At 46.8% G+C, this 140994-nt stretch overlaps 5 protein-coding genes across 5 annotated transcripts; all 5 read right to left on the minus strand.

The window, feature by feature from the left end:
• Window positions 1-297: 297 nt before the first annotated feature.
• Window positions 298-27481, minus strand: LOC112928161 (vomeromodulin-like). The gene is made up of 13 exons (XM_072735152.1): window positions 27417-27481; window positions 26223-26326; window positions 23169-23248; window positions 20026-20302; window positions 16620-17103; window positions 16221-16322; window positions 14780-14939; window positions 12758-12895; window positions 11475-11621; window positions 10497-10619; window positions 8004-8064; window positions 7191-7270; window positions 298-489 (listed from the first exon to the last, which is right to left on the minus strand). Exons 1-13 carry the CDS (start codon window positions 27479-27481, stop codon window positions 298-300), a joined length of 2013 nt encoding a protein of 670 aa, XP_072591253.1.
• Window positions 27482-33374: 5893 nt separating this feature from the next.
• Window positions 33375-52261, minus strand: LOC112928162 (uncharacterized). Its single transcript, XM_026009702.2, has 14 exons — window positions 52153-52261; window positions 50874-51090; window positions 49486-49590; window positions 48277-48408; window positions 47460-47544; window positions 47299-47362; window positions 46841-46926; window positions 45832-46014; window positions 42359-42511; window positions 41122-41189; window positions 40833-40878; window positions 38660-38723; window positions 35748-35827; window positions 33375-33611 (listed from the first exon to the last, which is right to left on the minus strand). Exons 1-14 carry the CDS (start codon window positions 52259-52261, stop codon window positions 33579-33581), a joined length of 1425 nt encoding a protein of 474 aa, XP_025865487.1. The 3' UTR covers window positions 33375-33578.
• A 5723-nt stretch (window positions 52262-57984) lies between these two features.
• Window positions 57985-78285, minus strand: BPIFB1 (BPI fold containing family B member 1). Its single transcript, XM_026009652.2, has 16 exons — window positions 78139-78285; window positions 75772-75931; window positions 74461-74602; window positions 73662-73769; window positions 72825-72974; window positions 72001-72082; window positions 68255-68318; window positions 66236-66321; window positions 65050-65229; window positions 64174-64227; window positions 63537-63695; window positions 63019-63086; window positions 62446-62491; window positions 61517-61580; window positions 60526-60602; window positions 57985-58154 (listed from the first exon to the last, which is right to left on the minus strand). Exons 2-16 carry the CDS (start codon window positions 75884-75886, stop codon window positions 58122-58124), a joined length of 1428 nt encoding a protein of 475 aa, XP_025865437.2. The 5' UTR covers window positions 75887-75931; window positions 78139-78285; the 3' UTR covers window positions 57985-58121.
• A 27108-nt stretch (window positions 78286-105393) lies between these two features.
• LOC112928271 (BPI fold-containing family A member 1) lies at window positions 105394-113111 on the minus strand. The gene is made up of 9 exons (XM_026009913.2): window positions 112483-113111; window positions 110408-110582; window positions 110076-110235; window positions 108481-108588; window positions 108206-108355; window positions 107192-107276; window positions 106496-106559; window positions 106052-106128; window positions 105394-105560 (listed from the first exon to the last, which is right to left on the minus strand). Exons 2-8 carry the CDS (start codon window positions 110565-110567, stop codon window positions 106088-106090), a joined length of 768 nt encoding a protein of 255 aa, XP_025865698.2. The 5' UTR covers window positions 110568-110582; window positions 112483-113111; the 3' UTR covers window positions 105394-105560; window positions 106052-106087.
• A 5790-nt stretch (window positions 113112-118901) lies between these two features.
• On the minus strand, window positions 118902-129082 carry BPIFA3 (BPI fold containing family A member 3). The gene is made up of 7 exons (XM_026009904.2): window positions 128959-129082; window positions 124215-124365; window positions 122259-122366; window positions 121480-121629; window positions 120145-120229; window positions 119657-119720; window positions 118902-118936 (listed from the first exon to the last, which is right to left on the minus strand). The coding sequence occupies exons 1-7, from the start codon at window positions 129080-129082 to the stop codon at window positions 118902-118904; spliced, it is 717 nt and encodes a 238-aa protein (XP_025865689.1).
• Between the last annotated feature and the right edge of the window lie 11912 nt (window positions 129083-140994).

Below are 140994 nucleotides of genomic sequence, written 5' to 3' on the forward strand. Positions count from 1 at the left end.
GTCTGACAGCACTTGGAGGATTTTTTTTTTTTTTCCTGATTTTGTTTTTATTTTTTTAAATTTGTTTTTGTTTTTATATTACATTGTAATTTTTTTTTTTTTTTGAAATTCAATTCTTTATTAGAACTCTTTAGATCAGTGTTTGCAAACATTTAACATAGGGGCAGGGACCAAAATCACCCACAACCATCCCTTCCCCAGCTTCTGCCAGAAGCAGCAAGACTTAGATGAACAGAGCACTAGTAAGGTCTTCCACTTTATCCTTGCCTGGCTCCTGCTCCCGGGCCCGAAGTACTTTCATAACCCGGTAACCACACCCTGGGTAGCGTCAGGAGATCGTTGGGTCGCCGCCTCCCGGGCCGCCGCGCTGGGGGACGCCTGGGTCGCCGCCTCCCGGGCCGCCGCGCCCGGGGACCGCTGGGTCGCCGCCTCGCGGGCAGCCTTCGGGGACCCCTGGGTCGCTGCCTCGCGGGTCGCCCTCGGGGACCCCTGTACATTGTAATTTTAATTCCAGTTACTTAACTGTTATTATAGTTGTATATAACTAATACATTAGTTTTAGATGTACAGTATAGTGAATCAGCACTTCCATATATCACCCTGTGCTCATCACAAGTGCACTTCTTTATCGCCATCACCTATTTCAGCCATCCCCCCCAGTCATCCCTTCTAGTAACCATAAGTTCTCTATAATTAAGAGAATGTTTCCCAATATGCCTTTCTCTCATTTTTTTCCCCTTTGCTTGTTTGTTTTGTTTTTTAAATTCTACATAGGAGTGAAGTCATAGGATACTTGTCTTTCTCTGACTGACTTTATTTCACTTAGCTTAGCATTATACCTTCTAACTCCTTTCATGTCGCTGCAGATGGCAAGATTTCATTCTTTTTCAGGGCTGAGTAATATTCCATTGTATATACATCCCACATCTTTATCCATTTATCAGTCAGTGGATACTTGGACTGCTTCCATATCTTGGCTACTATAAATAATGCTGCTATAAGCACAAGGATGCATATATCCCTTTGAATTAGTGTTCTTGTGTTCTTTGGGTAAATACCTAGTAGTGTGATTAACTTTTTGAGAAACCTCTGTACCGTTTTCCACAGTGGCTGCTCCAATTTGCATTCCCACCAACTATGCACGAGGCCTCCTTTTTCTCCACATCCTTGCCAACACCTGTTGTTTTTTGTGGTGTTTTTAGCCATACTGACAGGTGTGAGGTGATATCTCATTGTAGTTTTGGTTTGCATTTCCCTGATCATAAGTGATAAAGAGCATCTTTTCATGTGTCTATTGGCCATCTGTCTTCTTTGGAGAATGTCTGTTCATATCTTCTTCCCCCTTTTTTGGTTTGTTTTGGGATGTTGAATTTTATAAGTTCTTTATATATTTGGGATACTAAACATTTTATCAGATATATCATTTACACAAATATCTTCTCCCATTCCATAGGTTGCCTTTGAGTTTTGTTGATTGTTTCCTTCCCTGTGTAGAAACTTTTTATTTTGATGTAGTCCTAATAGTTTAGTTTTGCTTTTGGTGCCCTTGCCTCAGGAGACGTATCTAGAAAGAAGTTGCTACTGCTTATGTCAAAAGTTACTGCATGTGTTCTCTTCTAGGATTTTTATGGTTTCAGGTCTCACATTTTAGGTCTTTAATCCATTGTGAATTAATTTTGTATATGGTGTAAGAAAGTGCTCCAGTTTTATTCTTTTACATGTTGCTGTCCAGTTTTCCCATCACCACTTATTAAAGAGACTGACTTTTTCCATTGGATATTCTTTCCTGCTTTGTCAAAGATTAATTGACAATATAATTGTGGTTTTATTTCTGGGTTTTCTATTCTGTTGTAGTGATCTATTTTTGTGCCAGTACTATACTATTTTGATTACTACAGCTTTGTAATATAACTTGAAGTCCAGAATTGTGATGCCTCTAGCTTTCTCTTTTTTTTTCTTTTCTTTTTTTTTTTTTTTTTTTAAATTCCATTTATTTATTTATTTGAGAGAGAATGAGAGAGTACAAGTAGAGGGGACTGAGTGGGGGAGGGGAGGAGGGAGATGGAGAAGCTGACTCCCCACAGAGCAGGGAGCCTGAAGCATGGGACCCAGAGACCATGACTAGAGCTGAAGGCAGCCCAGGCGCCCCTGTTTCTCCATAGTTTTGCCTTTTCCAGAATGTCGTATAGTTGGAATCATACGTTATTTGGCCTTTTCAGATTGGCTTCTTTCACTTAGTAATATGCATTTAAAGTTTCTCAATGTCTTTTCATGCCTTTAAAGCTCATCTTTTAAATATATTTTTTTAAAGTTTTAAAATTATTTATTCACGAGAGGCAGAGGCAGAGATAAAGGCAGAGGGAGAAGCAGGCTCCCTGCAGGAAGCCCGATGTGGGACTCGATCCTGGGACTCCAGGACCTTGCCCTGAGCCAAAGGCAGACGCTCAACCACTGAGCCACTCAGGTGTCCCTCGGCCTTCAGTTCTGTCAGAGTTTGCTCCATAACTTTTGGGTTCATATGCACATATGTTTGTAATTGTTACATCATTTTGATAACCTGCCTTTTTATTGTTATATTATTATATAATGTCCCTTGTCTCTTACAACAATTTTTGTTTTAAAGTTTATTTTGTGGGGGTCCCTGGGTGACTCAGTCTGTTAAGCATCTGCCTTTGGCTCAGGTCATGATCTCGGGGTCCTGGGATAGAGTCCTGAGTTGGGCTCCCTGCTCAGCGGGGAGCCTCCCTCTCCCTTCCCCTCTGCCCCCCCCCGCCCCCACCATGCTCGCGTGCACGCTCTCTCTCTCTCAAATGAATAAATCTTTATATAAAAAAATAGTTTGAAAAAAAGTTTATTTTGTGTAATACTAGAATAGCTTTCTCATTTGTCTTTTGGTTACCATTTGAATGAAATACCTTTTTCCATTCCTTCTCTTTCAACTTAGGTATGTCTTTGGTTCTAAAGTGAGTTTCTCCTCTTCGTTGTACCCTTTCTCAGATTTTCCTTGTTTTTGATGACCTGGACAGTTTTGAGGAGAACTGGTCATATACTTTGTAGAGTGCCCCTCAATTGGAATTTGTCAAATTTTTCTCATAACTAGACTACAGTTGCAAGTTTGGAGGAGGAAGGCTACTGAGATAGAGTACCATTCTCATCACAACATAAGGATACATACTGTTAATATGATTTATCATTATTCCTGTTACCCTTGATCACCTGGCTGGAGGTAGTGTTTGTCAGGTTTCTTCATTGTAAAGTTGCTTTCTCCTCCTTTCCATACTGTGCTCTTCGGAGAAAAGTCACTGTGCAGCTGAGAATTTAAGTAGTGGGAAGTTATGCTCCACCTCCATGCAGGTTAAGTAGCTGTGTAAATGAGTTAGGGGTTTTCTGCACAAGAGGTTTGTCTGTTCTCTCCCCAATTATTTACTGAATAATTTGTTTATGTCCGTATAGACTGTTGGGTATTTATTTATATTTGGATTATAATCCAGTACCACTTTGTTTATTCCGTTGGTTCTGTTGTTTCAGCTTTTGCAGCCCTTTCAGTTAGCATTGTAACTTTAACATACTTCCATCATTGTGGTTTTTTTGAGTACTTTCTTTTTTTCAGTAATTAGTAAGCTGCTTCAGGGTCATCTTGTACTGTTTCTCTAGTTCTAGAATTAGCCATTTCTCCAAGGGGTCCTGATTTCTTTTATAGAGAATGGTATTAGAAACCAATGTCTGAGTGGTTTGTTGCTACTATGAGTTGGAAGGTTTTTGTTTTAAGATTTTATTTATTTATCTGAGAGAGAGAGAGCATCCGCATGAGCCAAGCAAGCAGTGGGAGGAGCAGAGAGAGTGGGTGAGGAAATAAGAATCTCAAGCAGACTCTGTGCTGAGTGGGGAGCTGACAAGGGGCTCGATCCCACAACCCTGAGAACATGACCTGAGCTGAAACAGTTGGACACTAAACGAATTAAACCACTCAGTCACCCAGGAAGGTTTTTGTTTTTGTTATTGCCCTCTCAGCTCTCTGAGAGCTGAGCTTGCTGATTTTTAAAGTTCCAGGTGTTAAGCTCCTCTGATGGTAAGAACTCGTGAAATTCAGCCCTTCTTGTTTTTAAAGCCAAATGTTATGGGGATTTGTCTTCCTGTGGGGGTTCGCTGTACCTGGGATGCCTGGTATGAAGGTCTGTCCCCGCCCCCCCCCCCCCCCCCCCCCCAGCATGCAGCACCTTTGGTATCCCTCCCTCCCACGGCCAGCCCTGCAAGTCCATTTAGCTCCCCACCATTTCTCTTCCCTTCCTACCCTCCTCAGTGTGGCCTCTTCTCTACATTTAGCTGTGGAGAGTATTTTCTGCCAGTCTTTAGGTCACTTTCTGGGTTATTTACACTGATGTGGGTGTTATCTAGTATATTTGTGGGATGAGGTGAGCTTAGGGTCCTCCTACTCCACTATCTTCCCTGGAAGTGTCTGTTTTGTTTAGTCTCTGCTTAGAAGTTTCTGTTTCTGTTTTAGGGGCGCCTGGGTAGCTCAGTCATTTGAGGGTCTGCCTTTAGCTCGGGTCTGTCTGATTCCAGGGTTGTGGGTTTGAGTTCCATATCAGGCTCCCTGCTAGGCAGGGAGTCTGCTTCTCTCTTCCTCTGCCTGCCTTTCCCCTGCTTGCGCTCTCTCACTCTCACATCCAGGTAGACTGGATGGTAGGTGGCATAGGCAGAAACAGGAGGTCCAGTTGCCCTAGTAAATGATGATGACTTGGACTAGGATGGTGAGAGAGAAGCAAACAGATGGGAGAGGTCTTCTTTTGGCAGAATCAATAGGACTTGGTCTGTTGGTCAAAAAGATGAGTCAAGAATGATTCCAGGTGTCTGGCTGTGGAACCTGAGTGGATTGTATTGCCATTTACTGAGATGGGATTGACTATGGGAGGTATGGCCTGGGGAGAAATCAGAACCTAAAGTTTGGACAAGAGGCTGAAGGTAATAGGAAGATTTGGCCTTAATTTTGTGCTGCCCCTTGCTGTTAGGCAAGCCCAGTATCTGGCCCTGCTTCCCCTACCTGGTCTTTGTATCCACAGTTTGAATTCTTTTGGTTCCAGAGCAGACACTGTGTACAAGACATAGGGTCTTTGCCTGATGTAGAGATCACAGTTGTGTTCTCAGTATCCCTCTTGTATACTTTTCTGGGAATTTTTTGCATTTATTGGTTTCCTGACTGCTCGGCTTAGCTTTCCTCTCATAGCCACTTGGCATGGCCTATAGTTCCTAAGCTGAGACCTAGATCTTTTACTGTCCTGTTCATGGTATTGGCAGGCTCTTCCTTCTCTTTTCCATCCAGCTTTTAGCATTTGGACTGTGCCCCCCACTATTTAGCTTGTGATGATGGGGGAGGTTGGATTCTAGCCCCTGTGTGATTTTCATGTTGGGCCAACGGGCAAAATAAAGCACTTGGAATCGGGGAGAGGAGGGCAGAGATATGGGAAGAAAAGTCTTAATCATTGTCAGGATTGTCCCCTAGTGCACTAGATAAATTAATCCTGTGTTTTTTTTTTGCCTCATCATTCATACTATTAATTTTTATGTCCCTAGGAAGTAGTGCTTTCACTAGTCATAAACATAAGACAAAATTCCTATTTGTATGAATTGAAGACAAAGGAGTCTGGTTTTTTTGCATGAAAATAAGCTAATTATTAAAGAAGTGTTTACAAAATGCTAAAAATCTCTGGATTCTTGCTTTTCTTGCACTTTTTAATTCCAGATAATATTGGTGAGATTCCAAAGAATAGTTGACATGTTAAGAACTCTATTCTACTTGGCTTCTTAGTAATAAAGATGTCCTTGGCTTAACATTTCTTAAAGAAGTTTTAAAATTCTTTCATTCTGGAAAATTATCTGGCATCATGTGTGGTGGGTTTAGTTTGCTGCCTGAAGATCATTCTGTGAGGAGATAAAAGACAACTAATTATACTCTTAAATACATAAACTGGCTGCAGGCACAGGTTGAGCTAGCCAGTACACTCCATTCCTCTGCCCACAGAGCTTGCTTCAAGAAGAGAACTAGTCAGGATGGTGGGAGCCTCAGAGATTATTTCTGGGTGATTGTTGTTTGAACTATTCCAGAAAGAAATGGAGAGAGAAGCTCCCAGTACATGGAGACCTTCATGTACAGCCATAATAGAGCCCATGTAGAAATAGTAGAACCAAGAGATGGATTCTGGTGTCATATTTTGGGCCCTGAATCAGGCCACTGCTGAAGCTAGTCCCATCCCTGGATGTTCACTGCCTATAATTTTATTTTTTCATAAACCAGTTCTGGATGGGCTATCATTTGTAGCTGGAACATAGCTGATGTTCATCTAATCTAATCCCTTGACTTGAGGCTGACTTCAGGAGGCTAAATGATAGGTCCAAGGCCACCCAGAGCCATGGAGTATAAGAGCAGGAGGTAGCAAACCAACAGTAAGGTAAATGCTGATTTACTCTGCTCTATACTCTAGTATTGATTTGGCCACAGATCCAGGGAAATTTGAGGGTTAAGTAAAAGCACAAGTATACAACTTCTGATATTTGAACCGAAACGAAAGGCATTATTTTCCTGGTTAGATTACATACTCAATAAGCATGTTTATCAAGAATGGAACATCTAAGGGTGATGGAGATTCTAAACTTCTTTGCTCTTTCATATATCTTCCCTTGTTCCATCCTCATTATTTGCTGTTTTTCTGGTGACAAATTTAAATAAAAATCTCATTCTTAAATAAAAATCTGTTTCTTAGGAAGCGAATTCTCTTTGTAATTTTCTCTGGGTTTAAGATTAGATAGGAAGAAGGGTGGAAATTTGAGTCAAAGTGGCAAGGAATGAGAGGCTCTAGTATACAGAAGGTGATAATGTAGATGAGTTAGGCATATGTGGTGGAGATGTTTCCAAAGAAGAGATTGAGACATATTCAGAAAAGTATGAGAGTCCTCATGGGGATGGGTAGATTATTTGCTTATGTATAACCAAGAGTGTCTCAGTTTTAGGACTTCTGTCTAAAGGGACAATAGGCAATGAATCTGCCTAGGAAAGAATGGGGAGACTGGTCGGAGCTGGTAAAGCAGGAGGAACTGACTGAGGATGAGGCCTGTTGGCCCCATTCAATCTTGTGAAGGTTGAAGTATAGAGTAGGCCTTAGGGCAAAAGGAAAGTATTTGTATTTTTCTCTTACCGATTTAAGTACTTGAACCTTGGCATTGGTTAGAGGATTTGAGGTTATTCCTGGTGGAACATTCCATGTACTCGTCATTTCTGAAATAAAAGAATTTTATGATAGGTGTTGAAAGAAACAATGACCAGGCTGAGTTGTTTTAGCTACAGTTAACCAGAGGGGTCTCTGGTTAGATCTGTGGTTAGGAAGAATTGTTCCCATGCCCATTCAATGGACAGATTTTAGACATAGATTCTCTTAGTTTTGTGTAAGGGAGAGTTCACAAGGATCAGAAATGACCCTAGAACCGACTGGAAATGTGGTGGATATTCTATGTACAGAGAATTGATATTAAGAGACACGTAGACATGTCTGCCCTCACTAACTTAAGACTAAAAGACCCTGTTATTTTGGTGTTATTGGCAATCTTTGGAACCCATCTACAGGTTTACCACAAATATGTATAAATGGCATTTTGTACCATCATCTCATGATGGTTGTGAAGTTCATGATCTCAGTCTCAAGTTTCTCAAACTTCAGCATCTCTGTGATAGGTGATCCAGGTCCATGTTTCCTCTAAGTGGTATGATGATGTTGGTCCTGAAGACCCCTAGTGAGCTAGATTTCATTAGGACCCATAGAAGAGGCATTTAGATTTAATTTCATGTTTTGCCATCTCAAGATTCTGAAGTCTCTATCTGAAAACAAGCGATTTTCAGTCCAGATGGTGATTGAATGATACTGTGCTCAGTGCCATGGAACATTCTGTAGTGTGGTTTCATACCCTTGTCCCTTTCTTAGGATTCTTGTGTTTACATTATTAATTCCACATACCATTAAAGGCAGACAAAAATTTCTTCAGAAGCAAGTGCATTATATCTTGCACCTCGTCCTCCTGGAAGAGATGAGAGGAGCATTTTTTATCAGTATATTTTGGATGCCTCTGATACGTGGGTTTTGTCCTAGTAGAAGTCTATTACTAGACAAGACTAGATAGGGAGGTGGATCTGGGTCAGTCTCTCAGGTTTCTTCTGACTCAGGAGTTTTCCAAAGCCCTTTAGTAGGTTTTGATGCCTTAGGTGGCTCCTTGAACAAATGTTTTTGGATTAGTATTATGTTGCAGACAGTGCTGTAGGTTCACTGGTGCAGCTGCATACCCTTGAGACAAATGCTGAATTCAGTATTGGGAATTGAGCAGCTGAGCCTGCCTCCTTTGCATACCCTCCTAGGGCCTCCAAGATCTGCTTCTTTCTGCTGGCATTCTGCTTATCTTTCCCTTTTTCAAAAGGCCTATGATTCTGTGATGCCTACCTTTGACACCTCCTGTTTTCTTCATGTGGTATACACTTTGGGTTTGTGGTAAACTCCTCCTTCAAGGCTAAGTTCAGGCATCATCTCAGGGAACTCACTGTCTGCCATCTAGTTGGTGCTCTGTCTGTCATCTTTGTGCTAAATTGACAACTTCCTGCATAAATGTCTGTGTCCCATCAGGTGGGTAGATACATGGTTAGGGACTATGCCTTTCTATATCCCTTCCCCTGTATAGAGCCTGGCATGCTACATAACTGCACAGCAGTAAAGATGAGAAGAAGGATCACTGGGCTTGTGACACCTCCCAGAGTCTGTCTCAAATGACTCCTTTATATCTCAGGGCTGACATATGAGATGCAGACAGTCCCTGTAGTCACCGATAGTCATAAGATTGTTTGCTTCTGGGTGCTTATTATATGCCTCCACCCAGTGTGTGGTTGCTAGACTCCCAAATGATTTACTTGATTTATTTATGATTTTAGTCTGTCTCTGTCTTCCCACCTAAACTTGAGGGTCACTCTTGGAGTTAGGGATCTCATCATTATTTCTTTTTTTTTTTCTTTAAAGATTTTATTTATTTATTCATGAGAGACACACAAAAACAGATGGAGACAGGCATATGGAGAAGCAGGCTCCTGGCTGGGAGCCCAATGTGGGACTCGATCCTGGAACTCTAGGATCATGCCCTGAGCTTAAGGCAGACACCCAGCCACTGAGTCACCCAGGCATCCCCCATCATTATTTCATGTTGTATTTTAAGGCTGGGCACATAGTGGTGCTCACTAAACATTGGTTGAACGGAGGCATGAACGTGTATAAGATCAAATATCTTAAAGAAGGTAGGTTGGTGGACCACCTGTGAATTTCCTGGAGGCTGCTCACTGGACCCTACCCTTACTTTCCCAATTTCTCCACTCCCCAGGCTCCCATCTAGTGATCATGTGCATACTCCATAGAACATGAGTTGAGAATCACTGATGGGAAGAGTGAGGCCATGGGAGGCTGGGTATATTTTTGAGCAACTCTCATGAATCCAGGCAAGATTAGAATCTAGATCATTTTGTCATTCTTCTAGTGGACCCTAGCATTTCCTTGTGTATCAGAATCACCCATGACACTAAAAAAGCATGGATTTAGGCCTTCCTTAGGTCACCAACTGAGTGTGGGACTCCAATAATGGACTTTGGGAACTAGTTTTAAGAACTCTTCAGAGAGGGCTTAGGTTTGGAACCTGTAGTTCTACTCTACATTGCATCTGTGCTGTACTCTGTCTTTTCCTTCCAGAGTCCCTGTGTCACTAGGCATCTGGCATTAAAATAATTTCTCACATAGAGATATTTTGAAAATTGAATCTACTTACAGCCTCAGGGGGTGTCACTGAGTGTTCAGAGCTGTCAGGAAACAAAATACAAGGAAAAATTATTTTCACATAAATATTAACCAATTCTAGAGTTTAGGTATTAGGTCACTTTTCAAAGCAACTAATAAAATGTCAGGTACAGAGGAGAAAGCAATTTTAAGGTGAGTAGAAGTCCATTTTGATTTCTCTATAATTATGTATATGATTTGAATTGGGTTCTTGATATATGTTTTTACACTGACAGATGTCAAGAGGATTTTGTAGTTATTGACAGTACCTCTCAATCTTGATGCTTAATATCAATTTGTCTTTTGAAATCTTGCAGTTATGGGAGATGATTAAGGTCTGTATTAATATAAAACAAACATGAGTTAAAAATAATACCTTGACCTGGCTAGTCAGCAAACCTATCACATTATGGTAATCACCAACAAGATCACAGGTAAGGACCAGAGCAGAGATTACCTGGTCTCAGGAGACAACCTGTTTATCTCTTCTGCTCTGGGGGCAGATGTCTCATAGAGACATCCAGGCACTTGGGCCCTCAGGTTTTGGGATTAGCTTCCTTTACACTCCAGTCCACTTTTCTTTCCATGGAACCTCTGCTCCTATTAGTTCCTCCTCACACCTCAATCCTGATTTGTTATTGTACTTACCGTTTTCCCATTAGCAACACTCTCACCATCCTTTTCCACAGTAACCCAGTAGGTGGCTTGGATTTTGTTGCCTGATTGGAAGAAGTAGGCTATTTTGGTGATGCTTGCAGTCAGGTTATTCATCTGTTGTAAAGAAGCCATCATTTAGAATATGGAGAAGAAGGACTGCAGAATGTTGCCTTATGAGACACCCATGCATCATTCATTTATTCAAATATTTATTGGCCCTCTAGTATGAGTTGATCACCTAGCTTGGTGCTGGTGCATCCGATGTGACCACAACAGACAGGGTCTAATTTCAGATATTTTTCTATATCTCATTTCCATTCTCAGAAAGACAGTAGGGCATTTAACACATAAAATCTTACTTTTCTATTACATTCATCCAGCTTAAACCTATTTCTTACTATGGTCTTGTGGCAGACTGCTCTGCAGTTGATCATTTTGGGAGACTGTTAAGGAAGCATTGTACACTGCTGAAACTGAGTCTAGCCCATAGAAAGTACTCAGTGATTATTATATCCCTGTTAATTACTGCCTCTCTTCTTTCTCTTTTGGGGCCAGAAGCAAATGAATACCTCACATGTGGATAAACCCACTCCCTTGCTCATACTGTGACTATGGGTAAATTACTTCTCTCACTTTGGTTCTTTGTAAAATGGGTATAAGAATCCCTGCCTTCTAGTGTTATTGTGAGAATGCAAGGACATTTATTATGTAAATAAGACACCTGGCATTGTATTTGGCGCCAAGCAGGTATTCCCAGAGCATTCCCCTGCTCTCTGCTGTCCTTCAATGTCAACAAGGATCCATTTACATGATTATTAAGGGAAAATCTACATCCCACAGGGTTTTCTCATATTTATCTCTGCAAGAATGTTCTGGAACCCACTGCATTTTTACCTTCTTTCAGGGTTTTATAGACTAAGCTTAAGTGAAGAGGAGAATGGTGCCAGGGGCCATATAGATGATGCTTACCTTGGCAGAGCTCTGCTTGGCACTTAGAGTGATGATTACCTTGAGTAACATATGGGATAGAGTTAGGGAAATGTTGGCATTTTTAGGATCTGGTGGAAGAGGGCTTCCGGGCACAGGGACTATATTGTTGTTAAAGAGGGCTTTAGCCTAGAAAAAGAAAAGCAGAAAAATCCCTGTCATTATGTGAGACTAACATCAATTTCTGTGTCTTTGGAGGCACAGCTGAGATTTGGAGGACTGAAGTGCCCCTTGTGAGCATTGCAGTGGATGAGAATGATGACAGTGGTAGACCTTCTCAGCCTCTGTAGGAGTCTGTGGGGAGTTGTGGGGTTGTGGAGAATGGAGAGTAGGAACACCTCTTGTAAATGAGGAAGCATGGCTCCTCTCTAGCAGATTGGCCCTACTTAGGGCTCTAAGATGTAGTACAACGTAGGACTACCAGACCTCTGATTGTCTAAGAGAAGCCACAAATCCTCATTTTTCAGGTGAATTCCCCCATTTAAGTGTCCTTCACGTAGCATATGTTTCATGAGTTTGGGGATGTCTCCAGCCCTCCCCCGGAATCTATTGTAAGCACACAGAACACTTACACAGTATGAGATGAAAAGACCTCGTGTAGAAATCCTGGAACTTTTAACATCGTACTTGAACAAGCCAGTAGCTGCAGGTGAGAGGAAAGAGAGCTATAGAGACCCCTGCAACCCTTGGGCTCTTGGTGGCCCTGCCCTCCAGATGGGGGATCAGTTGGACACCCTCCTCTTTCTAGGTCCCAGGCAGGAAGCTGGTGTCTTACTGACTTTTCCATATTTCTGGGAGGAGGCTTCAGGGAAGCAGAAAACATGGGGGGTTTTTCTGAAACCTATCCTCATTGTGCCAAAACCTCAAGTGAGAGGGATAGACTTGTTGCCCAGGTTCCAGATTCATCTACTCTGGGATTTGGGAAATGTTACCAGCTTCCCTGCTTTGGCTGTGTTGGTAGTCACTGTCCACTGTATCCTATCATTCCTGTCTTCTGGATGTGTTTGGGTATGGGAGGGAATTTTTGCTTCTCAGCTTCTCTGGCATGAGGACTGGGAATGCTCTTTGCTCTGACTCTGCACATGTGTGTATTTTGCAAACCATTTGGGAGGCGGGCTGCCACAGAGACCTCTTTGCCCTGCTCTGTCCTGGAGGATGAGTCACTGTGGTTTAGAGAAGCAGGTAAGTTGCCTTATTTTCTGCCCTGAGGGTACTGAGGTTTGAATGCTTGGAGGTACATGGTATTGGAGCTCAAAGCCCCATACTCCCTGGTCTGTCATCTGGTGGGATCCCAGAGGAGCCCTCCATCGACCTGTCAGCCCCAGGGAGGTCTGGTTGTACTCACAGTTCTTGCATTCGTTGAAATCACTGAAATCAATGTTACACGATTCCGATTCTTGAAACTGTGAAATCACCACGAGTTAGCTTTGCCAAAGGAGTGCAACAGGCCTGTCCTCCTCCTCAGCCCAGCTCCTCTTCCCCTTTTCCCCATCCTCCTCCTCTCTGTTCTATTTCTTAGACTTCTCCCTCTCCCAGCCTGAGGCCTTATTCTGTTGTGCTGCTGGGGTCTTTTGGGCCAGAAGGGTTGATATGTCCTTCTTGAGTCTCTCCCAGCATCAGACAATATCTGAGAAAGGGGCTCCTCTCTGTCCTCCCCCGGTGACCTAGACCTCTGAGGTGGTGTTCTCCTTTTTCCCAGGACTTACATTTTCTTTCATAGCTACTGTCAACACTTGAGAAATGATGTTGTCCAAAGGCAGAGGCACAGGGAGAGGCAAAGTATCTGTGAGCCTGGGAAAGATATGTGAAGAACCGTGTAATACTTGCATTTCTGGATTTTGCCCAGATTTTGGGAAAAACCCATTTTTTTGATGAAACAGTTGCGTGATGTCCTGCTTCTTAATTCATTCAAGTACCTGAGCCCTTTTGTCTACAGTTTCAGTCATTAAGGAAGATGCAAGGATGCCTGGGAAAACTGCCAATGCCTGACATCTGACCCAGCAATCCCATGCAGAGATATTTGTGCTTCACGTACTTGTTAATGATAGTGAACAGACTTGTCTGGGACTTTACTAGTTGGAGTTGGATACAAAAGTTATTAATTGATGGGACGCTTGGGTAGCTCAGTGGTTGAGCGTCTGCCTTCAGCTCAGGTCGTGATCCTGGAGTCCAGGGATCGAGTCCCACATTGGGTTTCCTGCATGGAGCCTGTTTCTCCCTCTGCCTATGTCTCTGCCTCTCTTTGTGTCTCTCATGAATAAATAAATAAAAATTAAAAAAAGTTATTTTATTTTATTTTTTATTTTTATTTTTATTTATTTATGATAGTCACACAGAGAGAGAGAGAGGCAGAGACACAGGCAGAGGGAGAAGCAGGCTCCATGCACCGGGAGCCCGACGTGGGACTCGATCCCAGGTCTCCAGGATCGCGCCCTGGGCCAAAGGCAGGCTCCAAACTGCTGCGCCACCCAGGGATCCCAAAAAAAGTTATTAATTGAAAAATGCACTCTTCCTTGATAAGGGACTGTTAAGTTTAGTGCATCTTCATAGTGGAATACTAAGCCATAAAAAATGAAGAAGCAGACAACCTGGGTGGTTCAGTGGTTTAGCGCCACCTTCAGTCCAGGGCGTGATCCTGGAGACCTGGGATCGAGTCCCACGTGAGGTTCCCTGCATGGAGCCTGCTTCTCCCTCTACCTGTGTCTCTGTCTCTCTCTCTCTCTCTCTCTCTGTGTCTCTCATGAATAAATAAATAAAATCTTTAAAAAAAAGTGAAGAAGCTATTTTTAAATGGATGCAACAGATTTCAAGCTATTTTTTAAGTGAACCATAGTCCAGAAAAGCGTATATAATATTTGCCCCTTTCTGTGTGTGTATACATCACACACAACTGTACACATGCAAATAATATGTCTGAAAGCCAACAGAAGAGACTAGATCCATTGGTTGCTTCCAGGGAGGATAATTAGCCAGTTGGCATCCATGGGTGAGAGGAGGACTTTTCACTGTATGGCTTTTTGTATCTTTTGAATTTTGATCTAAGTGGGTTTATTGCTTATGCAAAAAGAACAAAATACAAAGAGTATACTACACCTAGCATAATACAGGCAGAGTGAGAGAAGACTATTTTCAAACACAGTGAGCTCTTCCCAATCAGAGACTACTCGCTGAACCTCCATTTACTAATTATTCAAACCATTGGATTGGCCAAATTCCATCTCTAAGGGTGGTATCAGTGGGGACATTTTGGCACACATTGATCTAGAGAATGAGAAAAATGGTCTCACGTACATGTCCGTTATCTGAAGAGTCACTTTCTTGACCTTGATGTCCTTGTCCTGGACTTGGAGGTTGACACACTGGGTGTTGTTCGTGGAAATGCCAATTTTCAGGGTTACATCGCCATGTACTTCATATCCTAGTATGCTGACTACAGGTCCTGCTAGACTGTGGAGAGCAAGATGTGGGTGAAACCAGACCTGGCTGCAAGATGTCTCTCAGGCTAAACAATAGGTTTTTGGGGAGTCAGCCTCCTGCATTTGTCTAGATTGGGAGAGGGAAAGGTTGGTGTTTTCCAGTGAGCATGCCTCAAGGGTGGCTTCCTCCTCTACACAGGATTCAGAGCCTGGCTCATCGGAGGCATTCAGTAAACATTGATAAAATCACTCTCCTTCAATCACCAGCCTTCAAGATGTCTTCTTTTGTTGGTAGCATCAGGCCAACTTGGAATAAGATGTCCATTACAGGTTATGCTTGTGCCCAGTATCCCCAGCTGTCTGTTGGATGGGTGACAGCATAAGAAAAACTCACCATGTACTAGAGCCAGGTCTCATTAGAGTCAGATGTTCTGGAGAAGACAAATGATTCTTCCTGACACTGCTGACTGTAGTGGTCACAAACATGGGCTCTGGAGGCACAATGCCTCGGTTCAGACTCTGTCAGCTGTGTGACTTTGAGCAAGGTTTATGACTGGGTTTGATAGTTTAAACTACCTAGTCTAGAAAGAGGATTGCTTTTCTGATGAGGTTGTCAAAAGGGGTCAGTGAGTTCAGAGTGCCTCAGGTGCCTACCTGGAGCTTGCTTAGTAAGAGATTTCAGTGCTGTGTGTGTTCATCCAAGAAGCCTTCTCTCCAGTGTGGATTACCTTCCTCTCACATGAATGCCTTCCTGTGTGCCTTGAGTTTACACTGTTAACCTGTTTCTCCCCCACACGTTGATGCTTGCTGAGCACAGGGACTGCCATTAGTCCTCCTGTGCCCAGCACAACATCTGGTATAGAGCTGTGTATTAATTACAGATTAGGTGGACGAATGATGCATGTGTTTTAATCATCTGTGTCCCCCCTTACTGCCTTGGACAGTGCTGTTTGTAGAATGGGCTGATTTTCCTTGGAGAGTCCAGATTATTTGGGGCCATAATACCAGTATGCATGTCATTCTCTGAGGTTTCTCTCTTTATTGCCCATGTATAGAATTGTGCAGATTTCACATGGAAATCTGGATTTCTGGCTGTGCTTACACTATTTGAGAATGGGGCTCCATAGGGTCATTCCCCTGCATTGGTCCTTTGGGGAAGAGGAGAGAGACAGCTGTGCCTTGTTTCCAATTTGTCCCATCCTCAGTCATTCTACCTTATTCTGTGTTATCTCTGCCTGACCCTTGGACCTTGAATCATACATAAGTCTCCAGTCTGTGCTGTCTCAGCTGACTCATTTGGAAACAGACTCACCCTTTTCCACCTATGAAGGCAGTAGTTGTGGCATGGACGAGAATCCCATCACCTGTCATGGTTGTTGTCATGCTCTCCACAGTCACTTTTTGAACCTCTAATCTGCAAAGTGACAGTATCATGGGTCAGTCCTGGCTCCGGGAATCAATCTGGGCAGTAGGAAAAATAACCTCGAAGCAGCCAGTTAACAGCTTACCAACCCATCCACACTGCTCTCTAAGCTCAAGAAATCTCGATCATATTTCCCTCTGAAAGGGCACCCTTTCAGCACAGAGCTAGAATATTTCTTCATGAAGATGTGCTTGTCCCTTTCCATGAGATTGTTGGAGGTTGAACTTCAGTGTCCCTAAATAGCAACTTTCTTCTTGTGCCAGACCTTATGATCAAGGAATCACTTACCCTAATAGGAGATCTTCTAGGTTAAGATTTCCCAGTAGGCCTGTAACTGCGTCTTCAACGCCTGCTGGCACTACACTGTTCAGCATGTCCTGGGTGGATTCTGTGAGCTTGCTGGCTTGGTCACCTACGTCTTTCAGAGGCAGGGGAAGATTTGCAAGACCAAGGTTGTTGATGAGTCCTTTTACAGGATTCTTCTCTGCACCAGTGGGTGGTAGGCTGCCCAGATCCTTTTGGGTACCAAGTGCATCAGTGGCTTTTGAGAGCAATGGCAGTGGGAGCTTTGGGGACTGGCCACCACTTTCCTTGCCCAGGATGCCACCAAGAGGAACACCTCCAGGTATGTTGAGGGCTGAAGTGATGTCTAACACAGACAGTAGATCGGAGCTAGACACCGTGGATATCACTTTCCCAATCATACCAGACAGAAGGACCTCCTCACACATCAACTTCTTCTTGATCTTTGGGGGCAGGGTGGCGTTCAGATCTGAAAGAGGTTAAGAGACATGATCCTGCTGTTGGCTGTCCAGCTGGTTCAGCTTGAGGAACCTTTCCAGCTGGAGAGCCAGCACCAGCTCTGAATTGTGAGGCTTGTAGGTCCTGTATATTATGCCTTGTGGATATATTCATCCCTGTCACTGACCACAATAGGACAGCCTGGCGATGTAAGGATAACCTGTCCCCTGTCAAGAGTCAACATTTATTAGCACCTACCTGAGGTCAACCTGGTGTTGAGTATGCGTATCAAAGTATACGCATACTTTGCGTATGCGTATACTAGTATAGTATGAGTATCAAATCTAAAGTATGAGTATCAAATCTAAGTATAGTATGAGTATCAAATCTAAAATGATTTGAGCATGGAACGAAAGGACTTAGTTTAGCTTTTGAGCCCAGTAGCCCAGAGCTTATAGGTCTAGATTCTGTTCCTGGGAGTAGCCTGGGGCAAGATCTCCTCTTTCCTGAGCTCCAGTCTCTGCACCCTTCCAGGGGTGCATGATAGAACCTACAGCATGGGTTACTGGGTACAGGATGAATGAGTTGAGCTAATTTTAAGCGGTCAGTAGGGTTGAGGTGGCTAGAGAAAAGACGGTGTTGCTGACAGATCTGAACTCTCCTGTTCTTCTTCTGTGTGATTCTGTGCAAATGCTTCTCTGTTTTAGGCCTCATTTCCCCCTTGTGGGTCACTGGTAGGTCTTGCCACCTTTGACAAGCTGCCGATGCTAAGAGACCTCCTGCATCAGCGCTGATCCTCCAGAAGCATTATTATCGTCGGGGTGGGGGATGTGCTCACCATGTATTTTCCTCTACACTGGAGATAAGCAGGGCAGAGAGAAGTGGAATCCCAGAAGATGGTTGAGAAGGAGAGATGGTCAAGGGCCAACTTGGAGAGCTTTGAAGTCACAGGGGTCCTGTCCTATCATACTACTCTCAGTGGCCTGAGAAGCAACTCAGAAGGGGAGCTATTACATCTGGTTGGTGGTCAACCCAGCGTCTCTCAGCAAAGAAGTTAATTGGACCAAAGGGCAACAGAGTAGCAGGAGGAAGAAGTCCACTAGTACCAGCCCTGCTGAGCTGAGGGGCCTTGGCTTTTGGAGTCTTGCTGCTGTTTCCCATGCATAGGGCTCTATGCTCTGGAGAGCCTTGCCTATGTAGGGTGAGGTGGATGCACCCACATCATAAGTTTCTGCCTAGAGAATTTCACATGGACACTAGGAGATGCATACAAGGGTGTTTAGGTCAGCATTGTTTGGAGTAGCACAGAATTGCACAGAATGGAAATTGAATAGATGCATATTCTAGAGGACTCATCCAGGAGAATACCATGGTGGAAATGAATGGAAAGTCTTTCTCATTAAACATGGATTAATTACCTCAGAAACTAGATTGAGAGACCATGCAAGCAGGTTACCTTTTGGGAAAACTTTATAACATGTAGTGCAATTTTTTTTTTTTTTTTTTTTTTTTAGTGCAATTTTTTATATTGAGAAGAAATAGCCACATATCACAACATGTAGAGAAATGGCAAGGGAAAAATAAACAGGCCAGAGGTCTCCTTGGGGGGTAGGAGGAGAAGGGGAGGGAGGGAGGCAGTTCTGCAGGAACCCCAGGGCCTTCAGTCCTGTGGCTGGATATTTTCTTCCTTAATCTCAGTTGTGTGTACAAGAGTATTTGATATATATATATATATATATATTAAGGTTTTTGTATGTCTAACAATGAAATTAACAACTACCACCACCAAATCACTGTTTGTTGGGCACAGAACTGTTATTTTTTTTTTTAAAGATGTGTTTATTTATTAGAGTGCAAGAGGTGAGGAGGAGTAGAGGGAGGGAATCTCAAGCAGATTCCCCACTGAGCATGGAGCCCACCATGGGGCTTGGTCTCATGACCCTGAGATCATGACTAGAGCTGAAATCAAGAGTTGGATGTTTAACAGCTGAGCCACCCACGTGCCTCCACAGCTGTTATTTTTATCACTGTCTGAACTTTTCTATATATTTCAAGTATTTTGCCATAAGGCAGGATGATGGGAGGCAGAGCAGAGGAAATGTTTCTAAAGAGGCAAAACAGTGGATGTGTGAGCTTTGGGACTGGACACTATGATCATTAGGCAGGCACTGATTCCCCTATGTTACTCTGTCTCGTCATCCTGGAAGGCTGGCTATAGAAGCCATGGCTGCAAAAGGCCATGACAGTTTGCTTTGTGGACTTTCCTACTGGCCTTTATTTGCTGATGAGTCCTGTTCCTTTCTTGGTCCCCCAAAAGAGTCACTTCTTTGCCAAGCCTTGTAATTCTTGAGCTCCTACGCTCTCTGGCCCTGGGAGATTGCTGGAGAACAGAATTCCACATCTTTGAGGAGGAGGCTGAGTCTCAGGAAGGGTGTGAGAAAAGAACTTGGAGAGAGTGAATCTGGTTAGGGAGTTTGGTAGTGGACCTGGATTTCTCATTTCCTGCCTCCTTATCAACCAGGTTGATGCTCTAAGCACCTGTGGGTGTTTGGGGTGAACTGTAGAGTCCAGCACTGAGAAGCTGTGAGAGCTTCTAGCAGTGTCCAGGGGATAAAGATCACATAAAATGCAGGTAACCAGACATTTTGCTGGATCCAAGAGTTCCCTTTCCCGAGATTGCTTCAACCAGTCCTTCCCCATGTGTGGACTAAAGACAAGCAGCTTCAGCATCATCTTGGAGCTTATTAGAAAACCAGATTTTCAAGTGCACTGGAGTAGTGCTGTACCACGATGTCTGCGAGTGGAGCCAAGGCAACTGTTTTGTTAACAAGCTCCCAAGATGATTCTAATGTATTCTTAGTGAAGGTGTACTTAACTTTTGGGCTTGGAAATGAGAAGTGTGTGTGAGGGGGTGGAAAATCAAAGGTGTGCAGGTGAAACAATTTTTACTTACATTCTTCAAGGTAGTTTCTAGATAGTAAGTACTTGGCCACAGGTGAACACTTGACTCCTGGGGTCCCAACTTGACGTTTTCTAGATGGAGAGCCTTTTTGGGTATTTCTGAGCTGTCTTCCCGTTAGAGCAAGAGGGACGTTTTTCACAGCCCCAGTGGCTTCATTGATAGGAAGAGTTCCCACCAGTAAAGATGGACTTGGCAGGTCAATTGCTCTTGCCTGAATGGTCAGCGTGATGACCAGGGCCCAGAGGGTCAGCATCTTGGCAACTGATACCTGCAAAAGTGAGCTTTGTTAGACACCACATTCCAAAGGACCATACGGGTACCTGTACATTTGTATTGGCTATGCACATACAAGGTCCTAGCTCTTGTGGAAAGGTGCTATTCACATTATTGATATTCTAGTCTGTATGTTGTATTTATTGGAAAATGTTCCATCACTTGGCAAAGTCTTATTTTTTCTACTTTTTCAACTTTTTTAAAAAAAGATTATTCATTTATTTATTCATGAGACATACACACACAGAGAGAGGCAGAGACACAGGCAGAGGGAGAAGCAGACTTCCTGCAGGAGCCTGATGTGGGACTTGATCCTGGATCCTGGGATCACACCCTGAGCCAAAGGCAGATGCTCAACCACTGAGCCACCCAGGCGTCCCACTACTTCTTCGACTTTGCATAAAGATGTCTACAGGCTGGTGGCAACCTTTGAGTACAGGCCAAGCCCTGCCAACAGCCTTACCTCTAGGGTCCATATCCTTCTGCCAGTCTTCCTTTCTTAAATATCCTTGGAGCCTTCCAGTTACCAACTGGAGAATTCAAGGATTTTGGATGAACCAGCCACAATAGATGTCACTCCAGTGGTGGCAAAAGTCTCTCCCAGCATGTGGTCAACTAGCATATAGTACTGGCCTTGTTGGTATGAATTTTCTATGTACCAGACCCTTTGTGGAGAGTAAATGGACATCAGTTGCTCTAAACTCTCTACACAACCCTGAGAAGGAGGATATATCCTCATTTTACAGATGGTGAAACTTGTGGTACAGAGCAGACAATATGCTCACCCTGTGCCCAATGGCCAGTCTCCAGCTGGTAGTTTTACCTAATCAGGACTAACTCACCTATTCAATCAGTTCCAGGTTTGGCACCCTCCACCCCTTTGGTCATTGAGCTATCCTGGCATTTCAGCTCAGTGTGCAGAGGCTAGAGCTAGCTTTATGGCAGTATGACCATATCAGGCCTTCTCATATCTTTTTAAAAACCCATTAAACTTAGAGAGCATAGACATGGTCTGATGGTGGGAATGGACCATCCTCACTGTTGTGTTGGTGGATGGCACAAAGGAGGCTCCTCTGTGTGGATTTATGATTGAATTAACCCATTTACCCACTTTCTGTAGCTCCTTCTATTGACCACAGAGCATGTGGCTTCTTTTTGTTTTGGCCAGAGATGAGCAGCCATAGCTGTCATGAATGTGTAAACTTGTAAGTCTTGACTTTACCTCTCTTTGTTAGGATGTGTCCATACATATCTACTCATGGAGTACTGGTCAGTGTAGGTACTGGTCAGTGTGCTAAGCATTTCATTTGCAACATTTTATATAATCCTCAGCAAGTCTAGGAATTAGATAATATTTATTATCCCATTTCCAGCTTAGGAGACTTAGCCTCAGCAAGGAGACAGAGAGCTGGGTCCACCCAGGCAGAAAACCCCTGTTTGACTCTGAGCTCAGATGTGTGACTTAGTGGTAACTTCCCTTCGCTGGCCATCAGATTCCTCCTGTAACAATGATTCTCTCAAGTCTTTCTGTCTTGTTTAAGGTAGTAGAGAGGTTTGTGTCTTAGGGTATTTTCCCTCAATGAAGCCAGTAGACTCTGCAGTTCCTCTCTGTTTACATTTCTTACCTTGAAAGTTTTATGAAGTCAGGCTTATTGGGGCACCTAGGTGGCTCAGTCGGTTAAGAGTCTGCCTTCCGCTGAGGTCATGGTCCCAGGCTTCTCAGCAGGGAGCCTGCTCCTCCCTCTCCCTCTGCCCCTCCACCCTGCTGGTGCACACGCGCGCGCTCTCTCTCTCTCTCTCAAATAAATAAATGAATAAAATCTTAAAAAAAAAACAACTCAGGCTCCTTGACCTCTGCTCTTGCCATGCATAGGCATTGCCCAAATCAAGCTGCCTGCCATTTACCAAGACCGAGAAGAACCGCTATTATTGAAATATTGGGAAGACATAATGGGAAGTCAATGACATCTTTCACATTGAATAAGTTAGACTTTAGGAAAAAGCTCATCACATTTTCATTATTTTTCTCATTTTACCTTCATCTGTGAGAATTTAGGATTTGGTGTCTAAGGCAACATGTAGGTGTCCTGTGAGGGAGAAATAAACTTCTCTGCCTGTGACTGAATTTATGGCACTATTTTTAAGACATTGTCTTAAATGGAATCATCCAATAATCCCAGGCAAGATCCCCTATTTTTTAAAAAAGATTTTATCTTAATTAATTATTTTTTTAAGTTTAAATAATCTTTACACCCAATGTGAAACTTGAACTCACAACCCTGAGATCAAGAGTCACATGCTTGTATGCTCTTCCAACTGAGCCAGCCAGGCGCTCCTTAAAAGATTGTATTTTTAAGTAATCTTTATACTCAACATGGGGCTTAACCTCACAACCCTGAGATCAAGAGTCACATGCTCTACTGACTTGAGCCAGCCAGGCACCCCAAAAGATCCCTCATTTAAAAAAAAAAAAAGATTTTATTTATTTATTCATGAGAAACACACAGAAAGAAGCAGAGACACAGGCAGAGGGAGAAGCAGGCTCCATGCAGGGAGCCCAATGTGGGACTCGATCCCAGGACTCCAGGATCATGCCCTGGGCCAAAGGCAGGTGCCAAACCACTGAGCCACCCAGGGATCCCCAAGATCCCTCATTTTTAAAAGCAGTTGCATACCAGGCATTTGTTAACACCTACCACGCTAGATAGAGTGCTATGCATTTCAGTAGGGAAGGGGCATTGCTAAAGAGATTATAAATGCAAAATCCTAGGTATCACTCCTTTGATTAACTGTCCTCTACGTGTCCCTGCCTCAGAATTTTGGCCTTTTCTTTCATGAATTTTGATTTAGCAAGTTCTTACCTTGCCCAGTGTTGATGGGTCTCTGTGGATGATAGGTGGACTTTTTGGAAGTGTCCTCTCCTCCTGCTCTTGTCTGTGAACTGTCAGAAGGAAAGCTGCATCTCATTTTATAGCCCAGTGTCTCTCACAGAAGTTGTTAGACATGAAGGGGCATAATCCAAGTGTGCTGATAAGGGTGGCGTGATATAGGCTGACTTCCAAAATCAGCACCTGTTAATGGTTGTGACATTGCCAGTGTCTTTCTGAGAGATGTTCAGGGTGCTTAGAACTTTTTTGGAGGTGCAGCCAGGCCAGGTATCTGTCCTTTCCTTATTTTAAACCTTCACAGGCCTGTTTTCTTCAAGCTAGGTGGGTGTTGTGTGAATGGCAGAGTAGAGGGATTTGAAAGACTGCCAGGTGCCAACCCAGTGAGAGCCCTTTATGGTGCCAATGCCATGGCTTCGTCATGGTAGGCACTCAGCACTGACCATTGCAAGGGTGAGGATCTGAGGGAGAGGGGTGGGGCTGTTCTGGAGAGGGTGTTTAGGGAGAGCCTTCTATCAAGTGACATTTTATATCAGATGTATGTGATAAGAAGGAAGTGATGGATCCAGGGGGCTTGGAAAGTACATGATGTCTGCAACCGGTGAGAGCATGAATGCATGCCTGGGGGATTTTAAGCATGGTAGTTACATAATTTGCTCAGTCCTCTTTCCTTTCCCTAATTGCGCTTGGAATAAAACTTGAACAGAGTTGGTAGCCTGGCGTGGTGCTCATTTGTATTCAAGAATTCTAGGCTTGCTCTCATCTGTTACCTCATTTAATGGCCCCCACAACTCTAGAGCCTGTTCTCTGGGCTGCTGGCTTTTCCTTTATTTTAGAGAAGGTCTAGTCATCTGTTAGGTTCCTACCACTTGAAATTTTGTGATTTATTGCACAGCCTGACAATGCAAGAGTCTGGGAGAGAGAGAGAGATGATGTTGACTAAGGGGTTGGTTAATGCCTGCTCCTGCCTACCTGAGGCTGGGGAAGCTCAGATCCCTGCCTCAGGCAGGCTCCAGATGTTTGTTGCAGGGCTCTCCTCCACCCCATGGGGGGTTCCCATACTGTGAACCTCAACTATAGTTCATTTGCCAAAAGTCTCATTTTGGGCTTTGCTGAAATGTCAGATGCTTAGAACAAATGACAGTTGACCTTTTCTCAAAGGGTAGAACCTAGAGTTTTATACATGATGATAAGTAGAAGACAAAACCCAACTGTCTTGGGTCTTATTTTTCTTGGATATCTGAGGGAAATGGAGTCATCTTTTAGGCAAAATTTGTGATACCTGTTGGTGGACGTGGCCCTTGCTTTTGATGCCTCCAGTGGTTTCCTGGACCCAAAGAATGAATCCAACTTCAAAGGCTGGGAAAGGGCACATCCTGGATGCAGCCTCTAGTAGCCCTTGGGACCTCCCAGTTCTTTTGTCTTTCTCTCCTTCAACCTTGGGAGGTGGGGCAGCCATTGAATTCTGCTAATCCAAGATTTATGGGAAGATCTTTCATGAATGGTGGCTTATCATACTAGACAAAAGAGCCTGCTTGTAACCAAGCCCTAAGTGATTTGACCTGCTGACTCTTGAAGGAGAGGACCCTTTTAAGGCTGGCCAAGGCTTGGCTAAGATCACAATTGCAGATGATAAGGCAAGTACCAATTCTTAATGGCCTCTGTGAGAAGATGTCTCAATAGGTCTGGCTGAGCTGTACATGTCCTGCTGACAGGCATCAGGATTTTGACCTTTTGTAGGTGTTTCTTTAGTTACGTACACACACCTGTGTACACAGTCATGTGGTTGTCTATGTCTTTCTAGTCCCTGGAACTCAGTGGTCATGTCCAGCAGTCCTGCCTCAGTTTCCTTCTCTGGTGTAACCAATCTCAGATCTTGGCCAATAACAGGAATTCACAGGGGCCTCCTGCAGGGAACTTATATCCCTGCATACTCTTAGGTGACTTGTAAAATTTGGGTCAATTTTCATTTCTTAGGATCTCTCATGAGATTTTCTTTGTGAGTTATCAAAGGCTTAGAATATGAGTTTTAGGAGTATGTGAAGTTTCTGTGTACAGGCTTTGGGTCCAGACAGACCGGGATGTATATCTTGATTCAGCTGCCTACTGGTGTATGATCTTGGACATTACCCAATGTCTCATCCATAAAATAGAGATAATATTGTCCCCATATAGGATTGTCATGAGAATCAAGTGAGATGAAATATGTTACAAGATTAGCACCATGCTTAGCATATGTGAGCATTCCATAATTTACTCATCATCATCATCATCATCATCAGTTTTTATTATCATATTGGCTTTTTTCAGTTTTTTTCATCCATCTTTATCTTAGATTTCATACCATTTCCCTAGATTTTGACAACTATCGTGTCTTATTTGCAACAGGAAAATATGGATTTTTAAATTGTTTCTTTACAAAAGAAATGGATCCTTTACAGTGCTTTTACCAAAATGAAGGCAAGTATAGAGACGTTTTAATGTCACTCTGAGTTTTTAATTGTTAGTAGAAAGATGGAATTTTCTTGGTACATTCTACTGCAACTGTACTTGTGAAGTGCATAAAAGGTGTCAAAAGGCTAAGTATTTACTTCCAGGACACCTTTCAAATGCCTATGTATTGGCTCTGTTCTTTTTTCCACCCAGTTGCCCCACAGGTGTCAATGTCCAGTGTCAGGCCCGTGGTCTTGACTTTGTAGGCCAGAGGTGAATGTGTCTATGCTGAGAGGAGCTTTTCATTATCCCCAGAGGAGCAAGTAGCTGACAGACACCTTGTATTTGCTGTTCTTCCTCTGAGCACTTGCTATGACTTTGCCATCACTAGCTACACATGGCTGCTAATGGGCATCCTGTTCTGGAAGTGTAATAAGTTGGCTCCATATATAGCTGCAGGTGTCAATATGATGGCATTCGCCTATAGATTCAGCCAGCTTGGGTTTTACATTATGGGGAACTAGCTCTGACTGAGAAGGAGGAAAGGGTCATGTCATGAAAATCGCAATGAAACTTGAGTGCTAAGGCCACAACTACCAAACCCTACTAATGAACACTCAGAAAATGCTTTCCACCCTGACAACAACCTGTTATCATCATCCTCAACAGCAGCAGCAGCAGCAGCAGCATCACCCACATCCCTGTTTAGAGATGATGAAATTGTGGCTCAAACAAGTTAAGTGACTTCTCTACAGAAGTGGCAGGATTGAGATCCAAGCCCAAGATGTGCCTGAAACCAAAGCCTTGACATAGGACATGCCATTTGTCTTCTTGTTCCACTAGTCTGTGAGATTCTTGAGGGCTGGGGCATGCCTTACTTATCTTGTATATTCCTCTCTCCACTCAGTGTATAGCAAATGTTGAACAAATGGGTGAATGAACATATAAATGGGCCAACTTCTCAGTTTCTCTGTCAAATAGGCTAACATTTCCTTGCCTTCTATTACATGGTGGGTCAGTATGGGAGCCACACAGTGGCTCTGTGTGTTTAGAGTGACAGCCATACATGAGGTAGGGAGTTCCCTCCATCTTCAGCCCACCTTTGTCCTGTCCCAGACTCCTTTTCAAAATGGCATTGGGCAGAGATATGGACTCCTTTAGGTGGTCAGTTTGGATGGCTCGGGATGAATTCTCTGACTTCTTATGATAAAAGACATTGGATTATCCCCCAAAGCTCTATGGGTCTGTAGCTTTGAAGCTCTGGTTCAATCTTTTCTCTCCTAAAAATATATGACATAATTCAGGGGTGCCTGGGTGGCTTAGTTGGTTAAACATCTGACTCTTGATTTTGGCTCAGGTCATGATCTCAGGGTCATGGGATCGAGCCCTGTGTCAGGCTCTGTGCTCAGTGCAGGAGTCTGCTTGGGATTCTCTCTCTCCCTCTCCCTTTCCCCCTCCCCTTGCTCTTTCTCTCTCTAAAGAAATTATATATATATGTATATAATTATATTAATTATATAATTAATATGTTATACTAATTATATTATAATGATCATATATACATATAATTATGTCATGTATATATGACATAATTTGGATCATATAACTCTCTTGCTCAATACTTAGCAATAATTGACTATTGCACACAGAGTAAGATCTTTATTTTTGGCCTTGGCCTGTGAGGCTTTGTCTGGTTTGACTCCTGTCTGCCTCTCTAACCTCATTCTTCAACACTTCTTGCTAATCTCTTTAGTTGCATTAGCTTTCTTTTAGTTTCTTGGCTATACCTACCTTGTTCCTGTCTCAGGACCCTTTGCACATTCTGGCCCCATTGCCTTGATCCCTTTCCTCCACATTTTGCCTAATTTTTTCATCCTATAGGTCTCAGCTTGTATGTTACCTCTGAGAGGCCTTCCCTGGCACCTTGGTGAAATCAGGCACGCCTGCATTATTATCTTCCAGTACCCCTGTGGTTTTCCTTCTTAGCCATCATTGGAATTTGTACTCATGTGTCTGTTTGTTGGCTGAGCCTTACAAGCTTCATGAGGCAGAAATCATTCTTGCTCTTGCTTTGTTTTGCTCACATGGCACAGAGTAGGTGCTTGATATCCTATTAATTGAATAAATCGGACATTTTTTCCTCTAATGATAAAAGTCAATCATATTAACCGTAAAATGTTTGGAAAAGATGTTAAGAAGAAAATAAAAATCATTTGCAATCCTACCAACTCAAGCATCTGACAATCGCATAACATTTTGAATTAATTTATTTTATATATATTCAAGTCTGGGATCTTATTCTTTTTTTGGGGGGGGGTCTTATTCTAAATAATTTTGTATCCTGATTTTTTTTAAAAGATTTTATTTATTTATTCATGAGAGACACACAGAGAGAGAGAGAGAGAGAGCGAAAGAGGCAGAGACACAGGCAGAGGGAGAAGCAGGCTCCATGCAGGGAGCCCGATACAGGATCTCATCCTGGGACTCTGGGATCACGCTCTGAGTCAAAGGCAGACACTTCACCACTGAGCCCCCCAGGCATCCCATGCATCTTGATTTTCTTGTGAGTATTTTCTTTTGACACCAAATGTTCTTTGAAAGCATGACTTTAGGGGCCGTGGGTGGGGCAGGGCAGTTAAGCGCCTGACTCTGGGTTTTGGCTTAGGTCGTGATCTCAGTGTTGTGAGATGGAGCCCCATGTTGGGCTCTGTGCTCTGTGCAGTCTACTTGAGACTCACTTTACCTTCCCCCATCTCTCCACACCACGCTCTTTCTTGCTCTCTCTTTAAAGTAAATAATTATTTTAAAAAATATTATATTTATTTATTCATGAGAGACACAGAGAGAGAGGGAGAGATATAGGCAAAGGCAGAAGCAGATTCCCTGCCGGGAGCCCGATGCAGGACTCAATCTCAGGACCCAGCATCATGACCTGAGCCAAAGATAGATGCTCAACCACTGAATCACCCACCCTAAAATAAATAAATCTTTTTTAAAAAGATAAAAGCATGACTTTAATGGCTATGTAATATTTCTTACTAAGAATTTGTCATAAAAAAATAAATCCTCTTGGGGCTTCTTGGGTGGCTAGGTGGTTGAGCGTCTGCCTTTGGCTCAGGGCGTGATCCTGGAGTCCTGGGATCGAGTCCCACATCGGGCTCCCTGCATGGAGCCTGCTTCTCTCTCTGCCTGTGTCTCTGCCTCTTCTCTCTGTGTCTCTCATGAATAAATAAATAAAATCTTAAAAAAAAATAAATCCTCTCTTGTTGGACATGTAGCTTGTCCCCAAATTTTCATCATAAAACCAATGCTGTGGCAACCAGCCTTGCCCTTAAATGTTTCTCTGAATCTTTGATGATTTCTTTAGAAAATCTCCAGAAGTGAAAATTTATCATAGACACTTCAAAGAAAATGAGTATCTTCAAGATTCCTGATCAACGTGAGATCTGGCTTGCTCTTGTTAACCTCAGGCATTTGGGTTTCTTGTGGGGGAAGGTGAGTATCATTTAGTGAAATATCTGAATTACAAGTTTATGCTAGAAGGAAAAGCAGTTTGACTCCATCTAACATCTCAAACTAAGTTTTGTTTACTTTAAGGTATCACGTAAAAGAGTTCTTTGCTCTAATAAATGGATAAGGATTATTTCTCCTTGGAATATATCTTTATGCAAATGGAAGATCTGGAGTCCTTGGCCCTACCTACCCTCTGGTTTCTAGCAGTAGTGTGTCCTCAGATGGAAGCAGGGCCTGAATTAGTGGTGATGAGTTCATCCGTCTACCACACATCCTTCCTTTCATTCATCTATCCATTTATGTATTCGTCAAATATTTATTAAGCACCTACTATGTACCAAGCCCAGGAATGCATCAATGAGCCATGGTCCCTCCTATCATAATTTGTAGTCAGAGAGACAGACACAGAAGAAGCAAACAGACCATTCAATAAAATAATGACAAGTTGTGCTAAGTGTTTTGAAAGAAATGAAAGTTTGAGATGCGAGTAGTGGAGGGCCTCTTAGATGAGGTGATCTTTTTTAAAAAAGATTTTATTTATTTATTTATTTATTTATTTATTTATTTATTTATTTAAGACAGAGAGAGAGAGAGAGAGAGCGAGAGCAAGCTTGAGCCAGAGAGCATGAGCAGGGGGAGCAGGAGAGGGAGAAGGAGAGGGACAGGGAGAAGCAGGCAGAGAGCCCAAAGTGGGGTTCAATCCCAGGACTCTGGGATCATGAACTGAGCCAAAGGCAGACACTTAACCCACCAAGCTACTCAGTTGCCCCAGATGAGGTGATTTCTTAGTTGATCTAAAGGATGAGAAGATACTATCCCACGCAGGGTGAGGGAAAGGAGAGGGAGTGGCTTTCACAAGCCTTGCAGTAGGGATCAATCCCGTGGGGAGCAAGTCAAGGCCAGTGTGCCTGACTAGGGAGGGCAAGGGGGTGGCAGGGAGGCAACTAGAGACCAGTAGAGGCAGAGGCTGGGGGCTGTGGTAAAGACGGTGGATTTTCTTCTGTGTTGGATGGGAGGCCATTGGAGGGTTTTCATCAGGGAGTGGTATGATTTGACTTATGTTTTGAAAAGTCTTTTCTGGCTGCTATATTATAATCCAGGTGAGAGACAATGGGTGCCTTGTCCATGTGGTATTGCTGATGGATGTGAGAGTCATTTACAAAGTAGGGCAACAGGATTGAAATGGGTATTGGACGAGGTGTGGAAGAGGCAGAGCCTTCAGCTGGGGAGTAGGGGTGCCTTGCTGCCAGTGGGGAAGAGTGAGAGCCTTCTGTGTCCTCCCTTCTAGACTCTTACTTTCTTACTTTCTGAGGAACTTCCCCCCATTGATTCTTTTAAGTAATCTCTACACCCAACATGGGGCTCGAACTCACCACTCTGAGATCGAGAGTGGAGGAGCATGGTCAACCAACCAGGTGCTCCTTCTTCTATTCTTTAGGTTACTATCCTAGCTGTCAAAACGCCTCCATCCTCTGTTCACTTCCCTTAGCGCTTTGCTCCTTGGTTCTTGATGGTTCGAGCACTGGGGCCTCCCTCCTGGGTAGCTCACTGCCTTAACTCCATGGAGCATAGAGGTTCCTCAGACACGTCTGCTTTGTAGGTTAGAAGGTGGAGCTAGAGCAGCAGATCTCTAGCCCCCAGCATTATTCTAATCAGGGCCTCTCTTTGTCATCTGCCTTATGTATCAGGTTTCTTTGCAAGCTTTTATTTGAGGAAATGAATCATTAGCTTTGAAAAACATTTGAAAACTACTTCTTAAAAAGTATATTTCCTTAAAAAGACCTTCAGGAGTGATGCCATTGGGGAAGACTTTAGGCCACCAAGGCAGGTGAATGAGAGAGGTGTTTTGGGCTATTTGCTCCCCAGCTGAGCTAAGAGGTCTGGGATGGAGGTGGGGGCAAGGGGAGGTCTTCTGGGGTAGAAGGAGGAGGAGGATGGTGGTCTTTGGAGGATGGTGTGTTGACTTCCAGCACCAAAGATGGTGTGGGCAACCCTGCTGGGCCAATGGGGGTAATTGCACACCCCATCAGGTGCCACTCAGTGTTATCCTAAGAATCTAAGGGGTACCAGCTGTCCCTGCCTGCAGACTATAAAGTGAGATGCACCTGTTAGAGTCATGGGAGGGAAATGAAGAGCTTCCATGGTAGGATAGGGCCTCTCATGCCTGGATAGCTCATTCCTGCTGAGGAGCAGGCCAAGGCTTCCTTGGCTTTCTTCAAGGTCCTAAGGATGCCTCCATTCAGTTATTTTTTTTTTTAATATTTTTTTAACTTTTATTTATTTATGATAGTCACAGAGAAAGAGAGAGAGAGGCAGAGACACAGGCAGAGGGAGAAGCAGGCTCCATGCACCGGGAGCCCGATGTGGGATTCGATCCCGGGTCTCCAGGATCGCGCCCTGGGCCAAAGGCAGGCGCCAAACCGCTGCGCCACCCAGGGATCCCTCCATTCAGTTATTTTATACCTACTGTGTATCTACCATGCACTAGGCAGTGTGCTCACACATGGGTGGGAAAATTCTGGGTTTAGGATTCAACTCTCCTCGGTGAATATGTCTCCCAGCCCTTGATACACCTAAGAAAAGGTGTATCAAGGGCTGGGAGACTTCGCAAGGCCAAAGTGCTGGTGGTCTCGCCCCCTTGCCCAAGGACTTCTTTGGGGGCTGCTTGTTGGGGACTTATTTCCTTCAAGGTTGGGCTTGTGGTTCATATTTGTAAAACAGGTTGGAGAGTCAAAGAACCCACAGCAATGTTTGCTCTGGGCTGCAACGTCCTACTACAGAACAGGGATCCTGCCCCAGATCCATGAGGGTACTCCCCATGAGGGGAGGCTGCTGGTGAAGAACTGGCCTCCAGGGGGACCTCCCTGCAGGCCCTCCAGTTTCCAGAGGCCAACTGGGATTACTGGGCTGCTGATCACTTGTTCACTCCCAAGACAGAAACCATTATGAGCCTCCATCCTGCCCGCAGTGGGGATTTTATCACAATCTAAAGTTTCTCCTATCTGCCTTTTTCTGGGGCCAGGCCTACCTTGCTGTGGGCTTTGGCAGGTGTCCAGGTGTAGGAGGAGGCATCTGTCCACTCCACCACCCTTGGCAACCATGGAGCTATTTGCATTTCTGCCTGTATAGCCCTCTGGTCTCTGAGCTTTCTCTGTGCACTACCCTGCCCTCCTGGGCCACACAGGACTGGACATTGGTGGAGAGGGGGGGCTCCTCGCTCTCTCCCTCAATGGCACTGCTCTTGGGAGCATTACAGTCCCTCTTCTGCCTGTCACACTTCTATGGTGTGGCCATATCATAATCACCCACCTGGACCTGGATCCACCCATAGACGTCTAGCTGATTCCCTTAACCCCTTTCCTCTGAGCTCAGGGCTTCCCAAATATCTCTGGGTTCCTGTAGTCCCTCTTTTCGTAGGGACTGCTTCCTTCCTCTTCCTCCCTCTTGAGCAGGGAACTTTCCCATATGTATATGTTCCTTGTGACCATTCTATGTCCCATCTTCTCAGGGCTTGGGCTCTTTTAAAAAAAAATTTTTTTTATTCATTTATTCATGAGAGACACAGAAAGAGAGGCAGAGACATAGGCAGAGGGAGAAGCAGGCTCCCTGTGGGACCTTCCGGGACCCTGGGACCACGACCTGAGCCAAAGGCAGATGCCCAAACACTGAGTCACCCAGGTGCCTCTCTGGACCTGAGCTCTCTCTCTCTCTCTCTTTTTTTTTTTTTTTTAAAGATTTTATTCATTTATTCATGAGAGATGGAGAGAGACAAAGAAATAGACAGAGGGAGAAGCAGGCTCCTCACAGGAAGCCTGATGTGGGACCTGATTCCTGCACCCGGGATCATGTCTGAGCCAAAGGCAGACGCCCAACCGCTGAGCCACTCAGGTGTCCCTGGGCCTGAGCTCTTGAAGCTCAAGCTCTCCCTGTGTTTTCTGAGGAGCCTCCCTTCCCTGAGATGCTGAAGACAGAATTCAGAATATCTCCCTGAGGTGCCAAGGACACCCAAGAACTACTAAGGAGAAAAGCCCTTCCTTTTAAACATTTCAGGGTAGCTTTGCCACTTCCCAGAGTCCCCTAGCAAACTCAGAACCAGACTCCCTCTTTTTTTTTTTTTTATAGATTTTTTTTATTTATTCATGAGAGACAGAGAGAGAGAGAGAGAGAGAGAGAGGCAGAGACACAGGCAGAAGGAGAAGCAGGCTCCATTTCATGCAGGGAGCCCGATGTGGGACTCGATCCTGGGTCTCCAGGATCAGGCCCTGGGATGAAGGTGGTGCTAAACCGCTGAGCCACCTGGGCTGCCCCCAGACTCCCTCTTAAACAGAAATCATCTTTATTGCAACTGAGATGTTCCACTGTGACTGTGGCCATTCTTGGACTCTCAAGGATCCAGACCACTTGTGGCTGAGGGAGGGACAGGCCTTCGGTAAGAACCGGCTACTCCTCTGGAACGGTCAGGAGCACATAACCCTGTGGATAGAAACAGGTAGACATGCCCTCTCTGTCCTCGCTGCCCACAAAACCAGCTATCCCAGCTCGCCATCTTGAGTAGGGTTGTATGTGTCCTAAGGGTACAGCTTCCCCTGTTGGCAAGAAGGCAGAGTCAGGGACAGACTGGACAAGGGGACAGAGTGCAGGGGAAGAAGGATCTTGAGAATGTCTGTGAAGGAAGGAACAGATCAATCCTTGGAGCTCTTCCTGAAAACCTATCTATCAAGAGTCCTCTACTATTTCTGATGCACTGGGGCTCTTGCTGTGGTCACCCTGAGGTAGGTCTCTCATCCAGCTAGAGCCTCTACGTGCTCCCACCCACAATGCCCAAACCATGCTACTGGAATCTATCTGTTTCTGTACCTGTTTTTCCACCAGAAGGGTGGAAAAGCTCTTGAAGGTTTCAGGGACTGGGTCTAACTCCTATCTTTGTCCTAGCATCACTCGGCACATGGCCAGGCACAGAGTGCCTGTGATATATATTAACAGAATGAACTAGTGACAGTGAATGAATGAGGGAGTGATTAGGGTGGCCATGTAAGAATGTGCACTTTGTGCGCTGCCCAACTTCAGGTGATGTCGTTTGTGTACCATAGTATGAATGGTGCATTTTGGAGTTGTGTAATATGTAACTGGCACAAATGTATGAGGCAGCCTAGAAGTGAATCAGTGAGTGAGCCTACGAGTCCTCCCACTCTGTCTCCTCTTGTCTCTGTAGGTCTGGTTATGAGAGAGCTGCTGGAGCTGTGTTCTGACTTGGCCATTTTTGGCATTCAGAACTATAGAGGGACCCCTGCCATTCCTGGCCCACTTTGCCAGGTGTTGTGGCATCACTCCTGGAGCAGCCCTAGCCCCTGTATTACCTGTAGTAGCTCATCTTGGGCTGACCCCTCCCTGCCAGGGTCACCCCTGGTTGAGTGGGGCATAGGGTAGGGGTCTGAGGATGGGGTGGGGAAGTAGCACAGGTGAGGATCTGGGGTTTTATGAGACAAACTGTTGCTGCTCTCTCCTGCCTCTGGCACTGTAACTTCTGGTTCTTGAAAGCAGGTTTCTAGTGTCTCCCAAATATCAAGACTGGGAACCAGGCATGAGCTGAGGGTCCTGAAGCTCAAATTTTATGTCTGGGATGGTGGGTCAAAGTAGGGCTGAGTGAAATCAGTGGTCCTAGCAGTTCCTTGTGCCTCTGAGGGGAACCCTCACCTCCACTGTCTATCTTTATCTCCATTTTATAGACAGGGACAACAGGCTGAGGGAGGGGCAGTGGCTTGCCCGATGTCACAGCCAGGAGGTTCCATCTGATCGTCTCTCTGCCCTGACCCTAGAGCCCCTTCAGCACTGCTGTTTAAGTGGGACTCTCGTTAAGGTGGGAAATGAAGACATGAAGGGCATGTCTTTCCACCAACCCCATCTACTTCTCAGATTAACCTCACGGAGGGATGGAATGAAGGCCAAGGGGGCAGGGTGACTCTGGGGGCAGATTCAGAGCTGGCATTCTTCCTTGGTGGCACCTCTGTGGTCCTCTGCTAGTTTTCTTGGCCCTCTGCTTGTTGGCCTCATCTTACCTCTGTGACATTTAGCCAACCTAGTGCCAGCCTGGGTTTCTACCCTCTGATAGTTCACAGAAAGCAGGTGCCAGAGGCAACAGCCCTGTTCTGGGGGCAGGGGGTTAGTGGGTGGTCCTGGCTAAGGGTAAAGGCTTTAAAATTAGATAAACCCCAATTGGAACCCTGGGCAAATGTCTCTGCCTCTCTGAGCCTCAGTTCCCTCCCTTGTAAAATGGGAGAAATAATATCAACTTCATGGAGCTCATTGTGACAACTTCTGTGTGAGGCATTGAAGCTTTCAGTGAGCCAGTGGCCTGGCTCCCTGAGGGATTCATGGAGCCTCATGGAGCCTCAGTTTCTTCATCTATAAATGTGAGCCCTCCTTATATCCAGGAGGGCTATGAGATGGTGAGACTAGGGAAGTAAAGGGCTTGCCACATGCAGTGCCTCCTCTGCCTGAGACTCAGCCTCTACCCCGAAGGATGAAGACAAGGCACCTGTAGGGGTCCAAGACCCTTCGAGCTCTGACCTCCCATGGGTGTCTCAGGAGGCTCTTTTTCTCAGCATTTACCTTGGAGGGCTCCACGTGGGCCTGGTCAAAGGAGATGCCCTTGACGTTGGGCAGCGGAAGGTCTTGTTCTCCGAGCAGCTCTGTGAGAAGTGTGGGTAGGGGAGAGTTCAGTGCCCTGATGAGTGTGGGGTGGGGCCATGCCAGCTGGCCCCTGGCTGACTGCTCCACTTTCCAGAGCAGAGAAGGGACTTGGCATGGCCCCTTTCTCCTCCCCTTTCTCAGGGGACACCGTCCCTTATCAGGTAACCTCGCTCCAGAAAATCAGGTCTCTAAACAGCTACTCTACTCATTTATTCAAAAGCTGCCTTGAGGGCAGCCCCAGTGGCCCAGCGGTTTAGCACCGCTTTCAGCCGGAGGTGTGATCCTGGAGACCTGGGATCCCATGTTGGTCTCCCTGCATGGAGCCTGCTTCTCCCTCTGCCTGTGTCTCTGCCTCTTTCTCTCTGTGTCTGTCACGAATAAATAAATAAGATCTTAAAAAAACCCCAAAAAACTGCTTTGAGGGAATTTCTTCTTGGAGAATTTCAGTAACTATGAACACATTCTTGTGGAGATATTCTTAGCAGCATTTTAAGGAATGTTCGGTTTGTTGAAAGCATCTTAGGATTCTATTAATGAATTTCATTCTTTTCATTTAATTGAGGAAAACAACTGAAACAATGTGCTCCTGAAAATGCTAGAATGTTGGCAGAAACAAAATGTCTCAGAAAAAGTTTAGGAACAAGTCAGTATAAACTGAAAAATCAGCCTTAAAACACTAGGAACTTGGTTATATAATAAGAAAATATCCATTAAATATATTAAAGAAAATATTAATCAATATACTCATTTATCAAATATATGAAAGGTAGTCCTTAGAGTAAATTTTTGGTAAGTTGGTAAATGGTAAACTTGGAGAATTGGTCATTTTGTAATTGAGTTTCAAAGAATTAACCATTTGGCCTGTTGATTTTTGGCAAACTGAATTTCTGAGATTTGACTTTGAGGGCCTGGCATGGGACCCTCCTGCCCCAAATTTTGCACTGACCAGCTCTTCCCCCCCCCCCCCCCAGGCTCCCCACCATCACTCTGGGCTCAGGGGAGGGTCTCATACCCCCTTGCTGGCCCATTGTATCATTCCAGCCCAGTTAGGTGAGAGGCAGGGTGGAGGAAGAGTGACAGATGCCTCTGGTCTCCCATCTGGCCTGTGATTTGCAGAGGCCTTGTCACCAGCCTTCTAACTCCTCCTCGTTGCAATCCTTTCTCTGTGTTGGGACCAGATGACCCTGCCTGCATCAGAGGCTTCTGTGAATCTCTTCCCTGCCAATTTTCCCACTCTTAGGCTGCTTCTTACAGGCAGTTCTCCCGTATTTCCTTCAGTGGCTTTGGCCCTGCTCCTTTCTTCCTTGTGGGGGAGCTTGGACAGGACCCCAGTGTGAATGGCACCTTCTAACATTGTACAACCGACTGGCCTGGGTGTTTAGATCCTGCAAGACTATCTAGGCTTCATGAACCCAGACCTAGCTCCTGGGTTATCTCTTGACTCTCACCATAGCTCTCTTTGGTTGAGGATCTAAGATACACTTATTGAATAAGCTGCTTGTGGTAGGCACTGGCCAGGTGAGGTTGCATCCTTGCTTACCTATACTCTTTTTCTGGCTGCCTTGCTGGGCCTTTCATCACCACTGTTCACCACCTCCAACTGGTCCCCCTTCTTGAACACAGATTTACTTACTTTATGCCCAGAACTTTTCCTGGCTATTGAGGGCCACAGAATGATGCCAAACCCTTCAACCCAACCAGCATTTGAGTTCCTGCCTACATCTCTAGCCTCACTCTGCAGTCCTAACAGGAGTCCTCAAGTTGGAGTGTAGAGAGATGCCCCTATAAGGGGGAAGAAAAGCCACAGTTCTTGGCTCAGCTCTGCCAGACTTGCTGTGTGACCTTGGATAAGTCATTTAATTTCAGTGAGCCCATTTGAAAAAGGAGGAAGCTAAGCCAGATGATTTCTCAAAGGTGAGTTAGGTCTGAGCTGGTTATCCTGTATGTACTCCCGGAGTGTCACCTGGATGGGAGGCACTGGACGGGGTGTGGGGAGACAATGAAAAGCAAACAGGGTCCTCACCCTTGGGCAGCTTACCATTTGTTTAAGGTAATGGGCATTGGCCAAATAATCATGTAAGTAGGTGGGCAATTTTTGCATAGATTGTGTCAGGGGAGGGAGAACAGTGAGTTCTATGGAGCAGAGGAACCTGACTAGGCTCCACACTCCCTTAGAACTCACTTCCCACTTCCTAGGGTCATCTCCCTCACATCTACCTGCAGTCTGTTATCTCAGGATCTGCTTCTGAGGGAGCTGGAACAAAGACAGTGCTGTTTTGTTGCTGATAGCTAAATATAGATGTGATGTCTCAAAAAAATTCAGCTTTAGAGTGTCTCTCTAAGATACAAAACATCCACCCTATTGGCAACGTTTGACTGAGCTGAGTGTTAGCTGCCCACTTACAGCAGTGCATGTTTGCTGTCGGCCCCACCTGACCTGCTTCCTTTGGGAATGGTACCTCCCTGGACCCTGAAAGCACTGGAGTTGTGAACTGTGGTCTCCACCATCTCTAAGGCCCCTACCTGTTCTCACTTTCCAAGATGCCAACCCCCACCTCCCCTAAGAAGCCTTCCTGGCCACTCATCCCACTTCTGAGCTCCTCTCAGCACAAGCTGACTGGGCAAAGAACAAGGGCCCTTCCCACCCCGCTATCTGCCACACTCCAAATTTCAGTGTCTACCCTGCCTCCGTCTGCCTTGCCTGTGGGCAGTTCTTGACCAACTCTAGGGGACAAGGCAGAAACCAGCTGTCCATGCAGAGCTTTGGATACAGTTGATGCTATTCCAAGCTGCATGGTATATGGGCATGGGGAGAAATATGGGGGGCTTACCATTGTGATGGGGCAAAAATATCCTGTTCAGAAGCTCTAAGAGAAAGGCCTCCAAACGTTTTTCCTACAACAGATGAAAAAAGAACAGGAAGGTCATTTTGGCTGGGTTGGCAGATTCTGATCATGGGAATTGGGCACCTCCACACTACAGGTGCCCAAAGGAGATCAGAAATAGTCCTGGGGGCTCCATTTATAAAGGGCATTGGAGCCAGCTGACCGGAGAATGAAGGGCCTGGGGCAAGTTGAGGGACCTGACAAAGAGTTACCCTCACTCTAGGTCACAGGGGCTATCTTCATATCTGTAGAATGGCCCAGGGAGAGAGCAAATAGGTTGGGCCAGAGGAAACCCCAGGACCAGAGCTTCACAGGGACCAACTTTGGGTCAGTCCGAGGAGGAGCTCTCCAATGCTTAGACCAGTTTGGTAACGGGGCAGGAATTTTCTCATTGAGATAGCAAGCCTTCTGCTACCTGGGATGTTTAAGAGTTTCAAGAGGTTGATCAGGGCTGCCCCAATCCATTTGGACAGATTGGAAAAAGACTTCCCTTTTTAAAGACATTCTTATCTCATGTACTGGGAGACTGTTACAAACATATTTGTATCTGTATTATCTATGATGTCAGTGGCTTGTACAGTGCATGACCTGTGCAACCATATACAGCAGCCCTGGTCTGGATGACTGCCCTCTGATGATGTCTTAGAAGGGACATTGACCTGGGAAGATAATCTTTAGGACCTTTCATGCCTGGGATCCTATGCAAGTAAGGCCAGAGCAAGGTCTCATACAGCAGGGCTGATAATTTTGAAGTATTTCCCAGTAACATGTTCTTGTTCAGTCCTTTCATCTTGTTGTTTTTCCATCTTGCAGCCTTCTCCTATTAAAGCCTAGAGAATGAGGTTCATAGTCTTGTGGAAGTGGAGGATGGTGGGATATCCCCAGGGTGGGGCAAAAGGGGAGTTACTTTAGGGGGCCTCCCTCAGACAGGCAGGGGCATGAAAAACTTTCAGTGTAGGAGCAAGAACAGTGCTTGAGGGAAGAGACCGTGTGTTCCACCTGTGGACTCATTGACAAGTTGGGCTAGTGCCCCAAGGGTGAGGAGGGACCAGACTCATCACACTAAGCAGAAACTCCTCACTGCCACATGGGGTGCAGATGGCGGAGGTGGCTCAGGACACTAAGCTGGGGGGCCATGGGTGTGGAAACCCAGAAAGGGGGTGCAAACTGAATGTTCTCCCAAAGGAGGCTGTTTTCAACTTGTAGAGAAGGAGGTGTTCCATCATCCTGCACACCTCTCTCACTTCTTCCCCACATCCAATGCAGCAGGAAATCCTGTCAGCTCTATGTTCAGAATGTGTCTTGCACCTGGCCACTCCTCCCCCCACCCCACTGCCACCTGCCACCATCCTGTCCAAGCCTCATCAAGCCTCTGCATTGTTCTACCAGCCTGCTCAGTGGCCTTCCTGGCTCTGCTCCAGCCCTCTCCAGTCTGCTACTACTGTCCTCAGAACCTTGCATCAACTTTTATCTTACTCAGGAAGATCCAGCCCCCCTCCCCACCCCAGTAGGCCATGTTCACTCTCTGACCTCCCCTCCCACTCTCTGATCCAGCCATCCTGGCCCCCTCACTGTTCCCTGAACCATCAGACACACCCTTGCCTTGGGGCTTGGGTCCCCTCTTCCCCATAACCCCATAGCTCTCTCCCATCAAGTCCTCCAGTCTTCACTCAAACACTTACCTTTTCAATGAGACCTTTCCCCCATCTTCCTTTTTAGTATTACCTTCACCTGCACTCCTGATCCCCTGCTCCCCTTCTACTTTTCCTAGCATTATCACCTGATTCCATATTATATCGTTTACCTTACTGTGTGTATTGTTCATTATCTGACCTTATCCTGCTAGATTTTGAGTTCCACGAGGACAGCATCCTTTGCTTTGTTCACTGACATATCCCAAATACCTAAGACAAGGCTGGGCACCTAGTAGGTATTTGTAAAGTGTATGAAAGAGTGAAGTGGACAAGTTCTGGGGGCTACCCTGACCCCATATGGTGTGGGATTCCAGGGCAAGGTAAGATCAGTGATAGAGAGTGAAGCTTTCACCTTCCTAAATCAGGGACCTGCTGACGGGTCCTTCAGAACCATGGAGAGAGGCCAGAGGTAAGGGGAGACTCACCTGCTTTGCAAGGCCAGCAGGGTAAGGGCCCAGGGTGACAGCAGTGCTACCAGAGAAAAGAGATCATCACCCTTTCAGGTCATGGCAGCTGCTTGAGGGTGCAGCACTCAGTGACCTTCCAACACAACACCCCCTCCCTCCTTTTCTTCCTCCCTCCTCATACACCACTCTGTGCATGCTGACAGTGGGCATGGAAATGCACCCCGGACCACACTCCTGCCCCCTACTCCCCCATCTCTCTGTCAGTCCTCTTATTTCTTCTGAACATCCAAAACCAGAAGAACATTACCTGTTTGGAGCGAACTGGAGTTTTAATTCCTGATTTCTTGAGGAAAATACAGCCTTTGAAAGGAGATTCTGTGGGAATTGAAATTAGGTCAGAACAGGAGAGGAGTTTATATTCCAGCTAGAGGGATTCCCTTCACCCTGACCACCATGAGTGCTTGTGAGAGGGCTGGTCCCTCTCATGTGGTCCTTTCCCTCCACCCCAACTGCTGGTCATGTGTGTTCAGATCATGCCTGTGTGGGTGTTACCATGGGAGAGACACTGATGATGCTGGTGCTCCCAGAAGCCAGGGAAGGCTGGGGCTGAGTATGAGGCTCAGCCCAGTGGATTGAAAACTTTTTGCAATGGGGTACTTGGCCATAGCATCACTATTGATGGAAGCCAGAGGACTCTGGTTTTGAGGGGGTTGTCTATGGGCTTCCATAATCCACACAGTCACCTTGTAGACCAGAAATAGGACTTTTTACTACCAGTCAGAGATGACCGATTTCTTCTTTTTTAAAGTTTTAATTTACTTATTTAAGTAATCTCTACACTCAACATGGGGCTTGAACTCAAAACCCTGAGATCAAGAGTTGTATGCTTTTCCAACTGAGCCAGGTAGGTGCCCCAGAGATGACCAATTTCTTGACCACAGAGTCATGCTAACTAAGATCCCAAGGTCCTATGTATACATTGGATGCTGCTGGGCTCACCTGTGGTGGAGCAACCCTCTGGTCCTCCTTGTCTGAGGTACCTTCCCAATTTTAAGGTCTGTGGAATGGGAAATGGGAATTCCAAGGGGGCTCAGAATAAAGAGGTGGAGACTTTGAAGGAAGCTGTATTTCCCCAGAAATAGAGAACACAGACATGCTGAGCCCCTTATGAACTGTTTTCTCTGATCTTTCTCCTCAGTTTGTGGACAAGGGCTTCCAATGCAGCCATGTCCAGGGAAGACAGTCAGAAGACTTGACAAGTACCTGCAAGGCACTGAGCAGAGGTTGTCAGAGGCCAACCCCTTAGTTGCTGAGGAGGTCCTTGGGGGAACACTGGAAGCTGAATTCAGGGGAGCAGGTGCTCAATTCTAATGTTCTGACAACAGGCACAGCTATTTGGGTGTGGACTGATCAAATATTAGCAGGTGATAGGGCACTGGGGTCTGGCAGTGAGGTCTGCCGCTGCCTCAGTCAGCTGGCCCTGGAGGTGCCCCCAAGTAGACCCAGGCCTTCCTGAGGAACAAAGAATTTCAAGGCTTACTCACCCAGGAAACTGAGACAGAGGAAGTGTTGCTAGGCGCCAGCAGCATCAGCGAGCCTGGCTGGGTGATGGTGGCGGTGTGGCCGTCAATGTGGACAGTGGGAGGGTCGGGAGTGCTGATGGTCAGCCTCACATTTCCTCTGGACTGATTAGGAGTCTGAATGAGGTTAAAGCAGAAAAGGTGCAGACAGATAGAGAGGATGGAGTTCCTTAACTCCCAGCTTGGAGGAATCGAAACAGGATCATCTAAGGTGTCAGGGTCTCCGAGGTGGTATTATAGCTCTGCTGCAACTTGCTGCATGGCCTTGGAAAGTTTACTTAACCTCTCTAAGCTCCTTTAAGGTAAGATCACATTCTCCTGTCCTTGGGCATGTGTAGCAAGAAAGGACATAGAGTTTGGAGCCAGAATCCCCACTCCACCACTTGTAGGCTGTGTGGCCTGAGACAAGTTGCTTTACCTCTCTGTTTTCACATTTGTAAAATAAGGATAATCCTTCCTACTCCATAAGGTTGTTATGTGGATTGGATGAATTCAGTCATGTAGAGTGCTTAGGATAGAGCCCAGCAGCTCGTAATGCTACTGTTATCTGCTGCTCTAGTTTGTTCATCAGATGCCATATTCTAATAGCCTTTGGAGAGAGGGCACTGAGCATGGATTCTGGAGTCCAGGACTGGATTTAAATCCTGGTTCTGCCGTTTACTGAGCAGTGTGAGCTTGGGCAACAGAATTCATCTTGCCATGCCTCAGTTTGCTCATATATGAAAATGGGATGAAGCATGAGGTGTCTCAGATTATGTTGATATAGGTGGAGGGGCCTGGCACATAGTCACTGCTCACTATTGTCTCGCATGTGCACATCTGTCTGCTTCAGTAGGTGTGCCTTAGCAGGGTCAGGGACCTGTTCAAGAGTGAGTAATAACGCTAGCACCCTGGCCATGGTCCCTAGGCAGGGTGATGAGCAAAGTGCCTCGCTCGAATCAACTCCTCTAACCTCATGACCTGTGACGTAAGTGCAGTGAATTTTGGAGCTCACAGTAGGTAACTCTGGCCAGATGGAACATGCTTATGTGACCCAACCCTGCCCCCATCCCAGACTCTTCCCTGAGATCCTGGCTGTGGTGCTGGAGGGGAAGGAAGATGGTAACACACCCACTGGGAGCCCAGGCTCCAGCTCTCCCAGTGACAACAGCTGAATGAGTTTGGCAGCTTGGAAAAAGAGCAAAATGGGTGGCTTTTAGAATCTTGTAGATCTGTTCTGAGCAGCTTCAGGGTAGGGGTGTCAATGGGATTCAGTGAATTTTATATAATTGCTTTCAACTGAATGCACTACCTGCACATTAGTCATTGTCAACATGGGAAGAACCATTCACCTGGTTTCTCACCATGATATATCTGGAAATGTTAACATTTTGTTGTTTCAGTGATTTCCTCCCAATTTTTACTGTGAAAATTCCCACATATGCAGCAAAATTGAAAGAATTTTATAGGAACATTTGTATACTTATCACCTAGATTCTTCAATAAACATTTCCTATACTTCCATTATCACACTTTTATCCATCTATCCATACCCCATTGGTTTTTGAAAATCATAAATCATGATAAAAAATAAAAAATGTATAAAGTAAGAAGTACAAGTCTACCCCAACACCTCTTCCCCTTTTACTCCAAATCCTATTTTCAGGGTAACTACTGTTGGCATTTTGGAGTATATCCTGTTCTCTACACACATTTAAGCATGCATAGATGAGAACATTTTTTTTAAAGATTTTATTTTTTAAAAATTTATTCATGAGAGAGAGAGGCAGAGACATAGGCAGAGAAAGAAGCAGGTTCCATGCAGGGAGCTCCATGTGGGACTCGATCCCGGAACTCTGGGATCACGCCCTGAGCTGAAGGCAGACGCTCAACTGCTGAGCCACCCAGGTGTCCCAGATGAGAACATTCTAATCATGGTCATTTTTCTCTCAATATCAGTATATATAGAACAACCTAAGTCTTTTTAACACTTGCATAGTGTTCTACCTAATATGACCATAACTAGCTCATTTTACCAATTTCTTATTGATGGCCACCTAGGTTAACTTTATTTTTCACTCTGTAGCAAGTGAAGGTATAAAGAGCACCCTTGTACAAATACCTTTGCCCACTGGTGTAAGAATTTCTGTAGACATGGAATTACCGTGTTCACTTAGCCGTCACAGAGCTGCCACACCTGTGTGGGAAGGAGGGAACAGCATGGGGAGCCTGGCTCCACTCCTGATCCCACCCGGTGGGTCACCTTGGGCAAGTCACTTTCCCTATGTGGGCCTTTGTGTCTTCATGTAAAAATTGAAGCAGTAACGTTGGATCTCTGGATATGGATCTTAGGATTTTGTATTTCCGTGTTTATGGAGTACCTACTGGATGCTGTAGACATAGTATACCATCCATAGTCCCTGTCCTCAAAGTGGGGGAGACAGTAAACATGAAGAGTTAAATAAGTAAACACAAATACACCTACATGTATGTGTATGAGTATACATATGCCTTTGGATATACAACTTTACTCACACACACACATAGTGTGATCAGTGTTTTGAAGGGAAAGGGACAGAAAGAAAAAGAGAGAGGAAGTGGGGGGAGACGGGGAGGCTTATTTTAGGTATTTAGATGCGTTAGTCAAAGAGGGGCTCTCTGAGGAGATGATGTTTACGCTGAGACCAACAGTGGCAGGAAGAATGTTCCAGGCAGAGAGACCAGCACATACAAAGGCCCTGAAGTGGGTACCAGCTCAGCCTGTGTGGCTGGAGTGAAGTGGGTAAGGAGACAGAGCTGGAGAGGCTGGCGGGGAACTACAGGGAGGAGAGTGGGTTTCATTCAGTGTGGTGAGGAGCTGCTAGAAGCAACGATGTACTTGGATTTCTCCCTCATTTGATCCCGTCATTGACCCTGGGCACTTGCTCTTCTTGCAGACCTCTATGTGTGTACCTCCTTGTCAGCATTCAGGCCACCTCCCCGGAGACGTCTTCACTGACTGCAGCACCCCAGGTAGCCCTGTCATCTCCACTAGTCACTTGCTGATCCATTGCTCTTATTACAAATAAGATAAATTATTTTATTTATCTGACTGTTTTCTTGTTCAGTTTCTGTTCTCCTCCTTGACTTTGAGCTCTGCAAGGGCAGAGACCCTGGGTGCACGGGGCCTGGCACATAGTAGGCTTTCAATTAATATTTGTGGCATGAATGAATGGATAAGAGAGAAATAATATGAAGAGAGAAATAATAAATGGACCTGGATGTTCAAGGAAATCTTCCTAGAGGATGAGACTTATATGCTGGGTTCTGAAAGCTGAATAGGACTTCTCCAGGGAGGTCCAAAGAGAAGTGACTTACCTAGGTCTACCCAGAAAGGCACTTCTGCCAGCTGGGCCTTAGTTTCTTCATATGAAAAGTAGAGCAATAATGTCATGTACTCTCCTTTCCTGAGTACTCACTTTGGAGTCCTGGGGGTCCACACGGATCTCCTTGCTGGTGTAGAGGCAGGACAGGATATCATTGTAGGTTTCTAGCCCAAAAGCCAGGTCCGCCATGCTGCCTTCGGCTAATTTTGGAAGAGGTTCGGGGGTCAGGAGGGCAGGCCTTTGGGGTCTGTGGCCGGGGCTGCAGGGCGTCACAAGCTTCAGAAAAGAAGGGGAAATTCAGGGCAACAGTTCCTCTGGCCAGCAACTGGTTACAGCTGTAACCGGTATCAAGGGCTCATTGTGTGCTAGGCAGTGCTGAACACACCTGCACAAGCTCATTTCAACCTTACAAGGCTGCCATGAGATGGGAACTATCACTGTCCTCGTTTGACAAATGAGGAAACTGAAACCCAGAGGGGTAAAGTGAGGTCCTACAGAGGTGGAGCTGGGTTTTGAACCCAGGAGTTCTCCCCTTGCTTCTCCCTTATCTGATTCTATTCCCTTCTCTGTGCCTTTGTGAACAGTGCCTCCTGCCCATCCACTCAAATCCTTCCTGTCCACTTGACCCCCGCTCCAGACCCTCCCGTGGGGAAGAGGAAGTGAACAGGAATTGGGCAGCCAGCCTCATCCCTTCTCTGCATCTCAGTTTCCCCATCTGAGGGGTCCCTTCCAGCTGGGTGTTACGCATGATTCTGCACCCCTGAACTGCCCCACCTACCCTCTTGTTGGAGCCTGCTCCCTGCTCATGGACACGCAGCCCTATGGCTACTCCTGCTGTCCAGGAGTGAGGAGGGACTCTCTGGGCTCAGCATCAGCCCCCGAGGGCAGGGACCTGCTAGGTGTCCCCTTCCTTCTCCTTCCTTCTCTCTCTCCTCCTCTTTTGCCTGCCACCTCCTTTTACCTGCTCCTCCTCCTTCTCCTCTTTATGCCTCCTATCCAGAGAAGCCCCGCCTCACTTTCCTCTTTGCCCATCCTCCCCCAGGCCAGTTGATGTTCCCAGATGGTCTGCCCTGGCTGGCAGGAGGAAAGGGGAGTGGCTTACTCGGACTTTCATCAGGATGGCTTCTTCTGTGAACTCCGTGGTGGTGACATAGTACTGGAAGTCTTCTGGGCCTGAGATGGTTGGGGCTGCAATGATACCAGGACTCAGCTTCCCCTGGGGAAGGGTGGAAGGGTGTGGGGAGGCAACGAGGGAGGGGAGAAATTTGTTCTCCTTCTCTGTGTAGCTCGAACATCCTCATGGGTTAGGTCTGTGCTTCTTGTGACAATGAACATTTATTGAGCAACAACTCTGTGCCAGGTTATGTGTGTTATTACAACAGTGTGATCTACTTTGTATGCCTAGGATTAGTCCCATTTTACAGATGGAAACAGGCTCCAGGGGAAATGACTTCCCAAGGTCATAAGGCATAGTGCCCTTTCTTGCCCCCACTAGAAAGTAGGCTCCCTGCGGATAGGCTTTGTTTGGTTTCTGTTGTATTCTCAGAGCCTAGAACATACGTAGAGTGACATGCAGCAGGCCTTCCAGCAGTGAGTTGAGTAGAGTCGTGGCCAGGGGGCACACCTGCAGGGAAGGTATGACGGGGTCCTTGTCAGGTTGAGGGGCTCTCCCTTGGGGTCACACCCTTCTTCTAGGAGGCAGAGGAGGATAAACAACATACTATCTTCTGCAGGAGGAAGGGCAATGCCTCATCCAGGACACTTGTCACCAACTCCAGAGCTTCGTTCACCAGGAGGGGGTCCATCCTAGTGATGGGGGGGAGCAGGTGGGGTCTGAGACACCAGGGAAGGGGAAACTGAGGCCAGGGGCAGGAGTCCATGGCAGGGCTGGTGGACTGGTATTGTTTGGGAACTCTAGGGTGGCTGCTTCCTTCCTGGTGTCTCTTTTCTTCTCTCCCACCCCTATCCTTTCCTTTTCTGTTTTATTCCCTTCATGCCTTTACTCTCTTTCTCTATGACTTCTTCCTCTTTATTTCTTCCTGATTGTCCCTCCCAGTGTCTATCTCTTTATTTCCTCTCTGATAAAGATCTCTGGGATTTTTCAAGGAGGGAGAGTCAGGGAAGGCTTCTGGGAGGAGGTGGTTTTTGTGCTAAGGTTATCTCAGCACCGGGGTTAGGCCATCTTTTCCCCATAGGCACCCTGTGCTGGCTGGGTTTTGTGGGCAATCCCATTTTACTGGTGAGGAAACAGGCTCTAGAAGTCAAATAGCTTGTACAGGGCCCCTGAGATAGGAAGCAGCCACGCTGAGATTTGACCTGGGTGGATGCCCACGCTCAGCCATGGCATTCCATGTGGAGGGAGGAAATGCTGATGGATGGGGTGTGCAGCTTGTAGCCATGGAGATGGTCCTATCCCTGATGCCCTTGGTCACTGAGAATGAGGCTGGGAAGAGGCAGCCCCAGCGGTGAGTCTCAGTGAAGGGCAGGGCAGCAGGAGCAGTACAGGAAGTGGGGGCATGGGTGTGGGCAGGTACTCACTGCTCCAGAACCTTGATGCTTAGGTATCCTGGTGGGGTGTGGCACTCCTCGAAGACCACCTTGGTCTTGTTCCCCGTATGTTCCAGCCGTACCCCAATGCGAATGTTCTTGATGACTTTGAGCCGCAGTATCCTGTAGGGGCAGTATGTCTAGGCAGGCTGCAAGCCACAGCCCAGTGTGGAGGCCAGAAGTCATAGGCTGGTGGCCTGCAGCTGCCTGCAGGGCTCATGAAAAACTAGGAGAGGTCATTAAAGATACAGATCTCATACTCTGGAAAATCTGAGAGATCTGACAATACCCGCTCACATCCTTGCAGTGGGGCAATCACCTGGGGCTGATGGTGACCTCGAGGTGGGCCACAGGTACTCCAGGTGCTCCAGTCCCCACTAGGCCACAGGTCAAACTGTGTGTTTACTGCACATCACCACAAGGGTGATGACACATTTATCATATAGGAGAGAAATATTTCTCTGTGTCCACATCTCTATCAAAAGAAATATTTCTTTGTGCTCACTTGTCTATTAAAAAGGGAAGCTAGACCAAGAAGGCTACATATTATAAGAAAATGAGGAGTGGACATATTCCTAAAGGGCATTTAAGAAGATTTGTTTCATGTGCAGTCACCACCCGTAGCACTCCCTCTGTTGCTGCTGCTTGCAACCCCAGGTCAGCATCATCACCCACAGCTTAGTGGGTGATCCAAGCTCTCAGGGCGGCAGTGAATGCTCACAGCAGCCAAGTGCAGGAGTGGACTGGATCATACACCCATTTTGTAGATGTGGAACTGAGGCCCAGGGAGCAGATGCCCTTTTCAAGTTGCCTGGATGGTGAGTGGGAGTGCAGTCCAGTTATGCCATACACTAAGGTGCTTGCACCAGACCCTCCTCAGATCATCCTGTTAATGTGTCTGCCTGTCACTCAGAGCGGCACATGTTCCCTGATGTGGGGGTCAGAGGGTTTTATCCAGTCTCTGCTGCTGACTCACTGTATGATCCTGGGCAGGTCCCTCTCCCACTCTGTACCTTGGTTTCCCCATCAGTAAAAACGAGTTGGAAACACGCCCAAGTGGCAAGAATTATTATGACCCTTCTGGTGACATAGGCAGGAAGCTTTGTGTAGCCCTGCATGGCTGCCTCTTGAGTCATAGCAATTAGGGGTTGGCCTGCCTGGCTCTGAGGAAGGTTGGGAGGGTGAACCCAGTGTACTCACTCCGGGAGCGAGAGGTATAGTTTGCTTCGCAATGTGACCTGCAGCAGGCTGTCGCTCAGGATTTGCAGGGTAACCTCAGGTCCTTTAACATCTTCTATGACCAACCTGTGAGAGGTTTGGGGGGTGATGGTATGGCCTGGTAAGGCCACTGTTGTTCTGTAGAGTGTGTGTATCTTGGTTGGCTGGAATAAGGGTGGGCCCCAAGGGGAGTCTGAACAGTTTTGGGACAACCCTATCCCTGATCCCCAGCCCAGATGAAGAACAATGGGGCTGTAGTTCCAGCCTCCAAACCTTGAACACCTGGCTGAGTCCCTTCCCTTCTTTTGGCCTCAGTATCACCCTCTACAAAATGGGGAGAATATAGTGGATAGGCTGTCTATGTGCATTGAGACTGCCTGAATTCAAGTATAGGCATTCTGCAAGAGGGAAGCAAGCAAGCATCAGAGAAAGCAAGATGGCTGGTGATCCCAACTGCCATCCCAACCGCCATCCGCGGAGGGGCCATCTGCCCTGCCAAGTGTTCTGGAGGGAGGACATGAGCCTTCTACTCCCCTCAGTGATGTCAGTTCCCAGCATCTCCCTGAGCTGAGAGGAGCCCAGAGCACTTTTTGAACGTTAGATACAAGCTGGTGAGTCATCTGGTACCCGCTAGAATGGGCAGCAAAATGTCCCAAATTAGGAGAGAGGCATGGGTGCAGCCGTGCCCACACCTTGGTCTTGGACTTTCAGCCTCTAGAACTGTGACACAATGAATTCCTGTTGTTTAAGGCACAGTTTGTGGTACTTCGTTATGGCAGCCCTAACAACCTATACAATCAGAAAACCTAGATTTTGATTAAAATCCCTTGATTTGGGGATCCCTGGGTGGCTCAGTGGTTTAGTGCCTGCCTTCGGCCCAGGGCATGATCCTGGAGTTCCAGGATGGAGTCCCACGTCGGGCTCCCTGCATGGAGTCTGCTTCTCCCTCTGCCTGTCTCTGCCTCTCTCTCTCCCTCCGTGCCTCCTTCTCTCTCTCTCTCTCTCTCTGTCTCTCATGAATAAATAAATAAAATCTAAAAACAAAAAACAAACCCTTGATTTTTAAATATTGGCAATTCATTAAAATGGTTTTAATTTTTAAAAATGGAAATACTTAAAAAACACTATGCAAGTTTGCAATACCCAGGTATAGGCTGAATGTAGAGGTCTGGAGGGCCACCAGGCTGACATCCTTGATTTAGACTGTGCTTTGTTCCTTGGACAGTTCTAAGTGGCTCGGAGAGATTTAGAACGCTAAAGATGCACTTGCTGAATGCTTTCCAGGCTATAGAGAACCTCCAAGGACACCTGCCCTAAACGGCTGAGCCTGAAGGGGGAGGAAAGACCAGAGGCAGCCTCTGCAGACTCACCCGCCTGCCTGGAGCAGCTCCCTCAGTAGTGGGAGGCTCTTCCCCGAGAGCAGGTCCCCCAACAGTGACAGATCAAGCCCACTGCTCTTCTTGGAGAGGCCTTCTCTTACGAAGGGCAGGTGGTCTAGGATGGCGACACCTTCACTTGTGGCCCCCGTCACAGGAATCTTGGCCAGGCGGTCCAGGACGTGGTGTTCCGAGAACAGGTCTGAAATGTCTGAGGACACAAGCCTCTCCTCAAGGTGGGGCTTACCTTTCATTTAGTCATTCAGCAAATGCTCACTAGCACCAGCTCAGAGTCAGCAATTTAGATTTAGCGGCAGGTACTTATTAAGTGCACACTCTGTTTTGGGCTCAGGGAACAGGAACAGTGGGTAGCCTGGGCCTATAGAGTGTACATGTTAGTGGGAGAGACAGACAAGAATTGAGCACTCAGATAAGCAAACAAGGTAATTTTTGAAAGTAAATAAATGCTTCAAAGGAAATAAGATGGAGCTGAGTTGGACTGGGGTGAGGTCTACATTAGATAGAGTTGTCAGAGAAAGCCTCTCTGAGAAGGAGGCATTTGAGCTGAGACCTGAATAAAGTGAAGGAATCCATTATTGCAAGATCAGGGAGGAGAGCAATGTAGGTAGAAGGAACAGTATGTGCAAAGCCCTGAGGTGGTAATGAGTCTGGTGAATTTATGGAACTGAAAGTTCAGTGAGGCTAGACAGTGGTGAATGGGGTAGGAAGTAGATGGGCAATAAGGAGTTCATTGTCAAGAGGGAGAGAGACAGACAGATAGGGTATTGTAATACATCAGGTCATGCCATAGATGAGGCTTCACCAAAGGGCTGTGGGAGCCCAGATGAAGGAGACTCCTTCTTCCTGGGAAAACTGGGATGGACTGTTAGAGCTTTGCCTTAAAGGATGAGGCAGACAGAATTCACTATGTTGGGAAGGAGAGAAAGAGAATTGTAGGTGGAAGAAATAGCACAGGAAGAGAAAGAGGCTGGGAAGGATAAGAAGTCAGGGCAGGTGGCAGTGGAAGAGACAGGGAATGCAGGGCCTTGAATGCCAAGATGAGGAGCCTGGAGCTTCTCCTGAGGGCACTAGGGAACCAAGCAAGTGTTAGAGCAGGTGAAGAATGAGGTCAGGTCTGGGTGAAGGAAGGCAAATTCTGCTTCTGGTGATGGGGAGGCCAGAAAACAAAGCCTTGGGGAAGGAAGTGGTACCTTCTCCCATTCCTGCCCTTCCCTGAGATCTGCCCTCCTGAAGACCTCTCCTTAAATTTTACCTGTTTCCAGCTGATTCTTGCTGATTCGCAGGAAGAGCTGGTGCTGGGCCTCCCCTTGAGCCTGGGGCAACAGCCCCCAGCATAGCAGTAACCCCCAGAACAGCAGCATCCTCCCAGTCAGGACCTGTGGACATAGAGCTGGGAACCCCAGTAGCCACCTCCATGTCCCCACTGGGGACCCGTTGTCTAGGGTCTCCTAGCTCTGCCTCCCCCGGAACCTCTGTCTAACTTTCCTCTCCTTGCCTTTCCCCCTAGGTCCAGATCTGCATGTCCTGGTACACAGGCTATACTTCTCACCACCTCACACTAGTGCTTTTGTTTCCTTCTTTCTGGAATGCCCTTCCCCATTGTGTGGACTGCTTTCAAATCCAGGCTCTGTTACTTCTTGACTGTGTGACCCTGAACAACTTACATGACCTCTCTGTGCTTCAGTGTTCTCATCTGTAAAGTGGAGATAAACATAGGTTGTTGTGAGGAATACATTCAACAGTACGTGCAGAGCACTCAGCAAGCAGTGTGCTCAGCACCTGTTAATGTGGCTGGGTGACACTGTGAGGTGTCAGAAGATGTACTATTCCCTTTGAACTATGGAGGTTTCTGGATCTTGGGGGAGGACAAGGGATGAAGGTCCTGGGGTAGGTATTAGACTGGCTGGGCTGGGCGTCACAGGGAGGGGCTGGAAGCCACAGCTCTTTGCCAGCTCTAGTAGGGAACTATTTCAATATTTCAGCCAGGATGTTCGTACAGGTTCTTATCAGCTGAACTTCAGCTCTGCCCAGATGAAATGCCCCAGTGACCAAAGGACATAGGCAGGGAACCCTCCAAGTGGGCAGTCTCTGGAACTACGAGGCAGAGACCAGCTGGGATGCAGACCTCTCCAGCATTCGCAGGGCACACTGAGGAGCCACCGCTGCACCTCCCATGCCACTCCCATGAATCAGCCACCGGGAGGGTAAATGCTGCCCTCAGAGAAGGGCAGGAGGCCCCCCAAAGGCTGAGACTATTCTGAAGTACCTGAGAAAATCCTGGTAATGCCTTGAATTAGTAGTATCCAGTCCTATGTTGCTTGGTGGCATAGGAGCTCAAAACAGTGATTACTTTGGGTAATAATAAAATGTATTTATTCATTTGTATATGTGAGTTTTGGACAGGAAAATTTGTTCTTGTGGCATTAAATATTCACATTTTTGCTTCCAGGCTGGTCTGAAATTCACCCCGATTCATCCTACCAGGGTTTAGTCAGTTCCTATTTTGGCATTTTTCTCAACCAGTTCACCCAAGTTGGCCTCTCCTCCCTTCCTCCCCTCCATACATCACACCGTCTCCCAGCTCTCTCTCCCTCTTGCCTTAAATCATCCATACCAGCCCTAACGTCTGCTTGAGTGCTTACTATGGGGCAGGCACCATGCCGAGAACATTGTAAAGCTTCATCACTGAGTCCTCACCACAGTGGTCTGGGATCATGGATTGCAAGTCCAATTATCAGATGACAAAACAGGCTCAGAGTGGAGAAATGAATCGCCCAAGGTCACACAGGTGGCAGAGCTTGGATTCCAACCATTAAGGACCTGTGCACCACTTCACATTATCATGGGTGCTCCAAGAGCATTTGAGAAGTGCCCTCCTTGTCCTTACCTCTCTAATAACAGGATTGCCCGGAATCTCCTTGGTCTCTCTCTCCAGCCTCCCCGAAAGGCACAATTTTTATAACCTGAGCTCTGAAGCCCGGCTGGGTGGGGCCAGGGCTGTGATCAGAGGAGCTGTTCAGTGGAGGAAGGAGTCCTCTTGGCATCAGGCGGCAGAGGGGCTTCTGGCCAAAACTGATAGCGCTCATCATTGAGGCCTGGCAGGCAGGCACTGGCCCCGGGGCCTACAGACCTCAGGGGAGGAGGGGTAGGAGAGTGGGGGCTCTGCGGGTTTGGGGGTGGGCCCTTTACCTTAGGAATGACATCAGAGCTGCAGAGCCTGGGGCGAGGACTTCAGCTCTTGGGAGGGGCCCGAGGAAGCTGCCGATACATGGATACAGGATATGGCAGTCACAGAACCTAAGTGAGTAAGGGAGTGTGTTGGGGTGTGTGTGTGGAAGACAGCCGACGTGTGGGAGAGCCAGCCCTTTCATTACATGGTTCTGTGTCATGCCTCTGCAGCCAGACAGGCCTGGGTTCAAATCACCACTGTCACTCAGTAGCTGTGTAGCTGTGGGCAAGTTTTTCTTTTGAGCCTCACTTTTGACATCTATAAAATGGGAATAATAAATCTACGTACTTTTTTTGGTATTTGTGAAGATTCATTGAGGGAACTCATATAGATGTCAGCAGCATAGGGCCTGAACCATAGGAAGGGTTCAAAAAAGTTATTCATTTTAATTTCCATCTTAGAGGGGAGAAAATTGAGGCTTAGAGAGGTTAAGTGATTTGCTCAAGGTTGCACAGCATGTCCACCATGGCAAAAGTAGGATTTGAAATCTGGGCCTAGAGAAGGGACTGGATACCTAGTGAAAGGGAAATTCAGTATGCAAAGGTCCTCTTACGTGGAAATCCTGGTGCCACCATTGTGAGTGGGCACAGCTGGCCATGTCAGCATGGACTCCTTCATTAACTGCTGCCATGGTCATCTGAATGGCACTTGTATTCATCTCTAGGTAGCTTTTAGATTTTCTAAGGATTCTCCCTGTGATTAACTCTCTTCCCATTGACAACTCAGAGGCACGGTCAGGGCAGGTGTTAAACTCTAGTCTTCAGCTGAACACTCAGGGCAGAGGGGCTGGTGGTGGAAGAGTGGGTTTTGGGAGGCAGCAGCTGCCTGGGAAATGCAAGGTCGATGTTAGATAGTTCTGAAGTTCTCGCTTTGGCTAATGTCAAAAGCAAATGGCTAGAGTTAGTATGAATCAGTGGCATATTTTCAATGGGATGTACCTATTCTAAAATCTCAGTCATGAAATCATGGACTTTTTGGTTGGAAGATGCCTTTTTTTTTTTTTTAAAGATTATTTGAGCTGGGAAGAGAGGCAGAGGGAGAGGGAGAGAGAATCCCGAGCAGACTCCACGCTGAGCATAGAGCTGGACTCAGGGCTCAATCCCACAACCCTAGATCACAACCTGAGCTGAAATCCAGAGTCGGATGTTTAACTGACTGGGCCACCTAGGAGTCCCTGGAAGATGCTTTCAAAGTTGGTGGATGCCCCTCATCTCTGTTGATAGTGTCTCAACATTACTGCCAGGTTTCTGTGCTCCTTCTGCCTGGAGCACAGAAAGGCTCTGGGGCAATTTCCTTCTCTGAGTCACTGGGGGCTGGAGCAGGATGTTGGTGGAAGCATGTAGCTCTCCCTTCTCTTCCCAAATCTGGCCTTTCTAAACTGGACAGGAGGGACGAATTTGGCGGGAGCCCCGTGGGTTGTCTGTTTACCTCATTGACTAATCTCTGCTGAGAAATGGGGAATTTCTGGAGGGTCTCCTTCATGAAAGGGAAGCTGTGGGAAAGACATAGAGAGGTACGAGACACCAGGATAGTCTGTCTCTGAGCCTCAGTTTATTGATCTGTAAAATGAGAATGTTAATCTCGCAGGAAGTGCACTAAGTACTAAACTATGCCAGGGACTGAGTGGCTGTCAGAGACTAGAGGCTGTTTAGCTGTCACTGGTATTTTGAGAAGTAAGAAAGTGGGCCACTGTCCTGCCAAGGATTCAGGTGGGAGGCTGGACAAAGGAGTGAGGCTTGGGTTCCCATCATCTCACTGGCTGTGTGCTACTTGATCTCATCTGTAAGACAGAGACAGTAATAATTCCTTTGGGGCAGGATAACTGACTGAGATATCATTTGGTGTTTTTTATTTGCTGCTGCTGCTAAGACTCAGAAGGAGGCAGTGTTTTCCCTCCCCTAGCCCAGGAAGGCGGTGGAGTCTTGGAGCTTCTGGTCTGAGGGTTCTTGCCTTAGGGGTGCATTGAGGGCGGTTGCATTTTGGGGCCCAAACAGAAGGAGGCTGGTGCAGAAGACAGCCTTTCTCCTCTTTATGGGAAGTGGAGAAGGGGGAGAGGTGATGAAGGAGCACAAAGTGGAGGGAGGTGGTGTGGGCTAGTGGTTGGGGGCTGGTTGGTGGTCATGTTGAGTTGTCAGAGTCTCGGTCTCTTCATTTGTCATGTGGGGCTGCCAGAGGCTGCGGGGAAGCCTGGACGGGGGAAGTCTGTGACACCCTTAACACCATACCTGCAGAGCACATGCTGGTCTTGGTTTGGCTTCCCCAGAAGCCATCCTGAGAGCAGGATTTGAGGGCAGGTGGCTGATTTGAGCGGCGATCCCAGGAGATGCCGGTAGAGGGGGAAAGAGAGGCGGGGAAGGAGCTGGCCCAGCCTGTAAAGGTGTTAGTAAGTAAGTGATCCCCGTGGGCACCTGGGTTTGGTCCTGTGGGGTGCTGTGGGAGCCAGTGTGGAGTTCCTCCCTGCCCCGATGGATGAGGAAGCAGGTTATTTATCCACCAACCTCCAGGGTGCCCCTCCTCCAGGAACTGATCATGGGTGGCTGGAACCCGGGACCCATGGCTGTCTTGGAGAAGTGCCCTCATTTGGCCAGTCTTTTGAACCCCTGGCGTCAACAAGGTCATGGGGTGAGACAGAAATGCCATCCCTGGGACCAGATGGGACCGAAGACTAGAAGCCCTGCTCCATCTTTCAGGCTCCTCAAAGTGCTCCTTCCCCTCACATCCTTATACAACCCTAGGGAGCTGGAAGGGTCCCGCCCCAAACAGGTGATCGACTTTCTCATCTTCATGGTGAGAGAGGGTTCAAATCCAGACTCAGTCATGATTTGGGAAAATAATGGAATGTGATGCGTGGGGATGTAGATGGCAAAGTGTCTGGGAGTTGGGGATGCGAGGGGAAGCTGCCACATGGGGCCTGGCTCCAGAAGTGTTTGCTGCCCTGTGTAAACACCTTGAGTGGGGGCTTGTCCTGTCCTTTCTGTGTCCTTCTGGGCCTGGGTTGTGTCCTACAGATAGGAGAAGCTCCTTCCTGGCTGCATTCCCAGGCTGTCATCTGTTCTTATGGGCTGGTTTATGCCCTGAAGCTGGGTAATGCCTCTTCCTGAAACACCCACCTGCCCCTTCCTGGGAGGCCCCTTGTGGGACTGAAGGGCTCTGTGTCCTGGGGCAGGCCTGGAGTCTGGAGGACAAAGGCCCTATTGTTGGTACTAAACTTGCTGGCATCAGGGAGACCAGGAGACAATGGCAGCCATACACTGTCCAAGTGGGAAGGGCTGTCAGTGCTAAGGCCTGACGTCCTGAAAGCCAGGTAACAACAGTGACAGTGACATCATTCACAGATGGCATTGTCCTGGTACCCTGTGCCAGGAACCCTTCTCTCTCATTTCATCCTCACCACCCCCTTCCAAGGTAGGGACTTTGATTCTCCTCATTTTATAGAGAAGGAAACAGGCCCACAGAAGGGAAGCCACATCCCAGGGTCAAACATGACCATTGAGGGGTCATGTCAAAACTCCAAGCCTAGTTCATTTGCCTCCAGAATCACACTGTTCAGAGAGCCCTCAAGTCCTCACACTATCTAGATCAACAGAACAGGTGTCCTACCATACTACTGAGGCTGACATAGAAGGTAGAAGAGCACAATTGGCTTTCTTATCCCTTAGCCCAGGGAGGAAGCCATGACCCTGACATTGTCCATATATCATCCAAATATGTCCCAGACATAGCTTGGACACGGCCCAGATCGGCTCAGGTGTGCCTCAACATGACCTAGATGGGGCTTGGATGTCAGGTTCCCAAGCCTGCCAGAGTTAAAATGACTCCTGAGTTGGGACAAAGATACACTCCAGACTGTAGGAGTCACAGATAAATCTTTATTTATTGCAGAGAGAGGTGGTCTACAGAGCTGGTGTCCATACTTCCTTTGGGACCCAGCCTGCCCTGGATGGCCACCTTGATCCAAGTCTTCATGGGAGTGAGGAGAGCAGTCCGGGGTTCTATGAGGAGGCTGGGGTGACCACAAGGGCATCCTGGAGTTGAGGAGACAAGTCCATTCAGTGTTTTACCTCCTGCTTTGATGTGGTTTATGCTGGTGGTCCTCCACAGGGTGACCACGGGGGATTATGACCCTGAACTCACTCACTCACACACAATTCTTGGAAGGATCAAAGTCTGTGTGGGAACAGTGATGTTGTGCAGGGGTCTGGGGTGCAGGTAAAGTATCTGCATGCAGAGTATGGGATTGTGTAGGACTGTGGTCCCCAAGCCCAAGTGATCACCAGAACTCTTCAAGAAGCTTCACAAAATGCAAATTCCTGGCTGTAGTCACTGGGTGCCAGCCAGCTAATTTTTAACGATGCTCTGCCTTTTTTATTTTTTGAAACTAAGTGTGATACAAGGAACATAACCTATTAAGTTTCCCCCAATCTTTTATTATGATAATTAAAAAAAGTTTTTATTTATTTATTCATGAGAGACACAGAGAGGCAGAAACATAGGCAGAGGGAGAAGCAGGATCCCTGTGGGAAGCCTGATGCAGAACTCGATCCCAGGACCCTGGGGTCACGCCCTGAGCCAAAGGCAAATGCTCAACCATGGAGCCACCCAGGTGCCCCTATTATGATGATTTTTAAACAGAGAGCAAAGTGGAACGAATTCTCCAGTGATCACTTGAATACTAAGCACCTAGATTCTACTATCAACTCTTTCTGAACCATACTTGCTTTATCTCATATCTATCCATTTATTCATGCCTTCAGCTAGCTTTTAAAACATAAATTACAAAGCTATAAAAAGGAAATCAATGGGCTACTAACTCAAAATAAATGAATAGAGCAAAACAGGAAACTTGGAAAGAGATCCAAAGAATGAGGTGGTATCTTTCCAACCCAAAGTGCAAATGATGGGCTATGCAATGCAAGTTGATAAAAAAAAAAAATGAGGAAAGTACCTAAATGCCCCTTAAGAAGAGATATGTGAAATAAACCAAGCTCTAGCCATCCAGTTGTATGGACAATGTTGTTCATCCAACATGAATCGAGCGTAGTATATATTTTAGATAAGCTGCTTATGTTGTAACTGGACCATTGTAATGTAGTCCATTAGTGTATGCCCTGTGTATTCATGCATCTGCTGGGTTTTATGGAGGAGGAAGCTGGGCTCAGGCCAAAGGACCTGCCTGAGGTCATGGCTAGAGAGAGGCAGAGCTGGGATTGCACTGGTCCTCGGGTTCCTGAGTCTAGACTTTTCAGCCTCTCTCTGTACTATCCCAGCACTTTTCTCATTATTCTCCATCACAGCCAGCTGAAGGGTGTACACAGATTTTGAGGTGGGCAGTAAGTCATACATTAACTGGCCTTTGAAACTAGTTAACCAAGCCTCCTACCCTTCTACCAAATGTGACCTCGTGGTATGGGGAGGCATTGTTGAGACTTCCTTTCCTCTCTGAATTTCTCCAGCATGAAATTCTGAGATGAAAGGAAATAGCTCAGGAAGTCAGTGATACCAATTCACATCTTTGGGCAAATCAGGACTAATATAAGTTAAAAGTTTGGTCCAAGGTGGCTTCTGGCCTTGAGTTGGATACCTTGGCCATGGAAAGGTAGGCAATCAGCCTGTGAATTTTCTTAATTCTAAATAATTCTGCTTTCAATATCTCCCCCACCTAGAGTGGACTAGAAACTCCAGGAAGGCAGAGGTTTTGTTCACTGTTGTGGTCAATGCCTGGTACACAGTAGATGCTTAGTAAATGCCTGCTGGCTGGTTGACTGAGATGGGCCTACCTCACTGTCATTGGCTCCTGCAGAAATTGGGGCCTGGAGCACGTGTTAGGAGGGCAGGTGTGGAGTACAAACCCCAACTGTGCCACTCAGTGCTTGTGTCCTTGGATATGGATCTGCCATTTTTGGGTCTCAGTTTCCTTATCTGTAAAATGGGGATTACGGCAGGATCTGCTATATTGATGGGTGTGAAGACTGAATAAGATGTTGTTCAGTGGCACAAAACAATTATGGGCTTTTAAATATTATTAATGTTAATATTGGGGGGTGAGAGTGATGCTGCTTCAGCTCCCCTCCCTAGCAGCTGTCAAGGAGAGTCATTGCTCAGCGAATGTCTATTGAGCATTTACCATGTGCCAGGCATTACTGACTGAATGAACAAGTGAATGAATGAATAACAAGGAGAGTGGAGAAAGCTGGAGGTGAATGCACCCCAAGCCAGGACGGTCTCACTCTTACACATACAGATGAAGAAGTGAGACCCGGAAAAAAGAAGAGGCTGGTCCAGGGCCCCCCATGAGTGACCAGCAGGGTCAGCGTTGGAGTGCAGGCCCTGCCTCCCTGCCCAGGGCTCCCCCAGTGGCTGTGCCCTCCCTGGGGCAGAATGTTTAACCCCACTCACCTTGGTAAGAAAGCATGAAGCTCCCTCGAATCCCCAGGCCTTCACAATTGATATGGGGATTCCGGATCTTAATTTGCCTGAAATAATAAATGTGGTCAGAGACCGGTGGGCTTGGGGTGGGATTGAGCAGCCATGGGCAGGGAACTCGGGATCTGGCACACCCAGTTCGGACTGTCCCTCCCGCCTCTGCTCACCGTTCTCTGGCCCCAGCATCCACCCAGCCGCAATCCCCACCCTATGCTTCCAGCACCAGCTGCTGTTGGCTCCAGAGGGCACCCCTCCCACTTCTGCTCATGAACCATCAGGAGCTCCTGTCATTCACAACAGAGATGTCTATACATTTAGATTTCCTACTCTAATAAAATAAGAAATGAAGAAAGACGTGGTTGGCATAGGTTACTAATTCTCCCCACTCCCTCAATCTGGGGCTTCATTAGAGTAATTCCACCGTTGCCCTTGGCTTCCTCCACTGTAACACAGACAACAATGCAAACATCAGCGATGGTACAGAGATGTTGAGACCCGACAGTGCCAGGCACCTCCTTGGGCCCCTTGCAAACATCGTCTCCTTTATGTGCCCGAGGAGGGTGCTTTTATTTTCCCATTCTACAGAAGGCAAAACTGAGTTAGGATGGAAAGGCAGCTTGTTAAAGCCAGGTAGCCAACAAGAAGGGGAATCAGGACTCGAACCCAGGTCTACCTGAGGCACCTCGAGTGTGCTCTAGTGTCTGTTTATACCTCTGTCTCTCTCCTGCCATCAGCCCAGCGAGGCGGGGGCATTGCCTGGTTCACCTTTGTCTGCCTAGGTTCTGGCACTAGTAAATGGGGCTGGGAAGCTGGAGATGGAAGAGGTCATTTCTAGTTGGGTGACTGGGAAGGCTTCCTGGAGGAGGTAGAACTTGAAGTAGGCTCTGAGGATGGATGGAAAGTGAGATGCAGACATCACCCTCCAAGCCCTGGGGAATGGGGGATGGATAGCAAAGGGACGCACCGTTCTCGTTTGGCAGTAGGACGGAGATGAGGATCTCAGTGGTGATGTTTTCTAAAACTTCAGGCTGTGAAAGAGAAGGTCACTGTTACCCTGGCTGAGGATCTCAAGTCCCCCAAGTCATTCCTAAAATGGGTCCAGCCTGGCCCCATGGCCAGGGCAATCAGGGGAGATGCTGGAATCCCAGGGTACTGCCATTCAGAGCTGAGAGGGTTCCCAGGACCAGACAGGCTGGGGGCAAACAGGTCCAGCTGACTCCCAGTGCATGGGGGGATATTGGGGAGCATTAGGGGGATGCACCCCCACCCTCAGGGGCTCCACTGCTGTGTTCTAGCTGAATTTGTTCCGAGAGAATTTCACCCAGTTTCCTGAGTTTTGACTTCTCCAGTGAAGTCAAAGTTCTGATTATCATGTGGGAACCTCTTCACTTAAAAATTAGCCAAAAAATAAATAAAATAATAAATAAAAAATGAAAGATAATGAAACAAAACACGTGGACCAAAAAACAAAACAAAACCTTGCAAGAAGACAGGATTTAGCCAGTCTGAGATCTCTGATCCACTCTGACTCCGCTGGGGAAACAGAGGCTGACCAGAGGTCACTGAGGTGAAGTGAGTCTACATGAGCAAAATGAGAATGCGAAAAGAAGGGATTTGGTTTTTGATGAAAGATCAAAATGTTACAGCAGAAAAGTGAATGTGTATCTGTGTATCTGTGATTGTGTGTTCTCAGCTGTGTCTTGCATATAGTAGGTGCTCAGTAAACACCAGAGCCAGGAGGTAGGACTTTGTAACAGATAACGTGGAGGTTGGCCAGCCCATCATGGAGCTGCCTATGGCAACCTGGTTCCAAGCAAATCTTGGTCAATGTTTCTTTTTTTTCAATGGACCATCCTGGCCCCTGTGCCCCAGGGATGATCTATTAATACTCACATTGAACAGGCCAATGCCTGAGTTCATCAAGTGGATCCGATCAGAGCTGCAACAGAAGATGCCCTTGAGAATTCATTCATTCATTCAACAACTATTTATGGAGCACCTACTAGGTAGGGCTTGATTTGTCCCACAAGGCTTGAGTTTGCAACCCCTGAACTCCCTTTGGCATAGCAGCAAGAGGGCTGCGGGATGTGGGGAGAAGGTGGGCAGAGGTGCAAAAGGCAGCTGGAGCCCTGTGCTTCTGGGCTGGGCTCATGGGGGTCAGCATCGGGGCTTGACTGTCACTTCCAGTGTCTTGGAGTTGTCCGGAATGAGATGAGGGAATGGTGCTGGGCATGTTGTTCCCACGGCTGGGGTCAGCCTGTCCCATGGCTGCTGCAAGGCCGCTTTTCTTTCCTCCCTTTTCTCTGATATTTGGTTCCCACAGCAGGACAGTCCAGGCAAGGTCTCCTTTCTACACCTCCCAGAGTAACCTTTACTTCATGCTCATACATATGGAGGTTTGAAACACTGGGTGTTTAAAGAAACCCATTGGTCACAAGGTGGTGAAACAATGATTTATGTGTTTACCTGATTTCATTTAAGTTGAGCATAAGTCGGTCACCTTTGGTGTAAAACTGAGCTTCTGAGCTGGCTTCCTGCAATGAGAGAAGGCTGTTTCTTTCAGGACTTGTGTCAAACATAGGGGTAGAAAGGCTTTTCCAGCTGATGTTGTCAACCTGATAGGATATTATCAGCCGGGGGCCCTTGGATAATCTATCTGAGGATGAAGGCGGTATTTAGGAAAACAAAATTGCCAGATGGGAAGAGAAGAATGAAGATGACATTGTTGGAGCACCTAAAACTGGCTATTTTTGGTTAGGCCATCTGGACTTTTCATTATATGAGCTAATACAGTTCCTTCTGTGCATGTGAATTAAGTTTCTGTCCAAAGATCCTAACTAATAAAGTCACGGACCAGAGGTGGGCCTCCAACTGGGCGACGGGAGTGGTGGAAACAATTAGCAAAGCAAGAGGGTGCTCAGTACAGTGAACAGGCACAGGAGGGGCCCCAGATTGCTGCTCACACCACAGACAAGTGAACTCACGATGCCCAGGGTAAAGAAGGGGCGGCGGGCTTCATTGGTGGCGAACACTTCCAGCACGATCAGTTGGGCCACCTTGGGGCTGCCCTGGTCCAGAAGGAGCTCTGGGGTCTCCTGAGTCAGGATCTTCACCATCTGTGTGGGTCCTAGCTGATCTGCAGCCTGGAGAGACATCAGATTCACATGGGGCCTCCCAAGGGCTCACCAGGGCCCCGTGCAGCTGCTGTGGCCTGGCCCCCCAGCCACCTTCCTGGCCTCCCTACTTCCTCTCTTGCTGCAGCCACCATCTTTCTGCCCCGTCCTGGAGTGGATTGTTGGTATCCCCATCTCACAGCCTTTGGTTTTGCTTCTCCCTCCAGCAGGAATACTCTTCTCTTCAGGGAAGCCCTCTCTCATTTCCTGGATTATATTAGGTGCCCCAGTCATGCCCTCGGAACCCCTGGAATCTATCCTTTGTTACCACACTTGTAACTGAAATATCATCTGTGTAATTGATGCCATTAGACTGAACGCTCTGTGAGGACAGCAGACACCAGCGCTGGAAGGAAACTGAGCAGTCCCACACGCATTTTACTCCCCGGAGGTCAGTGGACAGACCACAGCAAGCACCCATCAAACTGCTGATGGCAGGTGGACCAACCTTCTCACTGATCGTCTTGATGTTTGACTTCAACCGGCGGGCCAGCTCAGGAAGCTGAGGATGAGGGGGAGGCAGAGCAGGTCAGCTAGAGGGGACAGGGGAGGCATGCCTCCCATAGTCCCACTGCCTGGATCCCCACAACCCCAGGAAAGCTGGGTGGATCTGATGGTCCAGGCCCCAAGACTGTTGCTGGTGGAAAACAGCCTCTGCGTCAGCTGCTGTGGGGCATGGGATCCTCACCAGCCTGGACTTTCACTATGGGTTGTTGGTGTTTGTGGGTGTTGGGCCAAGGACATGGAGATGTGACCCAGTTCTTACTATAGTCATGAATGTGGTTGCTGGTGATCATTCCCTTTTTCTCAGCATACTAACTTTGGGCCAACCCCTCAGTTTCCCCACTGGTCCACTCTGGAGGAGGTAGCACACTCCAGTTGACTGGTGATAGTTATCTGCTGTGCTGGGTTGACAAGGATTCCGAGGCCATGTCGGCATCCAGGCTCCATAGTAAGGAGGGCCCTGATCAATTAGTGATGTCTGCCACGGGCCCCACAGTGGACAGCGGGCACGACTGGACAAATTCACTATCTAAGACGCCCTTTGGCTCAATGGGACTGTTAATTGGTAGAGGAAGCAGTTGTATCAGGTTCTAGAGAGTAGGACTAGGACTGGTGCTGGATCTTATAAGGAAATTTCTAGCTTTAGAGCTATAGTCTATCTGTTAGAGGAGGGAGTGAGCTCTCAATTACTGGAGGGACTTAAACTGAGCCTGACAAAGGATTACTACTCAGAGGCTTAGGGCAGTCCTTGAGCCCTTTTGATTCAGGAAATTCCCATAATGTAGCGGAGGGGGCCCCGTCCTCTCGTGCCAAGACTTACCACATAGTCCACCAGGACCACGAGTTCATCTGGAGGGAGCAAGGAAGCTACCACAGCATTCACCACATCCTGCCTCACGGTGAGGCTGAAAGGGGTGGTGTCCAGGTAGGGGACCGTTAGGGAAACTGCAGACTCATTGAACCACTTGGTCACATTTCCCTGGAAGTCTGACAACTTGGCCTGAGAAGACACAAAGCAGATGGTTGGCTGGAAACTTGAACTCCAAAAATGTACCCAATAATAATCTAGAAGACAATGACACCATTTGGTCTATTTCCCTTTGTGCCTTTGCTGACAGGGAGCTCAGCCTGGAATTCAGGGCCTTCCTGAGGTGGTGAGTGATCTCAGGTCGCCGACAACAGTGACTCCACCAGCACCCTTCAGTTAACCTCTGATTCTGTAAAACCCAGATGTCCTATTTGGCATTTAGGTTTTTGACCTCTCAGAGACCTCACAAACCCTTTGGATGAAGGGACAATTCAAAACTGCAACCAAAGTGATGAAAATGTTTGGTTGCAGCAGTTGCCTGGAGTAACCAAGTAAATGGCTCTGGGCCTCACGCTGTCCAGGCTCTCCTGGTCCCTCAGGGACCCCAGCCCCAGGATGATTGCATGGCCCCACATTTCACAGAGGGTTCCTGCTGTTCCTCCTGCCTGCTGGGTCCTGTGCAGCCTCACTTCACCTTCCCCTTGGTGACTATTATTGTCTCCATTTTACAGATGAGGAGAGAGGCTCAGAGAAGTGATAGAATTTGCCTGAAGTCACACAGCCAGGGAGTTGTGAGGCAGAGAGAAACTCAGGTCTGTGTGACCTCCAGGGATGGGTCCTGATCCTGGGCTCTTGTTTCAAGGTCATCAGATATTTGGGGTTTGGCCGGGGCCTGCCTAAGAGGAAGGCTGAGAGCCCCAGTGCCGACTCTGGCCTCTGACTGGAAACCAGAGTGGGAGGACAGATCTCTGGGACCGATGTTCTGTGTGGAGCCTTTGGATTCCACCTGCTGGTGTTCCTCCGTCGGGATGGATTACATGGGACTGTGCTCGGCCTGCTGAGTTTCTAAATCAGCCTGTGTGTCCTAGCCGTGAGTGGTGTTTTCTGCCCTGAAACAGACCAATGGTGTCTAATCCTTGGCAATTAAAGAAGAGTAGTGATTATCTCTACTTTACTTTTGAGGTCCCGTGACACTCACCCCCAGCTTGAGTTGGATGACATTACCCTTGATGGCAGGAGACAGAGGGTCAAACTCCAGGCGGTCAGAGCTTAAGGAAATAGGCACTGCTCAGGGACAAGAAGAAAGTTCTGTGAGACAGGAGGGCAGCATTGGATGGTGTGCTTTGGGGGCTGCTTTTGGCTGAAGCTGCATTATTGCCTGGGGGTCAGTAGAGAGGAGTGGAAATAACGATGCTGACAATGATAATGATGATGAGAATGACTTTTATCAAGCATCTGTCAGGCACCACATACTGTGCTAAACCTTTACACTTACAGTTCACACTCAATTTTCACAATAACATTAGGAGGTTCCCCCCTTACAGATGGGGGAAACAGGCTCAGAAAAGCAAAATGAGTTGCTCAAGGTCATAGAGTGAACAGATTTTGAACCCAGTTGGTCTGATGCCAACGTCCTGGTTTGGAACCAGAGTGAACTATTGTTTATAACTCTGCCTCCTCCAGTGGACCACGATCTGCACCCCTTAGCAGGACAGCGTAGCTGGTGCACGCCCATCTGTGCCCTGGCTCCCTTGTGTTCCCCTGAGGATTCCTCTCATGGCCAGCAGGTGGCAGTGGTGTCTCAGCTGCCCTGGCTGTTGGGTGGAGAATGGGGAGGGCTGCACAGAAGTTCAGGGACAGGCGGAGGGTGAATCCTTGGACCACCCGCTCCCCTGGGGAAACGTCCTGCCCTGCCCCTGAGGAGCAGAGGAGCCAGAGAGACTTCTGTTCGAGCCTCAAGAGCCTTGGCTACTCTATTCCTACCTCTGAACTTCAATGTTCTCATCTTAAAACCGGGGTAGATATAACAGAAATACCTGCCTCATAGGTTGGACAGGACTGGTCCCTACTTACGTTGGCTCATATCTGACTTACACCACACTTGGAACTTGCAGAACTGGGTTCAAGCTTTCCCCTGTGACTACTTTCCTCTGTGAACTTGGACAAATGACTTAATTTCTCTGAGCCTCCACTTTCTTATCTATGAGGTGGGATGCTGATGGCTACTTCATGGAGTTATCTGAGGAGTCAGCGAGACCCAGCCCAGTAGGTGCTCTTTGGGTGCTCACTGCGTACTGCTTCCATTCTCCTCTTCCCCTCCTCCCTGGTCATCTTCTGGCTGAGCTGCTTCAGATCTTGAGACAGCGGATGGTAGAATTTTCTTCTTCCCACTAATTCCCACTCTGGGAGCTCTGAGCATAGCGCAGTTGTGAGGTCTGCACGGAAGCCTGAGTCTTCCCATCTCTGCTACTCTCAGGGAGGGAGAAATGGCCTCCTTCCTGAGCACGCGTCTCGCCTCCTCCCTTGTCTTCTCTTCTCTAATAGGCTGCAGTAATTGCCGTCTCATCCACTCATTCATTCGTTCATCTATTCAGCTCCATTTGTATACAATTCTCTGTGCAGGGGTCCCTGGGTGGCTCAGCGGTTTAGCGCCTGCCTTCGGCCCAGGGCGTGACCCTGGAGACCCGGGATCGAGTCCCTCATCGGGCTCCCTGCATGGAGCCTGCTTCTCCCTCTGCCTGTGTCTCTGCCTCTCTCTCTGTATCTCTCATGAATAAATAAATAAATAAAATCTTTAAAAAACAACAACAAAACCCCACTGCTCCATGCAGGTAGAGCATCTGCTACCTGCCTGGAACTTCCCTGTAGACTTTTAATCCTAACAATCTTGTGGTATAGGAAACCCCATTTTATAGATGAGGATAGGAAGGTGGGGTGGCTTTCCCAAGTTACGGAGCAAGTCAATGGCAGAGCTGGGATTTGAACCTGGAAATCTGACTCACACAAAAACTTGCACAGAGTAGGTACATGTGAAGTCACAGGTGTGGTGCATTCCTGTCTGCTCATCTTTGAGAGGGACTCCTAGATGCTCATTGCACTTGCTACTGGGCCAGGATGCAGCTCAGCCTTGACTTGGGAGGCCTCTCCTGGGCAGAGCCAGTATGTGGTGGCTGGCTCAGCAGTAAGGGAAAAAGGTGGGAGAGAGCAGAGCACCTACCCCTCAGCAGGTTCACGAGGTCTGCATGCATGTCCTCAAAGGCTGCCTTGAGCACGGGACACAGCTGCAACAGCACAAATGCAGAGGCTCCATTATCGAGGGGCCAGAACACAACCCCACAACGACCCACACTTGGCCCATCCAGCCAGGCTTTTGTTCATGGGATTGACAACTTGGTGTTGTGTTCACTCTGCCAGCCATTCCTGCCATTCAGAGTCCACCCCGGCCCCCAGTGTGGCCTGGGATCTTTTGCAGTGGTTTGTCCCTTACCCTGTGCCCAGGAGTGTACCTGGCTGGCCAGCTGCCCTCCCCATCAGACTCCTTGTCCTGTTCACGAGAGCCCATGTTTTCCATGAGAGGGAAATGGAGAATTTGTTTTCTAATTCAGTTCCTTAGTCGACCAGTCATTACTGAGTTCCTTCTGCATGTCAGACTCTAGAACGGGGGCTGGCAAGGCAGAGCCAGCAAGGCTCATGAACAACCTATGTGCCTTTTTTGGGTTTCTAGATCCAACATATCCCTTTGCCTCCTGAGCTTTTCTTCCCCCTAAAATTTATAGCAGTTCTCAGCAAGGGGCTGATTCTGTTGCCTAGGAGACATTCGGAAGTTTCTTTCTTTTTTTAGATTTTATTTATTCATGAGAGACCCAGAGAGAGAGGCAGAGACACAGGCAGAGGAAGAAGCAGGCTCCCTGCAGAAGGCCTGGTGTGGGACTTGATGCCAGACCCCAGGATCACGACCTGAGCCAAAGGCAGATGTTCAGCCACTCACTGAGCCACCCAGGTGTCCCCATTTGGAAGTTTCTGGAGACACTCTTAGTTGTCACAACTTGGGGGAGGTGGTATTGGCATCTAGTGGCTAGAGGCCAGGGATGCCACTAAACATCCGTCAGTGTGCGGGACAGCTCCCACAACAGAGAATTATATGACCCGAATGTCAATAATGTGGAGGGTGAGCAACCCTGGCCTCACCTAATCCTGGCTTCGCCTGTTTTGCTGAAGGAGGAGTTTAAGCCTTTGACTTGCTTGTGGGACTCAAGAGTCTTGTTCTCAGGGTGTCTGGGTGGTGCAGTTAGTTGGTTAAGCGTCTGACTCTTGGTTCCTGCTCAGGTTGTGATCTCAGGGTTGTGAGATTGAGCCCTGCATCAGGCTCTATGCACAGTGGGGTCTAGTTGGGATTCTCTCTTCCCTCTTGTTCTGTCCCTCCTGCTCATGCTCTCCCTCTTTGTCTCTCATATAAATAATTAATAAATCTTAAAAAAACCCCACAAACCTCAGAGTCTTGCTCTCTGCTCTAGGCAGCCCGTTTTCTGGGGGTGGTGCGCTGATTCTGTCATTTGTCTTAGATACAATATCCCCAGTGAAGAATCTTCCAGTTGACCACCCATCACTACTCTTGAGAAAGGACAGTGCACTTTGAGAAACTTTTTCTATGAAAGTTCTCTATGATCTTTTTCTATGAAAAACCCATTCCCTGCTTCTAACTGCTCTGCTAACCCAGAACCCAGGGAGGATGGAGGACTGGGGGTTGGAGACCCCCAGCATTCACTGTTAGGGGCCAGCCTGTTCCTCGGGGGAGAGGTGTCGCTGGTGACCTTGGCATCATCTCTCAGAATTATTCTCTTGCACTCCCACCAGTGTCTCTCAACCCTGACTACACATTAGAATTCTCCAGGAAAGCACCTAGAATCCTCTGGAGTACTATGGCCCCACCCAGGCCCATTACACTGGAATCTCCATTAGTACTTTTAAAAGCTTTCCTGGGTGGTTCTGATGTGCAGCTAGGGTTGGGACACACATATTTACATTGAAAAGGGCTTCGGCACTTTCTAGATGGGCTCCTGACAGATTTAAACATGGTGCGCCTTTCCCCTTCATTTTAAGTAAAATATGACCTTTGTACCAAACTCACTGACTCGTGGTGGAAAATAATGGTGATTAAGAGAACCCCAGCTTTCTCATATCATTCATTATACATGATTTTTCACCCTTAAAAACAGATATTAGGCAAACAGCATTTGCCATATTTTCTAGTGGAAAATACATTTTTAGCTAATAAAATATGATGCCATTTAAAATATGATTTTGCTGGAGGCTGGGAAAAAATTTCCAGCCGGATGCTACTTTAAGAAACTCCCACTTTTAGGGGCACCTGGGTGGCACAGTTGGTTAAGTGTCAGCTCAGGTTGTGATCTCAGGCTGGGGAGATGGAGCCCCACATTTGGCTCTGCACTTGGCGCAGAGGCTGCTTGAGTTTCTCTCTCTCCCTCTGCCCCTCCCACTTGCCCTCGCATTCTCTCCCTTTCTCTCTCTAAAATAAAGAAAGAGGGACACCTGGGTGGCTCAGTGGTTGAGCGCCGGCCTTCGGCTCAGATTGTGATCCCGGGATCTGGGGATTGAGGCCCACATCGGGCTCCCTGCATGGAGCCTGCTTATCCCTCTGCTTGTGTCTCTGCCTCTCTCTCAGTGTCTCTCATGAAAAAATAAATAAAATCTTAAAAAAATAAAATAAAATCCCACCTTTAAATAGAAAAGAATTCATAAAAGAAAAAATATCTCATGTAAGAAAAGACAAATTTTACAGAATTCTTCACTTTTCAGATTCCTCTTAGAAATCTCTCTGGAATGGTTTAGTAAAGTATTCAATATGATGCAGCTATTACAGTAATTATGAATCTTACACAGTGGCATAGAACATAGGTATAACTTAGGGAATATCAAATTATATTAACACTGAGGACAACCACATAAAAATATGAATGCATGTGGGTGGAGATTGGAAGGCGTATAGATATAAGGGAGGAAACGGCTGCCATGTTAAGATGGAAGGATTATGGGCATTTTCCCCCCAAAGTCATTTGAGCTATTATATAATCTTTTCAATTCAAACAAGTTTTATTATAAACAAAACATTAGTTATCTGACAAGGTGTTTCAAACCCCAGGAGGCTCACTGTGGTGAACCCATTTTGGAATTTACAGTGGAAATCAGTGCTCAAAGTTACAGTTTTAGTTCACCCATGACATACAAGGGACATCTAAATTGAGATTAACTTGTTTATTGACTCAGAAAAATAAACCCAGCAAGGCCTGGTGGGTGACGGACCCCTGAAGACCATGGGTTGTTACGAGACACCGGTATGCTTGCGCCAGCTTGTACCACTTGGTGAGGGCCATGTGTTAAATTTTCAGGAATTTCTGAGCCATGAGCTAAACCTAAACCTTATTAAAAATTCAATTATATAAACTTACAGCTAAATTAATTATACTAAAAGCAAAGCTAATGAGAACTCAAAACTCATTACCTCCTAATTATTTTGTTATATTTTACTATTATTGCTCCGGAGGTTATTTATGTCAATTACATCTGTGTGGTGGAACCATACAATAGTGTGCTGCGGGGCATTTCTTACCAACTCTGCTTAGTGATCTCACACGAGAAGCTTGAAATTGGCCTTGGAGCAAGTGTTTATGCCAGAGAAATCAGCAAGTGCTACAAATCAGGGTCCCTTCCACTCAACCTCCTCAGAGCCAGTTAATAATTTATCAGTACGTCACTGTTCAGGGTCTCCTGGGTGACTTTTGGCAGTTCTGTTACCTTTAGCTCCACGATCCACTGAAAGAATGGTCAGGCCTGGAAGTTTCCCACTCAGGGAGACACAGGTCCCTGAGCATCAACTTGCAGTTCCACCCCAGCCCCACAGGGGGAGCCATCTTTGAAGACCAGAGAGGCCCTGATTCCACTCACCTGAATTTTCACCAGTTTGGGCAGGGCTGGCACCAGGAGGTCCATGACCGTGTTGGCTAAGGAGTTGACCAGGAAGGAGAGCCTTCCGGAGAGGAGAAGGGGAGAGAGATTAGGAAGGGTCAGAGATGATGCTATTTTACATAAGGGAAGATAGAGCCCAGGGGAGGGTGACTTGCTCAAGGTCACACACCCTGTTACAGACAGGGCTGGGAGTAGACCCCCCCAGCCAGGTGTAGATGGTGGCAGAGAGTTGTCATGGAGTAGAAGCTGGAGGTTGTCTATAGAAACGTATGCTGGGTACAGGGATGGTGGCATTGGCTCTCTCCCCATCCTCCCACTAAGGCAAAGTGGAGGGGAGTCCCATGCTGTGTGCCATGTGCGGTGCTGGGTGCTTGTGGCTGGAGCCTAATCTCATCCTCTCACTGTGGCCTCGAAGCTGAGTCATAGGGATGCAACTTGCCAGTGGCACACAGACAATAAATGAATGTGATGCATTTGCTTGATGCCAAAGCATGTTTTTACCCTTGGCTCCCCTCACGCCTGCCTGAAGTGGTTCGAGGGGCCCTAAGAATGTGGCTCCTCTCCACTTTCAAATATTTGCCCCACTTCCTGGCGGGATGCCTGAAATCCCACCGACTATGTTTCTGCTCTTGACGTCTTGAACGTTCTTTGGTATCACGGATTCCCTGAAAGGAGCTTCGGCTCAAGAATCAGGATGGGTAAGTCCCTTTCTTTCTCTGGGCCACAGTGTTCTCCGTCTGAGAATACCACCTGGCTTCCCTCCCAGGCATGGTGGGAGCCCGGCGGGACGCGGCCACACTCACTTATGCAGCAGGCTGATGCGCAGGCTCCCCTGGCTAGTGGAGCAGTCAGCGAGGATGAGGTGGGCGTGGCCCCTCTCATTGGTGTTCACTCGGATGATGGCTTGGACCTCTGTTTCCATGTGCATCTCCACGATGGTCTTGACCAGGGGCCTGGGAGTAGGGGTGCCCACACCGTCTCAGCTCCAGATTGGAGCAAACCTGCCGGCTATCTCAGTCTTCTGGTTCTCTCACCTCCCAGCTCAAGCTCCTCTGTCTCTCTAAAACACACACACTGAACTCTGGCTCCTTCCCCAAACCCACTCCTCTCATGATCTTTCCTATCTTGGTTGCTGGCCACTCCATCCTGCCGGTTGCCTCTACCTACCTCTGAAACATATTCAGAATCTGAGCACTTCTCACCACCTTCCTGTGCCCAAACTGGTCCAAGCCATCACTACTGTCTCCCTCCCCAAATTATAACAGAAACTTCTGGATGGCTTCCCTGCCTCCAAACACAGCAACGAGAGGGATTCTTTGAAAGTTCAATCATGTCATGTCCCTCCTCTGCTCAGAACCCTCCATGGCTCTCATTTCACTCAGCAAAAGCCAAGTCTTTACCTTGGCCCAAAAGGCCCCACAAGGATCTCACCTGCCACTATTCTTCCCCCCCCACCTTTCTCCTCTTTGTCATTCTTTGGACAAAGCAAGTATCTCAGGTCAATGGACTCTTGCCTCAGGACCTTTGCACTTGCTCTTCCCTCTGCTTGGGACTCTCTACCAGATATATGCATGGAGAAAAGGGGCAATGCGTGAACGATCCTGTGAGGGCTGCTGTATCTGACTGGGGGAGACACTCACGTGTTGAGTCCAGCCACCATGTCCAGGGGGATCTTGACCGTCAGCCCCTGGCCTTCATCTGAGGGTTCCACCTGCAGCTGCAGGATGTTGGCTGAGGTGATTTTCAACCTGGATGGAATGTGGGAGAGATTAGATTCATGTCTCATGCTCAACTGAACATCATTCCCAAACTGGCCCCCTGACTCTTCCCTGTGTCCCCGGTGCCCCTGCCAGTGGTGTCCAGCCAGCAGCTGGACCTAAGCCCTGTCCATGGCTCCTCCTCAGCATGGTCTGGCCCCCATTTGTCCCCTCCACCACTGTGAGAAATCCTCCCATGGCTCATTGCCACTTAAGAGATGAATCCCAGATCCTTGGGCTGACTTGGAAGACCCTCCGTGACCTGGCCCCACTGACCTCTCAGTCCTTACCTTGGGGTTTGAGTGCCAGCTGTTCTGGGACTCTCACCCCTTTGGGCCTTGGCCCAGGCTGCTCCCACTCCCCAGAATGCCATTTTCTTCTTTTCTCCTGGTGAGCGTGGACTCATTGGCTCACCTGTCACCTCCACTGAGAAGTGTCATCTTCCCCCTTCACTATCCCACCCCAGGCAACCTTCCCCTTGGGGTCACCCTGTTAGGGCTCCTGTGTCATTATTAGCTCCTCTGGGAGCTTCAGAAGGAGGGACTTTGATCCATTTTTCTTGGTTAGACACCGAGTTGATACCAGGTGATGCTTGTCAACTGGTCAACTGAATAGGCAAAGTGTGTCCTGGGCAGAGGTGTGCGGAAGGAGCAAGCGCCCCGCTTGGTTCTGCTCCACATACCAGATGATGTGGTTCAGGATGGAGTTCACCACATTGCCTAGTATGGGGATGCCCCCGGCTGGCTTCTCCCGTATGCTGCTGAGCAGTGGCAGCTGCTGGAGGATGTCGATGGCGTTGTGGTCCTTCAGCTCCTGTGTCAGCCCTGGAGGCAGATCCCAGAGATTAGGGTCCAGCAGGAGGGGCAAGATGGATGGCTTGGCAGTGGCTTCAGGCTGGGAGGGGGCATCACTCAGGGCTACCTGGACCCAGACATAAGGCTGGGAGAAGGATGGCTCCATCCTGACCATCTACTGTGGAGATGTGGCTTTGAGGATGATGGTCCAGATAGGTCATTTTCACATAAACACTCAGGTGGGGACATAGGTGGGACCATTTACCCCTTTGAGCATTGTCAGCTTCTGTGGGAGCATTGACCAGAATCCCTCCCACTAGCCAGCAGCAAACTCTCTGGACCCAAGAGGCAGGGAACCCACAAGGCCTTGTTGCGGGCTGTTTTGCTGCCAAAACATACTTGCTAATAACTCTCTGGCTCCCATGTCATATGGGCCTGTTGTCCAGAGAGTCTCAGGTACTGAACTGAGATAGGAGAAGTCAGGAGTCTTCAGTTCTGGTCCCTGCTGGACTTTTCCCTGGGCATCCAGAGCCCATTTGGCTTGTGTGAAGAGCAGGTCAGAAGTGCTGAGTGCTCCAGAAGCAGCTCCAGAAGCAGTCCTCAGCCCATGACTGATGAGGATAGGAGTATAAATACCCTAGCTCCCTTAACTCTCTGGCAGGATGACCCAAGTGTGTGTCCCCTACTGTGTCCTAGAGTCCCTGTGTGTTACTACCTCTCAGCAACAAAGCCAACCTTTGGTCTACTCCATGGTAATGGATGTTAAGCCTTGTCAGTGAAGGGTCTAGAGGGACATAAAGAAGGAGGGGGCCCAGTGGAATCATAGAATTGAAGGGAGGATCTTAGAATCATGGACTCTTGGGATCATAGACACTCCCAGCCACTTAAGTCTCACCCTAGACCTGGGATCCCAGCTGTGCCTTGCACACTCCCAGTGATGGGGAACTCCCTCCCTCCTTTGGAGGGCTGTTCCGCCTGCCCTCTTGCCTTATGGTGGTAAGGCCTGGGTGGCCCAGACTTGCTTTCTTTTTCTTTTTTTGGTGGGGGTGGACAGAAGGAGAGAGAGAATCTCAAGCAGGTTCCACCCTTAGTGTGGAACTCAACATGGGGCTCAGCCCCACTACTCTGAGATCATGGCCTGAGCCAAAATCAAGTCAGACACTTAACTGACTGAGCCAGCCAGGGGCCCTGAGACTTACTTTCTTTGATGACTTCTCGGCCAAGGCTAAGCACCGCAGGGGGGTTGAGGGTGGTTTCAGCCAAAGTAGTTGACAGCAAACCACAGAGGAGGGTGAAGGCGAACGGGCCAGCCATCTTTGTGGGGATCGGTGAGCAGCAGCAGGCGGCAGGTGAAGGAACCTGGGGTGAGCACAGTTGAAGGAACCTGTTAGCTGGGAAGAGAGGTGAAGGGCAAGCCTGCCATGCCTGGTGACTTGGGGCAGAAAGTCTAGAGGAGGCTATTGAGCAAAGTGGTTAAGAGTGTGGGCTCTGGAGCCTGACCATTTGGGTCTGTGTCCTGTCTCTGCTGCTGGGTGCTAGTTGTGTGGCCTTGGACAATCAGCTTAGCCTCTCTGGGCCTGTTTTCTCTCACCTGGCAAATGGGCATGATGAAGTAGTGCCCTCCATCAGAGGGTCTGGCACTTAGAACCCTCCAGAGTCCAACCGTAGCCAACTTCACCTCCTGCTTTTTTCCCTATGAAGTTCCAATCATTCCAAACTTCTTGAAGTTCCCAGAACATACCGTGTTCTGTCCTGTGTCTGTGTTCTAACTCTTCCTGTGGTACTTTTCTCTTCCTTATCTGCCTGCTGAACTCTTATTCATCTTTCAGAACTCTGCCCGCATGTCCCTTTCTCTGTAGTTTCCCTCTCCTGCAGCCAGAGACCCTGGACTACACACGGAGAAATGTTGCCTGAGGGGCTGCTGTCTGCCCAGGACAGGAAGTTTGGAGGCAAGAGGGCAATGGGTATTCAGGTAGGATGCAGGGTGGCAGGAAAGGTGTTTGCTTGATACTAAGGGGCCTTAGATGGGAATAGGTGGCTGCTTGGAGCCAAGGAGAGAAAGGCAGAGAGAGGAAGAGGCCTGTGGGTGCCTCCTGGGAGAGGACCTTGGGGTATTCTCACTCCTTGGCCACCCCCCCCCCCCACCATGGGGCAGTGCATCAGCCCCTGTCAGCTGGTCCTGAGCTCTCAGCTTATACCCTGGCTCTGCCTCCAAGCTTCAGCCAGGGAAGCTTCTGCCTCTGTAGGCTGTCCTGCTTGGAGGGAGGGAAGATGCTGACCTGGAGATCTGAGTCCTTCCTTGGCTCAGCATGTGAGCTTCTTGTTGCCAAAGACAAACACGGCCTCTGGATGACATGTATCTCTTGGATGGAACAACATGAACTCTCTGAGCCATTTGCTGTAATGATTCAACATCTGTCTCTTGGACTGGGCTGTAAGCTCCAGGAGGAGGTGTTTGGTCTAGCTGGACCCCATTGTGCACTCCAAGCGCCTGCCATAATGCCTGGCACACTGTGGGTGTTTACTAAGTAAGTGGTTGCTGAATGAATGAATGGCCTCTGGGAATCCTGGAAAAATGGGGAATCTGAGCCTGCTAAACTGAGCAGGTCTGGGCCATGGGGACTGAGAGTGGAAGAGAAATATCATGGGCCTCGGGGTCAGATAGACCTGAGCTGGAGGCCTGCCTCTACCACTTGCTGTGTGATCTTGGGCAAGTGCCTTACCCTCTCTGAATCTCAGTTTTCCCATCTGTAAAATAAGGGATAATTATAGTACTTATATCACAGGGTTGTTGGGAGGATTAAATGAGCCACAAGAGCTCAATGAGTGTTAGCTGTTATTATGATTATGACAGTATCGCTAATGCTGGGGTCAGAAGAAACCACCTTGGAGTCAAAGCCAGAAGACAGAGGTAATGCCCTGCACCATTTTGCTCGGGAAGTCCCCCACCCCCACTCCATAATCTTTTTCAAGCACCTTGACCCTGTTGTTTTTCACTATCTTTGCACACTAGTCGGTCCTCTGATCAGTGGTCCTCAGGGAGCCGACAGTAGGGCAGCATTTTCTCCTGTGGAAAAGTGTCTCCTCCCCAAATCCAAGCACCATGTACACAATCACCGCATCGTATCTCACCTCCTGGCCTTTGCTTAGGCTGTTCCCTTTACAGTGGGATGCCTTCCTCTCTTCCTTTGTCCAGCCAACTTCTGCTTGGCTTCTCAACTGATGTGCTACCCCTTCCAGGAAGCCTTCCCTGACTGCCCTTTACCACAATGTCCCTGGTCTCTCCCTGAGCACAGCACAGTACCACACTGACCCATACTGGGAATAACTTGAGGGCCAGGTTAGTCTGATGCTCCTCCTTGTCCCCAGAATCACCCCAGCATAGGCTGGGCACAGAACAATTGGTGTGTGCAGGGTAGGTTTATGTCACTGAGATCAGGTTAGGGAAAGACTTAGCCAGTCCAATTCCTTCATCATTGTTATTTGGTCTTTTGGGCAAGGGGGCTGAGCACCTCTCTACCCCTGATCCTGACCTCAGAGGGTCCTAGTAGACTAAGGGACCTTACCTCAGGGTCAAGTTTTTGTCTTGCTCTTGACCTGACTGCAACAGGTATCTCCAGCTTAGAACCTTCCTGGTGCCCTAGGCTTTCAGCCCCTTCCCTACACTTTTACCTGGACACGCCAGAGTCCTCAGGATGCTCCTCTCCTCAACTGGACAGTGGGCCTGGAAGTCTAACCTTATATCCTGCATGCCCCAGTCTGGGAAGTCACCCTTTGCATTTGGTTCAAGGCTTTGGGCTGGGCTGAGGTCTCCAAAGTAAATATTTGTGGCTTCTGGTGAACCACATCCCTGTCTGGAGACAGCCTTGGGACTCCAGCTTCCTGGGGTTTGGAGAAAGGAGGGTCTGGGCTGGCATGAGGAGTAGGCGGAGCACAGGGGCACATGGCAGAGGAGCTGCACCGGGCACAGTGTGGTTTTGGAAGGGGCTCCCTGCCTTCTGGACAGTTGCTCCTGGGGGGACGATAGCAGTGAGGATGTATTAAGCGCCTACAGCATGGCAGGTGCCACCCTGGGCTTTACACTGCTCATGTCAGTGGATTCTCGTCCCCACCAGGATCAGGATCATTATCCCAATGTTACCAAGGAGGAATCCACCTTGCATAGTCAGCAAATGACAGAGCCAGGATTCAAACCAGAACTTGGACTTTAAAACCTATCAGGGGATGTCTCTATAGCTTGGCAGATACACAAGGTCCTGGGGACAGTCTGGGTCCAAGTCCTGACTCAGTGGAGGGCAACTTGGGCCACATTTCCTAACCTTTCAAGTCTCAGTTTTTCATCCATGAAATGGGAATAATAGTAGCACCTACCTACCAGTGTGCTAAGAGGAACACGGTGGACATGCTTAGAGCACAGGTCCTGGCACAGCGTATGTGCTCAATAACTGTGAATGGTTGTTGCTGTTGTTATTACTTCTTGTAATAGCCTGGGTCTTTGTAGAGAGGCAATGGTCATAGTTTAGTCCAGATAGCTGATCTGGGGGAAGGAAGTAATAGCCTTGCCCACCGCTTATTCCTAAATGCATCCAAGGATACGCATCTCCATTAATTAATTCACTCAACAGAATAGGTTTGGATCCCATTTGGGTTACTTTGCTGTGTGGCCCTGGGCAAAGTACTTCACCTCTCTGGGCCTCAACATCCTTATCTGTAAAATGGAGATAATTGTAGCTGCTCCTTCACCGGCTGCTGAAAGCACTTAGTATGTGGTTTTGGTCATTCATTCTGCAATAGTTACTTCCCCGCTTTGCCTTGCCCTTGCCTTCAGGAATCTCATTGAGTACTTGTGGAATGAATGAATAACAAGGCATGACTGTGCCCCAGAGGAACAAATGAGTGGTCCTCTGGGCCCCCCATCACTCCGCCTGGGTGCAAGCCTTGCCTCACTTAACCTGCACAAGTCACTCATGGGCAGGCATCCTGCCCTGGGGTTCCCAGGGCCCTCTGAGGCTCAGAGAGGTGGCTGACTTGCCCCCGGGTCCCGTGGCCAGGGCTACCAGAGCTGGGACTTGGGCCTAGTCTCTCTAGTTGGGACCACAAGATCTTTACCACCCTTTGTCCTTCTTCCCAGTGACCCCAGGCCAGTGTCGGGAGGGTGGGTTGCAAACATAGCCTTTTGATATGATCTGGGGACTCATTCTTGCTCCTCCACTCAGTTTAGAAGCTGGGCTGGTGGTTCAGAGCTGAGAGGACCATTGCTGAATCCCATGTCCGTGTGTGTGTGTGTGTGGGGGGGGGTGGGACAAGGGAGGGACGGTGAGTGCCCTGAGGCCCTCAGTGTGTGGCCTGGCCCTGGCCAGTCTCCCTTTCCTGGAGTTGTCAAGAGGAACAAAACAAGAGCATTTGCCATCCTGCCATGTTTGCAAATGTACCAAATACCTAAAGATGAGGTGCTGTAGGAGGCAGGGAGGCATCCTGGTGGGGATCTTGCCAGTCCCTTGAGCACATCTCCGTCTCCCTCTCCGTAGAGGCAAATGCCCCCTCTTGGGCTTCCCGGCTCGTTATGCCTGCTGCCCGTGGACAATGCCCTCTGTGGGTGCCTGAGCCTGGCGCCAGGGCCGGGGCCTGCATCAGCTCCTGCTTCCTGCCTCTTGGCCCCGGTTACACTTGCTGAGATCAACAAGTACAACAGCTCTCTGTTGGGCTGGCACACCTCAGAGCCCAGAGCCAGCAGAGCCCTGTCCCTGGGGTCGCTCGGTGCCCTTACTGGACTGCTGAGGGACTTTTCATCCCTGCCCCTGCACCTCTTCCCAGCACGCAGGGCCTTGTGTCCTGTTTCTGGAATGCCTCGCCTCGCTCACTCCCCTGAAACCTCCCTCTTGCCCTGTCTGGACAGCAGGACTGGAGAAAGCCTCCGGAGTCCAACAGATGTGGTTTACTCCTTGTTCTTGGGTTCATCAACTGTGAGGCCGTGGGAAAATCACTTTCTCTCTCTGAGCCTCTGCTTCCTCAGCTATAAAATAGGACTGTTTCGAGGGTCACATAAGATAATGAAATATGCAGTACATCAGAGAATTCAGTAGATAGTAAATGCTACCATTATTATTGGAATATTAACATCACTGATCTTTAAGGCCTAATTCAGAAAGTAGGGTCTGCATAAAGCTGCCTGACTCTGTGCCATCTGGACCTGATTTCTCTGTGCCCTCCTGGAGGCCCCCAAAGTGCCAACTATTTACTCTGTTGGGGCTTGGGTCCTCTTCTGGCTTGAGAGCTGTCAACTTTATCCATCTACCCATCCATCCATGCATTCATCAATCCATCCATGCATTCATTAATTCACTCCAGTGTCTTTTCTGGTCTTCCTCTTTCCACCTTTAGTTCTGCCTACCCAAATCCACTTTCCACCCAACAGCCTGAGTTAACTTTAAAAAAAATTATTCAGATTTTGTCACACCTCTGTTTATTAAAACACTCCAAAGGCCTCTATGGCTCCTTTAAAAATATTTTTATTTATTTATTCATGAGAGACACACAGAGAGAGGCAGAGACATAGGCAGAGCAAGAAGCCAGCTTTCTGTGGGGAGCCTGATGCAGGACTCAATCCCTGGACCCCGGGATCATGATCTGAGCCAAAGGCAGATGCTCAACCACTGAGCTACCCAGGTGCCTCCTATATTTTTTTTTTTTAAAGATTTTTAATTAAAAATATTTTTATTTATTGTCTCTGTGGCTCTTGTATGAAAATGCAAGCTTTACAAGGTCCTGCATGGTTGGCTGCTGCCCCCTTCTCAGCCCTCATCTCTCATCACTTTGCTCCTCCCTCCTCTCACTCCTACCTCAGAGCCTTTCCACATGTTGAGCCTTCTTCCAAAAGAGTACTCTTCTTCTGGATCCTTCTTCAGCCTGGATCCTCCTTATTCACCAAATCTCAGCTTCAGTGTCCCTTCTTTGGAAAGGAAGACCTTGGAAAGATCTTTCCTGGCCACTTTTGCTAAAGTGGGGCTCTTCTTGCTCTTCTCTCTCACTGCCACTGATGGGTGTCCTCATTAACACTCATATTTGAAAACTCAAGTGTTGTCTGAGACACCACAGTTCCACAGATGATGCTATATATCAAGAAGAGGGGCCAGACCACAGTGCAAGCAGATAGCCAAGAACCTGTTGCACCACCCTCGGATCTGCCATGTGAAGGCTTCTGACCAAGATCGAGGTGATAAAGAATCATGAGGGCAAAGAAGGAAGGTCTGGGAAGATTTTTTTAAAAAAGTAGGCTCCACACCCAGTGCAGAACCCAATGCGGGGTTTGAACTCACGACCCCGAGATCAAGACCTGAGCTGAGATCATGCCCAACTGACTGAGCCACCCAGGTGCCCCCGGTGAAGATATTTCTTACGAGACAGCTACAGCCCTGGTCCTTCCACTCACTCTCCCAGTGACTAGAGCGGGGGTGTCTGCCCCTACTGTGGGCCTAGAGGAAAGGGGCCTTCCAGGGACCATTTAGGGGCTTGAGGGGTATGTCCCCTGGAGTGGGGCAGTCAATGGACTGGATTCTATCTTTCACCTGAGAGAGAGAGGTTGATGAGCTGAAGTCATAGTGGACAGAGTTGCTTCTGAGGAAAATGATGGCTATGGACAGGGTCAAAGTTTGTGTGTATGTTTTTCCAAGAACACTGTAGGACAGAGAACTGGTCTGGGGCTGATTTAAGTCTTTTGCAACACTATCCCCTGGACAGGTGAGGAAAGAGTTCCAGAGAGCCAGAGGCTGGAGTGGCATGCAGGGTGGTCAGCCATCAGAGGAGCTCTGCCCTTGTCTGGGGTTGCAGCTTGAGAGGCTGCAGGAAGGTTTGCAAATCCCCAGGAAGGTGCCCATGAGAGCTCTAAACATTTTTCGGTTCCCCAGAGACTAGAGAGCCATCTTGCAATGTTATCAGCCAAGGGAAATCTGCTCCCTTTCCCTCTCCTTTCTGCCTGTGCTCCATCCCTGGATGCAGCCAAAGAGAGAGGGGAAAGGGTGTGTGTGTGTGTGTGTGTGTGTGTGTGTGTGTGTGTGTGAGAGAGAGAGAGAGAGAGAGAGAGAGAGAGAGAGAATGAGCACGAGCCTCTCCTCCCCTGCCCAAACTAAGCCAGTCCAGAGAAGCCTAGGGGTAGGGAGAGAGTGTGAAATCAAAGAGAGTTAAATCAGACACACAGACACAGCAAAGTGTCAGAGTAGAAAAGGCCACATCTATTCTAATAACCAAACTGAGGCCCAGTTTAACTACGAGTATTATCACCATTTTCCAGTTGAGCAGGGGTTCTTGGAAAAAGGAAGTGATATATCCAAGGCTCCACAAGCTATAAAATGTGGAGTCAGTGCTTGGACCCAGTTCTGACTGTGGAGCTTGTGACCTGCTCCCTTGTCCCCGCCCACCCTATTGCCTGCAGCTGGGACAGGGCATCCTTTTCTGAGCAGTCCATGATCCTGGGCACCTGGGTGGCAGGAGTTGAGCATCTGCCTTCAGCTCAGGTCGTGATCCTGGGGTCCTGAGATCAAGTCCTGCATTGGGCTCCCCGTGGGGAGCCTGCTTCTCCCTCTGCCTATGTCTCTGTCTCTCTCTGTGTCTCTTGTGAATAAATAAAATCTTAAGAAAAAGAAGTCCATGGTCCTGTGTGTCTCTGAGGACATGGCCAGGCTGGACAGATGAAAATTTGGAGGACTTACACACTGTTACTGTCTCAGAAGACGAGAAGGAAGCCTCCTTGAAGAATTCACTTAAGTGGGCTCAGATCCTCTTTTTAAAAAGACTCTTTGTTGGCACCAAAGATGCCACCAGAATGGCAGAAAGATTTCACCTCTTGTGCCAGTTCTGTTGCCTGGTAACAGCTTTTGGAGTCCTCAAGGGTCTGGACTCAGCAGAAGAGTGTGATGATTGAGTAGCAATGTCTACCATAAGCTGTACAGATGTTGATCCTTGCTGCATCCCACCTGCATTCTTGTTGAAGATTTTGTATTCCTTTGCAAAACATCAAAGAGATAACAGAGCAAGGAGAAACTATCTAGACAACATGGAGTTTGCTAATGCTTTAGGACAAGTCGGTTCTTATCTCTGGGCCTCGGTCTCCGCAGCTGTTAGGTAGGGATGTTGGGCTCCTGGATGCTGTGGGTCAGGCTGGCTCTCACAACCTTTGCTTACAGTGGATGGAGTTCAGTAAATAAGCAGCGAGGAATGGCCTGTCCCTAAGGGCACATTTGTTCTCAGGAAGGCTCATGCCCAATGACCCAGGGCCCGTGTAGGTTCTGTTTGAGGGAATCATCCAGTGGTGCAGGCAAGATGAACAGTTAGGCTGTCCAGGAGAGCATTCTGTGTAACAGCTCGAAGTGGGACCAAGCCTAAATGTCCAGCAACAGGGGACTCAACAAATAAATTGTGGGCCACCAGGCAACTGTCACAAAACATTGTAAAGAAACTAATTGAAGGCTCTTAGCAAGTGAAAAAAGGAAAAAAGAAAAAAAAAGAATAAAGGAAAGCTTCTTCTTTTTTCTTTTTTAAAGATTTTATTTATCTATTAGAGAGAGAGAGCACAAACAAGACAGAGGGAGAAGCAGGTGTCCCACCAAACAAGGAGTCCAATGCAGGCCTCAATCCTAGGACCCCAGGATAATGACCTGAGCTGAAGGTAGATGCTTAACTGACTGAGCCATCCAGGCACCCACCCCGACCCACCCACCAAATGTTTTTTTTTTCATCTAGAAAAAATACCGGAAGGAACTTCACCAAAAGGGTAACAATACTTATTTCTTGCAAGTGTCATCACAGGTGACTTGTACCATCTTCTTTGTGTTTTCAGAATTTAAAAAATTTTTACACTGAATGCATTTTTTGATCAGCAAACAGCTCCATGAAATGGCTTGAAAACGAGTAAATAAAGGTTGGGCAGATCTTTCTGGAAAGGAAGCCCCATTCCTTTCCCAGGGCTGCCCACAGCCCCCGCCGCTAAGGATTCCGGGGAGGCAGGGCACAGGGCTGGCCAGCGATGGGACTGAGAGATCACCTCTGCAACAAAAGCCCAGTCATGCTCCTCCCGGAACCACCACAGCAACCTCTTGAGCATAATCCCTCTTTTGTGGGACAGGAATAGGTCAGATTCAGTGCAAATACACACCAGCTAAGCCAGACTTCTAGCGCAGGCTTCGGGTCACAATCAGGGTCATCGCAGGCAGAGGGCAAAGGGCCAAGCTCCGTGACTCCCACCCCACTGACTACGGCAGCAGCAGCGTGAGGTAGGGTGGAGGTCAGATAGGTGTTGGGAAGTGCTCTAGGAAGGGGAAGCCCACGGGCGATGGTGCTGCAAGTGAAGTGAGCCCTGGCCTGTCATGGCAAGTGCTGTCTGTGACAGAGGTCAGCACAGGGCTTGTCATCAGGGCTGGAGTGTGGGACGCAGGCAAAGGGTGTCAAACGGTAGAGTAGGTGCGGGGGGGTTAGCTCTGTGATGGGGGTCCACACCCACCTAGTGTGTGACAGTGCCAACAGCACAGAGGGCATGTGCTGCCCCACTGGGGAGGAGGGTAGATCAAGGAAGGCTTCATGGAAGGGGTGACATTTCATCTGGGCTTCAGGGATAAGAGTGCGAGGCTGATAATGAGGGCTAAGAGGGGAGAGCTTTCTAGAGGAGGGGAAGAGATGGAGGTGGGTTTTGGAAAGAGTGGGTTTGGGGGCTCATCTGAGCCTTGTGATGGAACAGGTGACAGGGAAGTGGGCTGGGGCCATCTGATCCGGAAACCAGACCTTAGGTTGGAGGTGAAGTGGGGCTGGGGTCCTGGGAGCCCCTTGGCACACCCCTGAATGCCGCAGGCTGCTGTGGAGCCCCCTTGTGCAGGGGGACAGTCTGGTCTGCCCCCTGAAGCCTGGCCTCCGGGACCCTGCTTGTCTGAGCCCTCTGGCTCCAGCTGTCTCTCTCTCTCTCTTTTCTCTCCCTCTCTCTCCTCTCTCTCTCTCTCTCTCTCTCTCTCTCTCTCACACACACACACACACACACACACAGACACACACACACACACAAATTGGTTTCTGTATGTTGTCTCTTTGTTCTGTCCTCTTCTCTCAGTCTGTTTCTGTCCCTGTCTCTGTCCATCTCTTGTGTGCCATCTCAGAGGACCAGGAGGGAGCTGGGGAGCCCTTTGGAGAGCACAAGTCTTGGGCACTTGAGAAGCGATACCCCGCTGCACACGTGTGGCCTTGGCCAATGTGCGGCCAGAGTGGCCCTGCCCTCATCACTGAGTGGTGGCTGACTTTGGCTCAGCAGTGGGTGTTGATGGGAACCCCCCTACCATATAAGCGCTCACCCCCTTTGCAGGCTCTGTTCTAGCACCCTGTGAACTCTTTTACTACCCTAGATGGCACTGCTGCTGGGAAGATGAGCTTGTGACAGTGTGTGCCTGATTGACAAACGCTAAACTAACTTCAAGCCACGCCAGGACCACGTGAGGGCACTCTTAACATTAAGGAATTTTCTTTCTTTCTTTCTTTCTTTCTTTCTTTCTTTCTTTCTTTCTTTCTTTCTTTCTTTCTTTCTTCTTTCTTTCCTTTCTTTCTTTCTTCCTTCCTTTTTTCTTCTTTCTTTCTTTCTTTCTTCTTTCTTCTTTTTCTTTTTTTCTTGATATATTTATTTATTTTTTAATGAGAGACAGAGAGAGGGAGGCAGAGGGAGAAGCAGGCTCCTCATGAAGCTGGGAGCCAGAGGCAGGACTTGACCCCAGGACCCCAGTATCATGACCTGAGCTGAAGGCTGATGCTTAACTCACTGAGCCACCCAGGCACCCAACATTAAGATTTCTATTACAATTATTATAGTCATTATTATGGACATTGTGTAGCTCTAACTTGATAAAGGAAAAACCACGTGCTTTTACAAGTTGGGGATGTTATGAAAACTTTCCAATTTCCAATTTTCTAAGGAGATTGTGTGTGTGTATATGAGCTGGAAAATGGGGGTTGCCTAGGAGATGGGGGCCCCTGAATCAGACTTCTGGGAGCAGCTGAATATGCAAAAGGGGAGACTCAGTTTGGGGGGCTCAGAGGGTCAGCCTCGTCTTCCCCCAAGCAGTCATCGTCAGAGACAGATTCTCAGGTGTGGCCCCAGGAGGATGCGGAAGGCTCCTTGGCAGCCCCGGGCAGACCCAGGGAGGTGCCTACACCTGTTGATGGAGACTTGCTGGGCTGGGGGTGGCTGTGCAGTTTAGGGGTCTGACCTCAAATATTTCTTCCTGACTCCCTCATTCTCGTCACTAGCTCAGGACCAGTGGGACAGACAGACACAGTCAGCCAGCAGGTCAACTGACTGCCAGGTAACTGTATTATACATCCTCTATGTCGTGGCACAGTTCTGGGAGCAAACAGACTATCCCCTGCCTTTCTGGGGCTCACATTCTCCTGGGGAGTCAGTGAGCCAGAAATGGACAAGGAACTGTAAAAAAACATAACGCTCACTTGTCTCAGTCACCAGGACAGAGAACAAAAAAATAAAGACAGCTGTAGAATGCTGGAACTATACCATTAGAGTTCATGAGGGTTGGGGTGGTTTTAGCTTCCTGGGAACTCGATGACCTCCCCTACCACCACCACCACCACCACCACACACACACACACACACACACACCAGGTAAATCTCCCCTTGTTCTACTTCCACATTTCACATGCTTGACTTTGGAACACAATCTGGGGGGCTGATTATATATGGAAGGAGGGGCTGCCTGAGGTATAGACGGGAATGGCCCTACCATTTCTGAGTGCTCACTACCCGCCAGACTGAGCCTTCAGCCATTCAGTTTGCTACTACTCCCCTTGTTGTACAGAGAAGGAGATGGACGTGGAGGCAGGCAGGATGACTTGCTCAAGGTCACACAAGTACTGGGACAAGAGACCAGGATCTGAACTCGGGTCCATCCGACTCCGAAACTCATGCTCAGTCTTTCAGCCACCATCTCCCACAGGCCTGTTGTTTGGGTACGTCCTCACATGCCTTCCACACCTGCCTTCACAGTTTGCACTATCTGCCAATGGCTAGGATTACTATTTACTCAACAGGCATTTTGGAATCACGTTAGATTTTCTATTTCTGACAGGATATTGTAGAACACTACCCAAAGTGAAAAACCAACACTGCTTCCCATAAAGCAGACGTCACAACATGATAGCAGCTCTAGAGAATATTAATGGCTATAGGTAAGTTTAATGAGCACTTATGCACTGTTTGCTTGCATTATTAATCAATTTAATGATGTAACCCCACACCAATGCCTGGTGGTAGGCACGGTTTTATCCTCATTTTTCAGATAAGGTTTGGATGAGTCCCCTTCAGAGAGGCGACATATTTTTTCTAAAGTCACAGTGAAAACAAACAGAAACATGTTGTGGAACTCTGGCCAGCCGTGTTGCCTGCTAAGGGTGCCTGGAGAGAGTGCCCAGCGGTTGGAGAGGTATTGAAGGTGTTCCAGCATTCTGCTCAGCCCTTCATATTGGAAGGTTTAAGAAAAAATAAAAAGGTGAATGACTTTGTCATTCCCATTGATGGTGTGGGAAGCAGCCCGGCTTCTGGAAGACCCACACCAAGCTATCATGTATCAAGAAGTGCTCTGGAGGGATCCCTGGGTGGCGCAGCGGTTTGGCGCCTGTCTTTGGCCCAGGGCGCAATCCTGGAGACCCGGGATCGAGTCCCACGTCGGGCTCCCGGTGCATGGAGCCTGCTTCTCCCTCTGCCTGTGTCTCTGCCTCTCTCTCTCTCTCTCTCTCTCTGTGACTATCATAAATAAATAAAATTAAAAAAAAAATTTAAAAAAAAGAAGTTCTCTGGAGCACTTTCTGAGTGCGAGCAAGCCACATTACAAATGTCTTACCACGTGGCAATTGTGTCCATTGGTACCAGCAGAGACTCTAAAACTCAAACGAAGCGAATTCTTGAACATCTTTGCAGCTTTTCTGGACTCACAATCTCTCTGAACTGACAGAAGCTGGCTCTTTGTTTATCTTGGCATCCTGAGGCCCAGGAGGGAAGCAAGGGGGCCCACCAGGCACCTTGCTCAAAGTCACCCACGTGGGATTAGGTTTCTGGGCTAACATTTACTCACTTAGTCACTCGGCCTCCGGGAAAGGAGAAAGGAGAACCAGCAGACCCACCTGAAGGTGGGGGCATCACTGGGTTGGAAAGCTATACTCAGGATGCACTGCCTCACCCCACCCCACCCCTGCTTCCCACCCTGCTTCTCTCCTGGGAGAGGCCATTCCAGACTTTCCTTGCACAGAGAGCCTGGCTTCTGGCCTATTTCCACTCATTCTTCACTGCCTCCTCTTGCCTCCTGAGTCTCTGCCCCCACCAGCGGTGTCTCTGGCCTGCTCTCCCCTCCATGGCCTGGCCTCACCTCTGGCCCCACCATTTCTTGCTTGGGGTGACTAGTTGCAGCAACCTCCTCACTGGCCTCCCCGGGGTTTGGCCTAGCCCCCTCAAATTTGCTGTCTGCATGGTTAGCTAGACCCATCTGCCCCTCCTCATAACATTTTCTTATGAAAATTTTCAAACACAAGCAAAGTTAGTTTTACAGATGACAGCGACTATCCACCATGGAAACCCTGCCCATCCATCTTATTTGTTAGATGTGTTTCATAAGTTGCTGGTGTCATTCCCCTTCCCACTAAGTACTTCGGCATGTATGTCATTACCTAGGGTCCAACGTTTGTTTGTAATGGGCTTTCAGCTAGGAGGAAGGGTTTATCCAACACCAGCTGTTTCGTACATGACGCCCCCAAGTTCAGCCCAACAAAGTCAAAGTTGTGTGCTTGTGGGAAAGTGGGTGTCACATCTGCCCTGGCTCCAAGATTGGCTCCCTGAGTCTGTCTCCAAAAAGGTTGATGATCACATCACCGAGGTAACTAGAGGCTAGAAGGGTCTGATGATCACAGTGGAACTGACTATTCAGAGCAGACAGGCCCAGACTGATAGGCACCTGCTGTCTCTAGCTGGATTATCACAGCCCTTAAGGAACAGGGCACATACAGAAAGACCCAGAAAAATGTTAAGTACAGTATGAATATATTTTTTCTTTCTTTCCTTCCTTCCTTCCTTCTTTCTTTCTTTCTTTCTTTCTTTCTTTCTTTCTTTCTTTCTTTCTTTCTTTTTTTTAAGAGAGAGAACTGAGTGAGGTGGGGGTGGGGAGGAGAGACAAAGGGAGAGGGAGAGAGAGAATCTCAAGCAGGCTCCACACACAACGCAGAGCCCGATGTTGGGCTCGATCCCATGACCCTGAGATCATGACCTGAGCTGAAATCAAGAGTCAGACCCTTAACTGACTGAGTCACTCAGGCGCCCCAGTAGGAATATGACTTTTGATTAAATGGTCAGCAGTGGCCAGCAGGTGTGGCACCAATCTTTAGCTAGAGAATTCTCTGGAATCATTAAAGAGATCATGGGGACTGCCTAGTCTGTGGGCTACAGTGGAAAACATTCCAGCATATAATGAAAAGCATAGATCTTCCATGTCCATTTCCTGAGATTTGACAAATACATGTATCTCTATAACCCAAACCCCTTTCACGATGCAGAATTTCACCATCACCCCCAAATTTTCCCTTATGCCCTGTAGCCAATTCCCCTGAGCCCCCACGGGGCTAGGTTATGATTTTTCTTTTAAACCATCTTAACTTACTTTTGTCTGTTCTTGGTCTTCACGTAAGTGGAACATACAGTGTGTACTCTACTGTGTCTCTTTCTCTCAGCCTAGCATTTCTGATACTCATCCACGTGTTGCAGCCACTGGTAGGTTGGTCCTTTTTCTGGATGCACAAGACTGTATGGATGTGCCATCTGTGTCTTCATTCTCCCTCCTATTTGGCTGTCTCCAGTTTAGGATTATTGTGAATACAGTTTCTATGGAACATTTTTTTTCACTTTTTAAAAATGGAAGTATGGTTGACAGAGAATATCAGTTTCAGGTGTACAACATAGTGATTCAGCATTTTCCTACATTACACAATGCCCTACCACGAATGTGGTTATCATCTGTCACCATACAATGTTATTACAAGATTATTGACTATATTCCTTAGGCTGTATCTTTTATCACCATGACTTATTTATTTTGTAACTGTAAGTTTGTCCCTCTTAATCTCCTTCACTTATTTTGCTTATCTCGATATCCTGGGGCCCAGGAGGGAAGCAAGGGGACCCACCAGGCACCTTGCTCAAAGTCACCCACGTGGGATTAGGTTTCTGGGCTAACATTTACTCACTTAGTCACCCAGCCTCCGGGAAAGGAGAAAGGAGAACCAGCAGACCCACCTGAAGGTGGGGGCATCACTGGGTTGGAAAGCTATACTCAGGATGCACTGCCTCACCCCACCCCACCCCTGCTTCCCACCCTGCTTCTCTCCTGGGAGAGGCCATTCCAGACTTTCCTTGCACAGAGAGCCTGGCTTCTGGCCTATTTCCACTCATTCTTTACTGCCTCCTCTTGCCTCCTGAGTCTCTGCCCCCACCAATGGTGTCTCTGGCCTGCTCTCCCCTCCATGGCCTGGCCTCACCTCTGGCCCCACCATTTCTTGCTTGGGGTGACTAGTTGCAGCAACCTCCTCACTGGCCTCCCTGGGGTTTGGCCTAGCCCCCTCAAATTTGCTGTCTGCATGGTTAGCCATAGCTAGACCCATCTGCCCTCCTGTAACATTAGTGTCATTTTACATTTCTACCTGCAGCGTGTGAGAATTCTGGTGGCTCTACTCTGGCACCAGCATGTGGTGCGGTCAGTCCTTTTCCTTTTAGTCTTTCTGGTGGATGGTGTCGATACCATCTTTCCCTAAAGTGTGTCCCTGGCTCGGTATAGCTCTTGGGAGAAAGTCCAGCTCTTAGCCTCAGCCCTGAGTCCTCCGAGGTCCTCCCTTTCCCTGGCCAGCCTCCCCTTTAATTTTCCTACTATGTTCACCTGAGCATGTATTTTTCCTGCATGGATCAGGTCAGTTCATTTTTCTCTGCTTTCATGTGACTGGTTCTCCAGCCTGGAACATGCTCCTACCCTTGCTCACCTGATGACTTCCCAATTGTCTTTTTAGACCTGCCGTGTCACCTCCTTCCTGAGACTGTCCTGGACAGCTCATGAGAGGAAGTCATTTCCTCCCCAGTGCCATGAAGATGCTTTCCAGCTGTTTCTCCTGCAGCTCTGATCACCCCTTTCTGTAGTTGCTTCACCCTCCAGACTGGCAACTCCACGAGAGAAGACACCCGTCTGACTCATTCCTGTGTTTCCAGCATCGAGTGAAGAGGTGGCTACACAGGGGCTAGGGGTGCATTTAACAGCACTACCAGGGGCAGGGGGGGCCGTGTGTGTCCGGGTGCTGGCCCCAGGGGCAGCGCAGCAGCTCTCCACCCAGCAACCCCACGGGAAAGATCTCTGGCCCTGTGACACAGGCCAGAGAACCGAGGCCTAGGGAGGCCCGGAGGCTTGCCCCAGAAAACAGCCAGGATAGGATGTGTCAAAGAAGCTCGGATGTCTGTGCATCTTCTCACCACTCAGGCATCTGCTCACCTGGCCCCCACCTATGGGCCTTTTGGCATTTTATTCCTGCTCTTTCCACTCACAGCCCCAAGCTCTCTGCATTACATCCTCGCACTTTCTGGCCTTCACAGCTCCCATTACAGCTTTAGGTGATCCTTTCTACTTATTCATTTATGTGCTGAATGTATGTCGCCCACCCTGGACGATGAGCTCATGGGCACTACAACTTTGTCACGTCCACTGTGTCGACCCAGCGCCCTGCCACACTGTGTGGTGCACAGTAGGGGCTCCGTAAGTGCTGACTGAGAATGGATCAATGGATGCCAGTAGCTGCACTTTCTTTTTTTAATTTAAGAAACAGATTTTAAAAAGATACATAGATAGACTTAAAGATTTGTGCATTTCATGCTATATAACTTTTATCTTAGAGTTAAAAAAACATAAGCAAATGTTGAGCTCTAGTTAATGAAACAAAGCCTGAAGTGTTTAAAGATAAAGCGAACTGCCATCTGCAATTTGCTTTGAAATGCATCAAAAATAGGATGCTTGGATGGATGGAGGGATGGACACACAGGTGATAGGGCAAGCATAGTGAACTGTTCATTTTTGAAACTAGGTGATAGACATGTAGGTGCTTATTATGCAATTATTTCAAATCTCCTGTATGTTTGAAAATTTTTATAATAATGAAATGTTGAGGGAAAAGTCATACATGAATGGGATAATATTCCACCAGTTACAGAAGGATGTTGAGTGAAGCACAGATATATATTCTCCTGCTCAACCCACTCCATTGCCTGGAGCTTTAATCACTGTACACACTTCCTCATCTATCCTTCCAGAAAGAGCTTCTCCTTTTACAGGAATCATAGAAGGATCAAATTACCTTGTGTTTTGCACCTTGTTCCCCTTATCCTTTGCTAACATGTGTTGGTGATTTTCCCACATCAGATATAGAGTTTCAGTATTTCATTTCATTGGACATATCATTCTGTAACTTTTCCCCTTTATGTTCAGTGATGGGCACCTCCCCTGCATGAGTTCACTCCCTCCTCATGCCTCCATGGTCCCTTCCAGCTATTTCTACTGAGGCTCTGATCACTGTTAAGGAAGGAAGCATCTTGAAGCATGGAGGCAATTCTCTAGCGAAGGGGGTGGCTGTGAGTCGTTAGTGGCCAACGCTGGGGGTTGGTGCCCAGTAAGGAGGATCTGGGCGGGGCAGTGCCAGTGTGGGTGGGCCATCCGTGCACCGCTCAGATTGCCTTGCTTGTCATTCATTTTTTATTTCTTTCTTTTTTTCCCCAAAGATTGTATTTATTTATTCATGAGAGACATACAGAAAAAGTCAGAGACATAGGCAGAGGGAGAAGCAGGCTCCCTCTGGGGAACTCAGTGCAGGACTCCAGGATCAGGACCTGAGCCAAAGGCAGATGCTCAACCACTGAGCCACCCAGGCATACCACCTTGCTTGTCATTTTAAGTGCATACTCTCTAGGCACGGCTGCTCCAGGATTCTGGGTGATCATTGTTATGGGCTGAATCATATTCCTCCTAAATTCCTATGTTGAAGCCCCAATCCCGAGTATCTCAGACTCTGACTATATTTGGAGACAGAGCCTTTAGATAGGCAATCAAGTTAAAATGGGGCTATTGGGAGGCCCTGACCCCATCTGACTGATGTCCTTAGATGAAGAGGTGATTAGGAGACACAGAGAGGTGTCAGGGGCTTGTGTGCACAGAGGGATAATCATGTGAAGCAGCCTCAAGAAGGCAACCATCTCTGAGCCAAGGGGAGAGGCCTTGGGGGAAACCGATCCTGCCCACACCTTGATCTTGGACTTCTGGCTTTGTGGTTTAAGCCATCAAGTCTGTAGTATTTTGATATGGTTGCCTTAGCAGACTGAGGTAGGCATAGCTTGTGGGAAACTCACAATACTAACTAGAGGCCCTGCCACTATGAGTCCTTGACTGATACTCAGAGTCCCCTCCTTTACTATCCATTCGAAATTGCACTGATCTTCTGTGCTTCCGCTGGCCCAAGTGGCTAACCGGCCATCTGAATGGATGCTATCATATCGGGAGCTTGGGGTTGGTCCCTGTTGACAGGTCATATGTTCAATGGCAGTTAACTAGATTAGCCTCAGTGCACCCGATCTTTAAATCTTATTTCTTCCAGGTTCCTGACTAAGCTATTAAGTCATTTGCCTCAGCCTGTGAGACTAAATATTTGGTTATTTTTCTCTTTTCTCAATGTGGATGACCAAGTGCGCTGCCTACAGCTTAGCCCCCGGAGAGGAGTTACTCTCATTGCTTTGCCAATGGCACCCCTGAGCGGGGCTATTGTGAGCGCTGGTTTTTCTCCATCAGCTGGTAATGGGGAATGTTCCTATGGCCGTAGGTGTGAACTGAAGATGTGTTGGTGCAACACTAGGAGGTAACACAGGTGACATGAGCTGCATCATGCAGCTTGATTATGCCCACTGGATCTTCGGAAGCCCAAACTAGACATACCACTTCTATCTGATGATGGATTGTTGTTGGTCCTGCCTGATTTTATGACTTGGTGAATAACATGCTGGGTGCATGATAAGTTCTGGTCGCAGGGTCACTTGATGCCCTATGATCAGGTGTCCCTTCTCTACCAGCACTCAGTCACATGTCAGGGGCTGTTTTTCTAATAGTATACAGATTGCTGCTGAAGATAGTGTAGCCTTGACCCAGAATTCTAGCTGTCTTCTCTGTGACTCCCTTATTGGGGTTTGTCAGAAATTCCACGTGGTATCTTTATCAGAGATACTTCTAGTACCATGAAGTCACTAGCATGAAGTAGATGCTCAAAAAAATTCCTTCTGTGGGGGAATGAAGTTCAGGGCAGGAGTTATAAGTGCCTGTAGGATATATGTAGGATCTTTGCCTGTAGGTTAAGGTTGCCGGAAAAAATACAGGAAGTTTTAAAAATTATTTTGGCCAGAAAAAAATACAAGTTTATTTGAATTTGAATTTTAGATGAACAATTGGTTAGCTTGGTATATTTCTTGCAATATTTGGGATGTGCTTACGAAAAGTACTCATCGTTGTTTATCTGAAATTCAAACTTAACTGGGTGTCTAGTTTTTATTGGCAAATTTGGCAACCCTATTTTTTAAGGACCAAGTGTTTAAGAGCATAGGGTGGTGTGACAGGGCTCAGGGAAATGGTGAATGCATTTACAATCACATTGAGGTGGAGGAAAAAATCAGCATTTAAAGTAATTTTTTTCAAAGATTTTTATTTATTAATGAGAGACACAGAGAGAGAGAGGCAGAGACACAGGCAGAGGGAGAAGCAGGCTCCATGCAGGGAGCTTGACATGGGACTCGATTCTGGGTCTCCAGGATCAGGCCCTGGGCTGAAGGTGGCACTAAACCGCTGAGCCACCTGGGCTGCCCTAAAGTAATTTAAGGTAAAAATGAAAAACAACGTATCAGATTTGGCTGGAGGCTCCTAAGTTTGCAACCCCTGGCAAAAAGCTTAGGCTCAAGAGTTTGCTGGAATTTGAATTTTGGATCCACTGCTTACAAGCTGTATGATTTTGAGCCTTAGAGGCTTCATCTCGTGAGGATTAAAAAAAAAAACAACCACCTTGCATTGAAAGGGTTTAGCAAGGTGCTGAATAAATATTAATCTTCAAGATGTTTGCTGGGTTACCTTACAGCAGCTCCTCCTAGTGGTCACAGGACATGTGTGCGAGCACTGGTGCAAGGCTAGGATCCTGGGGACTTGGGTGCCGTAGCCAGGCTGGTCAGGCGCTGGAGGACAGATCCCCAAGCTCCCTAGATTCCAGTTGCTCACATTTCACCTCCAGAACTTCTACCACATACCAGCCACCATTAACTTTATTTTTTTTTATTTTTAAAAGATTCTAGTTACTTATGAGAGAGAGAGAGAGAGAGAGAGAGAGAGAGAGAGAAGAGAGAATGAACAAGCAGGGGAAGCAGCAGGCAGAGGGAGAGGGAGAAGCAGACTCCCCAGTGAGGTGGGAGCCTGATGTGGAGCTCGATCCCGGGACCCTGGAATCATGACCTGAGCTGAAGGCAGATTTTTTTTTTTTTGGTATATATATATTTTTTTATTGGAGTTCGATTTGCCAACATATAGCATAACACCCAGTGCTCATCCCGTCAAGTGCCCCCCTCAGTGTCCGTCACCCAGTCCCCCCGTCCCCCCGCCCACCTCCCTTTCCACCACCCCTTGTTCGTTTCCCAGAGTTAGGAGTCTCTCATGTTCTGTCACCCTCACTGATATTTCCCACTCATGTTCTCTCCTTTTCCCTTTATTCCCTTTCACTACTTTTTATATTCCCCGAATGAATGAGACCATATAATGTTTGTCCTTCTCCGATTGACTTACTTCACTCAGCATAATACCCTCCAGTTCCATCCACATTGAAGCAAATGGTGGGAATTCATCGTTTCTAATGGCTGAGGAATATTCCATTGTATACATAGACCACAGCTTCTTTATCCATTCATCTCTCAATGGACACCGAGGCTCCTTCCACAGTTGGCTATTGTGGACATTGCTGCTATGAACATCGGGGTGCAGGTGTCCCGGCGTTTCACTGCATCTGTATCTTTGGGGTAAATCCCCAGCAGTGCAATTGCTGGGTCGTAGGGCAGGTCTATTTTTAACCCTTTGAGGAACCTCCACACAGTTTTCCAGAGTGGCTGCACCAGTTCACATTCCCACCAACAGTGTAAGAGGGTTCCCTTTTCTCCGCATCCTCTCCAACATTTGTTGTTTCCTGCCTTGTTAATTTTCCCCATTCTCACTGGTGTGAGGTGGTATCTCATTGTGGTTTTGATTTGTATTTCCCTGAGGGCAAGTGATGCGGAGCATTTTCTCATGTGTCTGTTGGCCATGTCCATGTCTTCCTCTGTGAGATTTCTGTTCATGCCTTTTGCCCATTTCATGATTGGATTGTTTGTTTCTTTGCTGTTGAGTTTAATAAGTTCTTTATAGATCTTGGATACTAGCCCTTTATATGATAGGTCATTTGCAAATATCTTCTCCCATTCTGTAGGTTGTCTTTTAGTTTGGTTGACTGTTTCTTTTGCTGTGCAGAAGCTTTTTATCTTGATGAAGTCCCAATAGTTCATTTTTGCTTTTGTTTCCCTGGCCTTCATAGATGTATCTTGCAAGAAGTTGCTGTGGCCAAGTTCAAAATGGTGTTGTCTGTGTTCTCCTCTAGGACTTTGATGGATTCTTGTCTCACCTTTAGATCATTCATCCATTTTGAGTTTATCTTTGTGTTTGGTATAAGAGAATGGTCTGGTTTCATTCTTCTGCACATGGCTGTCCAATTTTCCCAACACCACTTATTGAAGAGACTGTCCTTTTTCCAGTGGATAGTCTTTCCTGCTTTTTCGAATATTAGTTGCCCGTAGAGTTGAGGGTCCACTTCTGGATTCTCTATTCTGTTCCATTGATCTATGTGTCTGTTTTGGTGCCAGTACCACACTGTCTTGATGATCACAGCTTTGTAGTACAACTTGAAATCTGGCATTGTGATGCCCCCGGCTCTGGTTTTCTTTTGCAATATTCCCCTGGCAATTTGGGGTCTTTTCTGATTCCACACAAATCTTAAGATTATTTGTTCCAACTCTCTGAAGAAAGTCCATGGTATTTTGATAGGGATTGCTTTAAATGTGTAAATTGCTCTGGGTAGCATTGACGTTTTCATAATATTAATTCTTCCAATCCATGAGCATGGAGTATTTTTCCATCTCTTTGTGTCTTCCTCAATTTCTTTCAGAAGTGTTCTGTAGTTTTTAGGGTATAGATCCTTTACCTCTTTGGATAGGTTTATTCCTAGGTATCTTATGCTTTTGGGTGCAATTGTAAATGGGATTGATTCCTTAATTTCTCTTTCTTCAGTCTCATTGTTAGTGTATAGAAATGCCACTGACTTCTGGGCATTGATTTTGTATCCTGCCACACTGCTGAATTGCTGTATGAGTTCTAGCAATCTTGGGGTGAGTCTTTTGGGTTTTCCATATACAGTATCATGTCATCTGCGAAGAGGGAGAGTTTGACTTCTTCTTTGCCAATTTGAATGCCTTTTATTTCTTTTTGTTGCCTGATTGCTGAGGCGAGGACTTCTAGTACTATGTTGAATAGCAGTGGTGAGACTGGACATCCCTGTCTTGTTCCTGATCTTAGGGGAAAGGCTCCCAGTGTTTCCCCATTGAGAATGATATTTGCTGTGGGCTTTTTGTAGATGGCTTTTAAGGTGCTGAGGAATGTTCCTTCTATCTCTACACTCTGAAGAGTTTTGATCAGTAATGGATGCTGTATTTTGTCAAATGCTTTCTCTGCAACTATTGAGAGGATCACATGGTTCTTGTTTTTTCTCTTGTTGATATGATCTGTCACGTTGATTGTTTTACAAGTGTTGAACCAACCTTGATCCCAGGGATAAATCCCTCTTGGTCATGGTAAATAATCTTCTTAATGTATTGTTGGATCCTATTGGATAGTATCTTGTTGAGAATTTTTGCATCTGTGTTCATCGGGGATATTGGTGTATAATTCTCCTTTTTGGTGAGGTCTTTGGTTTTGGAATTAAGGTGATGCTGGCCTCATAAAACGAGTTTGGAAGTATTCCATCTCTTTCTATCTTTCCAAACAGCTTTAGTAGAATAGGTATTGTTTCTTCTTTAAATTGATAGAATTCCCCAGGGAAGCCATCTGGCCCTGGACTTTTGTGTCTTGGGAGGTTTTTGATGACTGCTTCAATTTCCTCACTGGTTATTGGCCTATTCAGGTTTTCTATTTCTTCCTGTTCCAGTTTTGGTAGTTTGTGGTTTTCCAGAAATGAATCCATTTCTTCTAGATTGCCTAATTTATTGGTGTATAGCTGTTCATAATATGTTTTTAAAATCGTTTGTATTTCCTTGGTATTGGTTGTGATCTCTCCTTTTCATTCATGATTTTATTAATTTGAGTCTTTCCTCTTTTCTTTTTAATAAGGCTGGCTAATGGTTTATCTATCTTATTAATTCTTTCAAAGAACCAACTCCTGGTTGTGTTGATCTGTTCTACAGTTCTTCTGGTCTCTATTTCATTGAGTTCTGCTCAAATCTTTATTAACTCTCTTCTTCTGCTTGATATAGGTTTTATTTACTGTTCTTTCTCCAGTTCCTTTAGGTGCGAAGTTAGCTTGTGTATTTGAGTTTATTCCAATTTTTTGAGGGATGCTTGTATTGCGATGTATTTCTCTCTTAGGACTGCTTTTGCTGTATCCCAGGTTTTGAACAGTTGTATTTTCATTTTCATTAGTTTCCATGAATCTTTTTAATTCTTCTCTAATTTCCTGGTTGACCCACTCATCTTTTAGCAGGATGGTCTTTAACCTCCACGTGTTTGAATTTCTTCCAAATTTCTTCTTGTGATTGAGTTCAAGTTTCAAATCATTATGGTCTGAAAATATGCAGGGGACAATCCCAATCTTTTGGTATCGGTTGAGACCTGATTTGTGACCCAGTATGTGGTCTATTCTGGAGAAAGTTCCATGTGCACTTGAGAAGAATGTGTATTCAGTTGCATTCAGATGCAAAGTTCTGTAAATATCTGTGAAATCCATCTGGTCCAGTGTATCATTTAAAACTCTTGTTTCTTTGGTGATGTTGCGCTTAGAATATCTGTCATTTGCAGAAAGTGCCGTGTTGAAGTCTCCTACTATTAGTGTATTATTATCTAAGTATGTCTTTACTTTGGTTATTAATTGATTGATATACTTGGCAGATCCCACATTAGGAGCATAAATATTCATGATTGTTAGTTCCTCTTGTTGGATAGACCTTTTAAGTATAATATAGTGTCCCTCTTCATCTCTTACTACAGTCTTAGGGGTAAACTTTAATTTATCTGATATGAGGATTGCTACCCCAGCTTTCTTTTGAAGACCATTTGAATGGTAAATGGTTCTCCAACTTTTCATTTTCAGGCTGTAGGTGTCCTTAGGTCTAAAACGAGTCTCTTAAAAATAAATAAATAAATAAATAAATAAATAAATAAATAAAACGAGTCTCTTGTAGACAACAAATAGATGGGTCTTACTTTTTTATCCATTCTGAAACCCTGTGCCTTTTGATGGGATCATTTAGCCCATTCACGTTCAGAGTTACTATTGAAAGATATGAATTTAGTGTCATCATAATACCCAATCAGTCCCTGTTTTTGTGGATTATTTCTTTGGGCTTCCTCTTTCTTTTACAGGGTCCCCCTTAATATTTCTTGCAGAGCTGGTTTGGTGGTCACATTTTCTTTCGGTTTCTGCCTATCTTGGAAGCTCTTTATCTCTCCTTCTATTCTGAATGAGAGCCTTGCTGGATAAAGTATTCTTGGCTAAATCTTCTCATTTAGTACCTTGAATATATCCTGCCAGCCCTTTCTGGCCTGCCAGGTCTCTGTGGAGAGGTCTGCTGATAATCTAATATTTTTCCCCATAATTTAGGGATCTCTTGTCTCTTGCTGCTTTAAGGATTTTCTCTTTATCTTTGGAATTTGCAAGTTTCACTATTAAATGTTGAGGTGTTGAACGTTTTTTATTGATTTTGGGGGGGACCTCTCTATCTCCTGTATCTGAATGCCTGTTTCCCTCCCCAAATTAGGGAAGTTCTCAGCTATGATTTGTTCAAATATGCTTTCTGGCCCTCTGGCCCTCTTGGTGCTCCCAATTATACATAGATATTTTTCCTTATGAGGCTATCATTTATTTTCCTTAAACTTTCCTCATGGTCTTTTGTTTTTTTCAGCTTCCTTCCTTGTGAAGGCAGATACTTAACTGAGCCACCCAGGTGCCTCACCTTTATTTATTTAATATTCCCCCTTTAAATTGTCTTCCTACAAATTCTTTGATGCTCCCTATAAGAGGGGGGACTGCTTCACCCCAGGGACTGTGGATGGATTTATCTAGAGACCAGATACAGCCTACAGAGCCAGACAGCCTGGGTTTGAATCCTGACTCCATGTTTACCAGCTGCGTGTCCTTGGGCAAGTGACCTCATCTCTCTGGGTCTCAGGCTTCGCAGTGAAGTGGGGGCAATAACAACACAACCCTCCAGGGTTATTGGATTAATGAAATTAACCTACAACAAATGCTTAGAGCAGAGCCTGGCACCGAGTTTGGGGCTCAATACAAATCTGCTGTGGCTCTTCCTGCCTCTCCTTGCAATGCCTGTGGGGGCCATGGGATCATGTTGGGGAGCAGGGTGGGGGTGGGAGGGCGAGGGAGATGGAGATGAAGGACCAATCCTCTGATCTCCCTTCTGTGGGTCTGGCTGCCTTGCTCCTGCTCCAGCCCCACCTGCCCCAGCTGGTGACTTCAGGGACTTAATTTACCTTCTCTGTGCTTCTGCAAAGAGGCCAATCATAAAAGTACCTCCCTCAAAGGGCTGTGTGGAGGATTAAAGGAAGCGATGACAAGTAAAGTTGCAATTGCAGAGAATATGAACCAGAACTTCATCCTGAGCCCTTCCTGAATTTCTCACTCACAGAAACCAAGGACCATCATGAAATAAGTATTGCTGTTTAAGCCATGAATCTTGGGGTGGTATGTTATACAGAAGTGGTAGCCAGAACATGAACATGAGGGGACCCCTTTAGACTGTATTTTGTGACAGAACAGGGAAAAGACCGAATGTGTGCCATGGTCCATCCCAAGTGAATGCAAATTGCCTCTTAAGTGGTTATCTGGTGGGGACTGAGAAGAACACACTTAACAGGTAAATAATACATACCAGGCACCAGAGGCTATACTCATCTGTTCTAGTAAAAATATTATGACCAGGAGGGTTCTTGGTTAAGTCACTGGTAGTCCACTGTTATGTGCCGAAAGCCCATCTGGTTATGCGGATTGGAGAGTTGAGATGGGTGGAAGGAAACTTCCTTTACTTTGTCTTTCCTTCAGAATGAAATGAAAACCCTGGACACCGTGAATGAGGTGGCTCTCTGAGGGGTCTGAAATATAAGTGGCAGCAGGTGGACCAAGGAAGGGAGTCATACCTGAAAGAATGAATGACTCACAGGTGAGTTTCCTGGGTTTTTCTCCCTCCCATATCTTTTGTTCTGGACTCAAGAGCAATGTGAGGCATGGAACTATACACAGGCGTGAATACAAGAATTTCCAAGAGAAGTCCTCTCTTTCTGATCCCAAGAAGTAGGAAGGGAGTCCCCTACACATAAGACAGTGAAGGAAATCCTCTTTTTAAAAATACCACCTGCAGAAGGTGGGTTGGAATTTGAACCTAACTGGGTTAGCCTGAATCTAACTGGGTCATTTGCATGCTAACCCAAACCAACCCACCCCAAACATTCTCCATAGGATTTAAGTAGGATCCAGTCTCATAACATGATGTTAAAAATGTCTAGTGCAACTGGGTGTTATGCTATATGTTGGCAAATTGAACTCCAATAAAAAAATGTCTAGTGCAACGACACATTGGAGATGGATCCAATCTGAATGAGAGGAAGAAGAATAGCTGAAAGAAATGAACAGAGCCTCAGGGAGCAGTTGGACTCTACCGAGAGGTCTATTTTCATGTCACAAGAGTCTCAGAATGAGAAAAGAGGGGATCCCTGGGTGGCGCAGCGGTTTAGCGCCTGCCTTCAGCCCAGGGCGCGATCCTGGAGACCCGGGATCGAATCCCACATCGGGCTCCCGGTGCATGGAGCCTGCTTCTCCCTCTGCCTATGTCTCTGCCTCTCTCTCTCTCTCTATCTCTCTGTGACTATCATAAATAAATTAAAAAAAATTAAAAAAATATTAAAAAAAAAGAATGAGAAAAGAATGGTGCGAGAAATAAATGTGAAGAAATAATGGTTGACAATTTTTAATGAAGTCTCACTTTCTGGATGGTGGTATGAGAATCCTGGGAGGCCCATCCTCCAGGGAATCAAACATAACTGGTGAAAAGTATAAAAACCTCAGACTTCCCATCTCAGCACCAGCATGTAAAGAGCTTGGAGGTGAATACTCCCATTCTCACAACAAGAAAAGAACTCAACATGAACAGTCAGCCACTCTCTTCGTCCTGTCAGGGAATAGAAGTCAGAGGGCAAACTGCCATCCCCTGGTCTGGAGAGATAGGTGAACACATCAAATTACAACCAAGATCAGCTTACCTGAAGTAGAGGCTGCTGGGTAGGAATACTTAAAGTGTAATTATGACAAATTGCTGAAATCTGAGTGTAGACTGGCTTGAGAGAAACTCCCAGTCTTTAGATCTGTCATTTTGACAAATGTCCTTGGAAAAGAGGCTGTTTATACTGGGTGAACTCTGAGTCAAATAAAGAGAGCCTTGAGAGTAGGATCTTCCAGGGAACTAACGAGGCAGATCAAATAATGAGGGTATTCTGGGGATGAGGTTTTGAGGTTGTTCCAATACTCTCCTGTCCAGAGGCTTCCAGGCTACTGATTTTCACCAAGACTATAGGCTTTGGGTTTTCAAGTCTTCTATGGAGAGTAGGAGATGGGACTAGGGTAAAAGAAAACACCACAAAGCACATTGTTCTTACCAAGATTCAGCAATTTTTATTGAATAAACACACCCCAGATTGCTGCAAGCCTTTGGTTAATTTCAAGAGTTCTGAAAAAGCTGGTTCTAACAATTTTAATTTTGGAGGGGAGCAGTGGGAAACTAGTATTCAGAGACAGGCAGTGAATGTGTGTCCAGAAGGGAAAGCAGTTTGGTCAGAGGGCAGCAGGACCAGGGTTGATGGTACCAGGTGTGTGCCTGTCCTTACTCAGCTTGATTCTTGGAATCTCAGCCAAGGGGGACACTTAGTATTGACCTAATGCCTGCCCAAAAGAGGACTTAAGAGTAACTAATGCCTGGACTCTTCTCAAACCCTGTCAGGTCCTAATTGCTAGTTTCCAGTCTGGAAAGTGGTGCTTCATGTCACTCGACTAGGTAGACAGACATTCATGATGATCATTCAGCTGCTTAGGAAATGTAACTATTCATCCTGAGCCCAGAGGTATTCTAGTTCTGTGGCTGTGGAAAATTCTTCCTTCCATTCCTTTGCCAGAACACACATGCTGGTTTCCTACAATAAACTTTGCAGTTCTAAACTCTAGGCTGTCTTCCCACTATGCCGTGTTGGCTGGTGACAGCAGTAGGTGGGGATGGTGCTAAGTCTAGGCATGTTGACACATGTTTGACAAGGGTTGAGAAACACCAACCTGAATCTGCTCCTTGTCACAAGGTCAGTGGGAGTGGGGTCTCCTAGAGCACAAGGGAGAAGTTTTCTGTGCAGTCTGGAATGTTTCAGCCCTTGATTTGTCTTTTTGTCAAACTTTGGCTTGTGCAAGTCATTCACATATATCTCAAGGCCTCAGTACCCTCATCTGTGTAATGACATGGTTGCACTAGTCCTTTAAGGGCCACAAACAATGATGGCATATTTAGTTTTTATTTGAGGGGAGAACCTTCCCCAGCCTGAGTAGTCCTGTTCTTTATTCTTGTCTCCAATTTTTCATAAATCTTCTTTGCACTCAGTCTTTCCTTCCTTTCATCCCTTCCTCTTCTCAGTTTCTGAAAATCAGGCTTCTTCTTCCAAAAATAGGACTCTCACCCATGGCATCAATAATCTTATCATATGCTTCTCCAATGGCCCTTCTCTATGTCTATGAGCAATGAACAATGTGGACCAGTTTGTCTTGCCTCCTACACTTCCTCTTTGTCATTTTTCATATCCTCTTGCTGAGAAAACAGAAAGGAAGTCAGTATGACTGGATGCCAGCGAGCAAAAGAGGAGTGGTGGATGATTTGTGTATCCATCGGGTTCCTGGATATCTCCCCTGGGTCTCCCAGGCACTCCCTTCAGCATGGCCACAGCTGAAGGCATAATCTTCCTGCCGGAATCACTTCATCTTCCCACATCCCCAGTCACCTTCAGACTCCTCTACCTGAGATATGGACAGCAACCTGCACCTCACCTGCTCCCTCACCTACACTCAGGTCCACTCCTGAACATCTCTCAGATATGATGTTTTGCTTCTTGTGTGGTAGACTTGTGTGTCCTCATCTCTGCCTAGAGTGTTACACCTACCCCCAACCCCTCATACACTCCTCCTGAGGACACTAGAGCAGTTACTCTGAAATCCCCCCTCCTCTGAACATCTCCGTGTCTAGCTTAAGACCATAAAGTTCTACAATGTAAGCTCCACACTCTGTTCTATGGCTCCAACCACCCAGGCCAGGGCTCTTCCCAATCTATTAGCCCTCGAATGAGGGTGAAGCATGACAAGATCCCCAGTGCAGAGAAAGAGCAACTTTATTTGGTGAAGAACATGGGCTGTAACACATGCCTGAGGGGGAAGGAGGGAGAGTGGGGTTTCCTTGGAGAGAAAGCTCCTCTGGTCCACAAGCAGTGGCCGTGTCACTGTCCAGGACATGGGTCAGCCTTCTGTGAGCCCTTGGAAGCTGGGCAGAGAGTGGATTGAGCAAAGGAAATTGTTCTTTTGGGAGAAGCCCCCATCCAAATGGAGACTCGAGGTCACTGACTCTTGTTGGTATGGGCCCATCATCAAACCTGCCCTCCAGGGAAGGGGAGGGGGCTGAGACTCTAAGGCTAGGGTCTGGTCTTGTCTCGGCCACAAGGGAGGCCTAGACCTGGGGTCAGGGGACTCTTTCTATCCACATGTACTTATGTGTGTGTGTGTGTGTGTGTGTGTGTGTGTGTGTGTGTGTGTGTGTGTATGTATGTATCCACAGCCATGCATGTTTCTCTTTGTGGCTGTGTTGTGGTGCTACCTGAGTCTCTCCACCTCCATCAGCATTTCTGTAGACTTCTCTGTGCATCTTTGGGAATGTCTACATGGCTGTTTGTCTCTCTTTGAACGGCACTTGTCCCAAGCCCCCTGCTGCCTCCTACAGCAGTACCCATATCCTGGGGATTGGGGAAAGGCACTCACCTGTTCAACTGTAGCCGGGTCCCTTTCCCAGAAGGCTTAGACCTTGATGACAAATTCCAGCCCATGGATCAGTAACTCTGGAAGATGCAGGCCAGAATGACGATCTCAGTGTGAAAGAGTTGAGGGATATCCTACACTCCCCCTGAAGCCTGGGGCTGGGGAGCAGGAACTTTGGTCATCCAACTAAGCTCAGGCAAAGGTTGACAGGGACAACCCCTCGTTCTACCAAACAGCCCAGCTGTTCTCAGTGTCAGGGCTTATGAGGGAGGCAGGGCCCAGCCCTCAACATTATCTGGATAATTCAAGGCAAAAAAGAAACCTGAAAAAGGGAGAGCTGAGGCTGGAAGGATCTAGCTCTCTCCTGCGGTGTGCAGGGATAGAGCTCCTTGGGGGAGATCGCTACTTCTGAAGAGGGAGAGAGAGGCCTTGGGAAGGGGTACTTACCAGCAATGGAATGTACCAAGGTGACGTCCAACTCACTGAGAACCTCATTGACCAGAGGGCATACCTGACCCAGGGGGCAAAGAGAGGCATTGGGCAAAGCAGTACCTGGAGGGAGGCCCTGGGAACTGCAGCAGCCCCAGGATGGATTCTCTGGGGGAGTTTCTCTGTCATTTTTCTGTGTCTGAGAGTGTTTGGTTCTAAGCCATCTCACAGATGGATGCTTACACATTCACACGGGCAGAAGGAGAAATGGAGGCATGTACGTGAAGTGCCCAATCACACACCGAGCCAGGGTTCACCATGTGATATGACACCTGTGTGCCATAATAGGGCGAACTGCTCCAGGAGGGGTAAATTTCTGATTGTAGGAGGCACCCAAGCATAGGCTGTAAGAATGCCTGTCTATAGCCACAGTGGGAGTGGACTGGAAGATTCTTGGGGCAGGGGACAGTTCCTTTCAGCTGTGCTGTGGACATGCACAGGGCTCAGCCCAGAGCAGGATCCAACCAGTGCAATTTGCAGGATAGAAAGAAGAAACACGAACAGGTGAATCAGTGGACAGGTAGATGATAGATGGTATATACATACCAAACTGAGGGGTTCAGAAAAGCTTACTCCAGGGCCTTCTTTCAGCCGGAGAAGCTCTGAGACCCAAAGATCAGGAGCTGCCACTCCCCGCCCCCCGCCCCCGCTTACCTCGCCCTGTACCAGCTCAGGAAGGACTTTATTCAAGAAGCTGCTGAGACTGTCCACAAGACTTTGAACAGGGAGGGGAGCAAATCTAAAAGAAAAAAAATCCATGGGGCGGTGCAGAGGCCTGGGATGGTATGTGGGGCCACTGTGACCACATCAGTCTCAGTACTAAGTGACCGAAATGGGGCCTTGTCCACTCACACCCTTGCGCAGCAAACACCAGGGCGCCTATCCACAGGGAGTGGCACCCTACACAGCCTTGCACATGATAGGTACGTGTAGTATAAACACCTAGTTCCAGCAGACACTAGGAATTCAGTAGAATTCCTATACATGGATGAACAGTGCTTAGTATATACTTGTCATGAGGGTTCAGTGAGATGATACATGTGAAACACGATATATGTGTTTAGGAAATGTTAACCATGATGGGATGACTCCTACATATTATGCACAATTCATTCTCCCTTTTAGCAGGTAAATGAAAGAAGTAACCCAGGTAGGCTGCATAGCTATTTTACCTCATACTGGGACAAAGCACTTTCATACCTATTATCTTAGTGGATTCACTCAAGAACTCCAATGTAGCTCTCATCTTACAGTTATCAGAGCAAGCTGAGACTCTACATGGGGAAGCACTGTCCAAGTTCATAAAGAGACTCTACATGGGGAAAGCACTGTCCAAGTTCATACAAGAATCTTTCCACCTTTGCATGCCCCTCTGGTCAATGAGCTTGAACTCAGATTTTTTTATTGCCTAATGAGCATAAAATTGGCCAGCCCAGCTAAGAAGAGATAGCGGCTATTTACCCACCCATTTACCTATCCATCCATCCATCCATCCATCCATCCATCCATCCACCCATCCATCCATCTGTCTTCCCTCCCTCCTATTCATTTTCCCACCCTCCCATCCTCCCACTCATCCCCACTCCCATTGTTCCATCTTCCCAGCCATCTAGCCATCATCCCATCAATATTGTTCCTGGGCAGGAGAAGCCACCCCTCTGGCCTCACCCATTAAGCAGGGAGATTTGCAGGCTCCCAGGGGAGTGAGTGCAGTCACCAAGAATCAGATGAATCTTCCCCTGATCATTTTTCACAGCTAAAATTTCTGCAGTGATGTTTAACTTCACAGCCAGCTTTGCCAGACTGCTGGTCAGGGGCCTGCAGAGGAAAAAGTTTGCTGCATTTGCATCTGTCAGACTCCAACACCTCCCTTATGGCTACCCATGGTCATCAGGGTCTCCTTTGGTGAGCCACCCTCCCATCTTCCCTTGGGACTCACTCACGTATTCACATTGAGGACTATGCCTAGAGGGATGGTGACATAGAGACGATGACCATCAGGGCTCTGCACAAGTCCAAGTTCCAGCAGCTGGGGGTTAGTGATCTTCAATCTGTCCAATAAGCAACATTGGAAGGAGGAATATTAGTTCCTTTGGCCCCAAACCTGGAAACCACCTTTAACCCAACTGTACTCATTCCAGAAGAGGAGCTACCCATGAGGTGAGATGGGGGAGACAAGAGTGGCATCTTGCAGCAAAAACCACATGGTTCTGAGTCATACCATTGATATTGTTCCTGGGCAGAAGAAGCCACCCCTCTGGCCTCACCCATTAAGCAGGGAGATTTGCAGGGAGATTAGTGTTTCCCAACGTCTGCACTAGGTCAGATCCTGACACACCATGGCCCTCTCCTCATCTCAAGTCTCTGAGGTATTCAGGGTGGAGGCTGTGTCTGGATTATGTTTGTATTCTGCACGCCAACTCAGAGTCTTACAAATAAGGAGGCTACTCCATATTGGTTCACTTTGTGGAGGATGAGTAGGTAGGAAGATCCATGGGAGAGTAACTGGTTAGGTGGAAGAGAGGATGGACAAATGGATGGATGGATAAGTGGATGAATGGATGAGGATGGGCAAGTGGAGTAACCATCAGCTTCAGTGGCAAGTCAGTCAACAATGGTTACCATAGAAATCAAGGAGCAGGAAGTAGGAGAGAATGGAGATAGAGGATGGAAGCAAGGCTCTTCCATGAGCCGACCTCACAACAACTGTGGCAGGTGATTACATTGTTTCCAGTCCTCCTGACAGTTTTTCTCTGTGGGTACCATGATCTCCATTTTACAGATGGAGAAACCAAGCCCAGAGAGACCAAGCATCCTATTCTCTGGCACCCAGCAGGTATTTGGTGCATTTGGAAATCAAACTCAAGGCTGTCTGTCTGTCTTCAAGTCAGGGGCAAGCATATGGGTGGGTGGGAATTTTAGAGATGGCTTTGATCCAGTCCTATCAAGGACCCAGCTTTGGAAGCTCCCTGGCATCAAGCTTCCCATTATTGCTATACTTGCTTAGAGAGCTCTCAGGTGTCTCATGGGAAACCCCACATCAGACTGTTCAGTGGCCATTACATTGAGGATGTCATCAAGGAGAGTAGCTTATATTTTCTTGCTTACATCAAAGGCCACCTGTGTTCTCCATAGGTGAGGAGAACAGAATTACCACAGTGCAGTGGAAAGGCCTCGTCTTTGAACTTAAGTAAATTAGACCTAGATCCCTGGCTCTGTATCACTCTAGTTGTGTGAGCACAGGCACATTTCTGTGCTTCAGTTTTACCATCTCTAAATTGGAGATTAATTACACTTTAAAGCATTGTCATAAGGACTATGGATGATGCTGAGGACACAAGATATGCTTCAGGACTGGGGGCAATCACTGATTCAAGAGGACCGGTGTTCTTGCCAGGCTGTGGGAAGGATCTCACACGAGTCCTGGCCTCATGTTCAGACCACCCCTCTTTTTCCTCTGGGGCTACTGCCTGGGGGTCCCAGATCTCCAACAGAGATTTTCTGGTGTGTGTGAGGACCAAGGCCTGTGACTACTCACTCAATGATACTGTCCAGGAGGGGGACCACTGAAGTCACTTTCCCAAGCAGGCCCCCAAGCAGGCCACCAGAAGTGCCTCCTCCAGTCTTCAGGATGTTCAAAAGTGGAAGGTTTTCGAGAATGTCCAATAGACCCCCAGAGAGCAGGCCACTGCTGAGGCCTAAAAATGGGTACAGGGGTGGATCCTTGGGGGTCAAATCTGATAATTCCAGATCCTCAGCCCCTCACCCCCAATCATCCCTGCCTCCCTCCCTGCGTCGAACCATTGGACACACACACACACGCACACACACGCACACACGCCCCTGAAAGACGTTGTCACAAACTCTCACCATTTGTTAAGTCTCCAGCAAGATCTGTGGGACTTGGATCCTGGCCTGGAGTCGCCTCCAAAAACAGAGTATGTTCCAGGGGCAAAGACAGGGCTTCCAGCAGGGTTGTGGTCTGGGCCAGCAGCCCACAGAAGACAATGAGGCCCCCAATTTGAAACATCTTCACTCTTGGTATCTGTGGACAGAATGACGGGTCCAGCTAGCCCATATATCAGAGAGGAATTCGTCTACCATCTGCCCCCGACCTCCAGAACACCAGAGAGTGAATAGTAATAGCTAATACTACCTAGCATTTCCTCTGGGCCAGCCATTCGTCTGCGTACTTCATGCTCAGTAATTGATTTTACCTTAACTACCCCCGAAGATGTGGGGATTTATCACCTGCATTGCACAGGTGAGGAAAGGACAGTCTAGTGAGTTTAGGTGACTTCCCCCAAGATTGTAAACACAAAATAGGGACAGGATTTGAAGCCAGATTTGTCTGACCCAGAGGCCTCTGTTTAAATTCAGTGACCATCAGATTTACTCTCCATTTGGGCTTGCTTGCAATGGCCTGAATCATTGCCCCTGGTTTTCCCTCTTTAGACAAAGCAAATGAAAAAGCTGAGGGACTGAGCTTCTTTGCCATTATCTCCATTAAAATCTTTTGGCCCGGACCCAGATTGCGATGATTTGTGGAAGCCCTATTAAATCACAGAATATCAGAGGTCACATGTTCATAGCCACCATCTCATCCAGACCAATGCTGGAGAGATCCTGGAGCCATTCGAAGTCCTCATTGCATAACAAGAATCAAGGGGCCATGGGATGCCTAGGTGGCTCAGCAGTTGAGCATCTGTCTTTGGCTCAGGGCCTGATCCTGGGGTCCCGGGATTGAGCCCCACATCGGGCTTCCTGCATAAAGCCTGCTTCTCCCTCTGCCTGTGTCTCTACCTTTCTCTCTCTCTGTGTCTCTCATGAATAAATAAATAAATAAAATCTTAAAAAAAAAAAAAAAGAATCAGGGGGCCAGAAAGGGGTAGTGACTTCCCCAAGGTCACACAACAATTTGATGGCTACTTGGTGGTTGGAGATAGGTCTCTGATCTCGTCAAATGTACACCCTGATCTTTTTTTTTTTTTTTTTAAGATTTTGTTTATTTATTTGAGAGAGAGCAGAGAGAAAGAGGGAGAGAGAGAGAGAGCACAAGCAGGGGTGAGGGGCAGAGGGAGAGGGATAAGCAGGCTCCCTGCTGAGTCCAGAGCCTAATATGAGACTCAATCCAGGACCTTGGGATCATGACCTGAGCCACTTAACTGAATGAGCCACCCAGGAGTCCCCACACTGTCTGTTCTATACCTTTCTCTTTTCTCTCAAGCTAACCTGAACAAAATTTAGGTGCAACCCCTGACATCTGGCTGCCTTTTGCACTGTTTCCTCCCACATATCACCAATCCTCTCATAGGCCTATTTGGCAGCCAGCAAAGGTGTTGAAAGCTTCTTTGGGCAAAATTCCATCAACTGGCTGATTCAGACAAAGCAGCACTATCGTTGCTGTGACTGGCTGGAATCGAAATGGCTTTCTGGTCCAAAGAGCCAGTTGTGGCCTCCCTGGGGAGGTCAACTTAGATTGCATTCTCTGAATCTCTTTTGGAAAACAGACCTTTTATGAATGCAATGGAAGCTGAGGACACTCTTCCCAGAAAAATGCATCAAAATGTAGGGTGAATTTTAGGTGGTTTGTAGATGATGGTCTGAGTCCACAATGGAAACCTCAAGGTAAAATTCCTGCCATAGAGATTTTGATTTAGAGTAAGAAGAACATGCTTGTGAGCGAACCTTCACACGCAACCACATGCTCCCCATCACCATCAAATCCTCTTTTCTACATTTCCACATTCAAACCTTACATCAATATCCCTGGTCTCTCAGGGGAGCAGAGTAAATGGCCATTCCTATTCCTCTGAAAATCCCTCTGAAAAAGACCCCAAGTGAGCGATCCTAAATGCAGCCAGCCAGTGCCCACCCCACAGCAAGGAGCCTGGCAGCCCTGCCACCCAGGATGGCGGAGCAGGTGTGGGATGAGCGGGTCTCACCTGGGCTTCTCAGAGGTCCTGGTGGCTCTCCTGCTCTCCTCTTCCCTCTCCTGCTTGCTTCTGCCACGGAGGTAGCGTCTTTTATAGCGTGCAAATCAGGAAATGTGCAATCAGATGATGCGATCGGATGCTGGGTTTCTAGATAATTCAGAATTCTGTGATTTGGTGGTGTCTTTCAGGGCTCTCCAAAGTAAATAATTGCCAATCACATTAGTAGGTGGGACAGTTAAGCTACTTGATGGACAAGTTAAACAGAGAAAAACTTGAGATGGGGATATTACTCAAGACTTCATGGGTTCATGAGCAGAGCTGAGGCCGGGGGCCCACGCTCCGAGTCAGCCTGGCATCACTTTTGGAACATGGGGAGAGGCAGCCAGTGAGAGCCCAGGGAATGGGCCTCAGTCTCATAGTGAGGCTGTTTTCCATTCCTGGTCCAGTTCTTTTTTTCCATTTGAAGGATTCTTGCTCCCAGTGTCCAAAGCTTCAAACTGATTTTCCTACATCTGGGGTCTCCTCTTTTCCGAGTCTCTCTATAGCATGACAGTCATGTGCTGGGGGCTGTCCATCCTCATCAGAACTCTAGGAGGGAGGGCAGGCAGCGCTCCTCCTTTGTGAGAGCAGAAAACTGAGGCACCGTGGAGGCAAGGGCCCGAGACCCAGCGAGAATGGGGCAGAGTCAGAACTGCTCGCACTGGATGATCACAATGAAACACTGTCAACAGCTAACACTCGCTGAGCCCTTGCTGAATGCCAGCCTGGCTCTGTTTTTCACAGACAGCATCCCCGCGAATCCTCCCAAGGTGTGGGCTCTTTTACAAGGGGAAAACTGAGACTTGCAGCGTGAGTGGACACGTCCAGATGTGCACAGCGGGCCTGGGGCCAAGGCCTTCATGCCTCAGTCCATTCTCTGAATCGCTGTGCTGAGATGCGAAGATGCCCACCGTTCATTCACTGCCTGTTTTGCTTTCAGACATGGCATGATCCTATGACATTTCACTTTGATATCCTGGAAAAATCTTTCCAGGTTGCCAGGCCAGAAGGATGCTGTAGCATCCCAGTCTCTACGCTTACTTTATCTTCTTCCCTTCTCCAAATGAAGTAATAAGGCATTTGTCCCCACTCCTTGGGCCTTTGAATCTGTTTTGCAGATGAAACCATTGGGACATTGAGAGATCAAGGTCTTAGACTAGTGAGAGCAGCTCTTGCCCTGCAATACCTAACATAAGTAAAAGCAGAAAGGGGAGGAGGAAATGCATATTATTTATGGGGCACCTATTATGTGCTGGGTGCTTTCCCTGTTTGAACCTTGTCTTCATCAGTGGTGGTTGGGATGGTTGCCCCTCAAATATCAGATAGGGAGACTGAGGTTCAGAGAGGGAAACTACTTCCCAGGGTGCACAGCAAGTGAGTGGTGGAGTCAGAACTCACCCCCGTGTCTCACATCCCTGTGATCAATGAGCCGTGCTGCCTTCCCTCATGCCAGGCTTTCACTAGAACTGCTCTCCTTCCTGGCAGAGTCTGGCTGATGCCTCCAAGGGGCTAGTGCCATGGCTCTGAACTCACTTATCCATTGAAATACTCTCTAGACTCTTCCCATGGCTTGTGTGTTGTCAGTCATCCTCAAAGGGGTCTCACTGTTTTGTTATCTTGGTACAACTCCTATGAGTAGTGTCAGATTGCTACTATCTTTGTGGGGAAACTGAGGTAGATAAGTCAAGGGACCGATTTAAGTTTATGAAGCTAATTTCTGGACAGCTAACAACCTCTGGTTTGAAGCCAGGAGGCTGCATATATATTATGGCAGAGAGGGGATGGGTCTGGATGCAGACTGCCCTGACTCTAATCCTATGACCTCGGGCACGTGACTCTAATCCACTCAACTTCAGTTTCCTTGTCTATAAATGGGAGGATGATATCTACCTCACTGGGCGGTGGGGGATGAAGTCTGGGGAGCTGGTGTGAATCTCAGTTCATAAATTCAAGTGCCCATGTCTTTCTTTCTCCTGTATCTGTAGCTTAGTTACCATTTCATTTTTTTTTTTTTAGTTACCATTTCAAATGTCACTTTCCTGGGTAACAGAAACTTCCCCATTTTCCTCTGGGGTTTTCTTTCTTTCTTCTTCTTTTTAAAAAGATTTTCATTTTTTATTTATTTGAGAGAGAGAGAGTGAGAGCCTAGCAGAACAGGGGGAGAGAGGGAGAGGGAGAAGCAGGCTCCCTGCTGTGCAAGGAGTCTGGATGGGATGTCACTACCTTTTTTGGCAAAGACCCAGGCTTTGAAACACAAGGCTTCTCTTCACTCCTGCCAGAGATGCCCTTCCTTGGAGCCACAGGAGCTGCCCCGTCCTGCTGCCCTGAGGAGGGCAAGAGGCAGGGGGCATCCAGAGATGTGAAAGGTCACGCTGCTAACATTTTGAGACAGTTTTCCACCTTGGTGACGTCGGTGCCTTCCCAAAGTGTTTCTCAGAAGCCATAAGTGGTGCCCTTTGCTTCCTCAGTCAGGGTGCTGGTTCTGTTGCCCTGGAGCAAGATTAGGTGGAGGTGGGTGGGTGGGGGACTGCACTGGAGGGGGATTTTCAGGTGGTCTTGGAAATCCCAGGGGTTTTATTGAGGGGCTGAGGCAGAAGGGTTAGCAGGGAGCTGGGTGCTCCAACTTCAAAGAGAAAATAGATTTTTTTTCCTGATCTTTTGCTGTTAGTTTCAGAGGTAGAATTTAATGATTCATCAGCTGCATACAACACCCAGAGCTCATTCCATCACATGCCCTCCTTAATGCCCATCAGCCAGTTACCCCATCCCTGTACCCTCTCCCCTCCAGCAACCCTCAGTTTGTTTCCTAGAGTTCTGCATCTCTCATGGTTTGCCTCCCACTCTGTTTTCACCTGATTTTATTTTACCTTCCCTTTCCTGATGTTCATCTCTTTTGTTTCTTAAATTCCACATAGGAGTGAAACCATATGGTATTTGTCTTTCTCTGATTGAACTTATTTTGCTTAGCATAGTATGCGCTAATTCCATCCACATCATTGCAAATGGCAAGAGAGAGAATATATTTTCTTTTTTTTTTTTTAAGATTTTATTTATTTATTCATGAGAGACCCACAGAGAGAGAGGCAGAGACACAGGCAGAGGGAGAAGCAGGCTCCATGCAGGGAGCCCAATGTGGGACTCGATCCCGGGATCCCAGGACCATGCCCTGGGCCAAAGGCAGATGCTTAATCACTTAGCCACCCAGGCACCTGAGAATATATTTTTTTCGGCAATTTGCTCAAGTTCCACTTACCACTTACCTTGGAGATGAATTTCCCACCTACATTTGCAGCTAATGATAATAGTTTCTTGTGAGACCTGGAGCTCTATCCCATCCCTCTACTGTCCAGAACAACCCTGTGAGGGTACATGAGGCTCAGGGAGGATGGTGGCCTGCCCAGGGTCAGCCCAGGAAGGAAAGTAGACCGTCATCCCGAGCTGCCGCTTCAGTGCTCTTCACTTTGAGAACGACTTTGTGTTACTGAATCTTCAGAAAGTTCCCGCTCCTGTTCTCTGGAGTCTTCTCACCCCTGAGAAGTCAGGCTGCCCTGGATCCCAAGCCCGGCTGGGCTGAGGCCTCTGGGCAAGATGCTTTTCCCTCTTGCAGCCTTGATTCTGTAGCCTACACCCTACAACTTGGGGCTGATGCTGCCCACCCCCGGCTGTGGGTTAAGTGGGGTTATTGCCCAGTGCCTGGCACAGAGTCAGAACTCCGTAGGAGAGGGGCATGGGAGTTACAAGGCACAGACAGGTGCCTTGCCTGGAGCAAGCTTTTGGGCCCTTAGGGCTGAATTTCTGCTTAACATCCCCCCACCCTGCTCCCACTCCAGCCCCTGTATCATAATAGAAGCCTATTGTACAACAAGGTCTGCAGGGAGAAAACATGATGAGTCCATGGCTCTATGAACCTCAAAACAAAAGGAAAATAGAATCTGAGAAACCCAAGGAGGCCCCTTGAGGAAGGAGAGGCCCCTGAGCCACCCCCGGGTCAGGAGGAAGACAGACTAAAGCTGCCTTCAGGCAAGCTCACTGGAGGATGGGGCTCAGCCCTCCACTGTTTGCTCTTTGAATCATGAGCTGGACACACCCCCCACACCCCGCCCCCAAACTCAAGGCTGTCAAGGGGAATCCTCTGTGCGAACATGGGCGTTTAGGGTTGCAAATCCCCAACGAAGCATTTCGGATTAGGTGGTCAGAGCTGACAGAGGGAGACAGGAGGCTCTCCCGCCCTATTCTCATATCTGAGCTGTTGACACTTCCTTGTTTGCACTTGTCAATCCAGCCCAGGGCCTCTATCATCATTTTCCCCTGTGTGTGTGTGTGTGTGTGTGTGTGTGTGTGTGTGTGTGTGTAGGGTGTTAGGAGGAAGAGAGGGAGGACTGGAGGGAGGATTCACAGTGGCTAAGCCTGGGCTCTAGAGTTTGGCTGCCTAGGCACATTCCGCTTGATCGTCTCCTCGCTGTGTGATCTTGAGCAAGAGGCTTTCTCTCTCTGAGCCTTGGGGTCCTCCTGCATGAACTCGCTGTGAGGATTTGATGAGATTGCTGAATAGAAGCTCTGAGCACCAAACTTGGCACGTGCCAAGTGCTTAATATGTGTGTGCTACTGTGATTAATGGGTGTGTTATTTCCCCTTGATTTCTCAGTATGCTTTGCCTCCCTTTGGGAGGAGGGCAGGAATCAATACTTAAGAACTGAATAGTCATTAATCAAATAATTAACAATGATTTAAATGGCTTTCCATAAGCATTTCCCATGGACCTAGTGCATGCTAGACATACTGCAGATGTTTTTTCACATAGTCCTACAAACGTCCTACATAGTAAATATTTTTATTTCAAAATGTTTGTTATAGTCTAACAGATGTAAGAAAAATGCACGCAAGTGAATAGCTCCATGAATTTTCACAAACGAAACACTCTCCCCACAACTAGTGTCCAGATCAAGAAACAGGCCAGGGGGCAGCTGGGTGGCTCAGTGGTTGAGGATCTGCCTTCAGCTCAAGGTGTGATCCCGGGGTCCTGGGATCGAGTCCTGCATCAGGTTCCTCACAGGGATCCTGATTCTCCCTCTGCCTATGTCTCTGCCTCTCTCTGAATAAGTAAATAAAATCTTAAAAAAAACCCAAAACAGGCCAGTACTGGCTCTTCAGAAGCCCACCTCAAGCCCCTCCTGGTCACCTACCCTCTCCTCAAGGGTAACCATGGTCTTGCTCTCTGACAGCACGGATTCCTTTTACTGTTTTCGAGCTTCATATAAATGGGAGATGCAACATGTGCCCTTTTGTGCCTGGCTTTATTACGGGCCTGAGATCCATCCATGTGGTCATGTGTAGTCGTAGGTCATTTACATGACCATAGAGCATTCCAATGGGTGACTCTCCCTTGGTATTTACCCACTCTTTTAATGGGCATTCAAGGTTCTTACTCAGGGAATATTAGGACCACTGCTGCTACAAGCAGTCTTGTCCACATCTCGTAGTGTCTGTGTGTGTGTCTACGATGCACCTACCTAGGAGTGGCACGGCTGGGGCACAGGGCAGGCCTCTGTCACACTTTTGTAGCTGCTGCCACCTGGACTTATAAAGCAGTGGTGCAACTTACCACCCACCAGCAGCATCAAGGCTCCTGTCCCTCCATATCCCGTACAATTTCTAGCCTCACTTTGCAGGTGAGGGAGACCTGAAGGTAAAGTGCCTTGTCCCAAGCACAGAGAGTGAGTCCTAAAGCAGATTCATCCACCACTTAACAGCAGATATTTGCTGAGCTCACACTCTGTGCAACCCTGTGCTGGGGCCAGGGGGTCATCAGTTATTCTGATGTGCATGGTTCACACTCGTGTGGGACTTCTCGTTGGGCTGAATCGAATTTGAAGTGAATCAGATCTGTTCGGTGCCAACATTTATGCTTTTCCACTCTGTCATCCTTTCTCTACACTCCACTGGAGTCTGGCCAAGTACTTGGCACATAGTAGGTACTCAGCAATTTGGGGTGAATGAATGAGGGCATGGGAATCTCAACAGGCCTTCCCTGCATTGATGAGCAAATCTATAGATGGGTTCCTGGTTGCAAACTACAGGAAAACAAGGTGTTTTCTCTGGTATTTCTGGGCTGATGAGTAAACCCAGGCATATTTAGTCTTAGGATGGAGCTTCATCAAGCCTGACTTCTGGAACCTTAACCTCGGGGCCCAGGAAAGGAAACCTTTGTACCCTTCAGAGCTAGAGTTTATTATGGGACAGGACAGGACTCCACAGGGCCTGTGGGCAAGGTTTTTGGAGTGGGAGCCCCACTCCAAGGAAGACTTAAGGTCCCAAGATGTGGAATCTCCTTCTGGATCAGTAGGTAGCCGGAAGACGTTCAAGTCTGGTGTGTGGAGGGTTGGCTGGACTCATAGTTGGTTGAATTTATGAGCAACAGCCTGTTCTGTAAGGAGGAGAGGCAGGATCAGTTACCAGGGTGACTGCCTGTCCAGCCTCTGAAGGGACCTTCATCTGTCCATGCCAACCAGAGCCAGTGCCTGAGGCACTTGCATTAAAATTCTTTCCAAATGGGGATGCCTGGGTGGCTCAGTGGTTGAGTGTCTGCCTTCCATTCAGGGTGTGGTCTCAGGATCCTGGGATCGAGTCCTGCTTTGGATTCCCCACAGGGAGCCTGGTTCTTCCTCTGCCATGTCTCTGCCTCTCTCTCTGCGTCTTTCATGAATAAATAAATAAAATCTTTAAAAAATTCTTTCCACATGATATGTAGTTATATGCTTCTCATAGTCTTCCATTCACTAGATTGTGAGCTCCGTGAGGGTGGTGACTGTATCTGTCTATCTGCAGATGGAGGGTGGTCTGGTCTGAGGTTCAAGGGGTGGGCAGTGCTCCCTAAAGGGGAGTGGAGACATTGAGAGGAGCTATAGTTTGTAGTAATCTAATCTGGAGGTTTGGGTGACTTGGCAGCATACGGACTGCTTGGTAGGGTGTCCTCTGCTGTCCTAGCTCTCTTGGGGAACAGTAATGGTCATTGTCATATGGCCACCTCTAAGTGTTCTCAGAGCACATGCAGACACCCCTCAGCAAGCCTCTCTGTGGGCTCCCCTGGGGCACCTCTTCCATTTGCCAATCCTGTCCTCCTTCCTACATGGATGTAGACACTCACCCATGAGGCTTTTCATCAGTTTCACGTCCAGCTGTCTGAGGATTTCACCGATTAGAGGACACACCTGGGTCACCAGCAGAGAGAGAAGAGTCAGGCCAAGGACTAGGAAAACAGAGCTAAAGAGCCTGCAGCTGGAAGTTTAGACTCTATTGCATTTCCACAAGGAATCATGGCAGCAAGAGCAGCTCCCCTGTATTGAACACCAGCTGGATGCCATGCACAACACTTTCATGTCTGCCTGAATCCTCATGATGATTCTATGCGATAGAGACTGTGATGATTCCCATGATACATGGGGAAACTGAGGCATGGGGCAGCCGAGTCACTTGCTGAGGACACACAACCAATAAATGACAAAACTGAAATTTTTAATTGAGATTTTTCAGGTTCTAAAGCCCAAGATTGGAAACTCTTTTCCGAACCAATATATATGTCCTGACCCTCAGACTCAAAGAACCCCACGGGGACAATATTTTTCACAAACTTACCTGACTTTCTACTGGGTTTGGGATAACTTTTGCCAGGGTCCCCCTGAAGTTGTGGAGAAAATGTTTCATCTTTGGTGAGATATCTCTAGAAAGAGAGGTAGATGTACAGAACAGAACAGATAAATCCATGTAGTACCCATGCCAGGGGCTAGGTGTTGAGTACACCTTACACAGTCATTTAGTCCTCAGCCAGCTGTCTACAAGAGGCATCACAGTCAGCAGTAGTTGAAGGGGCAACTCAGAGAGGTGATGTAACTTGCCCAAGGTCACACAGCTGGTAAGTGCTAATTAGAATCAGGTTGGCAGAGCACCAGAGATCAGTCCTTTCCCTGCACTGTCCTAGCCATGAATGCTTGGTGTGATTTAGGCATTCATTGAACGTCTGATGAATAAATGACTGGACACCCACTGAAGACCTAGTTGCTTTCAGCCTTCTGGAATTACAGAGAGAAATCATATCCAGATCTTGCCCTTGAGAGACTCATAGTCTGCTGAGGTTGATAGACTTGGTCAACCAGTATATGGATCTGTTATACTCTATTAGTAATTACACCAATACAAATAGCTCTATTTTTTCTGTCTTGATCACTACTGTATCCCTAGCATCAAGCATGCCATATCTGGCTCATAGTAGGTTCTCAATAAATACTTGTTGAATGAATAAGTGATGAGGAGGAGTTCTAGGGAAGAAGGGAAGGGCATTCCAGGCAAAAGGCACGCATTCCAGGCAAAGGCACGGGGCTATGAAAGTACTGGGCGTGTTGATGGAGGGGTAGGTCCTTCAGCGATACAGGATGGTAGATGGCTGCAGAGTGGCACAGGTAAGAGGATAAATAGGGCCCTGAATGACATCCAGGAGTTTACTCTTCATTCAGAGGGTTTTGGAGAACCACTGGAGGGTTTGGAGCAGAGGTTGGGGACATGACCACATTTCTGTGCTAGAAAGTTATTTCTCCTGCAGGGGGCTGTATGGAGTGAAGGAGGCAAAGTCCGAGTCAGGGAAAGCCAGTCTGGGTTTTGTAATGGTCTGGGAAGTGGTCTAGTTGCCAGGGTAGTGGCTGTGGGGATGGAGAGAAAGGAAGCTAGTGGAGGCTGCCAGGAGGTCATTAACGTGAACCACTGAAGGTGGGCTGCAGGGTGTGAGGAAGATGAAGAGTCTGGATCCTGGGAGGGTGGCTGGGCCATCACTGGGATACTGACTCAGGGAGAGAAGTAGATCCTGGGGAAAGGGTGAGATCTGTTTTGGGCTCATCTAGGAGGTGGTAGAGATGTGCGGCTGCAGCTAGGACTAGCCAGGAAGGGGCCCAGCCCTGGGGAGGGTCGCTGGGGCCTTACTCAGTTAGGACTGTCATGTAGATGCTGCTCGGCTCCACATGGCAATCTCCTATCACCAGATCCCTCCGGCCAAACTCATCTTTCTCCAGCCAGAACTCTACAACGAGGTTCATGCACACATGTGTCTTTATAATCTTGTTATTGAAGGGCCTGGGGATGAGAGAGAGGAGGGGGAGAGAAGGGGCAGGAGGCAGAGAGGAGGACGAGGTGGAAACAGCCAACACAAAGGGAAGAGTGACTCTCAATGAAGCAGCACTGCCTGTTGACTCCTACAGCCAGTAACTAAGGAGAAAATGCTGTTAGGCAGAGTGGCTCCTGAAAATCCTTTAAATAGATTGGCTTCCGAATCCTTGGAAATTCAGAAGTGGAGGGCTCATCTTATTTTAAAAAATCTCTACCGTTTAGCTGTGGTCTCCCTTTTCTTGGGAGCAACTGATGGTAAAGGACCGTCTGAACAGATGGAAGGAAGGTGATGATATAATTAAAGTGTTTCTCTCTCTCTTTTTTAAAAAATCAGCGTAATGAACTCACATAGGTTTAAATGGGCGAATCACCAGTGATTGCCAGTCACATTTCAGCTGAAGAAACCAGTGCTCAGAGACTTGGAAGTGACATGCCCGAGGTCACGTAGCAAGTGAGTTCAGAAACCAAGATTTGAACGAGGTTGAAGTCAGAAAGATCTGGGTTCCCCAGGCTGCCCAGTTCCACCCTCCCCCCAACTCCCAGATTCCCACCGAGGAGGAACAACATCCCACCGACCCTGCTGCCAAATGACTCACAGTCTCAAGTCAATGTCAAATTCAAATAGGATGTTTGCTGAGAACCGCTCCTTATGGAAAGACATCTGGATCCCACTGTAGTCTAGCTGAATGTTGGTGATGTTGGCGCTACACAAGGAAAGAGCAGAGGCCCTTCAAGTGTGAGGGAACTCAGACTGGAGGCTTCAGAATGACAAAAAACGCTGGTATGCCGTTCATGTAAAGGGCCAGGCGGTGGGCTTTGGAGTCAGATCCTTTTAAAGATGCTTGGAGGGCAAGAGCCGCCCACAGGAGCCCCAGGCTGCTGCACGTTGTCCCAGAGGGCCCTTAACAGCTCCACACAATGAATGTGTGCAGCCTACAGCCAACTACAGACCCACACTGGGGCTGTTAGACCCAGCCACTGCCTCCTAGCACAGTGCCCCACCACCTGCCCAGGTGCCCAGGCTCAATCCCTGGGAGCCTCACCTTCACATGCAACCCATCAGTGAATCATGCTTGCTCTGCTTACAAAATATACCTGGAATTTGGCAACTTCTCACTGTTATCCCTTTCACCTGGTCCAGGTCACCATCACTTCTTGCCTGGAGTTGCTCTAGTTTCTCTCTGGGCTCCTTTCCCTTTCCATGAACTTGGCCTCCCTATAAACTATTCTCCTTGTAGTAGTCACTAGGCAGCCCTATTATTTAACCTTCTCTCTGGGTTTCTCACTGCTCTTGGAATAAAATCCAAACTCCATACCATGGTGCCTGAGACCTGCAGGGTCTGGCCCTACCTGCCACCACAGCTGCACCTTCTTCCACCCTCCCCCTTGCTCATCCAGTCATACAGGCCTTTTTCTCAGACACACTAGTCTCTTTGCTACCTCAGGGCCTTTGCACTTACTGCCCTCCCATGTCCTTCATGTGGCTTGCTTCCTTCTCTTCAGTCTTCCTAGGGATTTCTCTTTAAAAGGTCTTCCCGATAAGTCCCTCACTCTCACCCCTTACCTTGCTAAAGTTATCTTCATAACATATCCCCCTACTTGAAATGAGTTACTTACTTTTGTGGCTTATCTCACTAAGTAGGATGTAAGATCCAAAAAGTGACCATATGTCTTATTCATAGCTGTATTCCAAGTACCCAGCCCAGGTGCTGGTACACAGTGGGTGCTCCAGGAATACTTTGTAACAACTAATAAGGGAATGGAAGGAGGTGATGGTGGATGCATGCATCCAGGGAAACCCTGTTGGCAAGTACTAGAGCTCATTAGAATGTCGGGAGTAAGGCACAAAATGAGAGGGAAGGGAGCTCCAGGGCACAGCAGGCTGGAGCTGGGGCAGTGCACTGGAGTGGCTGGAGCCTGGGAGGCTGAAGGTGCCATGTCCTCCAGGCGAAGCAGTGGGACTATAGGTGAGCAGCACCGGTCCAGCTCTTCTGGGTTAATCGGAGCGCCCAATGCCTATGCGTCCACTCTGTGTGGCAGAGAAAGCTCACAACTTCCAGAAGCAGGGACAATTGTTATGCCCATTTCACTGATGAGGACTTAAGGTGAAGCTCAGAGATCTCCAAAACCTTACCAAGAGTCACTCAGCTCTCAATCATTAGAGTGGGGTTTGAATGTCTGACTCTAGTCCTGGGTTCTTTGGCATCCCAGACATTTATCTAGGCTGTGCTCTGGGTGCCCATGTTATAGATGAAGCCTCTTTGCTGTTTTGTTCTTTTAAAATGTCTTTCAGGGCCCGAGTGCTCTACTAATCTCCCCAAGGTTGGAGGCAGCCCCAGGATTTAAATGTAGGAGCTATTATTCCTGAAATTTTGCTTTAATTCCCCTGCTATGCTGCCTCCCCAAACAACCCTTCATATTGGGCCCTTTATCCCCTCCTTGAAATATTCCCGCTTTCCCTCTTCAGCCTCGTTATCCCTCAGCTCTGCCTTCTGACTCAGCTTTATAGAGTCCCAGAGCCAGTGGGGGGGGGGGGGGGTTCCAGGGCTCACCTGCTTTCTTGCTGATGCTGGAGGCTCATGCTGCCTATTAACCAGCCCACCATCCCTGGAGCCATCTGCCCTGAGGCGTTCAGATTGTCCATGAGGCGGATATTCTGGATCCGGCCCTCTGCATTGTACTTCATGAGGCCCTGGGCAATAACTGGAAATGGACAAGGGACCAGTGACATTCCAAAATGTCATGGAAAAGGTAGGGGGTTTGGAGTCAAGAGGCCCAGGTTGTGGGCTGGTGTCCACTTCCTGCTGAGTGATGGGTACTTGTCACCCTCCAACTCCGCTCTCTACTTGGAAATCCACATTCCTCATCTGGGAAATGGTGCTTTGCAGGGTTGAGGTGGTGACATACCTGTAGAGGGTCTGACAGACAAGAGCTGCTCAAATAAGATTTACTGGTTGAGAGTCCACCCAGGGCTGTGTCTCTAAATCTGGAACACAGAACCTCATGTACAGGATGTGCATCACAATAAATGTTGGTTGAGGAGAACAAATAAGAGGAGAAGAAATGTAATTTCTCCCACACTGTGCCCTGGAATAAGCTGTAGGATGAAACAGAGCTACCAGCAGAAAAGAATGAATTCTGAAAAGGAAGGGGATTCTAAAAGTGATGGCATGCTGAAATCCTGTGTCTCTTGCAGCTAGGATTGGGCCCAGCTCTGATGAGCCTCTGAGCATACCACAGGACACATTTATTTCTATGACTTGACCATCCCTGTAATCAGAATCCACACTGCAGAGCTGCAGAAACCATGGTTCCCCCTCACTCCCTTCCCTCCAGCTCCCAGACTCCCCTTCAGTATCCCATGTTTCTGTTGCCTGCAAACAAGAAAGTGTGTCTGGAGTTGAAATGCTAGGTCTATCACCCTCCTGAGTCTTGATTTCCTCATCTGTATAATAAGGGCAGTAATAATACCCATCTCACATGATTCTTGTGAGGAATATTGAGATTAATTCATCTAAAGATATTTGTATAGATACCATTTGTCCAAAAAAGAATATTATTGAGCATCTATTGGATATCAGGCCTTGTGGGGCATATCAAAGACACAAACCAGTTTTCTGTCTAGTAAAAGAGACATACATTGACCAAATAGTTTCAAGGATAGAGTGACACTACAGGTATGCCTAGAAGTCTTAGTAGTTCTTGGTTGATGATAAGAGACACTAGTAGTTGCCAGTCCAATATCCATTTATCCATCCATTCACCTATACATCCATCTATCCACCCATGTATCCATCCCTCCAACCTCCATCTACCATCTATCCAATATCCATCCATCTATTCATCTATCCACCCTCCCATCCATCTTCCATCTGTCCAATATCCATCCATCTATTCATCTATCCGTCCTCCCATTCATCCATCCTATCATTCCCATCTGAATCCTGTTTTCATTCAAGTACTCTTTCTAATTCCTGGTCCAAATGAGGCCTTTGATAATCTGAGCCATCATTGTCCAGTGACTCTTTCAGGTATATTTTATTTTATTTTTTAAAAAGATTTTATTCATTTATTCATGAGAGTCACACACACACACACACACACACACAGAGAGAGAGAGAGAGAGAGAGAGAGGCAGAGACACAGGCAGAGGGAGAAGCAGGCTTCATGCAGGAAGCCCCATGTGGGACTCAATCCCGGGACTCTAGGATCATGCTCTGAGCCAAAGGCAGATGCTTAACCGCTGAGCCACCTGGGCGTCCCTCTTTCAGGTTTAAAGTGGGCATGTGACCCAAGTTGGCTTCATCAAACTAAACCAAAGATCTTATGTTTTATGTTTGAGAGGGAGTTTCTTTCTCTGTCACCTACTGGAAGGGAGCAAGGCCGTCTGATGGCCACTAGCCACCATTTTCCTACAATCCTGGGAACTAGAGACCTGAGGATGAAAATAGGATGATAGCAGAGCTAAAAAAAATGGACAAAATTGGGGTGGTATATTTGAGTTGCTAATTGAATCAGATCTGAGATTGTCCTCCTTGTGAGTTTTGATTGTGTGAAACAACATTTTTTTTTCATTGTTGAGACCATATTGAGGTAGGTTTTCTGTTCTGTGTAACTAAGTACCCTAACTGATAGTGAGAGGTAGTTATAGTAATAAATATATTCACAGTTGAAAAAGTACTTGGTACATGCTTTCCCTCATTTAAATCTTCATGGCAGCCCCATGAAATAGCATTCTAACTGCACCCATCGTAACCATGAGGATGCCTGGGACCTCAAATATACATGAATGTATTTCACAACCTAAATGGAATGGATTCGTTTGTGGTAAACCCCAAAATGCAAAGTTGTGATGGGGGAAGTGGGAAACATTATCTAAAAGCATTAAGAAATAGAAATAGTAATTGAAGATGTCATTCCCCAAAAGTTTTTGATCTCGATGGTTTTGGGGAAGAGTTTTAGTAAACTTTTTATAAAGAGATAATTGTGAAAGAAAATGAAAAAAGACAAAGATGCCAAATTAATTTTATGAGGCTAGTGAAACTTGCCCAGCTTCCAGAACAGTACAAGGGAAGAAAGGTACACATCAATTTCATGTATGAAAAATCTGCTAAAATCCTATAAAATTATTAGCTAACAAATTATTATTTTTTTTAGCTAACAAATTAAATAGCTAATAGTGCATTATAAAAATACATTACATTATAAAATATATTTCAGTATGATACATTATAAGTACATTCTAGTATATGATAAAAGTAGTGCAATATAAATGTATCATTCTAGTTAGTTATGAAAATGTCATATTTATTCCAGAAATGCTGGGATGGGTTCAGCAGAAGAAAATCTATTAATATAATCTATCACATTAATGGCTTAGAGAAAAAAATGGAGTAATTTTTGATGCAGAAAAAATTTGTTAAAGGCCAATACTGATTTATGATTAAGAAAAATTTAGAAAACCAGGACTATAGGGGATTTCCTTAACATGATAAAAAAGATTTCAAAAACCTACAGAAGATGTCAAACTTAGTGGAGAATTCTAGATACGTTCCCATTCCTATAGGAGGCCTTAGCTATATTATAAGATAAGAAAAAGACTCAAGAAGTATAAGGTTTATAAATAAGGAGAACTGTCATTATTTGTAGTTGCTACAATCCTCTGGATTAAAAATCCAGCAGAATAAATAAAACAGATTATTAAAACTGAGGTCAGTGAGATTTTTGGATAGCAGATTAATTTTCAAAAACCAACAACTTTCATCTGAACAAGCAATACCAACTAGCAAATATAATAGAAAATTGGGCAATATTTACTGTAGCAACAACTATACATTTCTCTAGGAATCTATTTAACAAAGATAGGAGTTTAACAAAGGTCCTAGGACTTTAAGATTCTATTAAAGGATGTAAAATAAAATCTGAAAAAACCCTGAAAGATATACTAAGTTTAAAGGGTATATAATGGTCACCATTATACTAATGGGTGACCTCACATTGCAAAAATGTCAGTTTGTTCTAAAATAACAAATTCAATGAAACCCAAATCAAATTTCCAGATGATATTTTTTTTCTTTTAAAGAACTCAGCACACTATAAAATTCAAGAAGAAGGTAGTATTTAAAATATTCTGCTATTGGTGTAGAAATAGTTACACAGACATAGAATACAGGGTCCCAAAGGGAATCCACATGCTTGGGGAACTTGATCTTTCGTAGAAGGACTGAGAAAGCAGACTCCTTACACAGGCAGAAATGAAGTTGGAGCTGTCACTTACAAGCATAAGTGACATAAAGGTGGCCTCCAGACAGGTAAAATTCCTGCATGTGAAGGATAAAACCACAAAGCTATTAGAAAAAACAAAGTAGAAGATATTTGGGGGTAGAGACAAGGGTTTAGGACTCGTCAAACACAAACCATAGGATGAAATTTTGATGAGTTTGAAAAATCTTCCTGTTCATTGGAGGACCTACAAAAAAGTTGATGATAATTTGGGAGAAATGTTAGCACTGGTTAGATCTGACAAAGGACCAGCGTCAAAAATAAATTAACACTCTGGGGTGACTAGGTGGATCAGTGGTTGAGCGTCTGCCTTCAGCTCAGGGTGTGATCCCAGGGTCCTGGGATCAAGTCCTGCATCGGGCTCCCTGTCTGGAGCGAGTATAGACCAGCACAGCCATTCTAGAGAGCAATCTGGCAGCCATTAGTTGAATTGAGTTTGTATCCACCCTAGGGCCCAGGCACCCATTCCACTTCTGGGAATATCCCAGAGAAACTCTTCCACAGCTCCTAACAGGCACACATGCAAGGATGTTCATCTCAGTGTAGTTTGTAATAGTGGAGAATTAGAGACGATGCAGGTGGAGGACTCCCTTGGACATCTCAGTACCAGCCACAGAGGTCAACAGCACAGTGTCCAATGAAAACAGTAAAAAACAACAAGATCTATGTGGCAATACCATCTATGCAAACTAAAACCTTCCTTTTTTATAAGGACATGAGCATAAGTAAACACATATGTTAAACACACTTCAGGGCCTGCCGAGGAAGGGCAGATGGGAGTGAGAATAAGAGGTAAACAGGAAAATGACAAATTCAACACCAGAGGGCCTTGCCATGATGCATGTAACAATGATGTGTTATGAATTGGCATATGATCAACTCATCCTCAGTTTTCTGTACTTGAGGGCTCAGAGAAAAAGGAAGAAAAGAGAGTGACTAACTCGAGGTCACCCAGTAGGTTGATACCTTCCCCACCCACCCAGTGACATTGGGCAGAGCGTGGGCTGAGCTTACTTCTTGCCAGAGCTGGTTTGCTGTCCACGTGGGCCTTGGCCAGGGCACGCCAGGGCTGCTTGTGCAGTGCTGAGGGCAGGTACAGCAAGCTGAGGAGGACCAGGAGCCTCCAGATTGGACACATCCTGGGTTCTGGGACCTGCGGGTGTCAAGAAGGGTCAGATGGTACCCAGGCAGGTGGTTGCGGGGGTGGCTGTCTGAATGAGTGGACTCATAGTTTTCTGTGGGAAGACAACACCAGAGTTAGTCCTGAGCATGCTGTGGAGATGTGTCGTGATGGGCTCTGGCAGCTACCACTGGGCTTTGCTCATATGGTGAGGGCAGCAGGTGGAACCCTGTAGGGAGGGCCAGGGATCCAGAGGGAGGCCGTGTTGCTTGGAAACGCCCAGTAGAGCCCACTGTTGGGTCATCCAGTGGGAGTCTTCTCCCAGACGCTGCACAGGCTGGGTGTTGGGGATTCTACAGTGAATGAATGAGGACGGCTAATTTCAGGCTCTCCAATTGGACTAAGACTTTCTTAAGGGCAAGATCATTTGCAATGCCTACTGTGATGCTTGCTTGCCAGGAATTAAATATTAATGAATGTTTGTTGACTGACTGAACACATCAATGAGTGAGAAAAGCTGATCTCTGAACCACCTACCAAATTACAAGTTTCTGGAGGGCAGGGTGTGAGTTAATTAACCCTCGGGTGTTCATTGCCTCCCATGTTTACCACATGGTAGTTAGCAATAAATGTTTTTTTTTTAAAGATTTTATTTTTATTTATTCATGAGACACACACACACACACACAGAGAGAGAGAGAGAGAGAGAGAGAGAGGGAGAGAGAGGCAGAGACACAGGCAGAGGGAGAAGCAAGCTCCATGCAGGGAGCCTGACATGGGACTTGATCCCGGGTCTCCAGGATCAGGCCCTGGGCTTGAAGGCGGTGCTAAACCGCTGAGCCATCCGGGCTGCCGCAATAAATGTTTGTTAAATGATACAAATGAATGAATGAATGAATGAATGATTGGTTGGATGGATGGTTTATGAATAAGATTTATAGGAGGCAGACAGAGAGTTTTAAGGCCAAAGCATTAGGTTTATTTCATTGCTCTGGAGTTGGGGGTCAGAGAGAATTCAGTTCAAGTCCCCCTGGGCCCATCCTCTTAAGAAATGACACCATAATCCATCCAGCGGCTCTGACTCCAGCCTTTGGAGTCCCTGATTCCTCTTTCCTCATTGTCTACAACCCATCTGTCAGGAAATCCTGTCAATACTTTCAGAATCTGACCACATCGAGCAGCTCCTACTCAGCCATCATCACACTGGCCTGGATTATGAATGGGGTGTCCCTACCTGGTTTTGTGGCTTTTCCCCTTGCCCGCCTACATTCTTTTTGCACACAACAGCCTGCACAGTCATTTTATTTTTTAAAGATTTATTTTTATTTGAGGTGGGTGGAAGGGCAGAGTGGGAGGGAAGGAAGAGAATCCTAAGCAGACTCCCTGCTGAGAGCAGAGCCCGACGTAGGACTTGATCTCACAACCCTGAGATCATGACCTGAGCCGAAACCAAGAGTCGGACACTTAATCAACTGAGCCACCCAGGTGCTCCCTGCATGATCATCTTAAGACATTAATCAGACCAGGGCCCTCCTCCACTCAAAATTCTCTAAAACTTCCCACTGCACACAGAGCAAAAGCCAAACCCCAGCAGTGCCTCCCAGGTTCCCCTGGTGTTCTCTCTGACTTCACCTCCTACCACTCTGTCTCTCATCGGCTCCCCTATATCCACACAGGCCTTGGGGGTCTGGGCCTCACAGTTCAGCTGCTGGGAGCTCCAACACAAAGGCACTCTTCACTCCCTGTGCTCTCTGTCCCGGGCTCTAGGGAATGTTCAGGGTCCTTCGCAGATCTCATGAAGCCCTGGGGCCATCTTTGGGCACTTCATAGCCAGTTTTGTAAGAGATCATAACGAAAGCATTAGTTCAGGGTGATGGCTTTCCGGAATCGACATCCTTGCAGAGTTCACACTCTCCTTGGGGATGTTTGTAGAATATCAATTACCTTGAAATGTACTTTTCCAGTCTTCCTGGTCTTGTGTAACCAGTTGGCATTTTGCTATATTTTATCAAGAAAATTGGAGAAGAGTGGGCATTGTCGGGAGGAACAAGCCTGTTGTCCTTGGCTCTTTGGAGGTCTGAACTTGGAGTGACAGCCTGCCCCATCACAGGCTGGGGCTCTCAGGGCCACTGAGTCTAAAGAGATGACGAGGTGGAGGGTGTAGACTTTCCAAGCCTGGTGTATGGCAACAGAGCAGGAAGGCACTGCTCAGGGGTGAGCCATGCATTTCCTTGTCCTTGTGGCACTCTTGTCCCTATGGGGAGACCGGTAGTCTTTAGCCATCCTTGCTGTGAGCCTGTGAGGGTGACACGTAGTCCTGGTTGTAAAGGGGAGGTAGGAGGTGCTATGTGAGGGCCCATGGAGGGGAGACCTGGCCCGTGGAGAGGGGGTTATTAGAGAACCGACCTCTCTGAAGAGAGGGAGTTTGGGTGGATATTTAAAGGCAAGATTAGCTTACATGTTGTCTCCCCACCCCCATTGCTCCCTACTTTTTCCCAGCAGCTACCTCTGAGGATGGTGGCTCTGCCATTTATTTGGTGGGCTTTGTTCACTGTGCCAAGCCTGCTTCATGTGTGATCTCCTTTTACCCTCATAGTGTACGTGACAGGATGTGGACCCAGCGAAACTCAGTGGCCCATGGAGCTCCCAGCCAGGATGAGGAGGAGCTGCCTCCCCAGCAGGCTCTCTGGCCATCTCCAGAGTGGTGAGATGTTGTTTCCTTTGGAAGGTGGAGCTGCTGGAGCCCCAATCCTCATCTATTAGATGTCTCCCTTACTATTTCAAAGAACTTTCTTTAGAGTAAACTTCTTTACCTTTTTGGGAGGCATTTTTTAATTGGAGTTCAATTTGCCAACATATAGCATAACACCCAGTGCTCATCCCATCAAGTGTTGGGGGGCATTTTGAAAATGTGATGAAAACCTTTGTTCAGAAAAAAAAAATGTATGGAGTTAAAAAGTGTTGCCCGTAGTAGCAAGATTTCCATCATCCTCCTAAGGCATGCCCTTTGTTACCAGTTAAAACCTCCGCTCTTCTGGGTAATTGGCTTTCAAGGAATTTAACTTGGATAGAAATTTATTTATCCAGTCAGCCATTACTTTCTGAGGGCCTATGATGTGCCAGGCACTCTCCTTGGCTCTAGGCAATAACAGACACCCTGCTTCTCTAGCAACTTCTAGTCTGGGGAGAGAATCAGAAACTGACAAAATAAACAATACGTGGAATAATTACAGATTGTATAAATGGGGTGAAATTGAGAATAGGAGAAAGGCCACTTTGGGTGATGAGTGGGGAATGTCTCTCATTTGAGCTGAGTCCAGGAGATAGAGACTGCCCTGGGTGTAGATGGGATAGGGCATGGATGGCAGACAGAACTGCAGGGGCAAAGGCCCATGTGCCCAGACTCCCATCCCTGGCTCCAGGGAGGGGGTGTCTAGCATGACCAGGAGTCAGGAGTTTCCTGTTGCTGAACCAAGAGCCAAGCAGGGTTTTGTATATGAGTGCCCTCCTATACTCAGCAGAGGTGTTCCTCCCCTGAACCCTGCAACCCACCCTCCCACCACTGTAGCTCCTTGGGCTTGAAGGCAGCTCCATGTCCCTAGCCAAAGGCAGAGGTCCTGAAAGTCCAGGGTACAGCAGAATGGGTGGAAGAGGAAGGTGGAAGATCCCTGCACCTGATTCAGTGGGTTAGACTGGTTTAGTTCATTGAGAGTCACTCTGCTATAGAGTGGAATTCATTACAGACACAGGCATTCATTTATTCCATTTTTTGTAGAAATATACTTTTTAACAATCCTAGGGGTCTAAAGATGGAACATTACCCCAAAGACAAACTTCCTTGAAAATGGGGTGAGGGGTAGGAGGCAAGCGGGGTTCCTTCTGAGTGGAATATTGAATTTGACAAAGGATGATGAGGATGCCTCTTCTGGGTTCAGGGCTGACCTGAAGCAAGGAAGGGAAAGTGGAAATGCTGGAGTTTCTTGGTACCTTGTATTGCTTTTTGGGGGACAAGTGGGGCTTGTAGAAATATAGATTCCTGGGCCACCTCTGAGCAGTTGAGTCTTTCCCAGGAGATGGGAACTGGGAATAAGCTTCTGGGGGAGTCTGCTGCATATGGCACCTGAGAACCGCTTAGCTGAAGTAAGAACAATGATGCCAGACAACATTTGTTGAGAGCTGCCTGTGCTCAAGGGGCGGTCTAAGTGCTTTACTTGTAATTGCTTCTTTAATCCTCCACACAGCCCTTTGAGGGAGGTACTGTTATGACTGGCCTCTCTTTGCAGAAGCACAGAGAAGGTGAATGAAGTCCCTGAAGTCACCAGCTGGGGCAGGTGGGGCTGGGGCAGGAGCAAGGCAGCCAGACCCACAGAAGGGAGATCAGAGGAGTGGTCCTTCATCCCCATCTCCCTCCCCCTCCCACCTCCACCCTGCTCCCCAACATGATCCCATGGCCCCCACAGGCATTGCAAGGAGAGGCAGGAAGAGCCATAGCAGACTTGTATTGAGCCCCAAGCTCAGTGCTCAATGCCAGGCTCTGCTCTAAGCATTCATTGTATATTAATTTCATTAATCCAACAGCCCTGGAGGGTTGTGTTGTTATTGTCCCAGTTCACAGACATGAAGCCTGAGACTGACAGAGATGAGGTCACTTGCCCAAAGGCACGCAGTTGGAAAGCATGGGGTCAGGATTCGAACCCAGGCTGTCTGGCTCTGTAGGCTATATCTGGTCTCTAGATAAATTTGCCTACGGCCTGCCCTTCATCCTGGGCTCTGTGAGCCTGTGGCATTTCCTCTTGTATTCCACAGAGGCCACTAAAGACTCCATGGGACACGCATGGCAACCATCAAAGATTTTCAATGAGCTGGAGTTCCCAGGGAGAGTGAAGACTGCATGTTTCACCATAACCATGAACACTTTGAACCACTAGTGGGCAGGAACTGGCCCCATCAAGCCCAGGGTCCTACAATGAGGAGTTGTTCTCAGGAGGAAAGGACAGTGTAGGCCATTCACAATGACCAGCTATTCAGAGCCACGCCTGCCTTAAATGCCAGCCAGTGGGGAGGAGGAAATGTGCTTGAGTTCTTCTCCTTAAAGCACATAGCAGACCTCATCATTCATTGTAAGAAGCTTAACAGGAAAAGTTAAAATAATTAAAAACAAAGCAAGCAGGGGTGTCTTGGTGGTTCAGTTAATTGAGCGTCAGACTCTTGGTTTTGGCTCAGGTTCTAATCTCAGGGTCTTGAGATCAGATCCCGTATCTGGCCCTGCACTCAGCACAGAGTCTCCTTGATATTCTCTCTCCCTCTTTCTCTGCCCTGCCCTGCTCATGTGCAAATGTTCTCTCTCTCTCTCAAATAAGTAAATAAATCTTTAAAAAATAAATAAAAATGAAACAAAGAAGTAATGAAGAATAGAATGGAAATCAATGAAATAAACCCAAAAAAACATTAAAGAAAATCAGTGAAATTAGAAGCCAGTTTTTTTTTAGAAGATTAATACAGTTGATAAAACTCTAGTCAGGTAGATTTGGAAAAAGAGAGAGAAGACACAAATGACCAGCATCAGAAATGAGAGGGCTGATAGCATTACAGACTTTACAGGTATTAAAAGAATAATAAGGAAATATTATAAATGACTTTATGCCAATTAATTCTATAATGTAGATAAAAGGAACAAATTCCTTGAAAGACACAAACCACCAAAGCTTCTTGAGAAGAAATAGATAACCTGAAAAGCCCTGTATCTATTAAAGATATTGAATTTGTAGATAAAAACCTTACTATACAGAAAACTCTAGGTCCAGATTGCTCCATACTAAACACCACATTATACCCAAGCTATTCCAGAAAATTGAAGAGGAGAGAATATTTATCAAGTCCTTCTCTGAAGCCAGCCTTACCCTAATACCAAACCCAGACCAGGGTCAATACTATAGGCCAATATTTATCATGAACATGGAGACAGAAATCCTCAACAACATATTTGTGACTTCAATACAGATTTAAATGTATAAAAAGGAAAAGACATCATGATTAAGTGGGGGTTTATCTCAAGAAATCAAATTTAGTTTAGTATTTGAAAATCAGTGTAATATATCATAAAGAAACTTGATATGGCAGGGGGTGGGGGTGACTGGGTGACGGGCACTGAGGTGGGCACTTGACGGGATGAGCACTGGGTGTTATTCTATATGTTGGCAAACTGAACACCAATAAGAAATAAATTTATGGGATCCCTGGGTGGCGCAGCGGTTTGGCGCCTGCCTTTGGCCCAGGGCGCGGTCCTGGAGACCCGGGATCGAATCCCACGTCGGGCTCCCGGTGCATGGAGCCTGCTTCTCCCTCTGCCTGTGTCTCTGCCTCTCTCTCTCTCTGTGTGACTATCATAAATAAATTTAAAAAAATGTATAAAAATAAACAAAAATAAACTGCATGTCAGGGAAAAAAAAAAAGAAACTTGATATGTAGTCCCTGAAAGATATCTCAGATTGCATATTAGATATCCCATGTTTAGATATTCATTTCTACTAGGACTAAGTAGCAAGGCAGGAGCTGTTTTTAAAAATTGAAACGGTTGGGGCCAAGATAGGGCTTTTCTCCAAAGCTCTAGAGATCTGTACTGTGTTTCTCTTATTAGAGCTTGCCAGAGCATCCATAAACATCCTTACTTGCCATGGATACTTTGAAAGTATAGTTTGTTCTGCCTGGGTTATAAGGACAAGATGTTAGAGAAGCTTGCACTGTTTGCTGGAGAGCCTATTTTTGCTGATTCCTACTGGAACTGGTACCTTAAGAGTTATTCAGTAAATGTGTCAGAATAACTATTTTAATTGTGGTATGCATTACCTTAAAAATGAAAACGGCTCATGAAGCTTTGTGCTTTTTTGTACTTGAATAAACTTCATGAAAGTGCTGGGGATCTGGGCTTTTATGAGATTGTATCTCACCTTCTTGCTCATGTGTATTTTACTAATGCCTTTAATTTTGCTAATGCTTGTTAATTGCTGCTCATCAAGTTTAATTAGCATAATGTTAATGTATTGGACATATGTGATATTCTGTGACATCAGTATGATCAAGAGTTTTGTAAACTATATTATAAGAGAGAGCAGGATTGCTGACTAGTGCTAGGAAAAACTGTGAAAACAGCACTGCCAAGTAAAAGCAAGCTGATTTTGATGGTCCCTACATCCTGGAATAGAGGGAAAAACATTTTAAGGGCAATAGTAAATCCCAGGTGTCAGGGGGTGGGTTCACTTTAAGGACAGCGAACAGTCTTGTTAAAGATGAGATAAGTATTGTTTTTTTTTTTTTTTCCTAACCTGTCAACTTGGCTAGGCTACAGTCCTGTTATTTAATTAGATGCTAACCTAGGTGTTGCTCTGGAGTTTTCAGCTGTAATTAAAGTTCATAGTGAGTGACCTAATGTAAGGGAGGTTATCCCGGATAATCCAGTTAGGACTGATTCAATTAGTTGGGAGGATTTACAAGCAAGGCTGAGGGGAGAGAGGGAGAAAGGAGAAGAGAGAGGGAGAAACAAAGAGAAGAGGAAAGAGGAGGAGGAGTAGAAGAACAAGGAGGAGAGAGAGAGAGAAAAAAGAAATATTTCCTGTGGACAGTAGCTTGGGTGCTTGATTCTCACTTCCTCATAGCTTCCTCATGGGTCTTGGTCTTGCTTAAATAACCCCTATAATCATGTAAATCAATTCATTGTAATCCCTCTCTTTGTCTCTTTCTCTTCTCGCATTAATCTTGCCTGATACAAGTATCAGCATCCTTTTATTTATTTTTATTTTTTTCAGCATCCTTTTAATTTAATCCTCAGATTAAAATGATGGTCTTTGTCTCTCCAATTTCCCCCAGTGATATAGTTTTGCTTTGGTTTATTATCCTGTTAAAAGAGAAAGCTCTGGGAGTTTCCATTTGGGCTTTCCTCTCCCAAAAGCTCTCCCTCTGTGGATCAGAGAGCCAAATGGGGCTTCTGCCAGTTGCTAATGATGTCTCTTCCAATTATACATTAAAGAATTGGGGAAATAGTCACAGAATGGGTCCATGTAATTATCAGGCCCATTCTGAATCAAACTCGTGCCAAAACTCCATTTATCATTTGACAACCATAATCACTTTGGTGGACCATAAAAGTATTTTCAGTTTCTGGAAAATAGCATAATTTCCGAGCCAGTATCTCATATCCCCAAAAATTCTGGATATTTTTCCACAGTGTACCATGATTCAATAAATGTCAACAGGCCAATTTGGGAAAGACTTGTAGGAAGACTTACAGTTTATGCTGTGGCAATATTGCAAGATCCTTTGACTCCCCTTCAATCAGGAGTTTCCTGAATGTGAACCAGCCTTTAGCTGGAAATTGGATGAAAAGCTCTGACTTTCCATTTTGGCAACCCAAGGCAAGTTTCTGGATTCCAAACCTGGAGATCTTCCCAATCAATTAACATTTAGTAGGTGGACCATCCATTTCCTTTATAGGAAAACTGTGATCAATTAGCAATTGTCAAGTATTCTGATTGCCAATTCATGATTGGCTATCCATTCCAATAAGCTTGCCTTCTTGTTTCGCCCAGTTAAGCTCCACCACTTTGCTACTCGTTTGTCTCATCATGCCCCATTGAAATCAGGGAGTATTTCTCAATGGCAGCATTTTCCAGGTAATAGAAAACAGACACCACAGAGCTTTTCAAGGATGTGAATGCTCTCCAAACCAACGTTTTTTCCCCCCCAATTTTTTGGTGAAGAGATTGTTGTTTGGGCTCTCTCAGCAGGTGTAACGGCAGGGGCACATATGTTTGCAAAAATAACTACACTCTAACAGTACAATCACTCCAAGTCTTCGGGTTCCTTACTTATATTGAACCCAGAAAGTCTTCAACCTCATTGAATGAAGGCCGTTTTTGAGTTTATTTTCCAGTAACCAACACAATAAGCTATCAAAGCCATTTTAGGCTGTGTGATCTAATATTAAATCTGGAATCTTGGATAAAGGCACCCATCATTAATCACATCCAACTCAGTTTATATTCTATCTTTTTTTGTCTAACATATTTAGAGTCAATTACTGATGTAGAGAACAAAGGCAAAAGAAAAAGAATTAAACTTCTTTAAAACTTATAGCTCATTGACAAGTACTTGGGACAGGCAAAGTGATCTTCCTTAAGGTGCTTAGCTGCCTTGATATTAATACTTTGCTAGAGGCAAAAAGCAACCTTAACATTAGCTCAATCCCTAGGATCCTGTAAATTTTCTCTCTCTCTTTTTTTTAAGATTATTTATTTATTTATTAATGAGAGACAGAGAGAGAGAGAGAGAGAGAGAGAGAGAGAGAGAGAGGCAGAGACACAGGCAGAGGGAGAAGCAGGCTCCATGCAGGGAGCCTGACGCGGGACCTGATCCTGGGTCTCTAGGATCAGGCCCTAGGCTGAAGGCGGCACTAAACCACTGAGCCGTCCAGACTGCCCTAAATTTTCTTTAACATATAAAAATCCCTTTGGAAATTTCCTTTATCTCTACCCCCCTACCGAAGATATATGTTAGTCATCATTCTCCAAGCATAAGTCCCACTGATATATATCTGAAGGGTCTCATGACTAAGGTTTTACTAGGCAGTAGTAAATTACCTTTTCCTAACAACAGCTAGCCCCTCAAGGTCCTGGAAAATTTGCTTCCAAATTCCTTAGAGACTTACACTATCCCTGACCCCCTCCCAACTTGAAAGTGTATGATCAATCACTCCTCACAGCCTCAGTACAGCCCTTACTGTCCCTGGGTCCTGTCTCCATGCTTTAATAAAACCACCTTTTTGCACCAAGGACATCTCAAGAATTCTTTCTTGACTGTCTGCTCCTGAGCCCCAACATTTTCACATCAATTGTTACACATAAACCCCATGTCTGCTGATATAAATGATCAAAAAAAGTAATTATTTTGAGTATATAAGTTATTTTATCCTTTATTCTTGTCCTTCTGGAGCATGCTGAGATCTGAACCAAGTTATGGGTCCAGTGGCAACAAAAGGTGGTTGGGATGAATTTTAAGGATCTTGGAGGAGAAACCCCATGGAACTAGGAAGTAGACTTCTGAGAAAGGGGTTCCCGTTGATTGGTGCAGTATTCTGAGGAAAAGAATAAAGCTGGTTTTGGAGCATTAAACAAACAAACAAACAAACAAACAAACCAGCAACTTGTAAACAGAAACCAACTTTCCCCGATTGGGTGAAAAACCATTGCCAGGTAATGCTTAGAGGAATAGGAAGCAAACAGGAGAGAAAAGTTTTCTTTTCTCCTCCTTCAGCTTTGCAACCTCCCTCAAGTGAAGGATCCTAACAAGGAGCAAGCCAGTAAAAGAAATAGGTGGTTTTCATACTCCCAGACCCAGCACAGCAAAACAGAGTACAGAAAGTTAGATTTATAACCAAGAGATAAAAGCTTAATAACGAATACAATTTATTTAAAAGAGTAAGTGGATGTAATGTATGTGCATACAGAAGAGTGCCAGGCATGAATCAAGGTAGTGATAAGGAAGAAAAAGCGGAGGAGGAGCAGATGGGGAGTAGATTGGAGTGGTCATGCAAAGTTAATTGCTAATGACTTGAGGAACATGAACACTATTCAGTTCGCTGATGTTGGCCTTGAAGGAAGTGATGGATAACGTAAAGTAAATTATTTTGTGTTGAGGGGATAAGGCAGGTTATCCAAAATTGAGCACTGGATAAAGGTGAGGAAGTAGAAACAATGGATAGCAATATGTCTCTTGAAAAGTTTGGTTACAGAGAGAAGAAAAATGGGGTTACCAGAGCTAAGTTTTCTTCCATAAACCACAACTTTGTAGGTTGCCTGAGGGATCTATTGGATGAGAACAAAACTCACTTCACAGTGAGGGGATTGTGGCCCAAGGCCACAAAATCATCCAGAAAACATCTCAGAGAAGACAGGAAGACTTGTTCCTTAGTTTTGGGGAAATTCCAGACCAAAGTGTTGAGATATTTCTGAGATAAAGACTAAATTAACCTAGGAACCCTCCCCTATCCTGCAAGTTTTTTGTCATCATGATCAGACCCACAGCCATCTCTGGCTATCTTTCCCCCTGCCCACATGGCACTATGGAGGGAGGACAACCCATAGTTCAGAGTTGCAAAAAAGAATTTATTGTGAAGAGATTATAAGGAATCAGCACATGAATTCTGGTGAGGAGTTACAGGGAAATAGCCTCCATACCCAGAGAAGTAGGGGATCCTTGGAGTTCACGGTGGGGAAAGAAATTCCAGGCGGCAGTTGAGTAATCAACATGAACATCTATATAGGTGAGGGTCTGGAATGTGGAGGACATTCCAAGGAGGAGGTCAGCAAGCAAGACCTAATTTTGTGTGAGATAATAAAGATATTAGTCAACTTCATACCCCTTTTTAAGGAGGATGTAAACCAGAGCTGAGAGCCTCTTCCTCTGCCCATCTCACTTCCCTCATACTGCTGTCCACTATCCATGGTGCTGAACCATATACCAGTTTGGACATCCATCCACTGCGTCTCCCAGGATAAAAAATTCTATTCCCTGTACTGTCTTTCATCAACTAAGATGGATCTTCCTTCTCACCTTGACTTACTTCATGACACAAGGGTATACAATACTGCCAGATGTCCTGCTTGATCACAAGACATGTTTCTCACTTGTAATATTGGCAACACAGTCACATTTACAAAATACTTTCTGGGTTGAAGCAAATATGTCTGTGGACTAACATGACATGGGGGCACAATTTGGAGCTGCTGTGATAGATGGAAGCCTAGATGTATTGGTGGGTATAAAATGAGATGCTCTAGGCTTTTCAAAGTGCTGCAACTGGCAGCAAGTTAGAATTGCATTGTCCAGTATGGCAGCCATTAGCCATAGGTGGACGCTGAGAACTTCAGTTGCAACTA

This window comes from Vulpes vulpes, chromosome 14, assembly GCF_048418805.1.
Source record: "Vulpes vulpes isolate BD-2025 chromosome 14, VulVul3, whole genome shotgun sequence".
NCBI lineage: Eukaryota > Metazoa > Chordata > Mammalia > Carnivora > Canidae > Vulpes > Vulpes vulpes.

Excerpts from the sequence above, each read along its gene's own strand:
- BPIFA3 (XM_026009904.2), bottom strand. The coding sequence starts at position 129,082 with ATGTGTCCAATCTGGAGGCTCCTGGTCCTCCTCAGCTTGCTGTACCTG. Across the intron at positions 121,630-122,258 it reads TTTGACATTGACTTGAGACT|GCCCTTCAATAACAAGATTA; the intron begins GTGAGTCATTTG and ends TCTCATCCCCAG. Across the intron at positions 120,230-121,479 it reads TACATGACAGTCCTAACTGA|AGATATCTCACCAAAGATGA; the intron begins GTAAGGCCCCAG and ends CTCTCTTTCTAG.
- LOC112928161 (XM_072735152.1), bottom strand. The coding sequence starts at position 27,481 with ATGTGGAGGAAAGGGATCAAGGCAATGGGGCCAGAATGTGCAAAGGGT. Across the intron at positions 23,249-26,222 it reads GTGTTCATTAGTAGGGTTTG|TTCACAGACAAGAGCAGGAG; the intron begins GTAGTTGTGGCC and ends TCCTTCTGACAG. Across the intron at positions 12,896-14,779 it reads TTCAGATAACGGACATGTAC|TTTCAAGAATCGGAATCGTG; the intron begins GTGAGACCATTT and ends GTGATTTCACAG.
- BPIFB1 (XM_026009652.2), bottom strand. The coding sequence starts at position 75,886 with ATGGCTGGCCCGTTCGCCTTCACCCTCCTCTGTGGTTTGCTGTCAACT. Across the intron at positions 72,975-73,661 it reads ATGGTGGCTGGACTCAACAC|GCCCCTGGTCAAGACCATCG; the intron begins GTGAGTGTCTCC and ends CCCTACTCCCAG. Across the intron at positions 68,319-72,000 it reads CCAAACTGGTGAAAATTCAG|CTGTGTCCCGTGCTCAAGGC; the intron begins GTGAGTGGAATC and ends GTGCTGTTGCAG.
- LOC112928162 (XM_026009702.2), bottom strand. The coding sequence starts at position 52,261 with ATGCTGCTGTTCTGGGGGTTACTGCTATGCTGGGGGCTGTTGCCCCAG. Across the intron at positions 38,724-40,832 it reads CTGCTGGCCTTGCAAAGCAG|GAAAAACGTTTGGAGGCCTT; the intron begins GTGAGTCTCCCC and ends CATCTGTTGTAG. Across the intron at positions 33,612-35,747 it reads CCCACGTGGAGCCCTCCAAG|GGTTATGTGCTCCTGACCGT; the intron begins GTAAATGCTGAG and ends TTCTATCCACAG.
- LOC112928271 (XM_026009913.2), bottom strand. The coding sequence starts at position 110,567 with ATGTTTCAAATTGGGGGCCTCATTGTCTTCTGTGGGCTGCTGGCCCAG. Across the intron at positions 108,356-108,480 it reads ATAGTCCTCAATGTGAATAC|GCCCCTGACCAGCAGTCTGG; the intron begins GTGAGTGAGTCC and ends TTTCCTCTGCAG. Across the intron at positions 106,129-106,495 it reads CTTGGTACATTCCATTGCTG|AGTTACTGATCCATGGGCTG; the intron begins GTAAGTACCCCT and ends TGCATCTTCCAG.